This window comes from Salmo salar, chromosome 08 (genome assembly GCF_965601325.2).
Source record: "Salmo salar chromosome 08, fSalSal1, whole genome shotgun sequence".
NCBI lineage: Eukaryota > Metazoa > Chordata > Actinopteri > Salmoniformes > Salmonidae > Salmo > Salmo salar.
Window position 1 is genome coordinate 13,224,749 of NC_138298.1, and position 120,023 is coordinate 13,344,771.

Sequence of the window (120,023 nt, forward strand, 5' to 3'; positions counted from 1 at the left end):
GGACAAGCCCACTCCTGGTCACTCTGATTGATCCCACTTTTCCCAACACAAGATTCACCTTCTTCGAGACCCCAAATGGATCTCCCAGATTCACCTCGTCATAAAAAAATTGCATCCCAACAAGAAACAAATCGTTGTCCGACATACACTTATCATCCCCTTCAGCTTTCAACACTTTTTCCATTCCTTGATTTTATACTACTGTTCTCCAATCTTCTTCTCCAACTCCACCCAACTCACTTCTCGTTTCACTCGCAACATCCACTTCCGCAATGATGTTTTGATCCAGTTATTTAACCTTTTACTGCAGTGGGCTAAATCAGGGTCACACAGTGTTTCTTGGAAGTCTTAAACAAATCCACTTTGAAACAAAAGTATACACCTTATACACATGGTTATGGGCTTAAACAAAGAAGACATGTACCATGTCATAGTTAAAATGTATTACATTTTGAGTTTGCATCCCAATATTATACTTTATATACATCACAGAAGACTGAAATATAACAAAACCGTTTGACATAAACAGCTGATTTTGGGCGTTTTTCTTTTTTATAATGTTGATTAATTATGAAATTATGAAAAATATTAATAACATTCCACCCATGAGGCCACTAGAGGGCGATTTGGTAATGTGACTGAAGGAAAGTGTTCAGTTTGGCTCATTGCACAGGACAGAGTCTGTTTGAAGTTGTTGAGTGTTTTTTGATAATACACTGTAGATGTATGTAGATGAGTGTTCCAGAGTAGAGAGGTGCACAATAGCAACTGGAATTGAGTACTGGCAGTGTCTGTTGTGGAAGGGGCAAGTTACCTGAATAATATCTAATCTCTCAATATTCTAATCTTTCAATGTTCATTTCAAAGTGCGCCAAATTCATGCATTTAGCTGTTGAAATTATTTTTTTATTTGCAGGGGGAGAATGTCCCTGGAAGCCCCTACTGGCTGTGGGCTAAGCCCCCAATGTCTTAAAATCCTAGAAACACCCCTGAGTATAGATAATACCCACTGAAAAAAGTGGGAATGCGGTGTACACCCGTTTACAACCCCCACTACACCACTGCTAACTCCTGAGTCCTACAGGCTCGTGTCTCTCAGCTCCAGCTGTTTCAGTTCTGAGTTGGGTGAATGCAGAAGTGTGGCCAGATCTGCACAGCTACCCTTAATCAGACCACACTGACCTAGGCTGCTGTAGGAAGGCAGTTAAAAGAAGCACATGATAACTCAAGATCATCAAGATAGTTGCCATCAAATAAAAAGTGTTCTTGGAAACAGGCTATTACCATTGTGTGTGCAATGGTAATAGCCTGTTTCCAAGAACACTTTTTATTTGATAACTGTGCCAGCAGTGTTCTTGTCACAGAAGTTGTCATGGAGAGAAGAGGACCAAGGCGCAGCGGGATTGTGGACACTCATGTTTATTAAATAAAACACGTAAAGCATCCACTTGAAAAAAACAATAAACAGTACTTACAACAGCAACAGTCTTGCAGGCACATACAATGCAGTGCAAGGACAACCACCCACAACCCCAAAGAAAAACACACACACCTATATAGGACTTCCAATCAAAGGCAACTCAACACACCTGCCTTCAATTGGAAGTCCCAATCACCAACACATTTAACAAACACAAACCACCTGCCACATCCTGACCAAGACTAACACAATTACGCCCTCTGCTGGTCAGGACGTGACAGTACCCCCCCTCAAGGTGCAGACCCCGGGATGCACCTAAAAAAAGAAAAACACAAGAAAATCCCCAATACCCCAACAAAACCAACAAACAATAACCCCTAAACAATAAGGGAGGGAAGGAAGGGTGGCTGCCGTCACCGACGGCACTGTGCTACACCCTCCCTCCCCAACCCACCTATCCTGGAGGTGGCTCAGGTGCAGGACGTGGACCTTGCTCCACCTTCGGCGTCGCCCACTTCGGTGGCACTGCTAGCTGCGCCGGGCAGACGGACCACTCGGGCTGGGCCGGAGGACAGGAGGGCCACTCGGGCTGGGCCGGAGGACAGGAGGGCCACTCGGGCTGGGGCGGAGGACAGGAGGGCCACTCGGGCTGGGGCGGAGGACAGGAGGGCCACTCGGGCTGGGCCGGAGGGCAGGAGGACCACTCGGGCTGATCCTGACTGACGGGCCGCTCTGGCAGCTCCGGGCAGTCGGGCCGCTCTGGTAGTTCCGGGCAGTCGGGCCGCTCGGGCATCTCCGGGCAGTCGGCCGCTCGGGCATCTCCGGGCGACTTACGACTGGCGGGCGGCTCCGGGCGACTTACGACTGGCTCCGGGCGACTTACGACTGACGGGCGGCTCCGGGCGACTTACGACTGGCGGGCGGCTCCGGGCGACTTACGACTGGCGGGCGCCTCTGGGCGACTTACGACTGGCGGGCGCCTCTGGGCGACTTACGACTGGCGGGCGGCTCCGGGCGACTTACGACTGGCGGGCGGCTCCGGGCGACTTACGACTGGCGGGCGGCTCCGGGCGACTTACGACTGGCGGGCGGCTCCGGGCGACTCTTGACTGGCGGGCAGCTCTGGTGACTCTTGACTGGCGAGGCTGGGCTGACGCACTAGACTCCTGATGCGTGGGGCTGGTACTGGACGTGCCAGCCTGGAGACATGCACCTCAATGCTAGTGTGTTTAGCGGGAAACACCGGACCGTAGAGGCGCACTGGCGGTCTTGAGCGCAGGGTTGGCATCACCCCTTCAGGCTCGATGCTCACACTCCCCTGGCACATGCGGGGCGCTGGTACTGCGCTTACCGGCCTGAAAATGCCATGCCTCACCACAGCACCTACCCCAAAGCACGGGACCTGTCCAGTGTGTTTTCTTCCAAAAAGGGTACGGGGAGCTGGCCTGGGGCTCCAATCTCGCCCCGCCAAACAGCCCTTGTGCCCCCCCCAAAACAATTCTTGGGGCTGCCTCTCGGGTTCCCTTAGCTCCCTTAACTTGTCCTCCCAGAATCGTCTTTCGTCCTGCCATGTCCATTCATCCACCCTGTTCTCCTGTGGCTTCCTCCTCTTCCGCTGCTTGGTCCTTTGGCAGCGGGATTGTGGACACTCATGTTTATTAAATAAAACACGTAAAGCATCCACTTGAAAAAAACAATAAACAGTACTTACAACAGCAACAGTCTTGCCTGCACATACAATGCAGTGCAAGGACAACCACCCACAACCCCAAAGAAAAACACACATACCTATATAGGACTTCCAATCAAAGGCAACTCAACACACCTGCCTTCAATTGGAAGTCCCAATCACCAACACAACATTTAACAAACACAAACCACCTGCCACATCCTGACCAAGACTAACAATTACGCCCTCTGCTGGTCAGGACGTGACAGTTCTGGATATTTAATTTCCTTTAAGGCCTATGTGAAATGGTAGAGTGAAACCGAAGAGCGGGAACAAAAGTGTGCACACGCAGTAGCTCTCTGGGACCGGAGTTAGAGAACCCTGTAGTAAAGGGTTTTGAGAGAAATCATACACGGTACTCTTCTGCCCTCTAGTAGTTTATCCTAAACTCACTCTGATAAAATCAATTCTTCAACAGAATTATCAAGGCTGTTTTTTTCATCGCCAATGATAGTAGACAACAATATGTTGTAATATCATCAATCAATCCCACATATCATCATTCTCACGTATGAACCCTGGGTTGTGTTCAGTAGGATAAACCATAGCAAAATGAAAACAATTAACGTATTACTTACTTATTAAATATTGGACAAATTTAGGTAGTACCTCCCCGTTTCAAAACGTTTTCTCCCTACTGAACACGACCGTGGTCATTGGGTAGCTCTAAAGATTGCCAGACAACCGTTAGATATCAACAGAATACACAGCCATACACCTCAAGGTAGTAAAAGTGATCTATAGACACAATCACAGTCTGGAGTTGACTGATCTACACTCCTAGAAACAAAGGTTTAGATTTGTACTTACCTTTTAGTTATAGGTACATAATTGTACCCCAGTTCATACCTCAGTTTCTTCCTTATCTACAATGCCTTCGGAAAGTAGTCAGACCCCTTGACTTTTTCCACATTTTGTTACATTTACAGCCTTATTCTGAAATGGATTAAATCGTTTTTTTCCCTCATCAATCCACACACAATATCCCATAATGACAAAGCAAAAACAGGTTTTTAGAAATTTTTGCAAAGCAACAAAAAACTCCCGGAAATATCACATTTACATAAGTATTCAGACGCTTTACTCAGGACTTTGTTGAAGCACCTTTGGCATCAATTACAGCCTCGAGTCTTCTTGGGTGTGACACTACAAGCTTGGCACACCTGTATTTGGGGAGTTTCTCCCATTATTCTCTGCAGATCCTCTCAAGCTCTGTCAGGTTGGTTGGGGAGCGTCATTGCACAGCTATTTTCAGGTCTCTTCAGAGATGTTCGATGTTGGAAAGTGAACCTTCGCCCCAGTCTGAGATCCTGAGCGCTCTGGAGCAGGTTTTCATCGAAGAGCTCTCTGTACTTTGCTCCGTTCATCTTTCCCTCGATCCTGACTAGTCTCCCAGTCCCTGCCGCTGAAAAACATCCCCACAGCATGATGCTGTCAGCAATCTTCACTGTAGGGATGGTGGCAGGTTTCTTCCAGACATGACGTTTGTCATTCAGGCCAAAGAGTTCAATCTTGTTTTCTTCAAACCAGAGAATCTTGTTTCTCATTGTTTGAGATTCTTTAGGTGCCTTTTGGAAGACTTTGTTCTTAACTGAATAGCCTAGTTAAATAAAGGTTAAATAAAAAATAAAACAAATTGTCAAACTCCAAGTGAGCTGTCATGTGCCTTTTACTGAGGAGTGCTTTCTATCTGGCCACACTACCATGAAGGCCTGATTGGTGGAGTGCTGCAGAGATGGTTATCCCATCTCCACATAGGAACTCTGGAGCGCTATCAGAGTGACCATCGGGTTCTTGGTCACCTCCCTGACCAAGACCCTTCTTCCCCGATTGCTCAGTTGGGCTGGGCGGCCAGCTCTAGGAAGAGTCTTGGTGGTTCCAAACTTGGTACACAATCCTGTCTCTGAGCACTATGGACAATTCCTTCGACCTCATGGCTTGATCTTTGCTCTGACATTCACTGTCAACTGTGAGACCTTATATAGACAGGTGTGTGCTTTTCCAAATCATGTCCAATCAATTGAATTTGATTCCAAACAAGTTGTAGAAACATCTCAAGGATAATCAATGGAAACAGGATGCACCTGAGCTCAATTTCAAGTCTCATAGCAAAGCGTCGGAATACTTATGTAAATAAGGTATTTTTTGTATTTTATTTGTAATAAATTTGCAAACATTTCTAAAAACCTGTTTTCTCTTTGTCGTTATGGGGTATTGTGTGTAGCTTGATGATGAAAATGTTTTATTTAATCCATTTGAGAATAAGGCTGTAACATAACCAAATGTATAGTCTACAGGTACAAAGGTGACTTTAGATAAGGTACATGGTACAACACTTCCACTCACTGGTGGCCCAAAGAAATTAACTAAAAAGCCACGTCCACACTAAGCCACGCCTCCAATATAATTTCACAGTGTGCCTTGCCTGTGAATTCGTTCATTTTCAGTCCTGTGGTCTTCACCAAGTGAGTTCCTAGGCTAATGTTATCATAAAAATGTAATTAATTATTTATGACAAGAAATTACATATCTCATAAGGCCTTATTTTGCGGCCTAGTTTTACCCTAATACAGTCGCCTTAGCTCATGGTTTGCAGGCCACATCAGGCCTGCAAGTAGGGTTACAAAATTCTGGTAACAGATTTCCTGCTTATTCCCTCCTGTTTCCAAGAATCTTCCAATCGGGATTCCTGGGAAAACTGGTAATTTTGGGAAAGTTACCAGAATTTTGCAACCCTACCTGCAAGTCACATTATGCTGGCTTGGAAAGTGCTGTATAATTCCTATCAGAATCCAGCCAAAGTTAGGATATCCAACAATTTTTATTCACCCGCAACCTGCATTCAGAATGAGAACATTATGAGGAGACTACCTAAACCATTGAAACTGGAACAACCATTTCAGTAAAGGGTGCAAAAAATGCAACTGATTGCATTAGTTTTGAAAAAAATGTTATGTATCTTTGTGTAGCATAAATACTCGATCAATCTACATTAAAGATAAATCACAGATACTCAAAACAATGACAAAATCAACCTGCATTAGAGCATGCTGGGAAATATTTTTATTATAATGATTATAGTACAAATTTGTCTTAGGGTACGAACACAGTGACAAAGCCATTAGTTCCTTTTATGCGGCAAAAATACATCATTATACCTTGAGGGTACACAAAATACAGTACATTTGTATTAAAAAAAACAACAGAAAAATAGCCTCACATTAGAGTGGGATGTTTGTATATTTTATATTCAAAATATAGGGTACAAAAATGTACCATTATACAAGGTTATCTGCACATGTACCCTACATTGTGTATTTGGATATTTTTTTACCCCAGGGAACAATTTGTACCCTATCCGTACCCTTATATCATTTTTTTTTAGCTTTTTTTGCTGCTTTTCCATAATAGTTTTTTACAAAAATCTATAAGGTTTTACCACTGATATGTTACAGAGCTGTGAATTCAGGCGTTAATACACTACTTAAAGGGATAGTTCTCCCAAAACGTTGGCCAACATTTTCATGTCGTAAAGACCAGGGACGCAATTAGCAGGACGCAATGTTTTGGAACGTTCAGATAGCCTATTTCTATGTAGAACAAACATGCCTCTCTAACATGTAGAATAAGGAATCACGTATTCATGGCATTTCTATCTGCAACATTCGAGAATGTTTGGCAGCTGGCCATGTTCCACGTCATGATTGGTTACTCTCCCTTTAATTAACAAAACAGATGAGAGAAAGGGGGTTAAATGTCTAGCACACTGTAGTGCAGCCCTCGGTATGTCTGCTTAGAACAGCCCCTTGTAGAATGCATACAAAAAACAATATGATCCATGCATAGTTTCAGATTCACAACAATGTCCATTCCTGACGGAAAAAGGCTGAGAAGGAGAGAAAAAAGCTTCACGGCTTCAAAGTGACACAGCATCAGGTGATTTTATTGATTTTGTTTCACATCATAACTTTAAAACATTATCAGTGCTGTAGAATAACATTATAATATTCAGCCCTGTGTAGTCTAGTGATTACAGTCATTTTCTCCAGGTAGAAGTTTGAGTTTATTAACATCGAAGACAGTGACTTGGAGAAGAAGGCAGCAAAGCAGAACCAAGGCAATTAAGTGGAGCAGCTATATAGAGTGGTGGGAACTCTAGCTAAGATATGCGTAGTCTGATCCCCATAAAGAATCACATTAAAACAGTAAAAAACACCAAGTCTGGTTCCGGATCTGTTTGTGCTGTCAGGCCATGACAACAATCATATTGTTGGCTATAAAGCACAAACAGATCTGGGATCAGGCTAGAAAACATTCCTCCTTGCTTTCAGTTCCAACACACAAGCACCATCACGTAGGTCCATCACCTAGGAATGCATGCCAATAGCTCACACTGTGATTTAAGGTCAACATTTGAAGGTGAACATGAACTGTAGCCTACTGTCGATGAAGTCACTGTATTGTGTGCGTGCAACTTCTTGAGTTGGCTTGAAAAACCACCAACATCAAATCAATCAAAGGGAAAATCTTAATCGCCACCATTCGGTTTGGGTTGGGCAACATTGGACAAATGTTTCAACACCGTTTTGGGTTGCCAGGCGCCTGCTCTGTCATGATTAGGAGTCGGGCCTAAGTTTAGAAAGGCTAAGGCTATTAGTCAGACGGACCACTTCTAGTGTTCAGTCTCACAGCGTCCTGACTGAGCTGCTGGACCGGGATGTCATGGTTACCATCCCATAACAAGGAAGTGGCGACAGAGTGGTGGGTGGATGCAAGGGTAGACATTTCGTATTGAAGTCCCACCGTATTTAGTGGCTCTGACGCAAGACCACCCATTGTCGACATGCCCCTCTTAAAATTAGCCCAGCAGCAGGAGGCATTGTGCGATAAGATGTGGGAGGCCGCTCTTGTAAAGGGCCATCCTTGTAAATGACTGGACATTGTGTTAAGTCTGGTGGACAAGAGATCTGTCATACAGTTTGACTGTGACTGTAGATGGGAAAAGAGAGGGAGAGAGGAGCATTGTGCGCCCTATGGGCCCTGGTCAAAAGTAGTGCACTATATAGGGAATAGGGTGCCATTTGAGACGCGCCCATCTGGGCTGACGTATGGCCTCTGGGTCTTTTGTGACATTCACTGCCTCACTTCATTTGCATTGCAGAGAGCAGGGAGATACACATATCATGGCCTACTGCAGGGATGTGGCCTGTAGGGTCGATTTAAAATGGGCTCTCTTAAGCTTACTCTGAGAGTTGCAGACAGAAATGGTACAACAATCACAACAGCAGCAAGGTAGCGTCTTACAAAGCTCATACCCTGAATTAAGACACTAACACAGTCTTCAAACTGTCAAAGCTAATTAGCAGCATTCAAACATTTTCAGTAGTGGGTTTTCAACGTTACAGACAGAAATGGTACAACAACTGTATAGATATGCTTTTTGAGATATCCTCAGACTTAGAGTACAGTAGCTTTACATTGTTGATTCAAGACAAGTTGAATTGAGTGCCTCAATATATGATCTGTGAACAACGATGATGTTCATTGTGGGAATTTCAAGAAAGGAAAAAGTCTGGTTAACCACTTCCTCTTGTCAACAGAATCCTTTCACCTTCACTATTTCCAAGCCTCCATATACAGTTTGCTACGTGTAAACATATTGCGAGCTCTACGTATAATCAAAAATAGTATGTCTTTACACTATGTACACAGAGTGGATGGCTAATCGGCTAAGCCCGTGATTTGTAGTATCCAGTCTAATAGCTATTTTGGTAGGTGCAATGGAACGTAGGGAGGATTTCTACTCTTATTTACAATTTAAGAGACACTGATTATGGGACGGCAACATCAAGCTTCAAGTTAATGCAATCTAGTTGTTGTTGTTTATGTCAATGTCACAATGCTGTTTGAAAGGCAACTGGTGTGACAAGCAGGCATGGTTCCAGATCTGTTTGTGCTGGCTTGCCAATAACCATAGGACTCAGCAAGACAGCACAAACTGATCTGGGACCAGTCTAGTGAGGAGCAATTGCAGGGCTGAAGAATCTACAGTATTACTTTGATCACGACCGGTGGCGGTCAAGGAACACAATTACACAATGTCAAGTAGTACAAAAATCAGGAGATGACAACATTCACAGTAGAAAAGTCAAGGATTACAAAGACGATTATTGTGACAAAACGCAGAGACAAACAACACCATGTTGGGTGTTACTTCAGTCTGTAGAGCTACATGTTCAATGTTGTTTTTCATAGCGTTAGTGTTGGTCTAGCTATAGCATGAAGCCGGAAAAAAATTTCTACTCCATGCTAGAATGGAGACGTTTTTTCGAGAACATTTAGAAACATTGATTGTTATTGATACATACATACAAATGTCAAAAGTACCACAAGTACATGAAAATACATTGCATGACAAAGTACACCCTTGGCATGTACTGTATTCTAAGAGGTAAAGGTAAAACTTTACAGTGGAATCATACCAAATAACTAACTAGAGTATCATAAACAGAGGATAATGACTCAATAACTTTCTGTACTTGCAATAGTAATGATTCAGTACACAACCTGATTCAATCAAACACTGACAACCAGGTTTCCAAAACAAGTGAAAAACAAAATTAGAATTCAAATATAGTTCAGTTTCCTAATGTTTGACTGCACATATCATTTTGTCCAAGACAATGCAGCACATCAACAATAATGTATATTTAACTTACAGTAACCCCGGAAACCCGGTTCGATTGAATAGGGCCTATGGGCATTTCTTCTATGGCCTTTTATTTTTGACTTTTTTAATATATACTATTTCTGCAATGTCAAGTATAACCGAGGTATAACTTCAGTGGAGCGGGAAAGGAACTCAGTGGCCAACTGCTGAGGAGTACAATGACACTGAGCCAGGGCCATATTCATTAGTGCAAACAGAAAACGAAAACCGTTGTTTCTTTGTTTCTTATTCCGTCCCCCCGTTTGGTTTCTAGTGAATAAGACCTTGAATAGTTATTTTCACTATTGTCCCGCCCATAGTATCTGAGAGGACACTGATTGGACCAGCTCTTTTTGCCAATTCCAAATTAACCCTATCGGATCAGACTCAGACTAAATCAGTAAAGTGAAAAACAAAGCAATATTCAGTGTGGACTCCAGTCTACTGTATAGTACGGCTGTGCAAAGGAAAGTAGAGAACCACAGAAATCAAAGTCACAATCACAACAGCAGCAAGGCAGCGTCTTACAAAGCTCATACCCTGAATGAAGACACTAACACAGTCCCCAAATTGTCAAAGCTAATTAGCAGCATTCTAACCTGTTCAGTGGTGGGTTTTCAGTAACACTTCGTTTTACAGTCACTGTTTACCAGGTAGTTACCTAGAAAGTACTTGTTAAAATGGTAATTATCTAATAATTGCATAGTAATCACATGAGATTCATTAACACACGTGTCTCTATGTACCATTTGGTAACAGTAAATTACCAATAGTGTTGAATTCTTTGAGGTGAGTACCAGAAAATATCCATTGTTACTACCACATAGTTTTTAAGTAAATACCATGTAAACACCATCTTAAAATGGGTTGTAAAAAAAGCATAATAATTCTTCTTCTATTTTGACATGTTATTATACCTTATTACATATAGTTTAAGACCACAAAGCAGGCAAAGGAGGAAAAAAGGGGGATTTTGCCATTTGTCAGTTCTGTCTCCCTGTGAAGAATGCTCAAAAACAAACGGGGGCTCATGAAGAAATAATCTTATACAGTGCATTATATATTTTTGCAGTTCATACAATACGTGTTGACGGAGCCCTGCATAATGACTTCATATGGATGAGGTGGTATGTCTTAGAGTAGCAAATGAAAGAGGACACAAAATGTTAGTCTACTGTATGTGGGTAAAACCATAGTACATTTCTTCCTCTCTTGCTCCAATCAAGTTCCACCATATTTGATTTCTACTTCCAGGTGGGCTTGATGGTCTTACATGACGTAGTAGATTGGACAGATTTTTCAGAGAAGCTGCTGCTCTTGCGTGAGCGCTCGCGGGTGGGCGGCGATGGGGGGGTGTCGCTACGCTGGGTGCTCGCCCGGCTTGATGCCCTGACGCTCTGCACCTTCTGCAGACCACCCCCTTGGGCCTTCTCCTTCTCCTCCCCCCGGGGTGAATGCTGCCCTCCTTTGGCAGGAGGTGTGGTTGTGGCAGCGGCTGGAGACCGAGCGGGTGCTTGACTCTGGGAGCTGCTCCGGGACAGGAGAGAGGGGCTCCTGGAGGGGGTCGGGGGGTTGGAGAGGGTTGGAGCGAGTTCCTTCTTGGTGGTCCGAGAGGAGGAGGCCACAGTGTTGCGTGCCCAGCCAGGCAGGGTGGCTGATGGGGTTTTGGAGCTGTGAGTAGGTGTCTCGGGAGCGCTAGCCTCAGAGGGTGTCCTAACCTGACCTTGGGCCTGAGCAGCCAGGGCTCTCATGGTGGAGCGGCACATCTTCTCCTCTGGTGGTGGCTTGGGCAGGTTCCTCAGCGGCTTGGCGCTGGGCTTGCGGAAGGAGGGTTTTCGCGGGTTGAGGTCACGTGCCCAGCCAGAGAGGCCAACATTCCCCTGGGATTTGGTCTCCTCTGGGGGCAAGCTGGAGTGGCGGGCGGGCCTACCGGTTTTCTCACCCCGCTCCCTGGCTGGGGTGCTCTTGTCGATGAGCGGCTGCCTGGCACCATCATGGCCCCCAGCGGGTCTCTCCACCCGCCTTGCGTTTCTGCCAGTCCGGCTGAGCTTGGTGATGGGCACCACCTTCCGCATGCCCTGGTTCTCAGTGGTGGTCAACATCCTGACGCCGCAACCTACTTTGCTGTTTTTGGAAACTTTTGACACATTCTTGGTCTTGGCGTGTGTTGGTTTAGGGCTATATGTCTGTACAGCTTTCTCGTCCACCTGCCTAGCCTCCGCCGTGTCCCAGCTATCTGTGTCCCCCTCTTCCATGGTGACGAGTGAGCCAACGGATGGGGCACGTTTGTCTGTGGACTTTGATGCCGACAGCTCATTTGTGGAGGCAGAGACGGACTGATCGGTTTTGGATGCGGAATCAAAGTTGGAGTTGGAGGATAGTGAGCTGGGGTCTCGAAGGTTCCCCTGGATGTTGTTCCAGTCAGTGTTTTTTACATAGGGGACCAATCCTTCCCTCATTAGAAGCGAGCTTTCGATCTCAGAGTAGTCAAGCGCTACGGAGCAGTCCGTTTCTGTGCAGTCTAAGATGTAGAACACCGGTTTCTTATTGGATACGGAGGGGTCAAGAGGGAGGGGCATATTGCAGGTGGTTGAGGAGACGGTGCTGCTGTCCTCCTTGTCCTCCTTCTGAAGCGAGCCCACCACAAACTGAGAGGACGGCATTTTACCTTCCCATGCCACGGGCTCTGCTCCTCTTTCCAAACTCTTTGGACAAGGAGGAGGGGTATCCAAAATGAGTGTCTTTGGAGACTCCTTCTCCATTTCTAAGTCCGTTACCACCACGTCTTTGTGGTCAACAAAGTGCATGTGATTTGTGTTATTGTTCGGACTGGGGAGGTCAAACTGTTGAATTCCCGGGACTAGCGTGTGCCTCTCCACGCTGACGTTCATTTGTGCCGTGACGCTCACTCCGGGGTTGGGCGTCTTCTGAAATATGTTACGGTTCTGACATGAGCGAGGCAGATAGCTCCCCTCGGACACGGTCGTGTAGTTGTTATTATTGTTATACGGTTCCTCGTTGGCATTAAAGCCTGTGGAAGAGTACATGGCCAAGGGGCTGATGGGCTCTGTCTCAGCCCGGGGTGACGTGGCCAGCACCTGCTGCCCATTCTCCAGCTTGTGTTTGTCATCCTGGGACACAAGCCAGGGGGCGGTTCTCCGATGGAGGGTGCGGCCGGTGCGCGGCAGGCTGTTGAACTTGTTGGCATAGTCTGCTGGTAGTGCCGCGCCACTGCCGAACAGCTCCAGGTAGTCGTGAAGCTCGCGGTCGGCCATGGCGACCACGGTGTGGCGGTGGCGACGGGCGCTGGCTGAACGACCCAGGGGGCTGTGGGGGCTGGCGGGACGCTGCTGGAGGAAGTCCAGGAGGCCCTCCTTGGTGAGCATATCCACGTCATTCTCACTGCTGCTGCGGCCGAAGCCGCCATTACCGGCGCCGGCAGCCTGCTGCTGGTCGGCATTCCAGGCAAAGCGCTTCTCCTCCAGCTCTCTGAGACGCCGCTGCCTGGCCGCCTCCTTATGCTCCCGCTCCAGGTTATCCTGACAGAGACAGCGAAAGGACGGGCTAATAAATAACAGTGTACAGTGCCTTCGGAAAGTATTCAGACCCCTTGACTTTTTCCACATTTTGTTATATGTTTACATACACCTACAGCAGTATGTCCTTTTGAAGAGTTTATTAGTTTTGTTACTTCAGGAAATACAGTGCAGGTTAATGGGAGTGTGCATTTGTAGGTTAAATAGAGAATGTGAGTTACATTACTTATCTGAAACTACATAGTAGAGACTTAAAAGATTTGAATTGAAAACACCTCACCTTGACAGCCTTTTTGAACTTGAGACAGAAGTCCTGGAAGATGCGGAAGCACTCATCCAGCATGAAGGTGTCCTTGTCTTCACAGAAGAAGTCAATAAGCGCATTACCCTCCTTCCGCAGGTCCAGCCTACACCTCTTCAGGTCCTGGAGTGTCCTTGTGGAGCACTGTTGGGGATTGCAGACAATGGATGACAGACACAGATTAGATATAAAAGAATTATAACATATTATTACCATCAAAATATACCAAAAACAGGGGGCTTGGTGATACCGTATATCAGGGATGTAGGATATTGGCCCATATTGGCCAATATTTTGTTATGCTTATAGGGTGTTCTTCCAATTGAGACCATAATGGTAAGTTATCTGATATACATTTCTTTGTTACAGTCACCCTAAGATCCGCTTTTGTACCACAACTGGCTAAGGATGCCTTCACTGTGTGCCGCCCTCATGCACCGTAATCAGCATTCACTGAGCAGAATTCCCAAATTAGATTCTGACTGAATGTGCCACCTGCAGGAAGGGGTCCAGCTGCTCCAGGAGCTCTGGGTCACTCTGGACCTTCTCCTCCAGGGATCTGGTCCTGACGTAGAGAGACGAGAACTCCAACTCAATGTTTTCCACTGATATTCTGCGGGGATATGCAAATCATCCAAATGCTGTTAAAATACATTGTGTAGCTCAGTTAGTAGAGCGTGGTGCTCGCAACATCAGGGTTGTGTGTTGGATTCCTGCTGGGACCACACATAAAATAGATGAAAGTGTATTTTAAATGGTGTATATATATATAAAAATAAATAAATAAATAAATAATAATAACACAGAAATGCCTTGGCTTGTATCAATCAGTGGTATTGATGGTGCTTTAGAAATTGCTATGTTGTTGGGAACACTGGTTCACTGTGGCAGAAATGGACCATGTTACACTGTATGGCACTTAAATTCAAAGACTTATCTACAGTGCATTCGATAAAGGTGAAGGCACGACAGTTAGAGAGGCTGGAAGTAAGGATGATGTGTTAGCATATCCACAGCGGAGCATTATCTGTTGGCACACCAGGAGAGAGAGAGAGCTGAACTGTATCATGCAGAGATCACCTTGTAAAAGATCTTGACAGCCACAGTGAAGATAATGCATCCTAAACAGTGCAGTATACTGCCAGCGCCATTTGAAATTCAACTCAAGGCTGTAGTAGGGATCTGTGATTTCATTCAATGCTGCTGTTATTCTAGCCAATTACCAACTTCTTCATTTGATTGCATTTAAACTATGAGTATGTATTGTACCATATATTTTTTTCTATGTCATTAAATCTGCAGTCTGCGATTCATAAAACAACAAAGTGGGCACCTCGCCACTTGGTAAACAGCTGAGGTATGCGACTGGAGAAATGTAACCAGACTTAAAGCTGCAGTCTTATTAAAGCAGCGGTCTGCAGTTCAGAAAACTACAAACAGGACACCCCACCACCTGTTTAGGTAAACAACTAAGGGATGGGGGGGCTGCAGAAATGTTACCAGACTGCAGGTTTAAGCACAAATCATCCTCCAGTAGTAGTCATATAAAGGCAACATATACAGATAGGGTTAATGGAGGGAAATAATTGTGCTAATGCTCTCAAAGAGCCGTGGCTGAAGCAAGAACCTATAGGCTACACATAGCATTCCAGGAACTGAGTTAGTGATATTGATTGTGAAAAGAGCCCAATAAAAGTCCTTATACAGTATAGGGCATTCATAGATAACAGGTGTGAAATTGACTGGGCGTCTTCTAGGTGAACTAGTTCTAAAACTCCTGTCAAAGGAAAGCAGTGCAAATGCTGCGTTCTTGACGTCAGAGTGTTTTGAAACAAAACATATAAACTCTGAGCATTAAGTTGTATGTATTCACGTGCTTTGAAGTCATTGAAAATGCCAATTGGCTAACGGCTAACTAGGTATGTCAACCATAAACTACAGTTATTATGGTCACAAACAAATTACAGAGTTCAAAAACGGTATAAATAAACTCAGCAAAAAAAGAAATGCCCTTTTTTCAGGACCCTGTCTTTCAAAGATAATTCGTAAAAATCCAAATAACTTCACAGACCTTCATTGTAAAGGGTTTAAACACTGTTTCCCATGCTTGTTCAATGAACCATAAACAATTAATGAAAATGCACCTGTGGAACAGTTATTAAGACACTAACAGCTTACAGACGGTAGGAAATTAAGGTCACAGTTATGAAAACTTAGGACACTAAAGAGGCCTTTCTACTGACTCTGAAAAACACCAAAAGAAAGATGCCCAGGGTCCCTGCTCATCTGTGTGAACGTGCCTTAGGCATGCTGCAAGGAAGCATGAGGACTGCAGATGTGGCCAGGGCAATATGTTGTAATGTCCGTACTGTGAGAAGTCTAAGACAGCGCTACAGGGAGACGGACAGCTGATCGTCCTCGCAGTGGCAGACCACGTGTAACACCTGCACAGGATCGGTACATCCGAACATCACACCTGCGGGACAGGTACAGGATGGCAACAACAACTGCCCGAGTTACACCAGGAGAGAGAGGGGCTGGACTGAGGGCTTGTAGGCTTGTTGTAAGGCAGGTCCTCACCAGACATCACCGGCAACAACGTCGCCTGTGGGCACAAACCCACCGTCGCTGGACCAGACAGGACTGGCAAAAAGTGCTCTTAACTGACGAGTCATGGTTTTGTCTCACCAGGGGTGATGGTCGGATTTGCGTTTATCTTTGAAGGAATGAGCGTTGCACTGAGGCCTGTACTCTGGAGCGGGATCGATTTGGAGGTGGAGGGTCTGTCATGGTCTGGGGGTGGTGTGTCACAGCATCATCGGACTGAGCTTGTTGTCATTGCAGGCAATCTCAACGCTGTGCGTTACAGGGAAGACATCCTCCTCCCTCATGTGGTACCCTTCCTGCAGGCTCATCCTGATATGGCCCTCCAGCATGACAATGCCACCAGCCATACTGCTCGTTCTGTGAGTGATTTCCTGCAAGACAGGAATGTCAGTGTTCTGCCATGGCCAGCGAAAGGCCCGGATCTCAATCCCATTGAGCACCTCTGGGACCTGTTGGATCGGAGGGGGAGGGCTAGGGCCATTAAGTTTGCTGAAAATAAACGCAGTTTACAGTGAGAGGACGTTTCTTTTTTTGCTGAGTTTAGATTGATTTTGATAATGTATTGTTGTTGCATTTAACTGCTGAAAATGCTGTCTTCTAAGTAATTTCCTGAATAGGTGACGTCGTAGTTGCGGCACATATTTGACACCTGAGTGTCCTACTTTACGGAAATTATTAGTTGGAGGACTGTTCAAACGGATTTTTCCCAGTTTGCAAGTTTCTGACGTCATGAAGACCGCATAATGAAGGACTATTTACCTGGAAGCGCTCTGGATGTCCTGAAGTTTCTCAGGGAACTTCAGCAGCTTCTCGTCCTTCTTCTGTGCCTCCTGAGTAGATTGAAAATGAATTATAATTATCCTTGAATAATGCTTTATTATGTACACCCATATCCCGCTTGTAATTGGCTTCCCTGTAGCTCAGTTGGTAGAGCATGGTGTTTGCAACGCCAGGGTTGTGGGTTCGATTCCCATGGGGGGGCCAGTACAGAAAAAAAATGTATGAAATGTATGCATTCACTACTGTAAGTTGCTCTGGATAAGAGCGTCTGCTAAATGACGTAAATGTAATTTCCAATCTGAAAGTTTGAAAAAAGCTTAAATACATAAGGATGGTGGAATTCAACACCTTAACATCTGCCATCCTGCAATATTCAACATTTCTCTCATTTAGTCTCTGTTTACTCAAACATCAATGTCATGGAATATTTACGACTTGCCTAGTTAAATAAAGGTTAAATATTTGTCAATCTGTTTTTCTAAATGATTTCAATCTCAGTTGGTAGACTCCACATTAGCATTCCAAAATACTTCAATACACTCTCACGGCTGTAATACGCTGACTGCGCAAGCGGCAGGACCTAAATAAAATAGCCACTTTTCACTAAGTTCAGACTACATAAAAGGGCAACTATGTGTGATTATACAGATATACTAATCACAATACATCACATTGTTCACCTGCATAATTTAAACCTAACACTCATTTGCATGAGACAAAGTCCATTTGATCACTAGTTATTGCTCTAGTATCCCTATGGTGCCACTGGTGCCAATGACATCTATATTGCCACCAATTCGTCTGGTGCAACCATCTAAGGTTGCAGTGACTTTATATTCATATAAGATCTACATGACACATTTCATGGCCCCATGTCCATCGGTTCAGTTCTTATAGCCTGTCACGACTTCCGCCGAAGTTGGTCCCTCTTCTTGTTCGGGCGGCGTTCGGCGGTCGAGGTCACCGGCTTTCTAGTCACCACCGATCCATGTTTCATTTTCGATTTGTTTTGTCTTCATTGTACACACCTGGTTTCCATTCCATAATCATTATTCCCTATTTAACCCTCTGGTTTCCCCTTGGTTTTTGTGCGTGTTTGTTATTGTCATGCTGTCTCGCTTTGTGATCTGGATTATTGTCTCCTTCATGGAATATAGATTTTTTTTTGTAAAGTTACGATTATTACTCATCTCTGTGTCCTGCGCCTGACTCCGCCTTACCCACATCACCTAGACCTTTGACATAGCCCTGGTGTGATATGGTGCAATCTAGTGGTGTACCATGGCCGACTTTGAATGCAGCACCTTATAATTCTAAAATTCATTAGAGGCTAATTCATGGAGTCTATATACCAAATCTTGAGTCAATCTGACTTAAACTTGTTGCTGCATTCAAAAATGGCTCCACTGTACCTATAGGTGAACTATAGCAAATAGGATAATGCTAAAAGTACTTTTAAAAATAACATATAGTATTTGTAGCATTAGCATATGTGCTAACATGCATCTATAGGTACGAAGGTCTCGAAAGCCATTAAAGACTGATGTAATGAGTATAAATACAAAATCTGAAGTGATTCTGACATTTTTCATGAGGATAAGGTGAATGCAGATGATTTTGAGCATTAGCGTTACACATGCAAAGAATGAGTTGTTAAAATAATAGTTTCCTTGTTTTTTGAAATATCAGTACCAAATTCAGTATGGTTTATTTTAGGGATGGCCATGATGGCGATGATAAGTTTCAAGTTGATAAGCCACTGTGGAGTCGATTTACATTGTTTTAAATGGACAAGGGAAATCAGATTTTTGATTTGTCAATAACTTAGCCATGTTTTGGCCAATCCCTTAGCTTTTCAACTAAGTTAAGAGATGTACAATAGGCCTACATTCCACATTTGGTCGTACATTCAGCAAATTCTAGCATATTAGTGTATGTGCTAATATGCACCTACTGGTGCATCTTTGAATGCATCAACGTAGGGACTATTATTATCCTCTAGTGTGTCTGTCTCCTCCAGTGTGTCTGTCTCCTCCAGTGTGTGTGTGTGTGTGTGTGTGTTTTACAGGAGGCTGCTGAGGGGAGGACGGCTAAAATAATGGCTGGAATGGAGTGCATGGAATAGAATGGAAACCATGTTTATCATGTTTGATGAGTTCGATACTGTTTCATTTATTCCGTTCCAGCCATTACTGTGAGCTCGTCCTACCCAATTAAGGTGCCATCAATATCCTGTGGTGTGTGTGCAAGTCCGTGTGTCTCCTTCAGTCTGTCTCCTCCCGTCTCTCTCGGTCAGACTCACCAAAGCCACAAAATGCAGCAGGTTCATGCCAGGTTTGTTGGCCTTGGTGTTGGCCAGCGAGAGGAGCGATGACAGCTTGAAGCCCACGGCGTTGCCCGCGTAGCCGCCCTGCGGGACAGGGAGGAGGAGTAACGAGCAGTGTCATAGTGGAGACATAAAAGCCATTATCCCACCTTAGCCATCGTCATATCAGACAGATGAGGAGAGAGGGAGAGAGGAGAGATGGGGGGGGAAAGAACGAGACAGATGTCACAGATTGATGGAGAGAGAGAGAGAGAGAGAGAGAGACCGACTGAGTGAGTGATTGAGGAGAGAGAGAAAGAGAGGAAGAGAGAGTGAGGATAGATAAATAGAAAAGGGTGGGGTGGGGGGGAGTGAGAGATAATGGCATCGTTTATTTACAGCGTTCATGATGTTTCCAGCCTGCAGGACCAGGTGGAGGATGGCGTGTAGTTCCTCACAAGTCATCAGCTCTACAGAGAGAGAGGGGTCAATACAAACCCATAGCACACAGAGCATTCAGCAGCAACCTCCATCAGATCTGGGTTTCAAATACTTCAAAAATCGATTCAAATACTTTACCTGTGCCTAGTTGAGCTTGCCTGGCTTAATAAACTAATAGAAAAGTTCCAAAACTGCAAACCCCGCCCATCTGGCACTCCAGGCAGACTCAAGCAAACGCTCAAAGTATTAGGAAATTATTTTCAAGTATTTCAACCCAGGTCTTCTCCCTATCAAACACCATCTCTGTTTGGAATTAACTTCCACCATACACTTCCACTACAACTCAAGCTAGCTTTCAACTGAGGTATACAACTGTATAGAGATGTCATAGTTCTAGCATGACTGTAGGCCTATTGATATTTCAAATACTGTACAATACAGCTAGCTACTCATTAGGAGTAATGTCGGCCCACACCAAGAGTCTGGTTTCACTAGTAATCACAATCAAGAAGTAGATTGTCTGTGACTTGACCTTTGTTTAAATAGCGAATGGACAACAGCGTAACAAAATGCATCATATATGTACATGCACATCCTAGATCAAAAGCTATTCATGATGAGATGGAGTAAACACAAAAAACACCCACAAAATAACGACGGCTCATACCAACTTTTCCAACGTTGCATCAATGTGCAGAGCTGTGATCGAGTGGATAACACTCCCGACACATGTCACATAAGGCTCTGCACTGGAGATCAGGGCTCAATCCCTTCTACCTGTGTTGTAAAGCCCCAAATTCACTGAGAGGTGAAACTCTGTGTCAAGCCGTTTTATGAATCATTCAAAAACCCTGTGTCATGCCCTAAAAGGCCTCACAATACAAATTGTACAGCAGCCTGCACTCTCAAGACATGTTTAGCTTACTAAATGTATCAGGGCAAATCATTTGCTAAATTGGTGCTGCTCTTTAGGCACTACCAAGCTCATTTGAATGTATTAGCTACAGTAGTTGCATACCAATAAATCATGCATAGGCCCACTGTACTGCAATAAATGTCAACAACTTGCATATTTCAGAGCCCAAATTAGAAAAACAAGTTGACTGTGGATCATATGATTGGTTTCAGACGCAGAGCTTAATGGGCACCCTACAGCACACCGCGGCCATCCACTGGTTTCAACTGTTTGTCAGCACAGTCTGTTTTGTCCTTTGCAATCATTAACCATTAACCAAATGAGGTTTACTATCCCTACCCCTGAAAAAATCTCCAGGTGCATCCATCCATTTCTCTATATATCTGTAAATACAGTATGTATCTCAGTATCTTTCTATCTCTGTATCTCTGTATTTACATGTCTGTTCATTGCATGAACCCACATTTATGTCATTAACCTGAAAACCTCCTCTGCATGAACCAGGGTTTGGGATCAAAATGATTATTCAGTCGATTAGTTCTGAACAGAACCATTGTCACGCCCTGGCCATAGAGAGGGTTTTATTCTCTATTTTGGTTAGGCCAGGGTGTGACTAGGGTGGGCATTCTATGTTCCTTTTTCTATGTTCTTTATTTTCTATGTTTTGGCCGGCTATGGTTCTCAATCAGGGACAGCTGTCTATCGTTGTCTCTGATTGGGAACCATACCTAGGTAGCCCTTTTTCCCTCCTTGGGTTGTGGGAAGTTTACTTTGTTTAGGGCACATAGCCTTTAGCTTCACGGTATGTTGGATAGTGTTTATTGTTTTGTTCGGCGTCTTTTCTAATAAAAATAATATGTACGCTCACCACGCTGCACCTTGGTCGTCTCCTTCCAACCGACGTGACAACCATTATATACACTGCTCAAAAAAATAAAGGGAACACTTAAACAACACAATGTAACTCCAAGTCAATCACACTTCTGTGAAATCAAACTGTCCACTTAGGAAGCAACACTGATTGACAATAAATTTCACATGCTGTTGTGCAAATGGAAGAGACTACAGGTGGAAATTATAGGCAATTAGCAAGACACCCCCAATAAAGGAGTGGTTCTGCAGGTGGGGACCACAGACCACTTCTCAGTTCCTATGCTTCCTGGCTGATGTTTTGGTCACTTTTGAATGCTGGCGGTGCTTTCACTCTAGTGGTAGCATGAGACGGAGTCTACAACCCACACAAGTGGCTCAGGTAGTGCAGCTCATCCAGGATGGCACATCAATGCGAGCTGTGGCAAGAAGGTTTGCTGTGTCTGTCAGCGTAGTGTCCAGAGCATGGAGGCGCTACCAGGTGACAGGCCAGTACATCAGGAGACGTGGAGGAGGCCGTAGGAGCGCAACAACCCAGCAGCAGGACCGCTACCACCGCCTTTGTGCAAGGAGGAGCAGGAGAAGCACTGCCAGAGCCCTGCAAAATGACCTCCAGCAGGCCACAAATGTGCATGTGTCTGCTCAAACGGTCAGAAACAGACTCCATGAGAGTGGTATGAGGGCCCGACGTCCACAGGTGGGGGTTGTGCTTACAGCCCAACACTGTGCAGGACGTTTGGCATTTGCCAGAGAACACCAAGATTGGCAAATTCGCCACTGGCGCCCTGTGCTCTTCACAGATGAAAGCAGGTTCACACTGAGCACGTGACAGACGTGACAGAGTCTGGAGACGCCGTGGAGAACGTTCTGCTGCCTGCAACATCCTCCAATATGACCGGTTTGGCGGTGGGTCAGTCATGGTGTGGGGTGGCATTTCTTTGGGGGGCCGCACAGACCTCCATGTGCTCGCCAGAGGTAGCCTGACTGCCATTAGGTACCGAGATGAGATCCTCAGACCCCTTTGTGAGACCATATGCTGATGCGGTTGGCCCTGGGTTCCTCCTAATGCAAGACAATGCTAGACCTCATGTGGCTGGAGTGGGTCAGCAGTTCCTGCAAGAGGAAGGCATTGATGCTATGGACTGGCCCGCCTGTTCCCCAGACCTGAATCCAATTGAGCACATCTGGGACATCATGTCTCGCTCCATCCACCAACGCCACGTTGCACCACAGACTGTCCAGGAGTTGGCGGATGCTTTAGTCCAGGTCTGGGAGGAGATCCCTCAGGAGACAATCCGCCACCTCATCAGGAGCATGCCCAGGCGTTGTAGGGAGGTCATACAGGCACGTGGAGGCCACACACACTACTGAGCCTCATTTTGACTTGTTTTAATGACATTACATCAAAGTTGGATCAGCCTGTAGTGTGGTTTTCCACTTTAATTTTGAGTGTGACTCCAAATCCAGACCTCCGTGGGTTGATAAATTGGATTTCCATTGATTATTTTTGTGTGATTTTGTTGTCAGCCCATTCAACTATGTAAAGAAAAAAGTATTTAATAAGATTATTTCTTTCATTCAGATCTAGGATGTGTTGTTTAAGTGTTCCCTTTATTTTTTTGAGCAGTATATTTTGTTCCGTTCCACTGTTCTGACCAGAAAAATTAAGTTCTGAACCGGTATGAACCCCAAAAAAGGACTGGTTTATATCATTTCTTTCTGTTCCTTTGTAAAAAAAAAAAAAAACATTTCTTTACATTTAGCTCAACATTAAATTACTTCACCAATCAGTGCAGATTGAGAAACTTGCTGTGGAGCAGGTAAGCAATTTAATCTGTATAGGAAAGTCATTAAAAGAGCAAATTGTATTTTGCCATAATAGCATGGTTTAATCATAATGAATGACAGACACACACACTGTGCTGCCAGTCACAGTGTAGGGCATGAGATGCAACTGACATTTTGAGGGTGAGGAGAGAACAAGAGGATGGCGGAAGCTTGCCTTGAAGCGCTGGGCATCTTGTTATGTTATGCATTATCTGAATTAGGCCCACAGAATTATACCTACGGAGGAGTGGCTTCTATGGAGGAACTTTGAATGTCTTTGTACTTCCGAGTTGGTTTAACGTTGGACCAGAGCAAACGTTAGCTAGAATTAAAAACGTGTCTTACTTTTTGTAGCTAATCAATCCAATGTGAAACGTGATAACTATAGTATCCTTAACAAGCATTGAAAAAGTCTATCCATTATTCTCTAATTAAACATCCCTCCCTAATTTCTGAATTACGCTTGTAATGTCGTCAGTAGGCTACAGTAACCTATGCTTCAGAGGGGAGGGGCATGTAGCCTACACATACACGCACACCCACTGGCAAAGATTTCCAGCTGGCAGGCAGACTCTGGAATACATTTCTGAGTGACAGAATGAGGGCTTTGCATAGTCGCTTTGTTGTGATTTTTGTTGGAAGAAAATGTCCAGAACATAAAATAACATTATTAACCGGTTCCCATGCTTTCAAAATAACAGTTCTGTTACGGAACAGTATAGATCACTTTTGTTTTTTGTTTGGTTTCTGTTCCTCAAATAATTTGGTTATTTTCAGGTTTTCTGTTCTGTTCCCTGAACCAGTTATAAATCTGTCCGAATATAGCACCAGCTCATATAACACGCACGCACCCGCACATACACACTGGGTCCTTGTCACACCTCAGCGCCGTGACTCTGGGTCACCAGTCGACGATGTGTGGCAGCGCCAGTGGGCGGCTGTGGCCGCTGGCGGGGCAGCGGTGTGTGAGCATCATTACCTTTGGTGGCCACGCGGATGACATCGATCTCACGGCTCATCACAGCGCAAGACTGAAAGAACTCCTCACGCAGGACCATGGCCTCGATGCGCAACTCAAACCTGGCAGGGGCGACAGAGAACAGGGGGTGTCAGATTCACTGGCACAGGGAACAGAATAGTGCAATTTGCTATACAACTCCAGGCCCTCGGTCTCGTTGGTTTTCATTCTCTTCTAATCTGGTACTGATTTACACTTGGCCTTGATCAATTAACTACCAGGGAGAAAAACAGCAGTAGCTTAGCCCTTGAAGGGAAATAGAATAGACCTGGTGTACAGTACCACATACTGCACACCCTTTAATTTAATTGAAGTAAGTACTCAGTCAATTTCTAAAACCTGCATAGTTTATGCTATAGCATATAACCATACATTTTCCTTTTGAGCAAATTAAAAATACTAGCAAGGTAGGTAGACTCATGGCTGATTTGATTGATAAGTGAATCAAGATTTGATTGATTCATGCAGGGACTGACTGAGTCCAGAAATTGTCTCGGGCATTTCTAACACGCCGGCCCAAGATTTTGTTGAGGCCCTCTTTATTAGGCAAATAAAGATCCTTCTGCACCAAAAAAAGGCTGAAGATGGACCAGCATTTGTCCAAACTGCCCTATGGCCAATCCGTTTCTGTGCTGTAATACCAATGAGTGCAGCTTACCGAGGCACCTGAACCAACAGATACATGAAGGAGTCTGCCAGGGTCAGTTTGCTGGAGTCCCCTTTGAACGCCCTCAGTTTCTTTACCTGTGGATACGACAATAAAACATAAACATGTTCCTGTGTGGCTCAGTTGGTAAAGCATGGCGCTTGCAAAGTCGGGATCATGGGTTTCGATTTCCACTGGGGCCACCCATGTAAAAATGTATGCACACATGACTAACTGAGAGTCACTTTTGATGAAAGTGTAATAATATTATTAATATTATTTTGTGCTCCAATAAGTGCAATCCATAAGAAACGAACCTCAACAACACAAATTCACCTTAAAAATGTGATGATGTACAAAGTAACTTAGAAAATGTCTGTCATTGAATTAAATCATTGAATGATTGTGCTCCATCCATTTGAGAATGATTTAAAGGCATTTATAAACTGGGTGGTTAGATCCCTGAATGCTGATTGACTGAACCATGGTATATCAGACCGTATACCACGGGTATGCCAAAACATGTATTTTACTCCTCTAATTACGTTGATAACCAGTTTAGAATAGTAATAAGGCACCTCTGGGGTTTGTGGCAAATGGCCAATATACCACAGCTAAGGGCTGTATCCAGGCACTCCGCGATGCATCTTGCCTAAGAACAGCCCTTAGCCATGGTATATTGGCCATATACCACACCCCCCTCGTGCCTTATTGCTTAATTATATCATAGACATAGAGGAAGCCTATGCTAGCTGGGCTGTGCTAGTATCCAATTCAAAAACTGTGGTGCATTAGTGCCTTGCTTGGCTGGTACATTGTGTGTGTGTGTGTGTGTGTCCCTCTCTCTCTTTCACTCTTTCTCCCTCCCTCCCTCCCTCCCTCCCTCCCTCCCACACACACACACACCTCATCAGACTCGGGCAGGAGTTTGAGCAGGTCTTTGAGGAGTTCAGCTCCGTACAGCTTGCCGTCTCCCTGGCGAATGTCCTCCACGATGGAGTGATTGGACCTGGATGAGATGGACACAGTGATAACCGTTATAGTGCATTATGATGCGGTTATAATGCATGGCAAGATTTCTTATAAGCATGTACAGTATTATAATATCTTAAGAACATCTCATCAGGATCCTGACTAAATAAAAGCCATTTTGAGTCAGTTGACAATTTGGTGCAGAGAGACTTAACACACTATAAGCCTTGTTCTAGGAGGCTCTTACGCTCTCATACCCGTCGGTTAAAGAAACATACCATATTATACACCTTATAATAGGACATCCTAAAGGCTCATACAAAAGAAGTTATAAAGTCTCATACCCATTGGCTTAAATGGTACTGAAACAGTCAGTTCAGTTCATTGGTAAACAGCACAGGCTCGCTCACTCTCTGTTTGCACATATGTCACGAGAATTGTCTATCTCAATGGTTGAATTCAACTACTACTCAAAGCTTTGTCTATTTCCCGAAGGTTGTAAGGCTTCAGTTAATAAAGAAGTAGACAAAGTCTCAGATTCTGCAATGGATCAGTCCTTTATTCAGAGAGCGCTCTGAAAATCATACAATGCACACAGCCTTTTATACGTCACATTTGGTTATAACATACACTTTATAAAGTACACTTTATAAAGTTGTTGCACAGCAACTCACTGCCTTCCTGAAGACAAACAATGTATACGAAATGCTTCAGTCTGGTTTTAGACCCCATCATAGCACTGAGACTGCACTTGTGAAGGTGGTAAATGACCTTTTAATGACGTCAGACCGAGGCTCTGCGTCTGTCCTCGTGCTCCTAGATCTTAGTGCTGCTTTTGATACCATCGATCACCACATTCTTTTGGAGAGATTGGAAACCCAAATTGGTCTACATGGACAAGTTCTGGCCTGGTTTAGGTCTTATCTGTCGGAAAGATATCAGTTTGTCTCTGTGATTGGTTTGTCCTCTGGCAAATCAACTGTACATTTCAGTGTTCCTCAAGGTTCCGTTTTAGGACCACTATTGTTTTCACTATATATTTTACCTCTTGGGGATGTCATTCGAAAACATAATGTTAAATTTCACTGCTATGCGGATGACACACAGCTGTACATTTCAATGAAACATGGTGTAGCCCCAAAATTGCCCTCACTAGAAGCCTGTGTCTCAGACATAAGGAAGTGGATGGCTGCAAACGTTCTACTCTTAAACTCGGACAAAACAGAGATGCTTGTTCTAGGTCCCAAGAAACAAAGAGATCTTCTGTTGAATCTGACAATTAATCTGGATGGTTGTACAGTCATTTCAAATAAAACTGTGAAGGACCTCGGCGTTACTCTGGACCCTGATCTCTCTTTTGAAGAACATATCAAGACTGTTTCAAGGACAGCTTTTTTCCATCTACGTAACATTGCAAAAATCAGAAACTTTCTGTCCAAAAATGACGCAGAAAAATGAATCCATGCCTTTGTTACTTCTAGGTTGGACTACTGCAATGCTCTACTTTCCGGCTACCCGGATAAAGCACTAAATATACTTCAGTTAGTGCTAAATACGGCTGCTAGAATCCTGACTAGAACCAAAAAATTTGATCATATTACTCCAGTGCTAGCTTCCCTACACTGGCTTCCGTGTTAAGGCAGGGGCTGATTTCAAGGTTTTACTGCTAACCTACAAAGCATTACATGGGCTTGCTCCTACCTATCTTTCCGATTTGGTCCTGCCGTACATACCTACACGTACGCTACGGTCACAAGACGCGGGCCTCCTAATTGTTCGTAGAATTTCTAAGCAAACAGCTGGAGGCAGGGCTTTCTCCTATAGAGCTCCATTTTTATGGAATAGTCTGCCTACCCATGTGAGAGACGCAGACTCGGTCTCAACCTTTAAGTCTTTACTGAAGACATATCTCTTCAGTAGGTCCTATAATTAAGTGTAGTCTGGCCCAGGGGTGTGAAGGTGAACGGAAAGGCTGGAGCAACGAACCGCCCTTGCTGTCTCTGCCTGGCCGGTTTCCCCTCTTTCCACTGGGATTCTCTGCCTCTACCCCTATTACGGGGGCTGAGTCACTGGCTTGCTGGTGTTCTTCCATGCCGTCCCTGGGAGGGGTGCATCACTTGAGTGGGTTGAGTCACTGACGTGGTCTTCCTGTCTGGGTTGGCGCCCCCCCCCCCTTGGGCTGTGCCGTGGCGGAGATCTTTGTGGGCTATACTATGCCTTGTCCCGGGATGGTATGTTGGTGGTTGGAGATATCCCTCTAGTGGTGTGGAGGCTGTGCTTTGGCAAAGTGGGTGGGGTTATATCCTACCTGTTTGGCCCTGTCCGGGGGTTTCATTGGATGGGGCCACAGTGTCTCCTGACCCCTCCTGTCTCAGCCTCCAGTATTTATGCTGTAGTAGTTTATGTGTCGGGGGGCTAGGGTCAGTCTGTCACATCTGGACTATTTCTCTTGTCTTTTCCGGTGTCCTGTGTGAATTTAAATATTATTTCTTTCTTTCTTTCTTTCTTTCTTTCTTTCTTTCTTTCTTTCTTTCTTTCTTTCTTTCTTTCTTTCTTTCTTTCTTTCTTTCTTTCTTTCTTTCTTTCTTTCTTTCTTTCTTTCTTGGAGGACCTGAGCCCTAGGACCATGCCTCAGGACTACCTGGCTTGATGACTCCTTGCTGTCCCCAGTTCACCTGGCCGTGCTGCTGCTCCAGTTCCAACTGTTCTGCCCGCAGCTATGGAACCCTGACCTGTTCACCGGACATGCTACCTGTCCCAGACCTGCTGTCCCAGACCTGCTGGAACCCTGACCTATTCACCGGACGTGCTACCTGTCCCAGACCTGCTGTTTTCAACTCTCTAGAGACAGCAGGAGCGGTAGAGATACTCTCAAAGATCGGCTATGAAACAGCCAACTGACACTTACTCTTGTGTTACTGACTTGTTGCACCCTCGACAACTACTATGATTATTATTATTATTTGACCATGCTGGTCATTTATGAACATTTGAACATCTAGGCAATGTGCTGTTATAATCTCCACCCGGCACAGACAGAAGAGGACTGGCCACCCCTCATAGCCTGGTTCCTCTCTAGGTTTCTTCCTAGGTTTTGGCCTTCCTAGGGAGGTTTTCTTAGCCACCGTGCTTCTACACCTGCATTGCTTGCTGTTTGGGGTTTTAGGCTGGGTTTCTGTACAGCACTTTGAGATATCAGCTGATGTAAGAAGGGCTATATAAATACATTTGATTTGATTTATAAATGCCCCTCCTCTTCTCTAACTCTGTCACAATGTTCTACTTTGATAGCTCCTTTTGTCTAATCGTGTACCTCTATCTTCATGTCTGCAGCTGACAAGTCTAGCTCTAAACAGGAAACCTCTGTGGTTTTGTAGCGCCTGGCTTACTTCTCTTCTCAGCGTTCAGTCTCGCTTATTCTTCAGAGAAATAGATCAACTTGTTTCCTACAAACCCAACTGACATGCTCCATCCTAACCGTCAATGATTCTCTAACCTACTTTGAAACCCACTTACAAATGTTAAATGTTCCCTTCTATTATTCAACATTAACTCAATAAATGAATGCTATTTACAAGTCTTCTTCAACACACACATCATCAGATTATAGTCTTAACACATGTCACACAGTTCTAAAGTTTCAGGGTGGAATACTTTAGTCATTACTTCAAACATAGAAATTATTCTATCAATATAGCAGTAAATCCAGACATTCCTCACACAGGCACTCAGATGTGTGAGCCTGATGCCCAGGCCTGATATGGATTTATGAGCCATGGGACTGGAGAATCCATGAATTGAAAGGGGTTCAGGGAGATGCGGTGGGAGCCCGTGCAACTGCAACAACATGCCACTAATTCAGTAAAAATGAATTCTGTGGAAATTTGTGTCATATCATATCGGGAGAATCCCTTAAAATATGACATTCTCATTGGAGGTCAACTGAAAGGGGGAGAATGTATGTTTCAAATGTCTAGTTAGCTTAGTTAGCATTATCAACCTGCCTCTTTTCTGCATTCAAGGTTCCCATCGACATGAATAACGAATTACATACTGTAAGTAGTTAGAGTTACTGTTAGCAACATGCTAGCTGAGAACGGCTGGAGGCGATGCTAGCCACATGCAAAAAAATTGCCGATATGCTGTACTGCACTAGCGACTGTGTTACATAAACGAAAGTGTCCAAGTCCAGTGTGGACGAGGCAGTGTTGATAGGTGCTCTTGTGATAAGAGTCAAATGCTATGAAAATTACAGGGGGAGCCATGCAAAATGTCCTATGTGATCAGCCCTCTGGCCCCGTACAAACTCAAGTTGTACAACTGATGTAAAACGCATTTGGCAAAACCGTTGTGATATAAGGGAGAGTTTCTCTGCACAATTGTGTAGACAAAGTCTCCATTAGTATCACAAAAATATCAGTTAAATCACACCCATTGTGTCAAATGTGTTGGACAAGCTGAGTTATACAGCACATGCTCTGTGCTGGCATGCAAATCCCGAGCTACAACTCTCTCCCAGTCTACCACTCCACAGTGAGTTAGCATTAGCCACTCCAGACTGCTTATGTAATACATAAAGTAGGATATACTGCTAGCCAAAGCAATCGCCATCCTGTCGGGCTGTATCACCGCCTGGTACGGCAACCACCTGGTACGGTAGCACGCAGGTATATCTCACTGGTCACCCCCAAAGCCAACACCTGCTTTGGTCGCCTTTCCTTCCAGTTCTCTGCTGCCAATGACTTGAACGAATTTACTTTTTTGCTCTTTTGCACACCAGTATTTCTACTTGCACATCATCATCTGCACATCTATCACTCCAGTGTTAATTTGCAAAATTGTAATTACTTCGCTACTATGGCCTATTTATTGCCTTACCTCCTCACGCCATTTCCACACACTGTATATGGACTTTTTTTCTATTGTGTTATTGTAGGCTTGTTTATTCCATGTGTAACTCTGTGTTGTTGTTTGTGTCGAACTGCTACGCTTTATCTTGGCCAGGTCGCAGTTGTAAATGAGAACTTGTTCTCAACTGGCCGACCTGGTTAAATAAAGGTGAACTAAAATAAATAATAAAAAAATGCACCGCCCACAACCACAGGGCTCTTTATAGGGTGGTGCAGCCTGCACAACGCATCACCGGGGGCAAACTACCCTCCAGGACACCTACACCACCCGATGTCACAGGAAGGCAAAAAAGATCCTCAAGGACAATAACCACCCGAGCCACTGCCTGTTCACCCCGCTTCGATCCAGAAGGCGAGGTCAGTACAGGTGCATCAAAGCTGGGACCGAGAGACTGAAAAACAGCTTCTATCTCAAGGCCATCAGATTGTTAAACAGCCATCACTAGCACAGAGAGGTGGCTGCCTACCTACAGACTTGATGTCATTAGCTACTTTAATAAATGGAAAACTAGTCACTTTAATAATGCCACTTTAAGAATGTTTACATATCTCACATTACTCATGTCATATGTATATATTGTATACTGTATCCTTCACTATCTATTCTTTACTATCTATTGCATCTTAGCTGCTCTGTCACTGCTCATCCATATATTTTATACTTATATATTCTCATCCCATTCCTTTACTAGATTGTGTGTATTAGGTTTTGTTGTGGAATTGTTAGATATTACTTGTTAAATACTGCTGCACTGTCGGATCTAGAAGCGTAAGCATTTCGCTACACTCACAATAAGATCTGCTAACCATGTGTATGTGACCAATAAAATTTGATTGGTGATTTGATTTGAACAACGTGGACCTTTTCTCCTGGATTATCAACCCAGATAATCTGAGGGTCAGTTCTGTGATATTCCTAAAACCCTCTCTGTATTTTGTGTGTGTGTGCGTGCCTGCATGTGTGTATGTGTCCGTGTGTATATGTGAGTGTGTATTGTATGCCGTGCATTGCTCTTTCTGCGCAGATATCTTCAGGTCCAATACTAATATTCCGCTGTAAATTAGTCCAAAGAAATTATATATTTTTTACATAAAACAACTTTGCAGGGTCCTTTGAAGGACATGCACAGACAGTGATGAGGTAAGACCAGACTGTACTTCCTCTGCAGGCCATCATGTTCCCACGCCATACTTATTAACTGTGTGTCTGAGCTGAGGAGAGCACTGCCAGTCACGCACACACTGAATATAGTATATGCCCAGTCAGGCTGGGTAGAGAAATACTTTGATTAGAAAACCAATTCTAGAGGTTTTTCATTAAAACTACTACTGTATAAAGCATGGAGATTTTAGGGTGAGGGACTTAGACATTTGCACTATAACGGTGACTACCGGTGCCCACGAACTGTTAGGGCCTACATAAAGCTGTCCCAACAGCCGAGCTTCCCTTTCAGCACCATGGGGTGAATCCTTACCACTGCTACACCTGGCGATCAGCGGAGCCTCGTCCGGCAGCGAAACAGTTCGTTCAGCCTCATTTACTGCCTTTTTAAAACCATAGCTGATATGGCTGACTTACTTAATGAATGAATAACGGACATAAAACAGGACAGGACCATCGTCTGGACAGGGGACAAAGTAACGACATCAATGCAGACACAGGGAACAAACAGAGGAAACAGACAGATAAAGGGGAGGCAATCGAATAATGATAGCATTCAGGTGGGTCCAATGAGGTGCAGATGCGCGTAACGAAGGGGACAGGTGTGCGTAAAGATAGGCAGTCTGGCGCCTCAAGCGGGCGTGACAACAACATACACTTAGTATTTACTTTCTTAGCTACAGTCTACATATCTCCCTGGCATATTACATAATGTATGCAGCAGCATACAAGACATTTTTGGACTCACCTTGTTGTGCTGTGCTCACTTGAAGAGGAAGGTGGCGCGGTGGTCCTTTGAGTGCAAATTTTGTCATCAAACTTTGACATCAAAGTCTGGCATTCTCTGGATTTATGGTGCTTTCAAGAAAACTGGGAACTCGAGAGAAAAAAAAAAGATGAATCATGATGACGTCAGTGATCTTCAGGTCGTTGCTCTAGAAAGAGGGCAGAGTTCCGAATGTACAATTCCGAGTTGGATGAAAGTTCAAAACATATTTTCCCAGTCGTAGCTTGTTTTGCCGAGTTCCCAGTTGTCTTGAACTCACTCAATTCAGATTTTGCAGTTCTGAGTTAACAGTTGTTTTGAGCGCGGCAAAAATCATGCTTCATTGACATGCTTGGCCAATGTTGAATGTTTATCATCTTAAACTAGGAAAAGAGACCATTAATCTTAGACTTGGGACCACACAGCCACTCCACTGAATAATGATTGCTTTGCAATGCTTGCAGTTAGCCACACTGATTCCTTCCAAACCACTCATTGTTGAATTTGAAATTTCCAACTTGTGTAATGTTTATGTCCAATGCCCGATGAGCACCGATATTGTCACGTCCTGACCAGCAGATGGAGCTGGTGTAGTAGTTTGGGGGTCAGGACGTGGCAGTCTGGTGTGTGTCTTGTGACTCCTGATCAGGAACAGCTGGGAATCGTTGTTCCTGATTCGGAGTCATATATGTAGGAGTTGTGTGGAGCTTTGCAGCTCCTTCAGGGTTATCTTTGGTCTCTTTGTTGCCTCTCTGATTAATGCCCTCCTTGCCTGGTCCGTGAGTTTTGGTGGGCGGCCCTCTCTTGGCAGGTCTGTTGTGGTGCCATTTTTTAATAATGGATTTAATGGTGCTCCGTGGGATGTTCAAAGTTTCGTTTTTTTTGTTATAACCCAACCCTGATCTGTACTTCCCCACAACTTTGTCCCTGACCTGTTTGGAGAGCTCCTTGGTTTTCATGGTGCTGCTTGCTTGGTGGTGCCCCTTTTTTTTAATTTCACTTCACCAATTTGGACTATTTTATGTATGTCCATTACATGAAATCCAAATAAAATTCCATTTAAATTACAGGTTGTAATGCAACAAAATAGGAAAAACGCCAAGGGCGATGAATAATTTTGCAAGGCACTGTATGTCATGCTGTGAACAACAAATGCAACAGGCACAATTTGCCTCGCCCCTCTATTGAAATACCCTAACCCAGTGGTTGTCAATCCTGGTCCTGGGGACCCAAAGGGGTGCAAATTTAGTTTTTTGCCTAAGCAAAATCAACTCATCATCAAGCTTTGATGATTTGAATCATCAGGTGTGTAGTGCTGTGGTAAAAAATACAAAAATAATGTGCACCCCTTTGGGTCCTCAGGACCAGGATTGAGAACTACTACCCTAACAGATTGACAACTCTACAGGGGCAGCAGGTAGCCTAGCGGTTAGAGCGATAGGCCAGTAATCAAAAAGTCGCTGGTTTGAATCCCCAAGCCGACTAGGTGAAAAATCTTCTGATGTGTCTTGAGCAAGGGACTTAAAATTACTCAGGTAAGTTGCTCTGGATAAGAGCCTCTGCTAAATGACTAAAATGTAAATACAGCAAACACCATAATTACGACACGCACACACACACGTGACCTTATCCCCTAGCGTGCCGGACTAAGGAGGCCGCCATTTAAAACAAGTTACACAACGGTGTCGTGTTTCACCCAAGGCGTCTCGTTTCTCTCCCTCAGGCCGATCAGTGGAATTTTATCCCCACTTTATGTAAGCTAATCTAACAGAACCGCAGGAAGACTTACTTCTTGAACTGCCTGAGGAAAATGCCCACGTTCATGCCCCGCTTGGAGTCCAGAATGCTGATCTGAGAACAGTAGAAAGAGAAGAACACGATTCAGTACAGGAGGATCATGTGGAAATGATTGTGATGCTAGATTAGGGTTGCAAAGCTACCAGTAATTTACCAAAGTTTCCGGGATGAATAATGTTGGTAAATAACAGGTGACAATCTACAATGAGAACACAAAACATTAAGAACACATGCTCTTTCCATTACATAGACTGACCAGGTGAATCTAGGTGAACGTTATGATCCCTTATTGATGTCACTTGTTAAATCAGTGTAGATGAAGAGAAGGAGAAAAGTTATTGAAAGATTTTTAAGCCTTGAGACAATTGAGACGTGGATTGTGTATTTGTGCCATTCAGAGGGTGAATGGGCAAGACACAAAACGTAAGTACCTTTGAACGGTGTATGGTAGTAATTTACGCTTGAATAACTTTTAAAAACTGTATTCATGTATAGTATTAATGTTTTATATCTGCGTCCATATTGTCCACGAGTTTCAAGTGGATAGACCATATGGATCAATAGCAAATTGCCTAGTTAATGAAAACTATAACAACTAATCAACAATGGTATTATTTTCAATTAACTCTGCAACTCTTCCAGACCTGAGATAACTATATGTTTAAGTAGAGTTAAAACTATAGGGGGTGAAGATTCTAAAAAAGTAATACGTTTTAAAACTATTTTAATACAGATCTGAGAAAGCAACTACTTTTTTTTTTTTTTTTTTACAGATCTCAGTAAGTGACTACTTTTCCGAAACAATTGGATTGGCTGCCTTGTATCTGGGTTGTATCTGGAACTGCATGTTGAAGATAAAAAATAGAATGAATAGAACACAATTTCCTATACTATTCCAATTTATCTGACAGTCATTTGATCTACACAATAGATGTATATCTGAGCATTCTGTAAATGTCCGTTCTCCTGAATGTCCATTGCCTCAGGTGTACATAATCAAGTCAAACAAAAACCAATTCTATTTTGTACAGATAAGTATGACTTTTTCAACATCAAATCAAATCAAAGTTTATTTGTCACGTGCGCCGAATACAACAGGTGTAGACCTTACAGTGAAATGCTTACTTACAGGCTCTAACCAATAATGCAAAAAAGGTATTAGGTGAACAATAGGTGCCACTGAAACAGTTGAAAGCTGCAATAAATTGTATGATACCTGAAAATACAGCAGAGAAATTAAAAGTCATTTGCAATCATTGCAGACAGCAATTTGGATGGTAGGCAAAAACAACTTCGAAACTCTTTTTCCATCGGAGGGGAAATGTTCTTGTTTCAAACATACTATTACAGGGTTCCCCAATTACATTCAGTCGTGGGCCCTTCCTTGAGAGGATGGTCGTGAGATCGGAACATAATTATAAATAATTTGTACACTGCAAATTTTGACTGCACGAATCCCAAACTGATATACAGTTGAAGTCGGAAGTTTACATACACCTTAGACAAATACATTTAAACTCAGTTTTTCACAATTCCTGACATTTAATCCTAGTAAAAATGCCCATTCCTCTTGACAGAGCTGGTGTAACTGAGTCAGGTTTGTAAGATTCCTTGCTCGCACATGCTTTTTAAGTTCTGCCCACATATTTTCTATAGGATTGAGGTCAGGGATTTGTGATGGCCACTCCAATACCTTGACCTTGTTGTCCTTGAGCTATTTTGCCACAAATTTGGAAGTATGCTTGGGGTCATTGTCCATTTGGAAGACCCATTTGCGACCAAGCTTTAACTTCCTGACTGATGTCTTGAGATGTTGCTTCAATATATCCACATCATTTTCCTACCTCATGATGCCATCTATTTTGTGAAGTGCAGCAGTCCCTCCTGGTGCACGATCTTTGCCCCCATGTGCAGTTGCAAACCGTAGTCTGGCTTTTAATGGCGGTTTTGGAGCAGTGGCTTTTTCCTTGTTGAGTGGCCTTTCAGCTTATGTCGATATAGGACTAGTTTTACTGTGGATATAGATACTTTTGTACCTGTTTCCTACAGCATCTTTATAAGGTCCTTTGCTGTTGTTCTGGGATTGATTTGCACTTTTCACACCAAAGTATGTTCATCTCTAGGAGACAGAACGCGTCTCCTTTCTGAGCGGTATGACGGCTGCGTGGTCCCATGGTGTTTATACTTGTGTATTATTGCTTGTACAGATGAACGTGGTACCTTCAGGCGTTTGGAAATTGCTCCCAAGGGTGAACCAGACTTGTGGAGATCTACAATTGTTTTTCTGAGGTCTTGACTGATTTCTTTTGATTTTCCCATGATGTCAAGCAAAGAGGCACTGAGTTTGAAGGTAGACCTTGAAATACATCCACAGGTACACCTCCAATTGACTCAAATAGTGTCAATTAGCCTATCAGAAGCTTCTACAATCATGACATAATTTTCTGGAACTTTCCAAGCTGTTTAAAGGCACGGTCAACTTAGTTTATGTAAACTTCTGACCCACTTGATTTGTGATACAGTGAATTATAAGTGAAATAATCTGTCTGTAAACAATTGTTGAAAAAATTACTTGTCATGCACAAAGCAGATGTCCAAACCGACATGCCAAAACTATAGTTTGTTAACAAAAATTTGTGGAGTGGTTGAAAAACTAGTTTTAATGACTCCAACCTTAGTGTATGTAAACTTCCGACTTCAACTGTAGTATTTGACAAAAATAAAATCATTTCAAACCTTGATTACATTGAGATATGATCACGTATGCCTCTAAATTTATGCGTGGGAATACTTGGGAACAGATTTCCTAAATTAAAATCACTTTGAGCTGATTTCCGGGTGATTTCACAGCATTTTATGTCCAACAACGAAAACATTTTGCTCAGAAAACTTGGGGGGGGGGGGCAAATAAAATATAGTGCAGGGTTCCCCTAATGGGGAATAGTTTAGAATACAAACTAACATGATTTTCAACTTACCTTGGCTGTAGTTGATTCAAGACGGCAGTTTTTGGATATTTAGTTTACTTTCGACACTTAATAGCCATATTTCGTTACTGTTAGCATTCTCAGTAACACTTTAATGTTAACTGTTCTTGTACCTGTGTAATAAAACTGTAATTACTTTTGGAGAAACATTTTATTGGCATGTTACTTAATACTTTGGTAATTGCATTTTAATCGCATAGCAATGGGGTGAGCGTTTTCTGTTCTTCATCAAATATTTGACAGCCTTCAAATAAATATATATTTTTCAAATATTATTTGTTTTCCTGAGGCCTGTATTTGAATATCAAAGAAAACAGTTGCCTTTTAGTTGAAACTCTATAAGAGCTACATTCGACTACCTCAAGTATTTGAAAAGGAGAGATGGAGACCCGCACACAGTCGAAAAAGTGGACAAATCCAAAACTGTGGTTTAAATGCAAAAATAGAGATGATTTATTTGGACATCATGATGCCCAAAAAGTGCATTGGGAAGAAAAGTGCATAAATTAAAGGTGAAAAACAAATCAGCCAGAAGAATTCCGATGCATGTTTTTTTATTGTACACCTGCCCAGGGTCTGGTGATGAAAATTTGCTGTACAATGCTGCCACAATGAGCTCGTACAATGCATTAGATTGCAGTCTCAGAGATGTATGTTTTAGTTCTACATGGTCCCTGACAAAGAAACTGAATAAAACAATAAAATATGTCATATCTTCATAATGCCTATGACTTCCAGTTATTGTGTTAATGCTAGTTAGCATTGGCTTGCGAAACTACCTTTAACTTCCTTCATACTGGACGCTGAGACATAAAAATGGTATCCACGAGTTCTGGGGATGTACATGTATATAATGGGCTTCATTACATGTATATAATGGGCTTCAATCGCAAAGTATCCCTTTAAGGTACAGCACCACAAATTCTGGCATTTGTGATGCTATTGTTTCTGTATCCACAGTGACTTCAGAAAGCATTCATACCCCTTGACTTATTCCACATTTTGTTGTGTTACAGCCTGAATTCAACATTTATAAAAAATACATTTAAAAAATATCTCTCACCCATCTACACACAATACCCCAAAATGAAAAAGTGAAAACTTGTTTTAAAATATTTTTGCAAATGGATTGAAAATTAAATACATAAATATCTAATTTACATACGTTTTCACACCACTGTGTCAATACTTTGTAGAAGCACCATTGGCAGCGATTACAGCTGTAAATCTTTGTAGTGAATCTTTCTAGGTTGGTCACTAAGAGCTATCCACACCTGGATTTTGCAACATTTGCCGATTATTCTTTTCAAAATTCATCAAGCTCTATCAAATTGGTTGTTGATCATTGCTAGACAACCGTTTTAAGTCAAAACTCAGGAACATGCACTGTCTTCTTGGTAAGCAACTCCAGTGTAGATTTGGTCCTGTGTTTTAGGTTATTGTCCTGCTGAAAGGGGAATTCATCTCCCAGTGTCTGATGGAAATCAGAAAGTTAATTGTTTTGCCAGATTTTTTGCAGCATTACTTTAGTGCCTTGTTGCAAACAGGATGCATGTTTTAGAATATTTGTTATTATGAACAGGTTTCCTTCCTTTCACTCTGTCAATTAGGTTCCTCATGTCCTTTGGTACTGGCATTTTAACTATCCGAAGCCTAGGACCAAGAAGCATGAAGAGGCAGCCTTTAGTTATTATGCCCCCATCCTCTGGAATAGCCTGCCAGAGAACCTTAAGGGGGCTGAAACTGTGGACATATTTTAAACACAGATCTTAAAACACATCTTTTTAGCTTTGCTTTTCCTTAGGGTGCTTTTTAGTTGTTCGGTTTGAGTAATTCTTTAGTTTTTTTATCATATTGTGTAGTAAATATTTCAGCTTTTATTGTCATTGTTTTTTTATTTATTTATTCCCCCTTTAAAGTACATTGTGTTGCATTCCACGTCTGAAATGTGCTGTATAAATAAAGCATGATTTGATTTAGTATTTATGCGAGGCGTTTGGAAACCCTCCATGATCTTTGTGGTTGAATCTGCGTTTGAAATTCACTACTTGACTGAGGCACCTTACAGATAATTATATGTATGGGGTACAGAGATGAGGTAGTCATTCAAAAATCATGTTAAACACTAATATTGCATACAGAGGGAGTCCGTGCAACTTATTATGTGACTTGTTAAGCACATTTTTACTCCTGAACTTATTTAGGCTTGCCATAACAAAAGGGTTGAATACTTATTGACTCAAGACATTTCAGCTTGTCATTTTTTATTAATTTTTAAACATTTCTAAAAACATAATTCCACTTGGACATTATGGGGTATTGTGTGTAGGCCAGTGACAACCTCAACTTAATACATTTAAAATTCAGGCTGTAACAACAAAATGTGGAAAAAGTCAAGGGGTGTGAATACTTTCTGAAGGCACTGTATATCCTACGTACAATCACAGGGCTCTCAGGAGTAGCGCGTAGCATGTTGCTATATTTGGAGTCCCTTGAGGAATAGGGGTTGTGAAATAACAGCCAGTATTCCCTCCAGGTTGCTCAGACTGTCAAACTGTGACATAAGCTTCACTAAGCCTCACGTGGGCATAGCTTTACAGTTCGTTCAAAGCCTTTTTCAGAGGTATACAATGATTTACACTCACAATCGATGTGTTTCCTGTTTCCAGATACGCATGCCATACAATTGGCTTTTGATTTGGTAGTATTATTCCCATCCCTCGAGACGAAGCTGATTGTGTTGTGCTGTGAAGTGGCTGTGTTAGCTTGTGTTCTGTGATGAGTACAGTGACTTCCAAGAATAACCTTTGAGTTCAGGTTCAGGTACAGTATATACTGTCTGTCTATACTGGTCTTGTTGTTGTCAATTTATGTTTTGTTGTATTGTTTTTACTACAGAGTAAACTGCCATACCAACCAGTCAATCTTAGTCACGTTAGCGCAAACCCAAAACTCTTTGTTAAGCACATTATACTGCTAACATCTTTTTCTAGTGAAGTGGACCTACCAGCACTCTTATGTCTTGTAATTCCACCAGTAAAACAAAAACAGGTCAGGGCGTATTCCCATCCACCATTCACAATCCACCCAGTCAGACTCACCTTGTCCTTGTTCTCCTTGAAGGACCTGGACCGGGTGATGCGGGCTGAGGAGGATCCACTGGTGGCGGGCACACACCCCCGGCCCTGCACTTCCTCCTGCTGGCCGAACAGCTCCTCCACGGAGCGCACGTCGATCTGGTACTGCTGCTGGCAGCGCACCGCCATGGTCCAGATGTTGGGCTGGCCCCGCACCTTCTCCTCTGGGATGGGCTTCCAGAAAAAGCTCCGCACCTGCCGCTTCTTCCACACACCGTGGCTGGAGAGGGAGGTTGGTGGTGGGGGAGGAGGGGTGTTCGGGGGCAGGGGTGGTGGTGGCGGTGGGGTGTAGTGGTGTGGTAGTGTGGTAGGGTGCAGGGGGGGTTCATTGGGGAAGGGAGAGGGGAGAGTAGAAGCGGAGGGGATGTGGCCCAACATTGGAGAGAGGTCGGAGGTGGTGCTGGTGGTGCTGGCGGTGGTGGCGGCGCTGATGCTGCCCTCACTGCTGCAGTACTCTGTCTCATTGGTCAGCGACGGGCTGCTCATAACATGCATCACACTAGCGTGGGGCTGGGGTGGGGCCTAGTCCTGAGAGGCCACTGCGTCAAATTCTCTCTGCCCTCAATTTCACTCTCAAGAGTTTGAAGTAGTCCAATCAACTCACAACCTTTCATGCAACTTCAACTCAAGTTACTCAAGTTATTCAGGTATGTCGAATGAAATCATAAACTGATAAACTAATAAAATCACGAGTCAAGGGTTAAATGGCAAAATAGCTAGAGCACAATAGTTTTTCCCTGAGGCGAGGTTAGCATGCTCTCTGATTCCGTCTGTCTCCATCTTGCTGCCCGTATACCATCACTCCAAAAGGGGCCTTGATAGGGTTCTGGAGCATTCTGTGGAGGTCGTAGTTGGGGGAACAGCCATGGAGCTATAGGGAGGTACAAAAACAACACAAGAGAGGATTATTTGGGGGCAGTCATGTGTGTTGTCCGCAGGACAATCTAAATTAGGGGAAATTGAGGGGTGCGACATCAAAAGAGAGAAGGGGGAACCCCCCGGTCGAGGGGAAACCACAATAGGGATATGACAGACTCCACTGTTCTTTTGAAGTCCTTGAAGTCAACCTGTTGGTTGTAAAATGCCCAGTGACACTAGTCTACACATGCTAACGCCCGTGGTTACTGGAAGGTTTTCCAAAGCACAAGTGCAGACAACATGGATTTGCCAGGAGTGTATTTAGTTTTCCACAGGTTAGCGAACATGCCATTTCTTTACATTTTCCCTTTGTGGATTTGAATATAGTTTTAGAGTATAAAACCATTGAGTTAGATTGCTTTTAATTTGTACTAAAGTTTCCAGTCCATTTCTCAGTGGAAGTTCTCATGTAGGAGTTAAATATCATAGATTGGACGATAGGTTGTTCTACTGACCTACCTTTATGAGTGGGAGTGGGCCGACCAATCTACTTCATGAGTGACATCATCTTATACCTTTGTATGAAATTTGTAATTTTCCATCGACGTTCGCATAATAACCCACATTTCTAAATACAAAGCACCTGACATCACAAAGACAGCTGTTGCCAAAAGAGCAGCACAAAACATAAAGGGCAACTTTGAGAGAAAGGTACCTCAAACCAGAGCAAATCCCCTTATAGGACCTTAGTTTCTACCAAACCTGAATATGATGCATTATTCCTGAAAGGAAGTAATTGAATCAGTCCTAGCACCAAGATCATATTTCATGCAATGCCTGATTGCTTAAATGTTGTTTTGTGTTTCATACCTAAATCATCTTAAAGTTACTTTATTGAGCTACACGGTCAATTTTAATTCAGGATGATGTGTACATTAAATGCAAAGCATGTTAATATCGGGGATATTGACTTGCATTGGTCCTTGGAGAAAAATTATAAATAGTTTGGAGAAAGTTAACTAAACCAAAGCATGGATTGCTGTCTTTTCTGCTTGCATGGTAAGGAAACCAATATATAATTTTGTAATTTGGGTGAGCCATCTCTTTAAGTTCCGCTTTAACAATCCCTTCTGTTGTACAGTACTTTCAGGTTTTGTCTGATAATAAGAATGAAAGGAGTAGCCTCCAGGAATGCGGATAGTAGGACAGAAGGCTCAATCAATTTCTCTCATCCTAATCCTTTTGTCTGTTTGATAAAAGACCAAGACCATAAGGAAGGCAAATAGGGTCTTCCTCCCTTTTCAAATCAATGCCCATAGTTCTGTGATGGTGACTAACTCTCTTTCAGAACAACACATCACTCACAACCTAAGCTGACATGGCCTTGGTCATGTGATAGCCACTCATGTCCAAACAAGTAAATGGATAGCTGACCTGACAAAACAAGGAACTGGATATGAGGCATAATAATGGTACAGTGGAAACATCGGTAAAAGGGAAAGGTGCTCCAGTCTGCCCCTAAGCACTGACTTAAGAACAGATTTTCCTACTCCAACTCTAACATTAACCATTTGAGCCGAAACAAACTCAAACTGATCCTGGGTCAGGGATTTAAGGCGTTTATGCTAACCCTTTAGTCTATTTTAACCAAAGGCCTGCTGTTTCCTGGATCTTGCCGTGTCATGGCAACGGCGCTACATCCGTTAGCGCCCTGTCCACCGGATCCCACGGGTCCTTTACTAATTCATAGGGCTGACGTCACGGCCGGCCTCGTGTTGCCTGCTCGCAGTGCAACGTCAACTGTCCTGTCCTCTGTCCCTGGCTGGGTCACTCATGTCTTATTCATGGGGCCTGTGAGGTGCACTTGACCCCATGGTGAGTCATCTTCTAAAAGGATGCTGCTAGATATGTGGTGATTAGGTAGGCTAGGCTATGTTAGGAGATGCTATTGGGAAAACAGGCTTCTGGACATCAGAACAGCTATCACTAACCTCGATTTGGATGAGGACTTGTACTTCAACGAGTCGGAAGCGAAATATATACTAGTGTTCAAAAGTTTGGGGTCACTAAGAAATTTCCTTGTTTTTGAAAGAAAAGCACATTTTTTGTCCATCAAATTGATCAGAAATACAGTGTAAACATTGTTAACGTTGTAAATGACTAACGGCAGATTTTTTGGGGAATATCTACATAGGCTTAAAGAGGCCCATTATCAGCAACCATCACTCCTGTGTTCCAATGGCACGTTGTGGTAGCTAATCCAAGTTTATCATTTTAAAAGGCTAATTGATCATTAGAAAACCCTTTTGCAATTATGTTAGCTGTTGTTCTGATTAAAGAAGCAATAAAACTGGCCTTCTTTAGACTAGTTGAGTATCTGGAGCATCAGCATTTGTGGGTTGGATTACAGGCTCAAAATGGCCAGAAACAAAGGACTTTCTTCTGACACTCGTCAGTCTATTCTTGTTCTGAGAAATGACACATATTCCATAAAAACATCTACCTTTTCCGGCTACAATAGTCATTTACAACATTAACCATTTCTACACTGTGTTTCTGATCAATTTGATGTTATGTTAATGGACAAACAATTTGCTTTTCTTTAAAAAACAAGAGCATTTCTAAGTGACCCCAAACTTTTGAACCGTAGTGTATATTGATTATGTTGGACCAGGCCTAAATCTCCAATACTGGAAGAAGGAGGGGACGGCCTGCAGAGACCAGCGTGTGGAATACCGGAAAAGACTACGAAGGAAGGTGGACAAATCGCCTATACCCTTCGTTCTAATGGCGAACATGCAATCACTGGAGAATAAACGGGATGAACACTATAGTTTTGGACAACCGTGTGATCACGCTCTCCATAGCCAATGTGCTTAGGCCTTTAAACAGGTTAACATTCACAAGGCCGCAGGGCCAGAAGGATTGCTAGGATGCATACTCAGAGCAAGTGCTGACCAGCTGGCAAGTGTCTTCACTGACATTTTCAACTTCTCCCAGTCTAATACCTAAATGTTTCAAGCAGACCACCATAGTCCCTGCACCCAAGTGTGCCAAGGTAACTTGTCTAATTGACTATTGCCCCTTAACCTCTATGGGCTAGGTGGGACGCTAGCGTGCCACCCGTGGTGCACTCCATCAACAGCAGGTGCATTTCAAGAGCGGCAAATTTGAATCCAAATAAATGTCAAAATTCACATTTTTCAAACATACAACTATTTTACACCCTTTGAAAGATAAACATCTCCTTAATCTAACCACGTTTTACGATTTCAAAAAGGTTTTACGGCGAAAGCATAAATTTAGAGTAAGTTAGGACAGTACATTTACAAGAGTTGTGTGTAATGTTTTGTCAATTCAAAGACAGGGTCACCAAAACCATAAAACCAGCTAAAATGATGCACTAACCTTTTACAATCTCCATCAGATGACACTCCTAGGACATTATGTTAGACAATGCATGCATTTTTAGTTCTATCAAGTTCATATTTATATCCAAAAACAGCGTTTTACTATGGCATTGATGTTGAGGAAATCGTTTCCCTCCAATAACCGGCAGTCAAGTCAGCGTCACAAATTAAATAATTAAAATTAGAAAACATTGGTAAAATATTATATTGTCATTTAAAGAATTATAGATTTACATCTATTGAACGCAATCAACTTGCCAGATTTAAAAATAACCTTACTGGGAAATCACACTTTGCAATAATCTGAGCACTGTGCCCAGAAAAATACGCGTTGCGATACAGACTAGACGTCATGTTGGGGAGATCTAAAATCGAAAATACTATGTAAATAATCCATTACCTTTGATTCTCTTCATCAGATGTCACTTCCAGGTATCACAGGTCCATAACGAATGTAGTTTTGTTCAAAAAAGCTCATCATTTATGTCCAAAAATCTCCGTCTTGTTAGCACATGATCTAAGCCAGCCGGACTTCTCGTCATGAACGAGGGGAAAAAATATATTTACGTTCGTTCAAACATGTCAAACGTTGTATAGCATAAATCATTAGGGCCTTTTTTAACCAGAACATGAATAATATTCAAGGTGGACGAATGCATACTCTTTTATAACGTATTGGAACGAGGGTACCCAACATGAACTCGCGCGCCAGGTGTCTAATGGGACATCATCGTTCCATGGCTCTTGTTCGGTCAGATCTCCCTCCAGAAGACTCAAAACACTTTGTAAAGGCTGGTGACATCTAGTGGAAGCAATAGGAAGTGCCAAAATATTCCTCAGCCCCTGTGTTTTTCAATGGGATAGGTTTAAAGGTAATACAACACATCAGGTATCCACTTCCTGTCAGAAAATGTCTCAGGGTTTTGCCTGCCAAATGAGTTCTGTTATACTCACAGACACCATTCAAACAGTTTTAGAAACTTTAGAGTGTTTTCTATCCATATATAATAAGTATATGCATATTCTAGTTACTGGGTAGGATTAGTAACCAGATTAAATCGGGCACATTTTTTTATCCAGACGTGCAAATGCTGCCCCCTAGCCCTAACAGGTTAACACACATCTGAAGCCATGAAATGCTTTGCTCCTGACAGACCACCCTATGATGGTTAGGGTAAGCAACAACACATTTGTCACACTGACCCTCAACACGGGGGCCCCTCAGGGGTGCGTGCTTAGTCCCCTCCTGTACTCCCGATTCACCCACGATTGTGTGGCTGCGCACAACTCCAACACCATGATTCATTTAGCAGATGACACGACTGTGGTAGGCCTGATCACCGATGACGATGAGACAGCCTAAAGTGAGGAGGTCAGAGACCTGGTAGTGTGGTGCCAGGACAACAACCTCTCCCTCAATGTCAGCAAGACAAAGGAGCTGATCGTGGACAACAGGAAACGGAGTGCCGAGCATGCCCCCATCCACATCGACGGGGTTGTAGTGGAGCAGGTCGAGAGCTTCAAGTTCCTTGGTGTCCACCAAGTGTCATACCCTGATCTGTTTCACCTGTCTTTGTGCTTGTCTCCACCCCATCCAGGTGTCGCCCATTTTCCCCATTATCCCCAGTGCATTTACACCTGTATTCTCTGTTTGTCTGTTGCCAGATCGTTTTGTTTCATGAAACCTATCAGCGTTCATCCCCTTGCTCCTGTCTGTTCTTGTTCTTGTTTTCTAGTCTTTCCCGGTTTTGACCTTTCGGGCTGCCCTGAGCCTGCCTGCCGTTCTATACCTTGCCACACCTCTCTGGATTATTGACCCCTGCCTGCCTGCCCTGAGACTGCCTGCCGTTCTGGACGTGTTGCACCCTTTCTGGATTACTGACCTCTGCCTGCCCTTGACCTGTCGTTTGCCTGCCCCTGTACTAGAAATACACTTTTGTCACTTCGACACTGTCTGCAACTGGGTCATACCTGAAACCTGATAATGGCCCCAGCCTACGTCCACTGTACAGCTGCAACGTTTCCTGGGAAACGGCTACTACCCTGGAAACTGAGACCATCCTTCCTACCTCGTGCCTGGTGACGGCACTCATCTGGGGAATAGGGAAGCAAGTTCGTGAGGTGCAGCATTCCCAGCTGAACCCCAGGGGGCCCCAGATAACCGGATGTTCGTTCCTGACACGGTTTGCTCCTCAGTCCTGGAGTGGGCCACTCCTCCAGGCTTGCCTGCCACACGTGCTCCCGTCGGACCCTGGCCTTTGTGCAACAACGCTTTTTGTCTCCGCATTCGTCAACGCTTACACGGTCTGTGCACAGAACAAGACTCCTCTGCAAGCTCTGGCTGTTCTCCTCCAACCTCTGCCTGTCCCTCACCGTCCCTAGTCTTACATCTCCCTAGACTTTGTTTCACTGGGGCTGAGCTCCTTGCCACCCAGGACCTCTATACCAGGTGATGTCAGAGGAAAATGGTCAGACACCAGCCATCCAAGTGGTACCGATGGACCAAGTCTGGAACCAAGAGGACACTGAACAGCTTCTACCCCCAAGCCATAACACTGCTAAATAGCTACCCGGACTATCTGCATTGACCCTTTTTGCACTCTCTTTTGACTCATTACATACGCTGCTGTTACGGATAAAGTGACTAGGCAACATGATAGATAATTACATTTACATTTACGTCATTTAGCAGACGCTCTTATCCAGAGCGACTTACACATTTGTAAGTACAGTATGTGCACATGTGCTTGTCTAATATCTCATTACAAAATCATGGGCTTTAATATGGAGTTGGTCCCCCCTTTGCTGCTATAACAGCCTCCACACTTCTGGGAACGCTTTCCACTAGATGCTGGAACATTGCTGTGGGGACTTCTATTCAGCCACAAGAGCATAAGTGAGGTCGGGCAGTGATATTGGACGATTAGACCTGGCTCACAGTTGGCGTTCCAATTCATCCTAAAGGTGTTCGATGGGCTTGAGGCCAGTGCTTTGTGCAGTTCCTCCACACCAATCTCGACAAACCCGTTTTGTGTGGCGACATTGTCATGCTGAAACAGGAAAGGGCCTTCCCCAAACTGTTGCCACAAATTTGGAAGCATAGAATCGTCTACAATGTCATTGAATGTTGTAGCTTTAAGATTTCCCTTCACTGGAACTAAGGGGCCTAGCCTGAAACATAAAAACAGCCCCAGATCAATATTCCTCCTCCACCAAACTTTGCAGCTGGTACTATGCATTCGGGCAGATTTGTCTGTCGGACTGCCAGATGGTGAAGCATGATTCATCACTCCAGAGAACACGTTTCTACTGCTCCAGAGTCCAATAGCAGGTAGCTTTACACCAATCCAGCCGAAGCCTGGTTTTGCGCATGGTGATATTAGGCTAGTGTGCGGCTGCTCGGCCATGGAAATCCATTTCATGAAGCTCCCGACAAACAGTTATTGTGCTGATGTTGCTTACAGAGGCAGTTTGGAACTCGGTAGTGAGTGTTGCAACCGAGGACAGACGATTTTTATGGGCAACGCGCTTCAGCACTCGGCTGTCCCGTTCTGTGAGCTTGTATGGTCTACCACTTCGCGGCTGGGCCGTTGTTTCTCCTAGACATTTCCACTTCACAATAACAGCACTTACAGTTGACTGGGGCAATTCTAGCAGGGCACAAATTTGACAAACTGACTTGTTGGAAAGGTGGCATCCTATGACGTTGAAGTCACTGAACTCTTCAGTAAAGCCATTCTACTGCCAATGTTTTTTTATGGAGATTGCATGGCTGTGTACTCGATTTTATACACCTGTCATCAATGGGGGTGGCTAAAATAGCCGAATCCACTAATTTGAAGGGATGTCCACATACTTTCGTATATATATATAGTGTATTTACTTCAATTATCTCATACCCCGGCACATTGACTCGGTACTGGTACCCCGTGTATATAACCAAGTTATCGTTACTCATTGTGTATTTATTTCTCTTGTTATTATTATTATTATTACACACACACTACAGATTCTGAGCTCAATGGAGGGACAAGGCTATCAAGGAGGGCCATGGCTACTATATTAATAACACACATCTGAATATGCTGCATATTCATACAGTGCATTTAGAAAGTATTCAGAACCTTGACTTTTCCACATTTTGTTACGTTACACCCTTATTCTAAAATGGATGAAATAGTTTTTCCCCTCATCAATCTACACACAAGACCACATAATGACAAGGCAGAAATAGGTTTTTATTTTTTTGCACATTTATACAAAAATAAATACTGGTACAGCCTCGAGTCTTCTTGGGTATGACGCTACAAGCTTGGCACACATGTATTTGGGGAGGTTCTCCCATTCTTCTCTGCAGATCCTCTTAACTTCTTAGTGTTCCCTTCCCGCTCGAATCCCGTTAACGGGATTGATTTGACAACATCCAGTGAAATTGCAGCGCACCAAATTCAAAAACAGAAATACTCATAATAAAAATTCATAAAACATACAAGTGTTATACATCAAAACAAAGCTTTACTTCTTGTTAATCCAGCCGATGTGTCAGATTTCAAAAAGGCTTTACGGCGAAAGCAGACCATGCGATTATCTGAGGACAGCGCCCCGCATACAATCACATGAAAATCAGATTTCAACAAGGCAGGTGCGTGACAAAAGTCAGAAATAGCGATATAATTAATGCCTTACCTTTGAAGATCTTCTGTTGGCACTCCAAAATGTCCCAGAAACATCACAAATGGTCCTTTTGTTCGTTAATATCCTTCTTTATGTCCCCAAAATGTCAATTTATTTGGCGGATTTGATTCAGAAATCCACTGGTTCCAACTTGCCCAATATGCCTACAAAGTATCTAATAAGTTACCTGTAAACTTGGTCCAAACATTTCAAACAACATTCCTAATCCAACCTTAGGTATCCTAAGACGTAAATAATCGATCAAATTTAAGACGGAATATATTGTGTTCAATACCGGATAAATACAACGTGAAGCGCATTCCAGTTCACGCGCACCAAACAGAAGAGTCCACTTGGCTTGACACTCACAAAGAACAGCCCTACTTCATAATTTCTCAAAAGAAAAACCTCAACCAATTTCTAAAGACTGTTGACATCTAGTGGAAGCCATAGGAACTGCAACCAGGTTCCTATTAAATAGAGCTTCCCATAGAAACCCAAAGGAAAACACAGTGACCTCAATTTTTATCCCCCTGGATGGTTTGTCCTCGGGGTTTCGCCTGCCAAATCAGTTCTGTTATACTCACAGACATTATTTTAACAGTTTTAGAAACTTTAGAGTGTTTTCTATCCATATCTACCAATTATCTACCAAAAATTCAGCATACCACTGATTTCAATGGCTGGCACTTTTATAATAGGGCGAAATCATCCCCGATTGCAGTTCCTAGGGCTTCCACTAGATGTCAACAGTCTTTAGAAAGAGTTTCAGGCTGGTTTTTGGTAAAATGAGGGAGAAGTTGTAGTTTTTCTAAGTGGCTCCCATTTTGGCTTTAGTGTTTCCAAGCGCATGGCCGAGAGAGCACGTTCTTTTTGTTTATCTCCGGTAAAGACAATAACGATTCTCCGTCTTAAATGTTATTGTTTATTTGCGTATTAGGCTACCTAAGGATTGATTATAAACGTTGATTGACTTGTTTGGATAAGTTTATTGGTAACGTTTGGGATTCATTTTGTATGCATTTTGAAGGAGGGAACCCGAGTGGATTATTGACTGAAGCGCGCCAGCTAAACTGAGTTTTTATGGATATAAAGAAGGACTTTATCGAGCAAAAGGATCATTTGTAATGTAACTGGGACTTTTTGGAGGGCCAACAGAAGATCTTCAAAGGTAAGGCATATATTATATCGCTATTTCTGACTTTCGTGTCACAACTCCCTGGTTGAAAATGATTTGTTATGCATTTGTGTGCTGGGCGCTGTCCTCAGATAATCGCATGGTTTGCTTTCGCCGTAAAGCCTTTTTGAAATCTGACACGGCGGCTGGATTAACAACAAGTTAAGCTTTATTTTGATGTATTGCACTTGTGATTTCATGAACTTGTGATTTTATGTTTTAGATCCCTCAAAAAGGTCTCGATATTGACTTGTCTACGAGTGTAAGGTAGTCATATTGCCCATGGCCTTCTTTTGTGTCTTATTCATATCTCTAAGCCTTATTTTACTAGTGTTCACCTCAGTAAGACTGCTTGTTGACCTTGTGACAGTGAATCTTGTCCATATCTGGCTCTTTTCACTGTCCATCATCATGGAATGAATGTGTCATACCAGGATCGGTGTTTTCTGTTGAGCCTCTTTTTCAAGATACCATAGTAAAATCAGCACATTATATCATCGAAACACTCCTCTACCTGGGCTGTCTAGTCATCTCTACACTGTTTATTTATATTCTCTTTCAAACCAAACTTGCTAGAAAAAGAAGGCAGTTTAGGGTTTATTCAGCTTAGTACAGCATACTGGCTTCCTGGCGTACCCCTTCCCTGACTCAGTCTGTTTACACATCAGATGGGGAGGTGAGTGACACACACGCACGCACGCACACACACGCACATAGCAACAGTAAGGGGAGGGGGAGTGTGAGCGAGAGGAGAGATCTCTACACAGTAAACAATGGGGCGTGCAGGTGGATATGTCAACTGTGTGAGATTAAAAACACGCAGGCATTTACGTATCAGACACACACAAACACACACAGTTACCCAGACACAAGAGCCTCTCAGCCGAATAATCTCTTTTAATGAAAAGGATATGAAATGACGCCTTATGGGTGCGTGTGGCAAACAGGGACAGATGCTTCCAGTACACGCTGTACAACAGCAGCAGAGACACCAAGTACATCATTTACACATGGCAGGAGATGACAGATTGCATCAACAATGCATCTCCTGTCTCGGGTGATCCTGATACTGCTGTTAGTCTACTCTGCTCGTAGACTTGTCTACTCTGGTCTATCCACTTTCATACATCACTGAATCCACCGCAACTCCTGTCATGCAATATGTGTTATTCAGAGCAAAATGTGTCACTGTACCTGACGAGTCGAGGTTTGAAATGTTTTAAGTGCATACCAAAACCTCATCCGTCTACTGTTATGAATATAGACAACTAGCTCAAACAACAGATTAATAAATCTGCCATTCTGTGTCTGGGATGTCAGGCAACGATGTGAACAACAGAGGCTTTTATTAGACAAATCCTGATCGGATTCAGGAAAGAAAGGGGATTAAGATTGAGATTAAGACTGAGATTAGTGCTTGGATGGAGCCTGTATTTTCTGATTGGACATTAAAGGCCAGTGTAAGTGGCCCTAGTAACTGAAAATGGACATGTCCCCTATGAATATTAATCTCTCTTCCAGACTGAACTAAAAAATGTCCAGGTTGCTGTCCTAAGCAAGTACTGACCTCTAGGTTTCCTGGCACCCTATTCCCTATATAGTGCACTACAGTGATTCTTCCTTTAAAAGTTGTGTGATACTGCAGCACAGCTTGCGGGGTGCCGCTGAATTCTATGGCATGTTAAGTGTCAGCCATTGTTGCCATTAATGCTAGTTAGACCACCAGAGGGCATCTTTGAGAAGTTAAATGACAAGAAAATAACATGGAGGTGTAGACCTAAGAGTCCTGTTTACTGTAGCTGTTTTAGAATAACTTTCTTATTGGCATACAGGCTTACTTCAATATACAGTATATCAATCAATCATTCATTCATTTGTGCATGTCATCACACAGCATACAAGTCATCCATGTCTTTAAATACATTCAAGCATTTGTTATAAAATCAAATAACAAAGGGAGCCTTGAATATCTAAACAATGAATAAACCTCAACATGTTGGCTAAAGCGATTGAATTCAGGAATGCATTTGACTGTTTTTAATATTAGGAAAATATGATGCTGTACAACGTGACCGGTCAGGAGTAGGCCTAGGCTACTAAGTGACTGCGAGTGAAGAGCAAAAATAATCCTAACATTTCCACACCCTAATTGTAGGCTAACCAATACCCAAACAGAGATTCAGTGAGAAAAATATATATAATTGATTTATCAAGACCAGTCCCCATGCTTGTCTCAGAGCAGCACAAAACGGTGATGAAATAGTTGACCACACTGTCGTGTCTTTGGCTATGCCGGATTAAGTGATATGACATGCTATTCAATAAATTCCGTTCTCTGTAATTAATATCACCTGATTAGCTAATCATGTAAATGTAATTAACTAGAAAGTCGGGACACCACGGAAGAGTGTTTATAGAGCCGTTATCTTCCGAATAAACTTTTAAAAGACTTAGTAATATTTTACATCGATAGCCGTCACCTTATTTCAGTCTCATAATGAAAGTTGTAAATTCTTGGTTATCTTCACGAACCCTGGCTAACAAGTTGAATCAGCAATACAAAATTGGGTTTAATTATTTATTTACTAAATACCTAACTAATCACACAGAATTACATATACTGTCACAGAATAAGTCGTACTCATCGTTGAAAATGTCATACATGAGAGAGACGGACCAAGGCGCAGCGGAAGTGTGGACACTCATGTTTCTTTAATTAACAAAACAAGTAAAGTATCCACATGGACACTTGTACACCTACTCCACCTGCTGGTCAGGACGTGACATATACCCAGAATACAAATGATGTCATACAGAAAACGTCCCTGGTGGACAGAGCCGACATGGCAGCTTGTTACACAAAGAAGGGGTTGGGCTTGAATGAAAGAGCGGGAAGACTGAGGAACAAAGAAACAGCAGCTATCGTAAATACATTATCTTATGCATTCTAAATTACAGCCCATTTGGAAAAGGAAAATGCAATAAATATTTACTCTGAGCTGCGCTTCGGTAGGTTGGTCGTAGATGCTGGCCGGGTTGGCCAACAGATCTTCCTGTCCTCGGAAGAATGTCAATGGTGGTAAAGTGGATACGTTGTAGTATCTTCGTCTGTGGTAGACTGGATCCGTCGTCCGTCCTTTCCTAGCCCATGTCTACAGCGGCCGCTGCTAACTCAACGGCTAGGAAGTATCACTTCTGTAGTGAATAAGTTCAAAGTTCATACCATTCACAACCAAAGCTCACGCCGAGGTTGGCATTGTTCTGTACTTGACATGTACTTCTGTACTTGTAACACAGAGGCTGCAGACCTCACGTAGTGGAACTCCTGGAGAACATTGGTCATTGTCTTATATAGTGGCGAGGGGAGGAGGGCGTGTTTCATCGTTTATAACCCCTGTCTCTTCACAGGGGCGGGCCACTGATCAAGCAGGGCACTTTCCTTATGAAAACCCAATTCTCTCAATTTGAAGCTAAAATTATATTTAATCTCCTAACAAACAATTTCAATATCAAACATTTCAATTGCATAACAATTCCATGTGACTCTGATAACTAGAGGGTGTATACTTTCCCAGGTACAGTACAGTTTATGTCGTCCTGACATCAGTCATAATGTCTCAGATGACAACCGAACTGACATCCATACTCATTAAGTTCCAAAGCATATTTCCAACTGGTTTTATTACCAAAATATGGTTCCTTTTCCCCATTTGTTTGATGTTCCCAGACTCTCTATATTTAACAAAGGCAACAGTCCTTCAGTAGGGTCAGAGAGAGAGGGGAAGGGAGAAAGGTATTTATGGGGGGGTCATAAACCTTACCCACAGGCTATCGTCATGACAACACACAGGTAGGTTATTGCTTCAAATCCTATTATAACAATTGGATGACTTTGGGAGTTTCAATAAGCAACAATCTGTTGCCTTCATTAGCCTACTTTATTCCAATATTTCTGTTATCAGTGATATTTATTTCCACAGTAATTCGTTATCATCCATCCAGATGTGGTTAGAAAACAGTGCATTTGGTGGGCTATGCAAAAGAGAGAAGTGACATGCCTCGCAAACACCATGAATACATTTAAAGTCCCTAAACTCTGGCAAGAGACTATTGTCCTGCTGATAGCCCATCAAGGGTGGAAGGCTTCTTTTGTATTCTTAAAAGAACTCCAGCACAGAGAAGAGAAAGGAGCCTTAATTAAACAATGAATAAACCGCAACATATCAGCTAAAGCGATTGAATTCAGGAATGCATTTGACTGTTTTTAATATTGTCCATCAACCAAAAACACAGCATCTACTGTGGTAGAAATACGTTATAGAATATATTTTTTTAACTATATCAAAATACATATGTTTAGTAGGCTACTGTGCAGTGTATTTAAATACAATGCTCACCCTACCCTCCTTTCTTATTGTTGCAGACAGTGTCGAAGTAACAAAAGTGTATTACTAGAACAGGGGGCAGGCAAAACTACAGGTCAAGGGGAGGCAGAGGTCAGTAATCCAGATCAGAGTTCAAAAGGTACAGAACGACAGGTAGTCTCAGGGTCAGGGCAGGCAGAGGTCAATAATTCAGTGTGGTGGGGCAAGGTACAGGACGGCAGGCAGGCTCATGGTCAGGGTAGGCAGGGATCAATAATCCAATGTGGTGGGGCAAGGTACAGGACGGCAGGCAGGCTCATGGTCAGGGCAGGGTTCTTACTTACATTTGGTCAAAAATGCACAAACATTCCTGAAAATGAAAACAGTCTGATCTCCACAAAAGCCAACCTAACTAAGAAATACATTTTGTTGGTTGCCATGGTGAATAATCCAATAAAACATCTGTCGTTCTGCCCCTGAACAAGGCAGTTAACCCACTGTTCCTAGGCCGTCATTGTAAATAAGAATTTGTTCTTAACTGACTTGCCTAGTTAAATAAAGGTTAAATAAAAATAAATAAAAATACAAATAGTTCATCCTCCAAATGTCAGTAATGATGAGAGATGGAATGTGGAAGATTAATGTGTATTTTGTGATGTCATTGAAAGTTAAATGAAGACGATATAACGAAAACATTGTAACATTAGGAGTATTCCTACGGTGTGTATCATGTTTACATACTTTACGTTGTGTGGAAAATATCCAGGAAAAAGGGAAGATCATAGCAAATTCTGATACCTTCCCTCGTAACTGGCTACGCCCCAGGGAACCCAGAGACCGGGTCAGCAAGACAGAAACGCACCCTTTCTACCTGAGGGTATGAAGCATTTAAGTTAAGAATTAACATATCAGACTAGGATGACCACAAGCTGCAGCCGAGGTCTACGATTAGTCGCGACCCCGAAAACGCAACACGAGGTTGAAGACAAAGGAACCTCTTAACAATCAATGCTACGGTTGAGTAGCTGTTCTGTAGTACTGTATCTAAGAAGGTGAATTTAATTTTATTCTCTTTAAGTCATCGTTTGTCTACACTGCTTTCATCCCCACGCTGGGATCATCTACACCAGTGGTTCCCAAACTTTTTATAGTCCCGTACCCCTTCAAATATTCAACCTCCAGCTGCGTACCCCCTCTAGCACCAGGGTCAGCGCACTCTCAAATGTTGTTTTTTGCCATCATTGTAAGCTTAAGCATAAGAATGACTGAGTTTTTGTCACAACCCGGCTTGTGGGAAGTGGATAGAAAACCGTGATCACACAGTCTTCCGGAACAGCTGGTGCTGATCACGGTTTCCGCAGCCAATGTGAGTAAGACCTTTAAACAGGTCAACATTCACAAGGACGCAGGGGCAGACGGATTACCATGACGTGTACTGCGAGCATGCGCTGGCAAACTGGCAAACTGGGCATCTTCTATTATACATTTTCTATTATGAATCAAACTAATTCAAACAAATGAATCATTATATAAATACAGTTGGATTATGCTACACACAGATAGGCCTAGATGCACTGGGAATCAAATAGGAATATTATGAAGATAAATACACAACGCAGAGGACGAGAGGAATAGAGTTAATGCTCAATAGGAGTTGGTTTTCAGTTCAACATTTGTTGAGAATCTGTGGAATGTCACTCCTGAACACTCTTGAGCTACGTGTGCTGCGTTCTGTACATTGAGTCGGGAGCAGCATACGTGTTATTTGGCCATTGGCCAGTTGTACTGCAAGGACTTCTGATTGGTCAACCCCAGGCTAGGGTTAGGGGTTATAAATGGCATCTTGTTCCTTTGTTCGGTAGAGAAGAGCTGAGGAGAGGGGAGACTGAACATCTACCTCCCAGCGTAACATCTTGATTTGTCCTTCTCAAATAAACCTATTTTTCTCCCTCTGATTTGCTTTGGAGTTTGTGTTATTGAAGAATAACATCAATTGCTAACAGAGGGGAAGTGGGTTCCATACCGTCTTTAGACTTTCTACTAACGTTAAAACATGAAATAACAGTACACCAAGTCCCTTCCCTGGGTTAAAACCTCCCAGCTTTGAACCTCATCCCTAGAGACAAATAACTCACCATTTAGACTCTTGCTGAGGAAACATTGTATCTTATGTACTCTGTCAAATGAGCTCCTTATCAAGTGAAAGCCCCCCCCCTCACACACACACGCATGCATGCATACACACATACTTTCTCTCCCGCTATCTCCCTATCCCCCCATCTCATCTCTTGACTGAGGTGTTCAAACACTACATTGTTTTATGGTACGAGTATGTCCCTCCCTATTGGGATGGCTGTGATAATTTGGGGCCAATAAAATATATCCAATGAAGGATACTAGCGTCTAAACTTCTACTTTTGCTGGAAAATGTTAAGATAAGGGAGAACTACTGCTTGACCTCTATTCCATAGCATCCCAAATAATAAAATGTAACCTGTACATTATCAGACTATAGGATCTGCTGCCTGTTCAAGCTGGACTCAGGGTTAGACATAATATAGTAAATGTAAATCCAGGACCCTCCAATTAGTATGATATGTTAAGTTTCGTATGGTATGTATTAATTTGTGGATGTCTATCAATAATTTCGTATGATATGTTCCGATTTGAAATTCATACAATATTTTACGAATTGCAATTCGTGCAATATGTTACAAATTTGCAAAACGTATGATATGTTACGAATTCCAATTTGTTGTGGCTAATGCTATGTAGGAAGCTAGCTAGCTTGTGGCTAATGTTAGCTAGGCTAGCGGTTATGGTTAGCGGTTAAGGTTAGGGTTAAGGTTAGGGCTAGGAGTTAGGTTAAAGGGTTAACGTTAGGGTAAGGATTAGCTGACATGCTAAGTAATTGCAAAGCAGACAAAAAGTAGTAATAGTTGCAAAGTTGATAATTAGAAAAAATGCTAAAGTTGTCCGTGATGAGATTCGAACACGCAACCTTTGGGTTGCTAGATGTTCTTGTCATACGCCCGACCAACCACCTTACTTTTGTTTTTACCTTAAGTAGCCTTCTTTCTTATGTAACCATACCAAACGTAACATATCATACTACTTTGCGTTTACTATCTTACATCTAGTCTATGAGACAAGGCTGGCTGGTTAGGCATATCATAAATGATCAAGGATACAAACAAACAACCAAAGCTGTGTATGGGACAGGTCATTATACTGGGTGTAAGGGTGTAACAGAACTCAAGAGTTTATTACAAATCTCCTGGTTGTTAATGAGCTTTCAGCAGATTATCACAGTTTGTTGTTGGTGTACTAGCAATTATCAACACTGGAATAATGGATACAGATGATAAGGCCACGGTGGACTTTGCAATGGGTGATCATACTAAATTAGTTATACTAATCAAATACATTCTTTGTGAATAATATAGAAGTTCACCTCACAATATTCAGACGAAACATTTATCCAGACTAAACATTATGTGGTAATCGATTAAGCTACACAATTTTATGTGCATGTACTTTATGGTTTGGAAAGCAGTCATAACAAATGACAATCAAAAACATGAAGATAAAGTTTTTTCAGATCTCTGGGATCACCAAAATTATCATCATTCTTCCTCCAAACTGTCCCCATGTCTCCCTGCTCTGACTCAACAGTGGCCTACAGACTACATATTTTTTCAAAAACGTTGCTATAAATACACTGCTATTCATTTTCTCTGCATCATAATCTTGTTCACGGTGTGAGAGAGTACGGCTGAAGGTGACTAATTACCCTTAATTCATATCTCTATTCAATTTTCTCTGCGTGCTCCAATTATTTCTTCCTCCTCCAGTTGTTTTGTAATTGAGTAAAGGAAATTGGGGATACGGAAGACACGGATGGCCGCCTCCATATTTGTCACACCGTGGGATTATCCAAATTAGTTGTGGTGTGATGGTGTCGGTCGGGACGGGGACGGGGACGGGGACAGACAGACAGACAGACAAATCAATAAAAAGGATACCTAGTAAGATATACTGTAAATAAGAGATGTCCACTGGCCATTCGAATGTCATGTTTCAACCATGCAAATTTCTCTCCAACTTTGACATGCCTTCAGAATTCATGACTGATAGCCCTCATTTTGTCTGTACAACATCCAGTCTTACAGTTTTTGTCAGTATAGGAGCATCACAGCAAAAAGTAAGACTCGCCAATAGGTTCTACCCCTACACGCTCTCCACAATTAACATTTTTATTTTTTATTTGTTTTTATTTTTTGGTAGCTGATTAGCTACTTGCCCCCCCACTGTACCCTGTAATTACATGTGACTATTAAAATCTCTAATCTCTAATCTAATCTCAATCAATCTAACAAAATGGAGCTCAGAAGGTGAAGCAGATGGTCAAAGGACTGGTTGGATTAATGCCACTATAGCAAAAGATTTTAGGACATGATCATGTCTTACAGAAATAAACCTGCCCAATCCTTTCACTCTCTTTCTTTTGAAACACACACACACACACACACAAAATGGCCTTAATATCTACTACAGCTTTTCTACATTTTGTTCATGATTTTGCTAACTTCTTCTCATCCATCTGTTGCTTATATGATGTAGTACAAAAACACCTCTAGTGCCAGATCCAGACCATTGGACTTCAGTGAAAGCCTGCCAGTGAGTGTGTGGGAGCTAATCACTACCCCGTATTTTCTGTCTGGGTTTCACCATTGATCCTCTGAGTCATTAGAGAAGGTAAATCTGGGTTAACAAAGCGTGTGTTTGAGATTGACTACATTGCAGTCCGACTGCCCATGCAATGCCCAGAATCACGTGATCTACAAATCACATTGCATCCCAAGGAACTACTCATTATGTGATCAAGATCACCTTACTAAAACTGATCTCTTCAAACACACTAAAAGGGAGGCCTACAGCTGGCCATCCATTCCCAGGAGTGGCTGGACAGATGATTAAACCAATAAGGCACAGTAAGTGGGTTTCTGGGTTAGGTAGTCCACGTTGTAAAACCAAACCTCTGTCTATTTGAGGCATTGTCTTAGACTACAATTCAGATGAAAAAGAGAGTTATGTGGGTATCGAGGAAGCTGATTACGTATGAAACTCTTCGTACTACAAAGTAGAAGTCTTTCTCTGTTGTCAGATGTGTAACTTTAGGCAGCATCTTGTTACCTGTCTTGTCCAAAATCTTCAGCATCCACTTTGAACACATTGCTATACTGTACTTTGTGTACTATAGTCATTATCAAAACTGTTGATATGAAAATATAGCAATAAAAGCTGGTCTGGGGCTCGACAGTAATATCAAGTAATCTGTGTACTTGCTTCGAGACCGAGTGAAGACTGAATACAACATTATCCAAGTCCGAAACAATAAAAAAGCAGTCTCAAGACCGGATTTGTGACTGAGACCAGTCTTGAGTACTACAACACTGCTATAGTGCATACAATACAACAACTAGTGAGGTACATGAAAGCATCTCTCTGATCTCACAATCATTAACAGTGTCACTTTTGAATCTACTTCATGAAAGTGTCATTAGTGTCTTCTCATCATGTTACGTCTATCAAAACATTTATAAAACCCAGAAAATGTATTAACTATGGAGCTCAAAGACATACTGTATTTTGCAAATGATGCTGAGGCAGACAGAATCTGAGTTCTCCTTAATGCAACTTGGTCATTCATGTACTTTCTTATAGTGTACAACCTGACAGTATAAGGAAATTATTAATGAAATGGGATATTTTATTGAGGGTCCCTAGAACACACTGTAATTGTACACGAGGAAGGATTGATTGCATAACTCATTCACAAATCATACACATGGACAGCCTACATTGATCTACATAAATGCTGTCATGGAAATGTTGATAGAAAGACACAAGGCATTGCCAAGGAAATAGGATTCCAGATCTCATTAAAAAAAAAGTACCGGCAAATCTCAGTGCGAATAGTTGAATCACATATCTCTCTATGGAACCTGCAGTACTGTACCAATGTCCTCTAGCGCATAGCCCCATTAGCAGCACAAACACCTGCAATCTCGTTTTTATTCCAGGCTTCGTGCTATAGACTTCTAACACGGCAGCATATAACAAATCCCAGAGCTTAGGATCCATCCCTTAATCACAGCCTGGGAGTCTGAGACAAAGCGTTTCAGAATGGAGAGATTCAATTCTGGAAGATTTGCTCTGTCATTTTGCATTCAAAAGGCCCTAATGTCAGCAGCCAAACATCCTATTCCCTACTTTTGATCAGGGCCCAAAGGGGCTATAGGGAATTATATAGGGAACTATATAGAGAATAAGGTGCCATTTGGTACATACAGTGCCTTCAGAAAGTATTCACACCCTTTGAATTTTTCCACATTTTGTTGTGTTACAGCCTGAATTAAATTTAGATTTTTTTTTGTCACTGGCCTACACTCAATCCCCCATAATGTCAAAGTGGCATTATGAATTTCGATTTATTTTAACAAACTAATTCAAAATGAAAAGCTGAAATGTCTTGAGTCAATAAGTATTCAACCCCTTTGTTATGGCAAGCCTAAATAATTTCAGGCGTAAAGATTTGCCATAAGTCATAAGTTGAATGGACTTACTCTGTGTGCAATAATAGTGATTAACATGATTTATTAATAACTACCTCATCTCTGTACCCCACACATACAATTATCTGTAAGGTCCCTCAGTCGAGCAGTGAATTTCAAACATAGATTCAACCACAAAGACCAGGGAGGTTTTCCAATGCCTCGCAAAGAAGGGGACCTATTGGTAGATGTGTAAAAGAAAAAGCAGACAATTAATTTTCCTTTGAGCATGGCAAAGTTCTTAATTACACTTTGGATGGTGTATCAATACACCCGGTCACTACAAAGATACATGCGTCCTTCCTAACTCAGTTGCTGGAGAGGAAGGAAACTGCTCATGGATTTCACCATTAGGCCAATGGTGACTTTAAAATAGTTATAGAGTTTAATGGCTATGATAGGAGGAAACTGAGGATGGATCATCAACATTATAGTTACTCTACAATACTAACCTAATTGACAGAGTGAAAAGAAGAAAGCTGATATAGAATAACAATATTCCAAAACATGCATCCTGTTCGCAACAAGGCACTAAAGTAATACTGAAAAAAATTTTGCAAAGCAATGCACTTTTTGTCCTGAATACAAAGTGTTATGTTTGGGGCAAGTCTAACACAACACATTACTGAGTACCACTCTCCATATTTGCAAGTATAGTGGTGGCTGCATCATGTTATGGGTATGTGTCACGTCCTGACCATAGAGAGCTCTTATTTTCTATGGTACAGTAGGTCAGGGTGTGATTGGGGGTGGGGGGACGGGGGGACGGTTCATCTAGTTTATTTAGTTCTATGCTCTTTTGGTTCTACTTTCTATGTTGGGATTTTTGTATGATCCCCAATTAGAGGCAGCTGGTCATCGTTGTCTCTAATTGGGGATCATATTTAAGTAGTTGTTTTTCCCACCTGTGTTTGTGGGAGATTATTTTGAGGTAGTGCATGTTGCACCTCTGTCGTCATGGTTTGTGTTTTGTTTATAGTTTATTGTTTGTCTTGCAAAGTTTCACATTAAAATAAAAGATGTGGAACGATACCCACGCTGCGCTTTGGTCTCCTTCCTACGACGAACGTGACAGTATGCTTGTAATTGTTAAGGCCTGGTGAGTTTTTCAGGATAAAAAAGAAATGGAATGGAGCTAAATACATTAAAAATCAGTCTGCTTTCCACCAGACACTGGGAGATTAAATCCACTTTCAGCAGGACAATAATTTAGAACGTAAGGCCAAATCTACATTGGAGTTGCTTACCAAGAAGACAGGGAATGTTCCTAAGTGGCCGAGTTACAGTTTTGACTTAAATCTACTTGAAAATCTATGGCAAGACCTGAAAATGGTTGTCTAGCAATGATCAACAACCAATTTGACAGAGGTTGAAGAACTTTGAAACGATAACGGGCAAATATTGAACAATCTAGGTGTGGAAGAGACTTACCAAGAAAGACTCACAGCTTTAATCGATGCCAAAGGTGCTTCTCCAAATTATTGACTCAGCGGTGTAAATACTTATGTAAACTGGATATTTCTGTATTTCATTTTCAATCAATTTACAAAAATGTCTAAAACCATGTTTCCACTTTGTCATTATGGGGTATTGTGTGTAAATGGTAAATGGTGGAACAAGCTCCCTCACGACGCCAGGACAGCGGAGTCAATCACCACCTTCCGGAGTCACCTGAAACCCCACCTCTTTAAGGAATACCTAGGATAGGATAAAGTAATCCTTCTAACCTTCTAATTGTTGTGCCCTCTTCACGACTGTGAATTGCAATTGATAAAATGCAACTGTGTTCGTTGTCCATAGCTTATGCCTTCCCATACCAGAACTCCACCGCCACCATAAGGCACTCTTTTCACAACGTTGACATCAGCAAACCACTCACTGACACAACGCCATACAGGCTGTCTGCCATACAGTTGAAACTGGGATTCCTCAGTGAAGAGCACAATTCTACATCATGCCAGTGGCCATCGAAGGTGAGCATTTGCCTATTGAAGTCGGTTACGACGCCGAACTGCAGTCAGGTCAAGACCCTAGTGAGGACGACGAGCACGCAGATGAGCTTCCCAGTGACAGTTTCTGACAGTTTGTGTAGAAATTCTTTGGTTGTGCAAACCCACAGTTTCATAGCTGTCCGGGTGGCTGGTCTCAGCCGATCCCACAGATGAAGAAGCCAGATGTGGAGGTCCTTGGCTGGTGTGTTTACACGTGGTCTGCGGCTGTGAGGCCAGTTGGAAATACTGCCAAATTCATTAAAAAGACCTTGGAGGCGGCTTATGGTAGAGAATTTAACATTACATTCTCTGGCAACAGCTCTGGTGGACATTCCTGCAGTTAAACATTTTAGAGTGGCCTTTTATTGTCCCCAGCACAAGGTGCACCTGTGTAATAATCATGCTGTTTAATCAGCTTCTTGATATGCCACACCTGTCAGATGGATTGATTATCTTGGCAAAGGAGAAATGCTCACTAACAGGGATGTAAACACATTTAAGAGAAATGCATGTTTTGTGCGTATGGATAATTTCTGAGATCTTTTGTTTCAGCTTATGAAATATGGGACCAACACTTTACATGTTGCGTTTATATTTTTGTTCAGTATAGAATGAAAGACCCAAGAGAGGTGGAGGCTAATCACTGCGTGTTGAAAGCCATTCTGAGAGCACAAATGAAAAAATCATATCACAAAGAAACTGGCTCTAAATCACTAAGCCTATCGAGAGTTAAGAAAAGTGGGGATATTCATTGGGAAAAATAAGTCAGATCCATTGACAGAATGAGAGAAGGGAACACACAGAACAGGGAAACACAGTGAATTGAGATAAGCATCAAAACAAAGGTTTGAATCCGTCCCCTTTGTTCCATTGTTAATAGGTGGTGACTGTCTAGCCCGGCTATGATGGAACACTGAGTTCTACTAACTGAGCCTCTAGTATTGGTATCTAACATTTTTACTCGAATAACCCCTTTTTATGGCACCGTATAACCAGATTTTATTTTGAAATATACTTTAATGCTCATCTAGGGACAAGCACTGGAAATGAGTGTGGGTTAAAGTGTGTGACTGTTGTGTATTCAATGTGTCAATGGCGTCATTGTATCTGTCTTTATTCAAAATAAAATGTTAAATTAAATGACATTTCAAAATGGCTTCTACAGTTTGATCAAAATATTCAACTCTGACACTGAAAGCTGTGATTGGCCTAGGCCCTAGACAGATAAGGAAGGGACGCTGTTGAGGTTACCATAGTGATAACAGGAGGGGGAAGCAGAGAGGAACTGTAAACACCTGATGTTTACTTGAGAGGGGGAAAACAAGGTACCCATTGCAATAGCTCAGAGCAAGACAAATACCCTAGGCCCTTGTACCCTGAGAAAGACTGATTATAGGTGACGCATGTGTGTGGTTTAAATTACAAGAGTGCTTAATGATACTACGCACCCTCTTAATAATAAAGTTGTTTTTGTATTACCAAGGCCAATCCTAAACAGTTAAAAAATATTAACGTTCATCTAACTCACAGAGTAAATATGTAATATGAATCCTGACGATTTAATTTATTGAAACCTCAAACCTGACAAGGTTTGTGTTTGAAGTATATCGTCATTGTGAGTTATACATACTTTTTACAAGTCTCATTATTCTCTTTCCGATGCATATTGTGGCTTGTAATCCGTCAGTGTTGTAGATTAAGACATTGCATTTTCCACTCCTGAATTTTACAGCGCTCTGACCTTTTCCATGACAGTGCAGCACAGCAGCAGTTAAATGCAATTTCTACCGTTCAAAGAAAGGGAGACTGAAGGCTAATCTCACGAAGTGAAGAGGATAAAATGTTTCACGACATCCTTTCAGAATCACATCAGAATCGCATTCCAATTCAAATCCGAGGAAGTTGGGGGGGGGGGGGGGGGGGGGTTGTGCAATAAGCATGGGTAAACGGAACCTTTTTACAACAATCTAAACTGTAACACTTTCATAAACATGATTTAAGAAAACAGAATTCTGCTATAAAATGGCGTCACAAAATGTAGTTTTTCCCCGCTGGTCCCGATATGCACGGTAACGGGGGTGATACCAACCCACCCCCTTGACCAGACCCGGGGAGGGGAGCAACTTTTTTTTCTTGGGCATTGTTCCCTTCACTTGAATGGTTTGCCTCTAATTCATTTTAGCATGAGAAATGGCATACAAAGGCCAAGGAAGAGCAAGGGTCTTGGGATTAGACCAACGCAGGCAGAGTTGCAAAGCCTTAACATGTAGCCTCGTAGGTTGAGGGGTCACAGAGTTACAGGCTGACTTGCGAACATCCACAATAACATTGGAATTGCGTTTGAAGAAGTTGTCATTTTCACTCTTGTTTTCAGACGATTGGGTAAACTGCAACATTCAACATTGTTGCCAAATGCAAACATGCAAACGTATGTATGTATACAGCAATTCATGGGTTTTCAGAGAGATTCGTCAGGTGTTTTAGTGGAAGAAATAATTGTTTTTGTATGGTAATACTATTTTCACACAAAACAATACCGTAAATCTTAGATGGGCTCATGTAGTTTAGTAGACTTTACACAGTTTACAATAAATTCAAAGCAAGCCAACAAAATCCATTGATGGCATTTGGCAAACTTACATTATCAATTGGTGGCTAAGCTGAATCAATTAGAACATTTAATAATCACTGTTAATTGTATTCAATTAAGGACATGTGAATGAATTATGTCATGTTAAAGCCAAATACAAGCATATTGATTATTTTAACATATAGATATTTGGCAAAAATGTAACCACTTGTATTATTTTCAAATAAATGAATATACAATATGGTATGCTCACACATGACATGAAATGTGCATTGTTCAGCAAAGATACTAAGCTACAATATCTCAATTCTGTGACATGTCCTATCCATAGAATTAGGAATCAGTGTTGGATGGAATGGCCTATGCTGTACCATTCACACAGTAGGCTACAACATGTAAAATAACCCTAAAAAACGAAGGAACGAATTTAGGCTGGTTAAAACAACCTTATGCATCCATACCAAGAGCGAATAAACTTTACATAAGAATAACTGTTTAGAAGCACAGACTTGCATGATGTCATTTCACACATCTTCACAGTTGCAGTGAGTTAGCTCCTTAATTGCAGACTAAAGAAGCAAATCATAGACTGATGAATCACTTACCGAGAGAGGTAGGAGGGTACAACGCATACTAGGTCATCTGCACGGATAACGTTTCAGGTAGTTAGGCGTACTTTTCCGAGAAAGAAAATATGTTTATTGATATTATTTGGTTTTATAGTTGGAGCTTACGGTTTCCTCTGTTCGTTGCGGCTGCGTTGAGGGACGAGAATGTATTGAAGGGCGGCAGAGACGACAGCAGCAGCAGCCGCCGTGCAGCAGATCGCATGCACAGTCTCAAACGTGATTGGCTCAGGTACACGCGGTGCGTCCACCCGTATCTTGCTCTCTGGGAGATGGAGAGGAAGAGAGAGGGCCTGAAGAGAAAGAGGATGGTGAGTAAGAGAGTAGAGAATAGTACAGAAAGGTGACAGATGCTTGGGAGCATTTAAGGTCAGGGGTAGAACATTTCTAGAACTATTAATCGATCAATTCTGACCCTGACCCCTTTTTAATGGGGAATATTTAAGATTAATAATGTTGTTATTCTGTTTAGAGGGATTAACACAATGCTTAGCATATTTATATGTTTTCTCTTTCTATAATACACATGATTTCCAGTATTCTGGTTGTGCAAGGTATGGGTTGATGTTCTTGATGCTGTATGTTATGGATTAAACTCATACTGTATCTGTTGATAGAGATTGACTCCAGACTGGTGTTTGAAGGACCAATGACACTGATTTTTGTTGTATTCTGTGAAACACTTTGTGATTCTGTAGCAGCTGACAAAGTTGTTTGACTTCCTACAAGCCTCCCAGGCTGTTGTTTATAGGACATTTGGTGCTATGTAATTAGGATATAAGGGCCTTCTCTGCTAAGGCCAAACTAGACATTTTCTCTGCTTCTGTGCTGCGGGTCGGTATAATTACAACCTGTAATTATACCGAGATGATTTTGATTGATTTGACTGCTCTCCTTTTTGTTCACCTGGAAATTTCCATTAGACCCCTCACCTTTGACCCGAAGATGAACCCTATCTCCCCTACTGTATGTCCTGTTGTTTTTGCTTCCCAATGACTATGGGCTGTCACTGGACCTCTGTTTGGTCCCTAAGGGTAAGCCACCTTGAAGGCTGGACCCCCAATTTTAAGTTCACAGGCAAAAGGTAGGCTACACCATACATACAATTAGAGAGAGAGAGAGAGAGAGAATGTGTGTGTGTGTGTGTGTGAAGAAAATAGATTAAAACTGATAGGAAGGCAGATAATGGGTAGTGTATGGACTAGTTTCCCAGACACATATTAAGCCTTGTCCAGGACAAAAAAGCATTGAAAGTTTAATAGTTGAGGACGTAATCTGTGTCCGGGAAACCAGCCTTATAGGTTTTATTAAAGTGCCACAGTTTTTGCTGCAAAGGAGCTGCTATGCGATGGTGAACAACATTTGCACTTATTTGCTACTTCAAGATGAATGCCATGAAACGCTACAGATCCCATATCTAACGGTACTGACCAGTCCATAGTTTTAAAGCCCTAAATGCTGAATTATTGACGTGATAGTAAGCTTGTTGCTTATACTGTAACCATCTTAGATCAAATGAACTGCTACTACAGTATAAGGCCCTACAATTTCAGACCTGATTTTCCCATATGAAAAATGTATCAGCTCTTACAAAAATATCCATGGATTATAATCCACATTTACTGTTGCTGCAGGATTGTTTTCCTGCTGTAGCAAACTGGCTCAAATCTTCATATCCGCCATATTTGAAATCATATGGCTATTAAATTGTTTCGCAGTGATAGACCATTTTCAAAGTCTCATAGCCTAGACAGTGGTTGATAAATAAAGTAGAACCTACTGTCAAGGAGATTAATTAATAAACACATTAACTAGTTCTCAGTCCTTCCATGCAAGGACCCATTTCTAAATGAAATACACCCACTCTCTCCTCCCTCTTCCCTCGAGCTATATGTCTCTTGCTGAGGTGGCGGCTCAACTAGTTTGAGGATGAGCATATTATAATTTTACTCAACTAGAGATTTGGAACAATTATGTAAAGTGGAGAAGATGCATAAACTTGAATTGTCCTGAGACAGAACTGGATGACATTGTTATAAGCATTAGTTGATGAAAAGTGTACCTGTAGCGGATTTCTTAATTCAATTACCCTTAGAAATTGGGCACACGTGTTGAAGAAGTGATTTGCAACAAGTATACACAGGGATCTACAGTATACTTGGTACAAAAGTAATAAAAAACCTCACTGATTTTTTATTTTTTTTTAACCTTTACTCAGTGCAATTTTTTTAAATCTAGACTTAGCAAACATAAATCGAAGGTTTACCAAAAACACCGGATACACATCGGCTGCTGGTGGTGTTAGTCTTAATGACAAATACCAATCAATTTCTATGACACCCTCTGGGAGGCATACGTTTTGTGAGTATGCTGTGTAATTGCTAAGTGAGCCTTTTGCTAAATGGGCCTTTGACCCATGTGTTATAGCGGCACAAAATGTCAACACATACATACACACACAATGTCAATTTAAAAAGTTTAAGTTTGATCCTACCGTTCACATAAGTCCCCCATAAAGACTTGGGGATACTTAGCCTAGCCATCAGGCCAATGCGGTACTGGACGCTATGCTAATTCACTAATGCGCCTGGCTAGGCTAACTGATGATGCGGTGGCTGTTGTGTAAATGGCTAATCCAATCGGTTTCCACATGCTTATTTTACTTCCCAAGGGTGGTGGGAGGAGTGGGGCACATAAACAATTTAGAGCCCCTCCAGAATTCACCACTCTCTCAAGAGAGGGCCGTGTGGTCTGGGGTGACAGAGGGAAGGGGTGGGGGGGAGCCACTTTGTCACCCTCACTGTAGTGACAGATGTGTTGTTGGTGTCAAGGTTTTATGGTTACTGTTATTGGTGTTTAGTCCTGCGATGAGCTAGTATGTGTTTGCATCACACCTCGAGGCACACTTATGACTTCATGCTGGTGTTTTACATGCCAAACAGTTATACAGAATGGATCATTCTATATTACAGTAACATATCATCCAGGCAAACAAAGAACATATGCCATACAGACAAAGAGTCTATGCTTATGAATAATAGATCCGGTGAGTGAGCACTTACACTGTTAATGTCTGATGACCACAAAAGGACTGTTTAAAACTGATAGGCTTTGACTTTCTGAAATTGTAAAATCAAAAAAAAGGACAAACAATAGAATCTGAGGATTGAAATAGTTGAAAACTGACCAGGGGCGAGCAAAGTTGAATTGCTGACAAATTGCCAAGCGACAGCAATTTATTAAGCACAAATCAGACAAATCAGTTCCACAAGCACTTGCTTTTACTTTTGTAATGGCTTTGAGAAGACCGCCGTTAAACTTCACATCCATTCTGTTTTTTAATGAATCAGTTAGATCCCGTGACACTTAAGACTTTTGGGGTGTTGCAGGTAGGTGATTCTAAAATAAAACGCTTTCCACTTGGAAAAGTCTCAATTCAAAAGATGTTGCACTGGAATTGTTAAAAAAAAAAAAAAAAAATATTCCACTGTTTTAAGATGTGCTTTAGTTATGTACAAGATGCTTCCATAATTAATTATTCCCTTTATCAATAGAAAACAAGCTACGCCAATGTGCATTTTAGGTTTTCTTAAAAATGTGACACCAGAAAATGATATCTTTATTTATATACTGTAGCTAAGCCTTCTCAATACTAGCCCCTGGTGGCAGCACCAAATGAAGCTAAATCATCCAAATGTACACACACAAATCATACAAAGGCACCAAATGCAAAGACATTGTGAAAATATAAAATGCCTGCGCTCGATTATTGCAAACATCCAAAAACACCAAAAGGAGCCATTTATGAAGAAAACATTTTATTATTTTCCCCCAAAAGACATTGCACGACATTCAGAAACCTGTTTTTGAACTCAACATCTGTTAATCAGCATGAGAAAAATGCCCCATGGCTTCATTCATATACCCTATAATAAATCTAAGGTAAAAGAGGAAATTACAAATATATATATTTATCTATGCTTACATCATGTCATTGAACAACAGATTGATGTACAATACACACACGCTGTTGTACAGCAGGAACGGTACTGTAGGTACAAGTAGAAGACAGGAACCCCAGTAGGCAAAAGTGGTTGCAATAACATCATTATGGCGTCTTTTGTGAACATTATGGTCAGGTTCTAAAGGGAAGGTGTTTAGATATAACTTTACCAGATAACCAAAATATGGCATCATGAAAAAGAGGTCTTCACCTGGTTGTCATCTGGCTATCTAACTTTTCAACAACCAGAATATGACGTCATTATGAAATCCCATGCCATATTTTGCCCGCAGGGACGAGACAGCTGGCTAGAATACCTGTGGTCCTTTCGAAGGAAATAACTATAGTATTCCGAAAATAACTATTCAAAAGGTTAGAAGCTCAAGAAAAGGATGCTGGTCTTTCCTATGTACAAAAAGTTTTTCAAGTCCACTTTCACTTAGGTTTCATCTCATATACACAATTTTTACACAAGTGTTTATTTTTGTCTCATAGTACATAAATGTGCAATATTATATACTTGAGAGGATAACGTTTTAAAAAGTGACTGCAATTGGAAAGTCAAGGGAATCACCCCATTTCACTATAATGTCACATTGTGCTGTTTGCGCCATTAACTAGCATAGAGATTGTCGTTGTACAATGCCAAGACTGAACTTTTGTTGCTCTGATTCCAAAATGCAAACATTTACGTTCTCGTTTAGCATATAGGTTAGTTTCAAAGCAGATAAGTCTCACTCTTTAATTAGCAGCTAAATCGCTAGCTGTTTACACCTATTTACCCCCCTTCTCAAATGCGGCAAAAAGGATTCTACTCACACGGCAAGGTAATAGTGAAATAGGACAATTGAGTGGTTTATGTTGGTTTGGAGTGTATGAAATGTAGGTATGTTTGGTCCATTCTTTATCCATCTACTGCTATGTGGTCCTGAAGCTGGCAGTGTGAGGGGTCTGTGTGTTGCTGAAACACCAGACAGAGCGAGAGAGTTGTACAGACATAAAACAAGGCACATCAAGTTCACGTGGTAAGGCCGGTCCTTCAATTTCTCTGGAATTACAAAAATGTTCAATTCAATAATTTATATTGTCCATCATATACCCATGATTAAAGTAAAATACAAACAAACGGTTAACACTACTTGAACATCATTACTGCAACATAATAGCACCATAAACATGACATTGACGCGTGTCATAAAATGCTCAGCGGCGCTATTCATTACAGTACAATGACAAACAGTGAAAACCAATCATCTAATCTACTGTATCGAATTCCAAGGCGGCGGTAATCCATTTCCTACAGTCATACACTGGGTATAACAGGTGTCACATCAAGGTTATGATACATCATGTACATTTAATGATGCCTATCATTAGTGTTACTTCATCAACGGGTGGCCAGACTTTTAAGAAAAGTGGAGATAAATTATCCAACTGGATGCAGAGCCAAATAGACGCCGGCCATTTTGTCCCAAAATGTCTCTGCGGTATCGAGCTACATTAATAAGCTGGAGTAAAAAGGCCATACACTTTTCAAAATGTATTTAACATCTCCGTGCTTCTCACTAGATTTGTCAAATCAACCCCAAAAAGTGAATTTCCCATGATTCGAAAAGAACTGCAACAGTTCCAAGTAAAAAAGAAGGGAACAAGAGAAAAAGAGTGCCACTTCACGATTAGAACAAAGGTCAATGGATTTCCTTGTACAGGAAGAACAAGAGCATAGTAGAAAACAGAACTTACAGTTTATCAACCAAGAGATTGACAAATATTTTTTGTTTTTTAATTCTTTGTCTTAGTGTTGCTTTGCCTAAAAACCTTTTACAATCCTGAAGAAAAGTGGGAGGAACAGAGGCAGACAGGGAGTGGAGAGCATTTCCTGTTGTTTCACAATAATTCTGGAGCCTCTCCAGACCAAACCACAGTGGATTTTTTGGGAGGGGTGGGTCGGTTGATTAGTGTTCCTCCAGCCAAGATGGTGTATCCCCGCCAGGCATTTTCAACTTGATGTGGAACTGCTTGAGCGTCTGATCCAGCTGTTGCTGGTTTCCTGCATAGTATGCCGCGATGGCATTGTGGAAGAGGATCAGCTGGTTGTGCAACACTTTCACCTGGGAAAGGGGTCGGAAGGAGGAGAAAGAACAGAAAGTGGACATGAGCACTCACACCAGAGTTAACAAACACATACTCGCAGTTAATGCCTGTTGAAGAACTGTGTAATGGACAAGTTTGTTTTGATTCAGCAAATATCCCAGCAGTCTTTTCAAACAGCAACACTGGTCAGTTTTAGATTTGGCCAACCTGGTCTCAGAACATTTTGTATTATTCTGTACGTAAATTAGAGACACTCCATTTAATATGACATGTCACGTATGGTATGTATTAATTTGTGGCTGTCCATTACCCATTTCGTATGATATGTTACGAATTACAATTTTCGTTTTTATCTTAACCTGTTATGGCTAGGGGGCAGTATTTTCACGGCTGGATAAAAAACGTACCCGATTTAATCTGGTTACCACTCCTACCCAGTAACTAGAATATGCATATACTTATTACATATGGATAGAAAACACCCTAAAGTTTCTAAAACTGTTTGAATGGTGTCTGTGAGTATAACAGAACTCATTTGGCAGGCAAAAACCTGACAAGGTTTCAGGCAGGAAGTGGCCTGTCTGACAAGGTGTCGTTCTTCTTGTCTCTGTTTATTGAAGAGTGAGGATCTTAGCTGTCCCGTGACACTTCCTACGGCTGCCATAGGGTCTCAGAAGGCGGTAAAAAGCTGAATCGTGGCTTTGCAGGCTCTGGCTGAAAAAAAGTAGCGCGTTTGGGTAGTGGCTGGTTACAGTACTGTGAGACTCAGGCTCGTGCCCGCGTCGACCGAAAGCTTTGTTTACTTTCCTCTGTTTAGCTAAAAGGAGATTCCCGGTCGGAATATTATCGCTTTTTTACGAGAAAAATGGCATAAAAATGGATTTTAAACAGCGGTTGACATGCTTCGAAGTACGGTAATGGAATATTGAGATTTTTTTTGTCACGAATTGCGCCATGCGCGCGACCCTGATTTACCATTTCAGATAGTGTCTGGGACGCACGAACAAAACGCCGCTATTCGGATATAACGATGGATTATTTTGGACCAAACCAACATTTGTTATTGAAGTAGCAGTCCTGGGAGTGCATTCTGACGAAGACAACAAAAGGTAATCAAACTTTTATAATAGTAAACCTGATATTGGTGAGTGCTAAACTTGCCGGGTGTCTAAATAGCTAGCCCGTGATGCCTGGGCTATGTACTTAGAATATTGCAAAATGTGCTTTCACCAAAAAGCTATTTTAAAATCGGACATATCGAGTGCATAGAGGAGTTCTGTATCTATAATTCTTAAAATAATTGTTATGCTTTTTGTGAACGTTTATCGTGAGTAATTTAGTAAATTCTTAGTGAATTCGCCGGAAGTTTGCGGGGGGTATGCTAGTTCTGAACGTCACATGCTAATGTAAAAAGCTGGTTTTTGATATAAATATGAACTTGATTGAACAAAACATGCATGTATTGTATAACATAATGTCCTAGGGTTGTCATCTGATGAAGATCATCAAAGGTTAGTGCTGCATTTAGCTGTCTTCTGGGTTTTTGTGACATTATATGCTAGCTTGAAAAATGGGTGTCTGATTATTTCTGGCTTGGTACTCTGCTGACATAATCTAATGTTTTGCTTTCGTTGTAAAGCCTTTTTGAAATCGGACAGTGTGGTTAGATAAAGGAGAGTCTTATCTTTAAAATGCTGTGAAATAGTCATATGTTTGAAAAATTGAAGTTTTTGTATTTTTGAGGAATTTGTAATTCGCGCCACACCTATCATTGGATATTGGAGCAGGTGTTCCGCTAGCGGAATGTCTAGATGTAAGATTAAGTAACCATACCAAACGTATTATATCTTACAATTTGAGTGTCCCGGATTTGATTTTACTATGTTAGGTCTAGTCAATGAGACCAGGCTGACGTGGCAGTAACGATGAATATTTTCATGAAAATGTATCAAGTTTTAATAGCGGGAATAATTCATATTTATTCAGAGAATTCCAGGAAATACTGCAAAAATTTAAGGTGCACATTTAAAACCAAGATATGGTCACTGTGCCAGGGTTCTTCCTAAATAAGAGGGGCTCTGCACCACGTTGTCGCCTTGGCTACGCCACTACGTAAAGATTTCAGAGCAAATGAAACTGATATTTACTTTATCTTTGATCGCCAATGACATTGTGGTGAATTTGCGAAACAGGCCGTTCAGAAATTCAGAGCGTTACCATGTTCCTCAATTAATTCAGCACATTTCAGCAGTAGACTCTCGACACAGAACACACTCAGGACGCACCCTGAGTATAGCGTTATCGAATCATACAAACTTGGTAACAAAACTTTGTAACAAAAACAGTCCAACAAAAGTAAAATGACCAAACTTGCTAATAAGCTTGCTAGATAACCTTCAACGAATGACAGAATATCTAATTTGGCGAAAGCAAGTTGATTATACAGATCATCTCCCCTTTATTTATGAACTGAAGAGTGTTTTTTGTTTAAAATTGTTTAAATATTAAAGTATTTTAACAAGGACCAACTCTGTTTTAAAAATATCCATATCTACTCTCATATTGTTTGTTGATCACACATTCTCAACCGAAGCTTACATATAGTCAGCAAGCACAAGACAGCGCAGAGAAGCGGAGGAAATGTTATAGCGGTATTTTGACACACAGGCAAGAGACGTGCTTTGACAATACAACCTATGAATTACAGAATAAAGTTAGGAATTTTCATGCGAGACAGCAGTCAGGATTTTGGTTTCAGTGGGAACGATTAGGAAAATAGCCTAGGCTCTAGGTGAAAATATAATTTCCCCTCATGCCTCTCTGAATTGTTAGCAGGCTTAATATCTGTGACAGAGATGCCCATGTAGTAAATTGGGCATAGGCCTATAACATTTGTGACTGTCTGAAGAGTCACAATGACAGCTCAAAGCAGCACTCATTTTATAGGCTACACTGTTGTGTTTATTAACTGCATTCAGGTTGCATGTGCGGTCCGGCAGTGTCAATTAGGCATGTGCTTTGAATTTATGATGACTTTGTGTGAAAAAAATACGCCAGGCTAAAGAAAGCTTCCATGCGACAACCTGCTTGCATAATGTGATATTTTATTTTTGGCTAATCTGCCGATGCGCATGTCAAGGAATTACATTAGTGACACATTGGGGAAAAATATTGTAATTTCCAAGGTTATTATTTCGGGAAATGTGAAGAGTGTTCCCGGGATCCTTGTTACCCATGTTAATCCCTAGTTGCCAGCAAAGGTTCCAAGACAATTCCATCCTAGTAAGGACGCAAAATCTGGTCACATGTATTCTGTACTAGCCCTTGATGCTGAAAAAAATACTAAGAATACTCATGTCTCCTGAAATGGCAGCAAAAACTAGCTTCTGAAGTACCTTATTCTCTTCCAGGAATTTGAGCTTGATGGAGACGTCATTGCGCATCTTCTCGTACTTCTCGCGGTGGATCTGGAACTGTTGCTGGGAGTGTTCTATCTTGGGCAGCGTGGTGGCATCCCGCGGGCCCAGGTTCAATTCCTCCAGGTCTGTGCGGTACGCGTCGAACTCAACCCTACAGGGGGGTGTCAAAAACCAGACGAAGGTCAACTACATACTCTTTTTGTCACTTGCCAACGGTCAACATTTTTCCAGACAACGAGGAGTTGGTTATACAACACAAACAGATCTGGGACCAAGCTAGGGGTAGTAACACAACCAACAGTCAAACAAAATCCTACAAAACATTGATGAAACCTCCCCAAAACACTAACTTGGACATGGCAATTTCCTAAACTGCCTAGGAATAACGTATGCTGTCAAAATGTTCAAAAAGAGGATGCAAGTCAGTCAACGAGTAATAGTAAACCAATTTAAACTGATATTCTCATATTACCTGGCCATTTCATACTGTTTGATGTTAATCATAGTGTCCTCAATTGTTTTGTCCACCAGTGTGTTCACACTGGCAATGAAGAAGTTGATTGCTCCCAGTAGGGTCTCCCCATTTTTGGACAAAAGTTTTTGAGTGTCAGCATTGTAGCCAAACTCCTCCTGAAAGACAAGATTGCATCACACACTTTAGACAATTCAATAAGATATCAAATACCATAGAACAATTGTATTATCTGAGCAAGCATAGTATCGTTGAATATGATCAAAATACTAATTCCCTAAAATGATGCATTTCCTAAAGAGATTAATGTATATTGAGTGACCCCTCAATCAAATCAAATTGTATTTGCCGAATACAACAGGTGTAGAGCATACAGTGAAATGCTTACTTACAAGCCCTTAACCAACAATGCAGCTAAGAAAACAAATGAAAGTAACAAATAAAAGTAACATAATTAAAGAGGAGCTGTAAAATAACAATAACGAGGCTATATACAGGGGGTATTGGTACAGTATCAATGTGCAGGGGCACCGGTTAGTCGAGGTAATATATACATGTGGGTGACTTACACATAGATAATAACACAGAGTAGCAGCAGCGTAAGGGGGGGGGGGGGGGGGGGGGGCAGGCAATGCAAATAGTCTGGGTAGCCATTTGATTAGATGTTCAGCGGTCTTATGGCTGGAGGGTAGAAGCCTTTTGGACCTAGACTTGGCGCTCCGGTACCGCTTGCCATGCAGTAGCAGAGAGAACAGTCTATGACTAGGGTGGCTGGAGTCTGACAATTTTTAGGGCCTTCCTCTGACACCGCCTGGTATAGAGGACCTGGATGGCAGGAAGCTTGGCCCCAGTGATGTACTGGGCCGTACCACTACCCTCTGTAGGGCCTTGCGGTCAGAGACCGAGCAGTTGCCATACCAGGCAGTGATGGAGCCAGTCAGGATGCTCTTGATGGTGCAGCTGTAGAACCTTTTGAGGATCTGAGGACCCTTGCCAAATCTTTTCAGTCTCCTGAGGGGGAATAGGTTTTGTTGTGCCCAATTCACGACTGGCTTGGTGTGCTTGGACCATGTTAGTTTGTTGGTAATGTGTGTACTACTCCCTTCACAGGACAGCGCAAACTGGCTCTAACCTGAATAGAAAAGAGTGGGAGGCCCCGGTGCACAAAATCATATTTTATTTTTATTGTCCAGTCTAAGATATGGCTTTTACTTTGCAACTCTGCCTAGAAGCTCTGCCTCAGCATCCCAGAGTCGCCTCTTCACTGATGAGACTGGTGTTTTGCGGGTTCTATTTAATGAAGATACCAGTTGAGGACTTGCGGGGCATCTGTTTCTCAAACTAGCCACAAATGTACTTGTCCTCTTGCTCAGTTGTGCACCGGGGCCTCCTACTCGTTCTATTCTGGTTAGAGCCAGTTTGCGCTGTTCTGTGAAGGGAGTAGTACACCGCGTTGTACAAGATCTTCAGTTTCTTGGCAATTTCTCACATGAAATAGCCTTCATTTCTCAGAAGAAAGGTCTTTGTTTCTGGCCATTTTGAGCCTGTAATCGAACCCACAATGCTGATGCTCCAGATACTCAACTAGTCTAAAGAAGGCCAGTTTTATTGCTTCTTTAAGGGGCTGAGTCACTGGCTTACTGGTGTTCTTCCATGCCGTCCCTGGGAGGGGTGCACTTGAGTGGGTTGAGTCACTGACGTGGTCTTCCTGTCTGGGTTGGCACCCCCCTTGGGTTGTGACGTGGCGGAGATCTTTGTGGGCTATACTCGGCCTTGTCTCAGGATGGTAGGTTGGTGGTTGGAGATATCCCTCCAGTGGTGTGAGGGCTGTGCTTTGGCAAAGTGGGTGGGGTTATATCCTGCCAGTTTGGCCCTGTCCGGGGGTTTCATCGGATGGGGCCACAGTGTCTCCTGACCCCTCCTGTCTCAGCCTCCAGTATTTATGCTGCAGTAGTTTATGTGTTGGGGGGCTAGGGTCAGTCTGTTACATCTGGAGTATTTCTCTTGTCTTATCCGGTGTCCTGTGTGAATTTAAATATGCTCTCTCTAATTCTCTCTTTCTCAGAGGACCTGAGCCCTAGGACCATGCCTCAGGACTACCTGGCATGATGACTCCTTGCTGTCCCCAGTCCACCTGGCCGTGCTGCTGCTCCAGTTTCAACTGTTCTGCCTGCGGCTATGGAACCCTGACCTGTTCACCGGACGTGCTACCTGCCCCAGACCTGCTGTTTTCAACTCTCTAGAGACAGCAGGAGCGGTAGAGATACTCTCAAAGATCGGCTATGAAAAAGCCAACTGACATTTACTCTTGAGGTGCTGACTTGTTGCACCGTCAACAACTACTATGATTATTATTATTTGACCATGCTGTTCAATAATGAACATTTGAAGATCATGGCCATGTGGTGTTATAATCTCCACCTGGCACAGCCAGAAGAGGACTGGCCACCCCTCATAGCCTGGTTCCTCTCTAGGTTTCGGCCTTTCTAGGGAGTTTTTCCTAGCCACCGTGCTTCTACACCTGCATTGCTTGCTGTTTGGGGTTTTAGGCTGGGTTTCTGTACAGCACTTTGAGATATCAGCTGATGTAAGAAGGGCTATATAAATACATTTGATTTGATTTAAATCAGGACAACAGTTTTCAGCTGTGCTAACATAATTGCAAAGGGGTTTTCTAATGATAAATTAGCCTTTTAAAATGATAAACTTGGATTAGCTAACCCAAATTGCCATTGGAACAGTAGTGATGGTTGCTGATAATAATATCTGTACAACTATGTAGATATTCCATGAAAAATCTGCCGTTTCCAGCTACAAAAGTCATTTACAACATTAACAATGTCTACACTGTATTTCTGATCAATTTGATTTTATATTTTAAAAATGGACATGGACATTTCTAGGTGCCAAACTTTTGAACGGTAGTGTACATTTAATCATTATCGAATTCCCGTCAAGGGTTTCCAATTGAGAGCTCATAGATCAAATAACAATTCAGACAGTCACATTTAACTTCCAACCATGAGTTGTGCTTTCTTAAATCTAGAAACATGTTTATTTAAACCTTTCATACAAATGGAAGTCTTAACTCTTAACAAACGTCTAGGCCTAAATGTCACAGCAAATAAACAATTTGACAGACTTACTCATTATACAACAGAAGGCTGTTAAAAAAAAATCTAAAATGAAACATGGCAGTGCTACCATCTTAAAAACAGAACATTGAAACACACACACCTTTCATTAGGCAGCAGTTGGGGATGTGCATAAAACCCATTACAATAAAGAAAGAACATGAAGTTCAGGACCCACCCAGTTTACTGTTCACAATTGCCTTTAAATCTGACAAGGGTTTTAGGTTGCTATCATTTATGCATAAGCAAATACTTAAAATCATGTATTTCGATTAAATGCGCCGAATTAAACAGGTGTGGAATTTACCATGAAATGCTTGATAACAAGCCATTTCCCAACCAGGCAAAGTTAAAAAGTAAGAAAAATGTGCACAAAAAAATAAGGAAATATTAACACAAAATAACAACAAGAAGACTATATACAAGGAGTACCGGTACCAAGTCAATTTGCAGGGGTACGAGGTAGTTGAGGTAATGTGTACATGCAAGTAGGGATAAAAGTGACTAGAAAATCTGGATCGGGTTGGAACCGGTTCAGGGAACATAACTGAAAACCGTAAAATAACTAAATGTTTGGGAGGAACAGAACCAGAACAAAAGTGATCTATACTGTTCCCGGGAACAGAAACGCTATTTTAAAAGCATGGAAACTGGTTAATAACCTTATTTTACATTCCAGGCATTTTTTTTCCCAGTCCCACAAAAAAAAAATGCAACAAAGCACCTATGCAAAGCCCTCATTGTCACTCAAACGTATTATAGTGTCTGCCTGCCTGCCAGCTGAACCTCCCCTCCCTCTGAAGCATGCAGTCTACTGTAGTTACTGACGTTACAAGCGTGATTAAAAAAATAGGGAGGGGGATTTTCAAATTTGGGAACAATGGATTCACTTTTTCAATTCTGGTTAAGGATACCACCGATATCACGTTTCACATTGGATTTATTAACTACAAAAGTATTTTTTATTTTAATTCTGGTGCCACTCCACACACACTAGCTAGCTCTGGCCTAGTGCTTGAAAACTCTAGGCCACATTATGTGTAATGGAACTGAGAGTCATGATCAAGGGCTAGCTCTGGTCCAACGTTAGTTAAGCCAACTCTGAAGTTCAAAGACATTCAAACTTTCTTCAAAGACGCCGCTCCTTCGTAGATATAATTCTGTGGGTCTAATTCAGATCATGCATGTCATAACAAGATGCCCATTGCTTCATGCCCAGCGCTCTCATCGCCCTTCACTACACTTGTCTGTCCAATACATTTACATATCTTGCCCCCTCCATAGCAAGCTGCTCTATCCATTGGTGAAGTAATTTAATGTAAAAAAAAATACAATGATTTCAGAGGTTTAAAAAAGGAACGGAAAGAAACTATATAAACCATTACTTTTTGGGGGTTCGAACCGGTTCATAACTTCATTTTGCTGGTTGGAACAGTGGAACAAAAGAAAATACGCTTCTGTTCAGAACAAAACGATTGGGAAATAATTTAGGTTCCAACCCCTTGTCAGGACGGATAGATAAACAGAGTAACAGCAGTGTATGTGAAGAGTGTGAAAGTGTGTATTTGTGAGTGTAGAGTCAATATGCATGTAGGCGTGTTTTGTGTGTATGATTGTATGCAGTGTGTGTGTGTGTGTTGGAGTGCCAGTGTAGTATGTGTGAGTGTGCATAGAGCCAGTTCAAGAGAGTCAGTGCAGGGGGGGAAAAAGGACATTTGTTTAGCATTTCATACTATTTCAGTGTACATCAATATCACATTTACTACAAATAATAAATGATGCATCATGTATGAAACAGCTAAGTCACATAATAGGTCTGGCTTTGCATTAAGCAGTCTGTCTTTTAAATCCATTTTATATAGAGACAAATGAAAACAATTTATCAAAAGGCATTTAGTGTGTTTGAGAATTCAACACAAGTGAACCCACTCAGAATCATCCTCACTGAGGCAACCTGAAGCAGCTCAGGTAAAAAAGAAAAGGGAGAAAATCACTGACTGATCTGACAGGTGAAAGCAAAATAGTGGAAACCTATCCAGTTCTTTCACCTAGCTATCAGTGGTTATGAAAAAAAAAGTGATTAGGAAAGGAAGTCATTTCAGAGTATTGACAAAGAACCAGAGCCAGAAATGGCCATCCTACAAGGTATGCCCCAAACCACAGATCTAGGATGAGGTTACTTTACCCCCAATCCTAACCTTACATTAAGATTACGGGCATAAAGATTTATTTCTAATCCTGTATCAGTGGTTAGTGTCAACTACTTCAACCTACTCCAGCTTCAGGTTGCTCGGTAAGGTCAAAGTAAATAAATAAATAAAAATAATAATAATTTTAAAAAAAGAGTGTCTGCCTCACATGGAGCTCCGGCGACTTGAGGCCGAGGTCAGCGAAGGCGTCGCCCAGCTGACGCTGAATCTGCATCATCTGGGTGAGCTGGTTGGCCAGAGTCTGGGTCAGCTTGACCACGTGCTCGTACTTGCGCTTGTTGTCACGCAGCACTTCGATCTGCCCCTCCAGCTCCAGGTCCACCGTTCGTGAGCCGCGGCCCAGCTTCTCCGACAAGATCTGCCTGGTGCACTGCGGGGAGAGAAGTGTTAGCATTCCTAATGTAACTGACCAATGAAATGGAACGATTTAGCATTAGCATTCTAAAATAACGGACCTTGCGTTTGAAACAAGTTAGTGTCAGCATATATTATCTCAGTGTAACTGACCTGGGGTTTCGAACGACTTAGTGTTAGCATCCGAGAGTAGCTGATCTTGGTTTCAAACGAGTTAGCACTAACATTGTTAGCATTGAGAACCCAACATCAGATACACAGAATCCTAGTGTAACCAACCCCAGGTATCAAACCCAGGTCATCGACTTGTCTCAAGACCATGTTAGCCCTCCAAGCTAAAGCCTGTGTGTTGGCTCTGGGAGCAGACAGATTTTATTTAACGGTTATCTAAAGCTGTGATCACTTTCAAGGCAATATCTTTAAATGGATATTATAAATGTGTATGTAGTGTATTATCACTGAGAAACAGTTTGGCTGCATCAGATGTTCTACAGCAACCCTTTTGTTTTGTTCTTTTGTAAGTGTACAATAAAGCAGGGGAGCCATCAGTAAACATTCACAGCACAATGGGGAATTATGGACAGATGAGATCATAGGTAGCTCACCAATCTATGAAAAGCTGTGTGTGTGTGTGTTGCGATGCCAGCTGCAGATGCCAGCCAGTTTGAAAAATGAAAAGGGGTAGTTTACCTGTCCAAGTCGGAAATGGATTGTGGGAGGGAGGGAGGGACTAAGGAGATAGAGGTGTGAAAAAGCAAGGTTGAGAATATGTGAGTGAGAGAAGGAGGGGGCAGTAGGTGCTGGTGGCAAGTATTACTTTGTACGTGTTGATACTCCACTTCCTCATTAGTTCCAGTTTCTCCACGGCCGGGTTCTTCAGGTCATCTGCCAGGACCACCGGCCCGCTATGTGGCTGCCCTTGCATAGTGCCTGAAGAGAAAGGCGACTGTCATGAATGTTGAGAGAAGCTGTATCTGTTAGCTTGGAGCTCTGGTAAGATATCATAAAGTGTTAAGAGAATATAAAATGTAGATGTGAGACTATGGTGAATCAATCATAGGATTGATATGCAATGTCCAGTTGTGTCAGACTGGAACATGGAGACACTGAGTCAAAGTTAGATGCTGACTATGATACTTTGACAATTATCAACTTCAGCTAAAATACCACAAGTATATACGTTTACCTGCAGGTGAAATACAAGCAACTGCAAGGAGTTTCATTTAGAGTAGAAGGGACAACCTGCAAGGAACTACGGGAGCCCAGTGATGCAAGGAGGATACAGGAGTTAAGCAGGGATGCTGATTAAAACTCGGGTGAAGCTGTGTAAGGCTTGGTTGGTTCTAGCAAGTGTGTGTTTGTGAAATGTTGAAACAAGACGAGGACCCTTACAGCCAGCTATGGGAGAAATGCAGACAACCGTCAGAATTAGTTGCCAGTAGCCTAACCTCAGCTGTTACGAACCAGAGACCACCGTCAAGCTTTCAGGTAGTCACATCCTTCACAGCTAGAAGCCAAAGGTGAAATTGAACGAATAGGGAGAGAGAGAGGGGAAGGACGCGAAGACAGAAGAGAAACGGCAGTAGAAGTCGATGAAGGACGTGGACGATGGATTTTGAAGGAATGACAGAGCCTTGATAAAAAGAGGGAGCCAAGGAGAAAATCCCAACCAGAAAGAAGAGGGAGCAGAAAGCAGGTCTGTATTTCTCGTCTCTGTTGCTGTAGGTACCTTTCTGTATCTCAGTCTGACTATCGCTGATGGGTCGCGCCAGGCGGCTAGCCACGGCCGAGCTGGGAGCTACAGGTGCCATGGGAGACGTGGGCTGGCTTGCCGACACTGGAAACAGCAGGCAACAGTGGCCATTGATTAGTGAGTCAATTCATCAACACCCCTCTATCTAGAGCTGTCAAATGGAACCTCCCGTGGGTCCTCCTTGGGTGTTCCTTTAAAATGGCACTAGAAATGTGGCGGCACACCACTAAGACCAAATAAGGGGTGTAATCTGGAGTTGACAGGCACATAACAGTACCACTGGACTAAAATGGGATCCAATGGGTTCAGTGGCGCAACTAGGTTCATATTGTACCAAGTAAAGACTCCTAGAGCAATTGGACTACCTGACATCACATTGGACAATGTACTATACCTGCACCTTGATATTTGGTTTGATGTTACTTCTCAGTGAAAACTCCATGGGGTAAGCCTATGCTCGACTTTTAATGGGAAGCACTGAGATGTTGCTGTAAAATGACAGTGTTCTATCATTATGGCCTTACTGTCTTCATAGACTTGCCTTTGAACGCTTTTATAGGTAAGCCAGTTGAGATGTGACAGATCAGCTTGGGGCCTGTATTCATAGTGTCTCAGAGTAGGAGTGTTGATCTAAGATAAGTTTAGCCTTTTAGATCATAAGGAATGTAATATCATACAGAAAGATCCTAGATCAGCACTCCTAGATCAGACACTTTGTGAATACTGGCCCAGGTCAGGTCAGGAACATTCTCAGCGTGTTGATGTGTCCTCATGAACACCACAAACCCACAGACGGGCAGGTATACAACAAACAGCAGAGTTCAAAGTTGGTTCGACCCAACGCCGCCTTGCTGGTGATGACTGGGCGTTAAAGCACATGCTAAGTATGTGGCTACTATCAACCAACACTACTGTATGCTACCATATCTGCTAGCCATGTCAGAAAGGACTACCCCTTTCAAAGTGTACCCACTTCATTAAGATTATTAACGCCCATGTATTTTTTGGTGAAATAAATAAATAAAATAATTAAAATATACATACATAAATACATACATACATACATACATACTGCTCAAAAAAATAAAGGGAACACTTAAACAACACAATGTAACTCCAAGTCAATCACACTTCTGTGAAATCAAACTGTCCACTTAGGAAGCAACACTGATTGACAATACATTTCACATGCTGTTGTGCAAATGGAATAGACAACAGGTGGAAATTATAGGCAATTAGCAAGACACCCCCAATAAAGGAGTGGTACTGCAGGTGGGGACCACAGACCACTTCTCAGTTCCTATGTTTCCTGGCTGATGTTTTGGTCACTTTTGAATGCTGGCGGTGCTTTCACTCTAGTGGTAGCATGAGACGGAGTCTACAACCCACACAAGTGGCTCAGGTAGTGCAGCTCATCCAGGATGGCACATCAATGCAAGCTGTGGCAAGAAGGTTTGCTGTGTCTGTCAGCGTAGTGTCCAGAGCATAGAGGCGCTAGCAGGAGACAGGCCAATACATCAGGAGACGTGGAGGAGGCCGTAGGAGGGCAACAACCCAGCAGCAGGACCGCTACCTCCGCCTTTGTGCAAGGAGGAGCAGGAGGAGCACTGCCAGAGCCCTGCAAAATGACCTCCAGCAGGCCACAAATGTGCATGTGTCTGCTCAAACGGTCAGAACAGACTCCATGAGGGTGGTATGAGGGCCCGACATCAACAGGTGGGATTGTGCTTACAGCCCAACACCGTGCAGGACGTTTGGCATTTGCCAGAGAACACCAAGATTGGCAAATTCGCCACTGGCGCCCTTCAAAGATGAAAGCAGGTTCACACTGAGCACATGTGACAGACGTGACAGAGTCTGGAGACGCCGTGGAGAACGTTCTGCTGCCTGCAACATCCTCCAGCATGACCGGTTTGGCGGTGGGTCAGTCATGGTGTGGGGTGGCATTTCTTTGGGGGGGCCGCACAGCCCTCCATGTGCTCGCCAGAGGTAGCCTGACTGCCATTAGGTACCGAGATGAGATCCTCAGACCCCTTGTGAGACCATATGCTGGTGCGGTTGGCCCTGGGTTCCTCCTAATGCAAGACAATGCTAGACCTCATGTGGCTGAAGTGTGTCAGCAGTTCCTGCAAGAGGAAGGCATTGATGCTATGGACTGGCCCACCCGTTCTCCAGACCTGAATCCAATTGAGCACATCATGTCTCACTCCATCCACCAACGCCACGTTGCACCACAGACTGTCCAGGAGTTGGCGGATGCTTTAGTCCAGGTCTGGGAGGAGATCCCTCAGGAGACCATCCGGCACCTCATCAGGAGCATGCCCAGGCATTGTAGGAAGGTCATACAGGCACGTGGAGGCCACACACACTACTGAGCCTCATTTTGACTTGTTTTAAGGACATTACATCAAAGTTGGATCAGCCTGTAGTGTGGTTTTCCACTTTAATTTTGAGTGTGACTCCAAATCCAGACCTCCATGGGTTGATACATTGGATTTCCATAGATTATTTGTGTGTGATTTTGTTGTCAGCACATTCAACTATGTAAAGAAAAAAGTATTTAATAAGATTATTTCATTCATTCAGATCTAGGATGTGTTATTTTAGTGTTCCCTTATATATATTCCTCCTTTATTATTTTCCCCTAAACCAAACATCCCTTCCCTAATTGGAGTAAACTAAATGGACAACAATACTTAGGCTTCTACTTCCTGCTTATAGATACTATATACACATTTTACAGACAGTATATTTTACATCAGTCATCTTGTTTTTTTTTTGTCCCACCCTTCACGTCCCCTCAACCCCTCCCACCATCCAGTTTTGGTTTCTATTAGCCATATGTTTTTCAACTGTGCTGTTTCATAAAAGTCATGAACCTTTCTATTCGCATAGTTTCTACAGATTGTAAATGAAAATGTTTTGTTAACCTCTCTTGGTTAGGGGGCAGTATTTTGACATCCAGATGAAAAGCGTGCCCAAAGTAAACTGCCTGTTACTCAGGCCCAGAAGATAGGATATGCATATGTAGATTTGGATAGAAAACACAAAAGTTTTTAAAACTGTTAAAACTATGCCTGTGAGTATAACAGAACTGAAATGGCAGGCAAAACCCCGAGGACAAACCACCCCCCCCAAAAAAGAATTCAGCCTACCTCTATTTTCAATGGCTATGACTTTAATTAAAAGGCCAAGTCCTCCCAGATTGCAGTTCCTAGGGCTTCCACTAGATGTCAACAGTCTTAGAAAGAGTTTCAAGCTGGTTTTTGGAAAATGAGCCAGAAATTGTAGTTTTTCTAGGTGGCTCCCATTTTGGCTGTAGTGTTTCCAAGCGCGTGGAAGAGAGCGCGGTTTTTGGTATTTTTCTCTGGTAAAGAGAATAACGATTCTCCGTCTTAAATGTTTGCGTTTATTTACGTATTAGGGTACCCAAGGTTTGATTATAAACGTTGTTTGACTTGTTTGGAAAAGTTTTAGTAATGTTTGTGATTCATTTTTTATGCATTTTGATGGAGGGAAACTGGGTGGATTATTGACTGAAGCGCGCCAGCTAAACTGAGTTTTTATGGATATAAAGAAGGACATTATCGAACAAAAGGACCATTTGTGATGTAACTGGGACCTTTTGGAGTGCCAACAGAAGATCATCATCATCAAAGTTAAGGCATTTTTTATATCCTATTTCTGACTTTCATGTTGCACCTGCCTGGTTGAAATATGTTTTTCATGTGTTTGTATGCGGGGCGCTGTCCTCAGATAAATCGCATGGTTTGCTTTCGCCGTAAAGCCTTTTTGAAATCTGACACCGCAGCTGGATTAACAAGTTAACAAGTTACACTTGTGATTTTATGAAAGTTAAATATTTCTAATACTGTAGTTTGAATTTCGCGCTCTGCAATGTCACTGGATGTTGGCCAGGTGGGACGGTAAGAAGTTAAGAGTATTATTATATTATTGATCGATATACTATGACTTTTCAAATCCTCAAGTAGTGGTATTTGCAGAGTTAGCGCCAGGTAAATGTTTACATTTTTCAGCCATTCCTGAACCTGCGAACAAAAACAAGGTACATATGGGCAGTACCAAAACAAGAGATCATCTAATGATTCTGACACTTCATAGCAAAATTTGCAGAGCTGGGATGGTTGTATCCCCAATAAATAAATAAAATATTATATTGGTTGCAAGAAATTGATATAATAATTTAAACTGAAAAACATCCTTATTAGTGTAACATTAAATGACAAATAGATGAAAAAAATTAGGAAAAAGAATATCACAGATAAAGACATTACGTGGACCTGAAAAACTTCTGAAAAGGGCAGTCGAGTTGAACATTGTTGCATAGATACTGTATCATTGAAGTGAAACCTTTTGGTTCTGTTAGTCACAAGAGTCAATCGATGCAAACATCAAGTCTCTGTGTTCAGTGACTTCACCTCCCTCAGTAGGCTTGAATGGGCATGCCAAGGTAAGTACTTCCCAGTTTCCACCACAGCCTCAAATCTAAACAGGTGTATTTCCTTCCCATTAAGACAAGATCTTACAACAGATAATAAGTTGTTCCATGAAATGTGCATTTTGCGCCCGTTTGACATTTTAAGTAGAAATTGTTGAATTTAAGCCTGTTATATTAAAATGAAGTTCCCTTTAATATAGACAACATGGAGAATTGAATAAATCAGACTTGCAATCTGTGCACCCCTTGCAGTCCGCATACTAACACATGCACTCTACACACAAGTACATATGGATTGTGTGTTGTAGATATGTGGTAGTAGAGTAGTGGCCCGAGGACACACACACCTGTTGTAAAATGTAATATGTTTAATTGTACAACGGTTGGGTCTAATCCTAAATGCTGATTGGTTAAAACCGCATTCCAGACAGTGTCTATTCCACAAGTTACCACCGGCTAAATCTATGACGTTAAAATACCTACCTGTTTTTTTGGGCTGTGTTCACACAGACAACCCAACTCTATTCCATTTGATTGTGCAATCAACTGTCTCATCAGCCCAGCAAGGCAATTTATAAACTTGATCTCCACTACATCTCACATTTCATTTAGACTAACAGGCTGACTACGCAAAATACATTTAGAAATCTATATTATTCAATTATTGCACCCACACGCTCGTCTGCATTGCCAAGTGTTAAATCAAAATAACTTTTATATTTGAGATTCTTCAAAGTAGCCACTCTTTGCCTTGATGACAGCTTTGCACAGTCTTGGCATACTCTCAACCAGTTTCATGAGGTGGAAAACATTTAAATTAAATGTGGAATTTCTTTCCCCTCAATGCGTTTGAGCCAATCAGTTGTGTTGTGACAAGGTAGGGTGGTAAACAGAAGAGCCCTATTTGGCAAAAGACCAAGTCCATATTATGGCAAGAACATCTCAAATAAACAAAGAGAAACAACAGTTATTACTTCAGACATGAAGGTCAGTCAATCATGAAAATTTCAAGATGTTTGAAAGTTTCTTCAAGTGCAGTCGCCAAAACCATGAAACGCTACGATGAAATTGGCTCTCATGAGGACTGCCACAGGAAAGGAAGACCCAGAGTAACCTCTGCCGCAGAGGATAAGTTCATTAGAGTTACCAGCCTCAGAAATTGCAGCCCAAATAAATGCTTCAGAGTTCAAGTAACAGACACTTCTCAACATCAACTGTTTAGAGGAGACTGCGTGAATCAGGCCTTCATGGTTGATTTGCTGCAAAGAAACCACTACTAAAGGACACCAATAATAAGAAGAGTTGCTTGGGCCAAGAAACATGAGCAATGGACAGTAGACTGGTGAAAATCTATCCTTTGGTCTGATGAGTCCAAATTTGAGATTTTGTGTGGTTCCCACCGTGAAGCCTGGAGGAGATGTGATGGTGTGGAGGGGGGGGGGTGCTTTCTGGTGACACTGTCAGTGATTTATTTAGAATTCAAGGCACACGTAACCAGCATGGCTATCACTGCATTCTGCAGCGTTACGCCATCCCATCTGGTTTGCGCTTAATGGGACTGTCATTTGTTTTTCAACAGGACAAAAAGCAAAAGCAAAAACTAAAGCAGGAAGTAACAGTGACTCACTCAATATGGAAGTGGTCAGATGACGTGGATGCTACAGGACTGTTTTGCTAGCACAGACTGGAATATGTTCCGGGATTCATCCAATGGCATTGTGGAGTATACCACCCGTCACCGGCTTCATCAAGAAGTGCATCGACGACGTCGCCCTCATAGTGACCCTACGTACATATCCCAATCAGAAGCCATGGATTACAGGCAACATCCGCTATTATTGAGCGGGACACTAATCCGGACGCTTATAAGAAATCCCGCTACGCCCTCCGACGAACCATCAAACAGGCAAAGCGTCAATACAGGACTAAGATTGAGTCCTACTACACCGGCTCTTATGCTCTTTGGATGTGCAAGGGCTTGCAAACTATTACAGACTACAAAGGGAAACCCAGCCGCGAGCTGCCCAGTGACGCAAGTCTACCAGACGGGGTAAATGCCTTTTCTACTCGCTTTGAGGCAAGCAACACTGAAGCATGCATGAGAGCACCAACTGTTCTGGATGACTGTGTGATCATGCTCTCCGTAGCCAATGTGAACAAGAATTTAAGCAGGTCAACATTCACAAGGCCGCAAGGTCAGATGGATTACCAGGACGTGCAGTCCGAGCATGCGCAGACCAACTGGCAAGTGTCTTCGCTGACATTTTCAACCTCTTCCTGACCGAGTCTGTAAGCAGACCACCATAGTCCCTGTGCCCAAGAAAGCGGAGGTAACCTGCCTAAATGACTACCGCCCCGTAGCACTCAGGTCGGTAGCCATTACGTCCTTTGAAAGGCTGGTCGTGGCTCCCATCAACACCATCATCGCAGAAACCCCAGATCCACTCCAATTTGCATAATAATTTCCTCCTCCAGGTTAGATGGATGTCATACAGAGTACCACAGTAGGAGTCATAACACCCATAAAACCTTGCATTCAAACAAGGAAATGGTTAAATCGTTTTTCCAGCATTCATTTTTTTAAACCTTTAAAGTAAGGGCCGTGTTTCGTGTAGGCTTACTCTGGCGTGACGTTTTGATAAATCTCTCTAGGACAAGGTGACTTCAATTTATTCGCCTGTTTTACCCACCCCCAAAATAAATGCTAATTAGCTGCTAATGTGGCCATCATAAAGAACTACAAATGCCATGATCTGAACGAGATTGCCGAATCAAGGCAAAGGTAAGAATCTCTTGATTAACTACGTTCGCTAAATTTAGTAATTCATAAATTGGCTACATTTCTTTAAAATTGACAATTCTGTGTATAGTCTTGTGCAAGTTTAAAATTGTCACAAGACCTGTTAGCAAAGGTTGCAGGGATGTGTAGTCTTACTCTTAGATTCGAAATTGCTAATTACCATCTAAGTAGACATCATGCAAATAGAGCCAAACATATTGATAAAGTCACCTTGTCCAAGAGGGATTTACATGGTTAATCAAAACGTTACGCAAGGGTAAGCCTACATGGAACACAGCCCTTATTGTAAGTGTTTCTAAAATACCCTATGGGAAAAATTCATGGTGGAAAAATGATTGGAACCATTTCCCTGTTTGACCGCTAGGTTTTATGGGTATTATGACACCTCCACTGTGGGGCTCAATTGTAGGCTATTAGTGTGTCTCCCCTTCTCGTCGACCTATATGATTCAGTCATAGTTCAATAAAAATTCTTTGTCAGTGTCAGCAGAGTAGGCTACCCTGTAATTTTTGACAAACTAAAAAAAGATTCTGCTAACATCTCCAGTCATATAAAGTGTAATAGAATTGTATTTATAAAAATCCAAGAAACGTATCTCATATAGCCTATAGCAGGGGTGGGCAAACTTTTTTGCTCGAGGTCCACATTGGGATTTTGAAATTCAAAAGGAGGGCGGCATTTTTTGGGGGACCAATTGTTTGTTAAAATCAATTTGCGGGGGCCTCCCGAGTGGTGCAGCGGTCTAAGGCACTGCTTGAGGCGTCACTACATACCCGGGTTCAATCCCAGGCTGTGTCACAGCTGGCCGTGACTGGAAGACCCATGAAACGGCGCACTATTGGCCCAGTGTCGTCTATAGCCTACTCTACGCCACTACGCACTCAACCATGAATTGAAGTATTTTTTGCGAACACTGATTGAGATATTAGCCTAATTCACGACTACCCAATCTACTCATCACATTAGGAATAGTAGGCTTAGTAGTAGTCTGCAAATGCGATGATGCAAGGAATACTTTATTATAAAGGTGCAATTTTAAAAATGGTGAAAATCTTGTCTGTCTGGTGCCCACCTAACTAAAGGATAACTACACAAAACATAACACAAAAACCTGACCTCAAATTGTCCCCTAATGTGGTTTAAGCATTGATGTGTACTTAGAACATCCATAAAATGTATGTAGGTTCAGAACTTTTGTGAAACAGCACAGTTGAAAAAATATATGGCAAATAGAAATCAAAACTGGATGGTTTTCAGATAGATGGGAGGGGTTGAGGGGAGCTGAAAGATGGGAATAAAACCAAAAAAGATAATTATTGTAAAATATACTGTGTACTTAAAATGTATATAGTATAAGCTGGAAGTAGAAGCCTAAATGTTGTTGTCCATTAGTTTACTCCAATTAGGAGAGGGGTGGTAGTGTTAGGGAAAACTAAATACTAAGGGGAAAGAAAATACATATCATACGTACAAAAGTTTGGGGTCACTCCTTGTTTTTGAAAGAAAAATGTATACATTTTTGGTCCATTCAAATATAAAATTGATCAGAAATACAGTGTAGACATTGCAAATTACGATTTAATGGAATATCTACATAGGCGTACAGAGGCCCATTATCAGCAACCATCACTCCTGTATTCCAATGGCAAATTGTGTTAGCTAATCCAAGTTTATCATTTTAAAAGGCTAATTGATTATTAGAAAACCCTTTTGCAATTATGTTAGCACAGCTGAAAACTGTTGTCCTGATTAAAGAAGCAATAAAAAAAAAAAAATTGCCTTCTTTAGACTAGTTGAGTATCTGGAGCATCAGCATTTGTGCGTTAGATTACAGGCTCAAAATGGCCAGAACAAAGACCTTTCTTCTGAAACTCGTCAGTCTATTCTTGTTCTGAGAAATGAAGTCTATTCCATGAGAGAAATTGCCAAGAAACTGGAGATATCGTACAACGCTGTGTACTACTCCGTTCACAGAACAGCGCAAACTGGCTCTAACCAGAATAGAAAGAGGAGTGGGAGGACCCGGTGCACAACTGAGCAAGAGGACAAGTACATTTGTGGCTAGTTTGAGAAACAGACGCCTCACAAGTCCTCAACTGGCAGCTTCATTAAATAGTACCCGCAAATCAACAGTCTCAACGTCAACAGTGAAGAGGCGACTCGGGGATGCTGGCCTTCTAGGCAGAGTTCCTCTGTCCAGTGTGTGCCTATCTTCTTTTTATTGGCCAGTCTGAGATATAGCTTTTTCCTTGCAACTCTGCCTAGAAGGCCAGCATCCCGGAGTCGCCTCTTCACTGTTGACGTTGAGACTGGTGTTTTGCGGCTACTATCTAATTGGTCTTTTAAAATGATAAACTTGGATTAGCTAACACAACGTGCCATTGGAACACAGAAGTGATGGTTGCTGATAAAGGGCCTCTGTAGATATTCCATAAAAAAGAAAAGAAAAAAAAAGAAAAAAGAAAAGCCGTTTCCAGCTACAAATTAATAAAAAATAAAATATGTTTATACATACATACACACTTGAAGTCAGAGGTTTACATACACCTTAGCCAAATACATTAAATCTCAGTTTTTCACAATTCGTGACATTTAATCCTAGTCAAAAATTCCCTGTCATAGGTCAGTTAGGATCACCACTTTATTTTAAGAATGTGAAATGTCAGAATAATAGTAGAGAATGATTTATTTCAGCTTTTATTTCTTTCATCACATTCCCAGTGGGTCAGAAGTTTACATACACTCAATTAGTATTTGGTAGCATTGCCTTTAAACATTTTTTTTACTTGGGTCAAACGTTTCATGTAGCCTTCCACAAGCTTCCAACAATAAGTTGGGTGAATTTTGGCCCATTCCTCCTGACAGAGCTGGTGTAACAGAGTCAGGTTTGTAGGCCTCCTTGCTCGCACACGCTTTTTTCAGTTCTGCCCACAAATGTTCTATAGGATTGAGGTCAGGGCTTTGTGATGGCCACTTCAATACCTTGACTTTGTTGTCCTTAACCTGTTGGGGGTAGGGGGCAGTATTGACACGGCCGGATAAAAAAACGTACCCGATTTAATCTGGTTACTACTCCTGCCCAGTAACTAGAATATGCATATAATTATTGGCTTTGGATAGAAAACACCCCAAAGTTTCTAAAACTGTTTGAATGGTGTCTGTGAGTATAACAGAACTCATTTGGCAGGCAAAAACCTGAGAAGATTCCTTACAGGAAGTGCCCTCTCTGACAAGATCTTGTTCTTCTTGTCTCTGTTTATTGAAGACTGAGGATCTTTGCTGTAACGTGACACTTCCTACGGCTCCCATAGGCTCTCAGAGCCCGGGAAAAAGCTGAATGATATCGAGGCAGCCCCAGGCTGAAACACATTTGCGCGTTTGGCAAGTGGCCGATCAGAGGACAATGGGCTTAGGCACGTGCACGAGTTGACCGCGTGCTTTATTTTCTTTCGTCTTTTTACCTAAACGCAGATTCCCGGTCGGAATATTATCGCTTTTTTACGAGAAAAATGGCATAAAAATTTATTTTAAACAGCGGTTGACATGCTTCGAAGTACGGTAATGGAATATTTCGATTTTTTTTGTCACGAAATGCGCCATGCTCATCACCCTTATTTACCCTTTCGGATAGTGTCTTGAACGCACGAACAAAACGCCGCTATTTGGATGTAACTATGGATTATTTGGGACCAAACCAACATTTGTTATTGAAGTAGAAGTCCTGGGAGTGCATTCTGACGAAGAACACCAAAGGTAATAACATTTTTCTTATAGTAAATCTGACTTTGGTGAGTGCTAAACTTGCTGGGTGTCTAAATAGCTAGCCCTGTGATGCCAGGCTATCTACTGAGAATATTGCAAAATGTGCTTTCACCGAAAAGCTATTTTAAAATCGGACATATCGAGTGCATAGAGGAGTTCTGTATCTATAATTCTTAAAATAATTGTTATGCTTTTTGTGAATGTTTATCGTGAGTAATTTAGTAAATTTTTTGTAAATTCACCAGAAGTTTGCTGGGGGTATGCTAGTTCTGAACGTCACATGCTAATGTAAAAAGCTGGTTTTTGATATAAATATGAACTTGATTGAACAAAACATGCATGTATTGTATAACATAATGTCCTAGGTGTGTCATCTGATGAAGATCAAAGGTTAGTGCTGCATTTAGCTGTCTTCTGGGTTTTTGTGACATTATATGCTAGCTTGAAAAATGGGTGTCTGATTATTTCTGGCTGGGTACTCTGCTGACATAATCTAATGTTTTGCTTTCGTTGTAAAGCCTTTTTGAAATCGGACAGTGTGGTTAGATTAACGAGAGTCTTGTCTTTAAAATGGTGTAAAATAGTCATATGTTTGAGAAATTGAAGTAATAGCATTTCTAAGGTATTTGAATAACGCGCCACATGATTCCACTGGCTGTTACGTAGGTGGGACGATTTCGTCCCGCCGGCTCTAGAGAGGTTAAGCCATTTTGCCAGAACTTTGGAAGTATGCTTGGGGGTCATTGTACATTTGGAAGACCCATTTGCGACCAAGCTTTAACATCCTGACTGATGTCTTGAGATGTTGCTTCAATATATGCACGTCATTTTCTATCCTCATGATGCCATCTATTTTGTAAAGTGCACCAGTCCCTCCTGCAGCAAAGCAGCGCAACAACATGATGCTGCCACCCCTGTGCTTCACGGTTGGGATGGTGTTCTTCGGCTTGCAAGCCTCCCCCTTTTTCCTCCAAACATAATGATGGTCATTATGGCCAAACAGTTCTATTTTTGTTTCATCAGACCAGAGGACATTTCTCCAAAAAGTACGATCTTTGTCCACATGTGCAGTTGCAAACCGTAGTCTGGCTTTTTTATGGTGGTTTTGGAGCAGTGGCTTCTTCCTTGCCGAGCGGCCTTTCAGGTTATGTCGATATAGGACTCGTTTTACTGGGGATATAGATACTTTTGTACCCGTTTCCTCCAGCATCTTCACAAGGTCCTTTGCTGTTGTTCTGGGATTGATTTGCACTGGGATTGATTTGCACTTTTCGCACCAAAGTATGTTCATCTCTAGGAAACAGAATGCGTCTCCTTCCTGAGCGGTATGATGGCTGCGTGGTCCCATGGTGTTTATACTTGCATACTAATTGTTTGTATAGACGAACATGGTACCTTCAGGCATTTGGAAACTGCTCCCAAGGGTGAACCAGACTTGTGGACGTCTACCCTTTTTTTTCCTGAGGTCTTGGCTGATTTCTTTTGATTTTCCCATGTCATGCAAAGAGGCACTGGGTTTGAAGGTAGGCCTTGAAATACATCCCCAGGTACACCTCCAATTGACTCAAATTATGACAATTACCCTATCAGAAGCTTTTAAAGCCATGACATCATTTTCTGGAATTTTCCAAGCTGTTTAAAGGAACAGTGTATGTAAACTTCCCACTTCAACTGTATATATTTATGGGATTGGAAATGATGCAGACAATTACACTGATGGAAGCCACAATCTGCAATATTAAAGCTGATCTACCTCCCCCCAAAAAATAACAAACATTTAAAGAAAGTGTACTAGGTACTCTGGTTACAGTAGAAAAGGAAAAACCCTGCACTCATTGGATACAGTCTTTACATTCAATTTGCTGCTGCTGCACGCCATTTCTTGATAGTCTGGTTACTGTACCTTTGTATGGTCCTGATTCAATGATGCCCTCTGTCATCGAGGCAAAGTTGCCGGAGCTGATGTGGCTTTCTGACAGGTTCAGGTCACCGTAAGAAGGGTCCTAAAGTCAAGGAGGAAAAATGCATCGGTCAGAGGATAGGGGTTCACATTGAATAATACCCCAGTGGTGTAAAGTACTTAAGTAAAAATATTTGAAAGTACGAAAGTCGTTTTTTTATAATTATTGAACTTTTACTTCACTACAGTCCTAAAGAAAATTCAGTACTTTTTACTCCATATATTTTTCCCTGACACCCAAAAGTATTCGTTACATTTTGAATGCTAGCAGGACAGAAAATGGTCCAATTCGCACATTTATCAAGAGAACATCCCTGGTCATCCCTACTCACTCAACACAAATGCTTTGTTTGTAAATTATGTCTGAATGTTAGTGTGACCCTGTCTATGCCAAAATAAAATAAATTGTGCTGTCTAGTTTGCTTAACATAAGGAATTTTAAATTATTCACTTTTACTTTTGATATTTAAGTATATTTAAAAACGAATACTTTTACTCAAGTAGTATTTTACTGAGGCATTTTATATTAAAAGGTATCTTTACTTTTACTCAAGTATGAAAATCAAATACTTTTTCCACCACAGGAATACGCTCATGAGTTTGACGCATTCTCACGGTTTACAGAAACTACATGCATGTTTTGTTCAATCAAGTTCATATTTATATCAAAAACCAGCTTTTTACATTAGCATGTGACTAGCATGTGACTAGCATTCCCACCGAACACTGCCGGTGAATTTACTAAATTTCTCACGATAAACGTTCACAAAAAGCATAACAATTATTTTAAGAATTATAGATCCAGAACTCCTCTATGCACTCGATATGTCCGATTTTAAAATAGCTTTTCGGTGAAAGCACATTTTGCAATATTCTCAGTAGATAGCCCGGCATCACAGGGCTAGCTATTTAGACACCCAGCAAGTTTAGCACTCATCAAAGTCAGATTTACTATAAGAAAAATGTTATTACCTTTGCTGTCTTCGTCAGAATGCACTCCCAGGACTTCTACTTCAATAACAAATGTTGGTTTGGTCCAAAATAATCCATCGTTATATCCAAACAGCGGCGTTTTGTTCGTGCGTTCAAGACACTATCCGAAAGGGTAAATAAGGGTGACGAGCATGGCGCAATTCGTGACAAAAAAAAAAAAAAAAAATCGAAATATTCCATTACCGTACTTCGAAGCATGTCAACCGCTGTTTAAAATACATTTTTATGCCATTTTTCTCATTAAAAAAAGCGATAATATTCCGACCGGGAATCTGCGTTTAGGTAAACAGACGAAAGAAAATAAAGCATTCGGTCGACTCGGGCACGCGCCTAAGCCCATAGTACTCTGATCGGCCACTTGCCAAAAGCGATAATGTGTTTCAGCCAGAGCCTGCCTCGATATCGTTCAGCTTTTTCCCCGGGCTCTGAGAGCCTATGGGAGCCGTAGGAAGTGTCACGTTATTGCAAAGATCCTCAGTCTTCAATAAAAAGAGCCAAGATGAAACACAATTTGTCAGACAGTCCACTTCCTGCATGGAATCTTCTCAGGTTTTGGCCTGCCATATGAGTTCTGTTATACTCACAGACACCATTCAAACAGTTTTAGAAACTTTAGGGTGTTTTCTATACAAAGCCAATAATTATATGCATATTCTAGTTACTGGGCAGGAGTAGTAACCAGATTAAATCGGGTACGTTTTTTATCCGGCCGTGTCAATATTGCCCCCTAGCCCTAACAGGTTAAAGTACATTTTGGACCACCCACCAGTAGCTAAACAGCAGCAACAATACCACATGGACAAGAATAGGCCTATGGTTTGATCTATTACATATGTAGGATTACGTGTACCGGTTAGGCTCGGGTGGTATACCGTATACTCGGGTATTTTGAAATGGCCACAGGATGGTTTTTCCAATACATTTTAATATTTGTAGCTACTTTAAGTAAATACCTGCAGTCAACTTGTGCAATACGTTAGATGACGCAGATCGCATTCTTCATTTCACCCGTCACATTATTTTACATAGCTTACCATAGCTCCCCAGAACAGTTGAGCCAGTCACGTGTTTGTTTGTAAATAGCACAACGGGAGAAAGCAGAAGGTGAGTCCAGCTTTGTATTGTCAGGGGTTGCGTTTGATATTGAAAGTCAACTTGCATTTGCCTCATTCAGCGCGATCCATCTCCTTCACATCAAGTTGATCAGGCTGTAGATTGTGGCATGTGGAATGTTGTCCCACTCCTCTTCAATGACTTTGCAAAGTTGCTGGATATTGGCGGGAACTGGAAAATGCTGTCGTACACATCAATCCAGAGCATCCCAAACATGCTCAAATCGGTGACATGTCAAGTGAGTACAAAAGGCCATGGAATAAGACATTTTCAGCTTCCAGGGATTGTGTTCAGATACCTACAACATTATCATGCTGAAACATGAGGTGATGGTGGCGGATGAATGGCACGAAAACGGGCCGCAGCATCTCGTCATGGTATCTCTGTGCATTCAAATTGCCATCGATAAAATGCAATTGTGTTTGTGATCCGTAGCATGATGTCATCTGGCCAGTATAGTTGAAACCGGGATTTATCTGTGGAGAGCACACTTTTCCGGTGTGCATCAAAGGTGAGCATTTGCCCACTGAAGTCGGTTACAACACCGAACTGCAGTCAGGTCAAAACCCTGGTGAGGACGATGAGGGTCTGCGGTTGTGAGGCCATTTGAACATACTGCCACATTCTCAAAAATGACATTGGAGGTGGCTTATAGTAGAGAAATTAACATTCAATTTTCTGGCAAAAGCTTTGGTGGACATTCCTGCAGTCAGCAAGCCAATTGCACACTCCCTCAATTTGAGACATCTGTGTGACAAAACTGCACATTTTAGAGTGGCCTTATTGTCCCCAGCACAAGGTGCACATATGTAATGATCATGCCATTTAATCAGCTTCTTGATATGCCACACCTGTCAGGTGGATGGAATATCTTGGCAAAGGAGAAATTCTCACTAAAAGGGATGTAAACAAACAAAAATTGAGCAGCCTTTTGTGCGTACATTTTTTTTCAGGGACATTCGATTTCATTTCATGAAACATTGGACAAACACTTTACATGATGTGTTTATATATTTGTTCAGTCGAACACATTCGGCAGAAAATAGCTGCAGTTTCATCAGATGACAACAGAAGTGCAACGCTATTAGGCTGGCAGCCACACAAGTAAATTAGCACATTTTTTGCAAAAACAATGCATGGCCATCATATTTCTAATGTTGATCATGAAAAGAATGTAGCCAGCTACATTTCCTAATGTTTCGGTTAAAGTTAATCTTGAATTTTACTGGAGAAAAGTAGGTTAGCTACACAAAGAACAGTACCGAAGAAAAGCGCTGTCTGCTTATAGAATGCCCATTTGTGAATTCGCATCTGAGTGGAGAAGTGCAACTGAAGCACAAAATGAACGTGTTTACAAAACGCAGCAAGACATGCATTTGATCTTTTTTTACGTAAATCAAGAATTCTGCATTAACTAGTAAGTTAAACTTTAGGGGTTGCGTTATCTCAGTAAGTTACTGAATTATGGGGCATCATATTGTGCAATGTTTGAGAAGTCAAAAGCCCTTTGGATGAGTTCTGTACAGCTACCACTGCCATCTTTTGATATCCTTGTGTTTTTTCTACTCTGTTCTCAGCTGGACTGCTCCTCCCCCATATTCTCGGAGCAGAGCAGGCAGGCCCTTTTCCCTAGTGACTCCAGACTCCACACAGACACAGTGTGTATACATGCTGCTTTAAAACCAGTACTGTTATTCCTTCAGACAAAAATGCATCAAAACTTTGTTCCTTTGCACAATGTTTCTCATTCACACGCACTTGTAAATGTCCAAACTCACAGTATATAGGTAGGAGCTACTGAATGGTATGCATAACTTTATGCAATACCCTTGTTAAAACCAAGTATAGAGTTTATACATGTTATAATTAATTGGTATATATATATATATATATTTTTTTTTTATCTAACCCTAATTTCTCCTGAATTGTAATGTCGTTAATGCATTTCTTTGGAATAAATATTTATTTAATGTACAAGTGAATAGGTTGGTTTACTTTTAAGTAAAAGTTTTTCCCAATAAGGTAGCTTGTTAAGCTGAGGCCAATGGGAGACTTGACCTGGTTAACAGGAGGCCTGGGGAAAAAAAGAGACATTGAAAAAAAGATGGAGACATTGTGTCGGTGAAGAAAAACTATAAAAATAGAACAAAACCCAAACCTACCGGGGTTTGAAGGGAAATACTGATTTTATTCTTTAAGAGTTATTATTTTGTTAAGAAAGACTTAGAGACTGAAGCTACCGTTTCATTGTGGAGATATTTGACAGCCTAGAAGTTAGTATCGTGCGAGACCTGCATTCATTCAAACAGCCCTTCGCTGTGCTTCAAACATTGCGCCGTTTACGACTTCAACCTGGGTGGGTATAATTTGTGGAACCTTCCAACAGGAATCTATTCCAAAAACTTTGTAAATAACAAGGTTTCCAAAAAACAACGCGTACAACGTTGTATAGCGGCAGAATAAGATACTGGGTAGGGAGTGGTCTATTTCATTGCGTTTTTCACTAATCATGTTTATTCCGAAAAATGTCTGTCCTCACATGTCTGTTTGCCTATGGACAAACATTAAGAATAAGCTACGTGGTGAGTTGATGCCTATTCGGCAGCTAGTTAGCTAGATTTGTATGCGTTGCTACTTTGTATGCGTTGTTGGTTGGCAACATTTTACTTTACGTTTTTTGGAACAGATTCCTGTTGGAACGTTCCACAAATTATACCCACCCCTTCAAGCCTATCAACTCCCAAGATTAGGCTGGTGTAACCGATGTGAAATGGCTAGCTATTTAGCCGGGTGCACGCTAATAGCGTTTCAAACGTCACTCGCTCAGACTTGGAGTAGTTGTTTCCCTTCCTCTGCATGGGTAACGCTGCTTCGAGGGTGGCTGTTGTCGATGTGTTCCTGGTTTGAGCGAGGAGAGGGACGGAAGCTATACTGTTACACTGGCAATACTAAAGTGCTTATAAGAACATCCAATAGTCAAAGGTATATGAAATACAAATCGTAGAGAGAGAAATAGTCCTATAATTCCTATAATAACTACAACCTAAAACTTCTTACCTGGGAATATTGAAGACTCATGTTAAAAGGAACCACCAGCTTTCATATGTTCCCATGTTCTGAGCAAGGCGCTTAAACGTTAGCTTTCTTACATGGCACATATTGCACTTTTACTTTCTTCTTCAACACTTTGTATTGCATTATTTAAACCAAATTGAACATGTTTCATTATTTATTTGAGGCTAAATTGATTTTATTGATGTATTATATTAAGTTAAAATAAGTGTTCATTCAGTATTGTTGTAATTGTCATTATTACAAAAATAAATTAAAAAATAAAAGTACACAAAAAATAAAATGTATATATTAAAATAATAATCGGCCGATTAATCGGTATTGGCTTTTTGGGTCCTCCAATAAACGGTATCGGTATTGAAAAATCATAATCGGTCGACCTCTACAATGCAGGAAAAACTCCCTAGAAAGGCTGGAAACTAGGAAGAAACCAGGCTCTGAGGGGTGGCCAGTCCTCTTCTGGCTGTGCCGGGAGGAGATTATAACAAAAATCTAATCGGACCCTAGCCAGTCAATACGATCCTCTCGGGTATATCCTGCCATACACAACCTGGGCCAAAGTCTTAGTCCAGGACCTGTGGCAAACCAAGAGGGACTGGAATGAACCGAGCCACCCAGCTGACCAAGTGGAACGATGGATCTGTTGGGAAACAGAGTTGTCGGAGCTCTCTAAAGGCCAGATGTGAAGGTGTTATGTGCCACCCTGTGCTGACCAACTGGGATCAAGCTTGGAACTGCATGTCTTCTGTGACGCATCAGAGCGTGCTTATGGGGCAGTTTCCTATCACCGAGTGGAGGATAAGGCAGGCCACACCCATGTCTCCTTTGTCATGGTTAGGTCCAGGGTCGCACCCAAGAAGCACTTGTCAATGCCTAGGCTGGAACTCAGCACTGCACTTTCCGGAGCCCAGCTGGCCTCCACCTTGCAAGCCGAGCTCACCTTGCCAATCCAAAGGGTCATCTACTGGAGTGATTCGACCACTGTACTGACCTGGCTCAAGACGGAGTCCTGCAGGTATAAGGTGTTCGTCGGAACTCGCATTGCGGAAATCCAAGACCTAACAGAAGTCAATGACGGGAGGTATGTTGACAGTGTAAACAATTCTGCTGATGACATCACTTGTGATAAAACCCTTAAGGAACTGGCTGGAGCTTGGGACCACCATTCTTGTCCCAACCAGAGAACGAGTGGCCGACAGCCCCCAGGCCTGTGGTCCCTCCGCAACCAACTGAAGCTCATGAGTTTAGGAAGTCCGCCCAATGCTACAGCATCTCTACGGAGCCAACAGCACTCCCTGACCCAGCAAAATCCCAAACACTGCAGGATGTGATAGCCGCCACAAACCAGATCTCAGATGGTGTGGCATCCATACCCACCTCCCTTGCTGCATAGACACTACTCCTACAGTATGCACAAGCAGTCAGCTTCCCTGAGGAGCTAAAAGCTCTGAAAGCTGGTAGGGAAGTGGCGAATGACAGCCGTCTTCTCTCTTGCCCCAGAGTACGACCAAATCTTCAGAGTGATCAGCCAAGCACAAGTCCTGGATCCCAATGATATCCACTTGCAGGTGCCTTGGTGGAAGAGTAGGGTAACATCTCACAGCAAGAACAGGCAAATTGTATGCATGTGTGTATAATCGATTACTAGAGAGTTGATAAAGTAATACTGGGAATATAATGAGACGCAAATTAAACAACCCATACGTAGACGTACGTAGGTTTTGGGCTGGTCCCTGTAATGGATCATTTGATATAGATGAGGTTTAAGCGTTATTAAACTGTCTACAAAGTCTGGGCCATTGTCTCAGCAACTGATTGGAGTGTGTCCACTTTTGGTTAACTTTCCCTAACGATTTAACTATAACACACTTACTGGATTTTCTCTGTCCGGGTACTACATTTGAAATAAAACAGCCCTTAAGGCCTGAATATTTGTTTTTTTTCTTCCCAGTATGAGAGGAGTTGCTATATTTATTGAATAAACCTTTTTCCATGAAGTTAGAGCGAATTAAGATGGAATCTCAACGTAACTTATAACGTCGTACAAAGACGAGGGTATCCATCATACTAATTATCATTGCAGGATTAATGTGAGGTAGTAAAGTAATTGAAATATGTTGCATGAGAAAACAATCTGGTTATATTAAAAAGGGGACATAGTAACTAATACTGAAAAGGGGACGTACGTAAATGGCCCCCCCCAAAAAAAAACTTGGTCAGTGTGGTGTGTGTAACCTTTATTTTCAATGCCGGCCAAACCCAGACGACGCTGGGCCAATTGAGTGCCGCCCTATGGGATTCCCAATCACGGTCAGATGTGATACAGCCTGGTTTCGAACCAGGGACTGTAGTGACGCCTCTTGCACTGAGATGCAGTGCCTTAGACCGCTGCGTCCATGTGTTAACTATTTAACTGTACTAGAATGCTTAAAAAGGAGGCAAAAATGTTAAATATCGTTATCGGTATCGTTTTTTTTGGGGCAGGGAAAATATCGGATATCGGCCAAAAATGTCATATCGGTGCATCACAACTGGCAACCAATTTATCCTCCTCAGAGAGTGGAGGAGAATACCTGCTGCCTGATCCTATTGATTAAACCTACAATCATGTAGCTACAGTGGCAAGCTATATGAAATGCAATCCTTTATTGAATAATTGTATGGCACTGGGAATAGGGTTAGACTATCTTTGACAAATAGGCCTAGACTATCATTGTTGGGGAGAATTTGGTAACGCTTTACTTGACACCCAGTGTCATGGTCATAACCATGTCATATGTCATGACAGCTGATATTATGACAAGTTATACGGTCATGACCCCTATATTTAGTGTTGTGACATATATTGCGTTATTTTATGGCTGGTTTTGACACCTACATAAGTGTCAAACCCCACATTTATTCAAATTATATATTTTTTCAGCCAAGAAGTTTCCTTGGTTTGAAAGTTTGTATCTTAAATCCTTTGTTGTTGTTGTTGTTGTTGTTGTTGTTGTTGTTGTTGTTGTTGTAGTAATGAGCTCTTTAGGGTCATGTTTTTTCATCATTTTTTAAATAACTTAGTGAAAATATACTTTATGACACCGTCATGAAGCATTATGACAATCCTGTGTCACTTTACTTGGACTAAGAAAATACCCTAACAATGTCAAGAAGCATTATGACCATCAATCATATAAGCCTGTCACATACATGTCTTTAAATCCGTCATTAGTCAAAGAGAGGGCGTCTTGTCCTGCTCCTGAAATCTGCTCTTGCATTCAGCCCAGTCATCAGCAACAGCGCATTGGGGTAGGTGCATGTCTGACATCAATGTGTGCGCAATAACATTGATCATTTTATAACATAAACATACAGTAATGGCCAAAAGTTTTGAGAATGACACAAATATTAATGTCCACAAAGTTGGCTGCTTCAGTGTCTTTAGATATTTTTGTCAGATGTTACTATGGAATACTGAAGTATAATTACAAGCATTTCATAAGTGTCAAAGGCTTTTATTAACAATTACATGAAGTTGATGCAAAGAGTCAATATTTGCAGTGTTGACCCTTCTTTTTCAAGACCTCTGCAATCCGCCCTGGCATGCTGTCAATTAACTTCTGGGCCACATCTTGACTGATGGCAGCCCATTCATGCATAATCAATGCTTGGAGTTTGTCAGTATTTGTGGGTTTTTGTTTGTCCACCCGCCTCTTGAGGATTTACCACAAGTTCTCAATGGGATTAAGGTCTGGGGAGATTCCTGGCCATGGACCTAAAATATCGATGTTTTGTTCCCCGAGCCACTTAGTTATCACTTTTGCCTTATGGCAAGGTGCTCCATCATGCTGGAAAAGGCATTGTTCGTCACCAAACTGTTCCGGGATGGTTGAGAGAAGTTGCTCTCGGAGGATGTGTTGGTACCATTCTTTTTTCATGGCTGTGTTTAGGCAAAATTGTGAATGAGCCCACGCCCTTGGCTGAGAAGCAACCCCACACATGAATGGTCTCAGGATGCTTTACTGTTGGCATGACACAGGACTGATGGTAGCGCTCACCTTGTCTTCTCCGGACAAGCTTTTTTCCGGATGCCACAAACAATCGGAAAGGGGATTCATCAGAGAAAATTACTTTACCCCGGTCCTCAGCAGTCCAATCCCTGTACCTTTTGCAGAATATCAGTCTGTCCCTGATGTTTTTCTTGGAGAGGAGTGGCTTCTTTGCTGCCCTTCTTGACACCAGGCCATCCTCCAAAGTCTTCGCCTCACTGTGCATGCAGACGCACTCACACCTGCCTGCTGCCATTCCTGAGCAAGCTCTGTACTGGTGGTGCCCGATCCCGCAGCTGAAATCAACTTTAGGAGATAGTCCAGCAAGCGCCAGGACCTTCTTGGGCGCCCTGAAGCCTTCTTCACAACATTTGAACCGCTCTCCTTGAAGTTCTTGATGATCCGATAAATGGTTGATTTAGGTGCAATCTTACTGGAAGCAATATCTTTGCCTGTGAAGCCCTTTTTGTGCAAAGCAATGATGACGGCACGCGTTTCCATGCAGGTAACCATGGTTGACAGAGGAACAATGATTCCAAGCACCACCCACCTTTTGAAGCTTCCAGTCTGTTATTTGAACTCAATCAGCATGACAGAGTGATCTCCAGCCTTGTCCTCGTTAACACTCACACCTGTGTTAACGAGAGAATCACTGACATGATGTCAGCTGGTCCTTTTGTGGCAGGGCTGAAATGCAGTGGAAATGTTTTTTGGGGGGGGATTCAGTTCATTTGCATGGCAAAGAGGTACTTTGCAATTAATTGCAATTCATCTGATCACTCTTCATAACATTCTGGAGTATATGCAAATTGCCAACATACAAAATGAGGCAGCAGACTGAAAATTAATATTTGTGTAATTCTCAAAACTTTTGGCCACGACTGTACTGTTGATACTTAGGCTGTATCAGGAAGTAAAATCAACTCCTTTTGTAAAGCTTGGCTGTAAGCTCTAGTAGCATTATGTATCCACTTGCCCAATCGAGCAGTGCATTGTCCCACTGGCTCTGATTGCAAAGCTGCTTAAGCATACCTATTATGTCGCAATAATGTGGTTCCCTTTCAAATAAAAAAACTCAAGTGCAAACTCAGTTTTGAGAAGCAGTGCGTGCATGTAATTATGTGTAGTGTAGTGAAGTGAGTGCAGTGCCAAAGGGGATGCTCTTTCCAGCCTTTACCCTGAACACATCCTCGTGGCTCTCCTCCAAGTCTCCATTGCTGGTGACCGATATCTCTGCCGCAGGGCTCCTGTGGACCTCCTCATCCATAGTGCTGTCCTGCAATCACAAACAGATATGGTAAGATAAACAGTGTTTCATACATTGCATGAGACTTAGCTCAATTTCCTCTTCCAAGTGTGCACGAGTGAAGCTGTAGGCCTATGCTTTTAACCTAAAGTTTGTCTAGAAGAGTAAGTAGAGGGCTCTCAACAGAATTTGATGACTATGGGCTGCCATCTTGTGGTCACTGCCACCAGAAGTGATGAACAATACTGCAGGATGTTCTCAATATATTAGGATGGTTTTTAAAACAGACTCAAGCTGAATTATTGCATAAAAGGAGATCAGTCAACCTTCAGAGAATAACACACGTTACCTCACATGCAAGCTCACCTGACCACTTCATAGAGCAAGAATAATAGGACAACTTCAAATGTTTTTTAGAGCACTGATAAGGATGGAGAGATGTGGTTTAGTGAGGAAGGGGGCCGAGGTCAGGTTAGGGGAGAAGGAACAGTTTATTATGGCCCACATCACTTAATTTCCTGCCTAGCAATAAAGATGTAATGTTTAGAGAGAAGGAGACTCCACCCAAATATATATATACTACCACTGGTGGAAATTGGTTTGTCTTATGCAGCTATATGACCCAGTGGGTGAATAAACTTGGTTTGAGCTTGATTAAACGTTTTTTTTTTTTTTTTTAACTCTGTTTATTTAGAACCTAACAACCAAATTAACAATTTCTAATCTACATAAATAGAACTGGAATCAACGCATTATCCTTCGGTTGTTCCAAAGATCCAACCATTCTCCATGGCAATGCTTTTACGTGGGCCTCTCCCAGGCCTCCCATAGTTATCAGGGCAAAAAAAATCCAACCATCTCCTTAGTCCTTTAGGATTAGATGCTGTGTTATGACTGAGTAACAGATTCTCAAATTGCCTCATTACCTCAGACAAAGCAGAACTATCTGGGTCAAGTAGAGTTATTGTACTGCTTCATATTTATAAAATAGGACTCCTCCATGGAACCTGGGCAAGGCAAATTCAACAGACACAAGGGTGAAGCCACTGTCAGTAAATATACAAAAAAAAATGTCCACATACCAGACCAAACAAAAGTTCCAGTTGTCAAAAGAGATAGGGCTAAATGTCTGGTATGATATTGTTAAGAAGAGAGTCAAAGGGCAACCCTTCAAGCCATTTAGATACTTCAGTCACATGTCGTCACCCATAGGGAGAATATGTAGGACTGTGAAAAGCAGCACATTCACACCTTTTCCCACAGAACCAAATTGACTGTCTGAGTCACCGTCTGAAAAGGATAAAAATACAGATGGGCGTACTTGCTAAAGCAGCAACACCAACCCTGTTCATGCAGCAGGAATTGTGTTGGTCAATTAAGCATGAATCTGTGTGTTTAAAGGCTTTGCTTAAAGCATGGGTCAAGGACAGCTACAATTATAAATAACTATTCATTGAAGCACTTCAAAGATTCATCAATTCCAAATTCTCTATAGGAAATAAAAAAAGTATTATTAGGCTATAAGGTAGAAAACCTTGTGACATTGTCATCATTGACCCATAAGGAATTACTGGAACGGTGGTTAATAATTGGCCTTTTGATGCCGGCTATAAATGTTAATGGCATAGGCAGCTGTATTACGTCAGTAAGTCAGGCTTTGACACATTGTCTTAAAACACTACCATAACTTCCTCTAGCAAGTTGGACACAGGAGAATGGTGTTCACACATCACACTTAAACAAAAGCCTGAATGACAAAAACTTTGCATTTTTAGGGCCAGGATACCAACTTGGCATAGCTACGGTGGAAGGCTAGCACTTTTATAGCACCCAGTCAGTATGAAGCTAACTCATAGCAGCTATATTATCTGCATTACTGAAACCAATGTGGTAGGAGGTTGGCACTTGGCATGGTCCTCTGCCATTGTCAAGGGTTTATTATTACTTGGAAATACCAAAGTCGAACATAAACTCCGCCCCTCAGTTGCCTTGGACTGTTGTCTAAATAATGCAGATAGCCGCCACTAGATAGCTAGCCAAGAAAGGCTAGCACCAGCGTAAATGCTTGTGTGAAGTGCAGGTAAGCTTAACTGCTCCATTCACAGACCATGCTAACGAGATCAAGCAGTGCTAATGCTAACATCAAAATGAGAGGATGAGCCAAGCCCTTAAGAAGATTTAAAATGGCATCACAGAATGAGCCAAAATCAACCGGCGAATGGGACAGGTCTGCTTCATTGGAACCAGATGAGATCAAGTTCATGAACCAAGAGTAGGCTATCTGGAGGCTACACATAAAATTTGTTGCTGCCTAAATATTACTATTATTTCGCACTCCACACAAATGGGAAAATACACTACAAACAAGCGCAAACACAGAGCACTGCTTTGTTTATGTGTGTGTCATTTGGTATGTGCATGAGTACATGAACCGCTTCAGAAGACAAAACCTAATAAAAACAAATAATTTTTTGGAAGCTCATCCGGGGAAGAAGTACGCCAGTATACTTTCTCCTTATTCCGTTGCATTAGGACAAAGCATAGGTCCTAATGCATTTCCAATAGTTCAATAGGATTCAGTGTATGAAGATATTCTCTGTCATTGGACTTGTTTTAAACATTGCCAAAAACCAGCTCCATAAGAAACAACGAGCTTCGTGAAATGATTTGGACTGCTTTGGCAGTGGAGTGTGCCAACGGTGCAGAGAGAAGCAGGTATCAGATAACACATAAGTGAATATTTAAAAAGGCCACAAGACGCCCACATGCAGGCAGAGACATCCACAGGTAGGCTTGTCTAACTGTTGAGGTAGGTAAGACAGACTCCCATCCATCTTGTCCTCCCAGAGTATGAGTTGTAACAAGCCAATATAGCTGTACTAATTTCTGAAGAACAAAGACTGGTTACAAGACACAGAAATGGTTCTAAGGTACTGAAAGGGTGAACATGGGGGCAAGGTTTGGCATATCAGAGAGACAGAGCTCAGGCCCCTGGAGTTCAGTAGCCTGGAAACTAGCTGACAAGTGGGGGAGGGAAGGATAACGACAGCAGCCTCCTGATCAGCTGAGCTGAGGGAGGAAACCAAGGCTCGCTTCTTAAAGTGCAGGGCAGAACGTAAGGCACCCGGGGCTTACTAGCGAGACGGGTAAAGTGATTGCATAATATGTGACTACTTCATGCAGCCCATTACAGAGATCGAGTGCATAAAAGATTTCTATCAAAAAAAAGAGGCAGTTATTATGAAACCACGACACTTCCGGAGGGCATCACCACCTGAAGCACACTCCATTATGATGCACAATTACTCATTTGACGTTGGCAACGACCCAAGTGAATCTGCATCGAACTAACAGCTTGGAGTGGTCGAACACAACAGCAGGGGATCTGACATTGACTGGGAACATCGAGGCAGCAGTCCAAATTACTCTGCCTACAGCAATTACCCAGCCATGTGACAGGCCTATTCAATTCAGGGTGCTGTATCCACACACACAGGAAACATTCTTATAGGCTGACCACACTGCTCGCGTCACGTGCGTGAGCATTGCAAAATAAATTTAGAAATCTTTGCTATTCAATTATTGCACCCACACTGCTCGCTCGCTCGATGAGAGGCTGTGTTGCCAAGGGCTAAAATAGAACTCCTTTCTATTAATGACGCAGATCGCGCTGCAAGTCCTGCCTCTGCGATCTCCTCATTGGTTATACCCACGTGGGTGATTGAAAGACGAACTGTGTTGCCGGTCGGTGTAGTAATAGTATGAAAGTTTAGATGCCAATCACCATATAAGTTCAAAGATGAAAAAGCATGGAAGGAGGAGATATGACTAGAAACGATTCGGTTGACCATTTTATGTGTGGATTAATTGTCAGACTAGAGGACATTTTGAATTTCAGGTAAAATAACAACAATGTTTATATCCCAGGACAAATTAGCTAGCAACAGCAAGCTAGCTAAATAGGACAAATTAGCTAGCAAGTGCAAGCTAACTAGCTAAATTGCCATAAAGGTTTAATGCTTTTCGACCTGTTCCCAAATGAATGTAATTGGTTCAGAGTTTGTTTTGATATTTTAACCTGCGTGTCGTCATCGTGTTTGGTGTAGGGGGACAAAATAAATGTATGCACGATGGCGTACGCGCGCAGCCGGTTTGGGTTCCGTGTTACAATTGCTGGGATCAGTCACACGTACAGGCCACACCATGGCTAGGATGGGACAATAGTGTCACTACTGCATAAAGGTGGCTGCTGGTATGCTGAGACTTGAAGGCAAACATAACATCACGGCATGTACCTGTAAACACAACTCAATTAAAGTTAATCAATTAAAATACAAACTTAATTAAACAATTGTATTGGTATTAGGCGGAGAATGCATGCAGGGGAATTCACAGGAGGCATAGGCCATCACCAGCATTTTCACTGGTGCTACCAGACACCACAGTACAACAACTAACCAGGAAGTATACCCCGTACAACTAAGATAGTTACGCAAAATTTAAACCAACAACACAAATGCACTATCCCATACACCTACTAGAGTTGCACTAAGCAGACAAATTTGAAAGGTAAGGGGAAGGCGCCAAACAAACAAAAAAGGGATCAACAATTAAAGGAAATTTAAAATCAATAATTATTGATTCAGAGCTTTAACTCGAGTTCATGTTGTATTTTGTTAAGAAGTGGTTCATAAGCTATATCAGCATTGGATATCATAAAAATAACGATATCCTGAACTATGGTGTAATGCTATCCACGTTTTTGTGACATATAGCAACATGAACCAGAGTGCTGGAATGAATGATTCCCAGAGCTGTTCTCTGCATTGAAGATAAAGGTCACCTTTGTATGAGTAGCTTCATTTTTCTTTTGTTCCTTTGGTGTATCATTATCAGTAGTCACTGTATGGCAATTTTCTTTTTTAGCACCGGCATTGTCAGAATGTGCATTGCCACTAGTGTTTGGATCATCATCATCATGCTCAGCATTCACACTGTTTTGCTTAATTTCATTGTCGCTCTGAACATTATCATTTTGAGCGCCATCGCTGTCTTCAGCATTATTGTTGTCATTTTGAACATCACTGTCGTTTTCTGCTCTGTCATCATGAGGCACTTCATCATTGTTCAGTACATAGTCAGTACAATCAAAGCTGTGAGCATCCTCCTTGCTCTCTCTTCGAAAGTCCTCAGTATTCTCAGCCTCCATAGATGAACCCATTTGCATGTCCTGGCCTGGAGCCTTCCTGGACTCAGCCTCAACACTGACTTTGGACATTCCTGAAAACAAACATAGGAGGGCATGAATAGGTCCCTGCCAGCCACCACATTTAATAACGTAGAGGGCATCGATCCAGGCAGCTGCATTGAAGGCCAACACCTCAAGATGCAAGATAACCGTCCTTTCAAGTTATTGATTTGCTGGGGGAAAGAATGTAGCCTAAACTCATGGCACGCTTGCTTGTCCGGTGATTCTGTTTTACTAAGACCTAACAAGGAGTAAATAAGTGTGATGATATTGCACAGGCTGACTATTGTTAAGAAGAAATACTAGGACTATTTTAAATGCAACTCCAAGAGTGGCATAAAGAACCTGGGCCACTATTCCAAAGAGACAAAAGTCAATGCACATTCTTGCATTCAATGGCAATTGACAAATTAGGTAAATAGCTTTGCTGCTGGATAGGCTAGTTCATCACCACACAATCATTGTTTGTGCAGGGATCTTGACCAATGTCTGCAGGGGCGATTCCAGGCAAAAGCGACATAAGTGGTCGCTTAGGCTGGGGCCCAGATTGATTTTGTTAGTCATTTTCACTCAGCTATCACAGCATGGCATAAGTCATTACAAAATGCGTATAATTGCAGGAAATTACCTTTAAAAATGCTAAAATGTCTTTCCACCCCATTGGAAAAAGTGGCAGAATTACAGAAAATAAGCTGTAGAGCTGCAAATGCAAAACTGGTTATAAAATTGCAATGTTCTCTCCACCGGACCCCATTGCAAAATGTGTAGAATTGCAGGTCACAAACTTTAAAACTAAAATGTCTCTTCAGTCAAGAGGAAGGCCACTAAAATGTTTTGAGGTGCGGGGCCCCTCAACCAAATCTAATTTAGGGCCCCCAAATGGCTAGAGCCAGCCCTGCATGTCTGGATATGGAGGGAGGAAGCATCCACTCTGACATTCAAGAAAACTTGAAGGACTAGAGGGTCTTGCTGATTCTCTTCTGTCACAACTTTATGACTTTTTATGACTGTTAAACAATCTCTCTTCCTGGTGGAGGAAACAAAGTCATTTTAACCTTAGGTGCACTTGTAGTATACAAAATATTAGGAACACCTGCTCTTTTCATGACTGACTGACAAGGTCAAAGCCATGATTCCTTATTGATTTCACTTGTTAAATCCACTTCAAATCAGTGTAGAAAAGGCGAGGAGACAGGTTAAAAAAGGACTTAAGACTTGAGACAATTGAGACAAGGATTGTGTATGTGTGCCATTCAGTGAGTGAATGGGCAAGACAAATTATTTAAGTGCCTCTAGAGGGTGTCAAGAACTGCAACGCGGCTGGGTTTTTCAGGCTCAACAGTTTCCCGTGTGTATCAGGAATGGTCCACCAGCCAAAAGACTTCCAGCCAACTTGTAGGAAGCATTGGAATCAACATGGGCCAGCTGCGGGAAACATTGGAGTCAACATTGGCAAGCATCCCTGTGGAACGCTTTCGAACACCTTGTAGAGTCCATGCCCCGACAGATTAAGGCTGTTCTGAGGGCAAAAGGGGGTCAACTCAATATTAGGTAGGTGTTCCAAAATGTTTTGTACACTCAGTGTATAGGCCTACTAATCTATGACTTTGACCATTCCTGCTTTGTAGGCAAACATAATTGTTCTCTCTGATCTCCTGGTAATACCACAAGACTGTGGCTCCAACTGTAAAACAGTGCTTCCTGTAGAGGACCAGTTTTTAGACCATATACACGTCATGGAAAACAGAGTAAAAAAAAAAAAAAAACAGATTTAAGGTGGAAAAAAATATGACCATTTAGACCTCTTAACAGAGAACATTATACTCTTCCTCAACATTTTACTCATAACATTGAAGTAATGTTTTACTTTAAAATGAGGGTGCTGATGAATCCTGTTAAGTGAAGGAAGCGATTGGCATGATGACATGAACCAAATGTATCCAAATGAGGGGATGAGGGAAACAGCTGGATATGTTGGATATCAATCAATCAAATGTATTTATAAAGCCCTTCTTACATCAGCTGATGTCACAAAGTGTTGTACAGAAACCCAGCCTAAAACCCCAAACAATGCAGGCGTAGAAGCACAGATATGGTTGTTATTTGGCTATTTTATCAACCAATTCAAGTGTGATCAGAATTGATGAATGTAAATTACATTTCATGTTTAACATTTTATTCCATAACAGGGGGCGTTGTTGACCTAAATGTCTGACTTTAGTGATATGTAGGCCTATATAGAGAATAATGAAAGCAACAGGGAAATTTCGTTTGGCATGGCCCGTTGCCCCGGGTGGGTGGAGGTTTTGGGGAATCTCCAATGGAGTGTCTAAAAACATACAAACAGGGACATGCAAAACCCGCCGGACTAAATGTCATAATGGATACGTAAACGGTAGGGAAATTTCAGTAGTTTGCTATCTTAAAAAAAAAAAAAAAAAAAAAAAAAAGAGTACATACTAATTAGTAGCCATCTATAACGTTCTAATTTATCGAATGAAAAAATCTATTGGCTAACTTTTAATTGATTGCGAGCTAAACCCTGAAAATGTGTCGGGCTTCGCTGCTACTGTAGCATCCCATTATAACAAAGCGACACTCACTTTGGATTTAAAATAGTAACTAACCGCTACCTAGCGAACGTTAAAATAGTTCTTAGTTAACTAGAAACATTAACGTAGCTGGCTAGATAGCAGGTACAGAAACAGTTGCCTGTTAGCTGTAACGTCACTGTTAACTATGAATGACAATGTCGACTCCGTCAGTCAGAAGAACGTAACTAACATGTTACTTAACGTTGGCGGTGCCACTTTCTGCATTTGTCCAGCTGAGTACAATCACCAAACGCGGAAACTAGCGGTGACACGAGAACTAACTTTTAGAACTAGTCACGGTACCTACCTAACGTTACTAGATTTCTACACACAAATGTCATTGGTAGTCCCATAGGACGGCGCACAGTTGTCCGGGTTAGGGGAGGGTTTGGCCGGGTAGGCCGTCATTGTAAAGAACAATTGTTCTTAACTGACTTGCCTAGTTAATTAAAGGTTAAATAAAATAAATAAAAAAGCTAGCTAAGTCACATGACACGGTCATAGACCGTCACTGCTAGCTAAGGCTAGTTAGCTAGCTTGACTGCTTGTTGTTGTGCTGAAAACTTAAATATGCAACTGATAATGGTCAGAAAATGTACCTGCAGCTTTTGTCCGGACCTTTATCTCTGTGTTTCTTGGTGCAAAAGGCTCCACTCCCGGGATTTGTGAAGAAAATACAGCTAGCTTACTACTCACTGAATAAAATGTAATTCAGCGCCCATTGGGTCCCTGGTGCCCCTGGCTTGTGTGAAGCTACCCATAATAAGGACGTCTGTGGAATTTGCGGTTCGCATTCAAAATAAAAGTTCCCCACTGAAACTGATCCAAACGGATACAAATAGTGGAATATTACGAGATCATGCTAAACAAGGTTGGAATACATAATTAATTTGACAAACAGTAAACAAAAAAACAACAGTTCAAATAGCACTGTGTATGTATTAGACTGCATACTTGCATTGGGGCATGCATTCACTGAGAGTATAAAACATTAGGAACGCCTTCCTAATATTTAGTTCCATCCCCTTTCGCTCTCAGAACAGCTTCAATTCACCAGGCATGGACTCTACAACGTGTCAAAAGTGTTCCATAGGGTTGCTGGCCCATGTTGATTCCAATGCTTCCCACAGTTGTGTCAAGTTGTCCTTTTGGTGGTTGACCATTCTTGATACACACAGGAAACTGTTGAGCGTGAAAAACCTAGCAGCATTGCAGTTTTTGACACACTCAAGCTGGTGCACCTGGCACCTACTACCATACCCCTTTCAAAGGCACTTAAATATTTGGTCTTTCCCATTCACCCCTCTGAATGGCACACATACACAATCCATGTTTCAATTGTTATCCAATACACACAATTGAATGACTGGTGAGGTGATTTCCCACAGTCAAAGTCCTGCAATAAGAGCGATGACGAGTATATTTGTGTAAATTCTTTGGAAATTTAATCTGTGGGTGTCACTGTGTAGGCTGATACCCAATACAGTGCATTCGGAAAGTATTTAGACCCCATACATTTTTCCAATTTAAAAAAAAAATTACAGCCTTATTCTAAAAACAAAATCTACACACAACACCCCATAATGACAAAGGGAAAACAGGATTTTAGAAATGTTGCAAATCTATTAAAAGTTGTTTTTTTTAAAACAGAAACACCTTATTTACAGTACATAAGTATTCAGACCCTTTGCTATGAGACTCCAAATTGAGCTCAGGTGAATACTGTTTCCATTGATCATCCTTGAGACGTTAGAACAACTTGATTAGAGTCCACTTGTGGTAAATTCAATTGATTGGACATGATTTGGAAAGGCACACAAATCAAATCAAAATAAAATGTTATTGGTTACATACACGTGTCTAGCAGATGTTATTGCTGGTGTAGCGAAATGCTTGTGTTTCTAGCAACGACAGTGCAGTAATATCTAACAATCTAACAATTTTCTAACAATTTCCCAACATATACCCAATACACACAAATCTAAGTTAGGAATGGAATGAATAATATATACATATATGAACGAGCAATGTCAGAGCGGCATAGAGTAAGATACAGTAGAATAGTATAGAATACACTATATACATATGAGATGAGTAATGCAAGATATGTAAACATTAAACATTAAAGTGACTAGTGTTCCATTTATTAAAGTGGCCAGTCTATGTATATAGGCAGCAGCCTCTATGTGCTAGTGATTGCTACTTAACAGCTGTCTATATAAGGTCCCACAGTTGACTATGCATGTCAGAGCAAAAACCAAGCCATTGTGGTGACCGAGAACCTGATGTTCACTCTGACAGAGCTCCAGAGTTCCTCTGTGGAGATGGGAGAAACTTCCAAAAGGACAACCATCTCTGCGGCACTCCACCAATCAGGCCTTTATGGTAGAGTGGCCAAACAGAAGCCTCTCCTCAATAAAAGGCACATGACAGCCCGCTTGGAGTTTGCCAAAACTAGACCATGAGAAACAAGATTCCCTGGTCTGATGAAATTAGAGATGGAGCTCTTTGGCCTGAATGCCATGGGTCATGTGTGGATGAAACCAGGCACTGCTCATCACCTGGTCAATACCATCCCTACGGTGAAGCATGGTGGTGGCAGCCTCATGCTGTGGGGATGGTTTTCAGCGGCAGGGACTGGGAGACTAATCAGGATCGATATGTGATATTTCAGTTTTTTTATACTTTAGCAAAAATTTCTAAAAACCTGTTTTTGGAAAAAGTGAAGGGGTCTGAATACTTTACGAATGCACTGGATCTTTATGTTCCCAATGCAATTATGCAGTCTAATACATCCACAGTGGGATTAGAACAATTTACATAACGACATTCCAACCTTGCTTGGCATTATCTAGTCCAAATATGGCATTATTCCACTATTTGTATCCGTTTGGATGAGTTTCATTTGGCAACTTTTATTTTGAAGTTGAACAGCAAATTCCACTATTGTGGATCATCCTTGTTGTGGCTAGTTTCACACAGGTATTTCTTCAGTAGCTTTTATGTTGCCACAAAGTCACATTCCACAGTCACAATGTCAAAATTGGCAACAAAAATGTGCTTTTTGGACTTAATTTAAGGTTAAGGCATAAGGTTAGCAGTGTGGTTACGGTTAGGATTAGGGTTAAAATCACATTTTTTAATTAGATAAATTGTACAAATGGGCAGGTTTTATGACTTTGTGGCAATAGAAGCTAGTGTCAACCCTGTTCGAGCTCAGACCAGACCCAGAAAAGGACACTGTGGCCCCGTCCAAAGTTACCCCCGGATAGGGCCAACCAGGAAGGATATAACCCCACCCATTTCGCCAAAGCACAGCCCCCACACCACCAAAGGGATATCAACAGACTACTAACTTACCACTAACTTACTACCGTCAGTACCATCTGGAGCAATGTCTCATAGTGATTCTTCTGAAGGTCTATGTCCCTAGAAATGGAAAATGTGTCCTAGGATTTCAGCAGTGGTAGCTCTCTGTGTGTTATCACTTTCTTTCATCCCTCCATCCCATTCATTTTTCACATAGGATTTTACCCTAGGACAAATGATGGCAGTAGAGAACAAGTTATTACACATTCATTCATCATATATCATTTGGAAAGCTTATGTTTGTGGCAACTAACCTTTTGACCTTTGACCTTTAGGCTACATATCAGAAATTACCTATATAAATTGCTTTAAAAAATAAAGAACTAATAATTTTATAAAATCTTTGTTTTTCAACCATTAAGAACAAAAAAGGTAGCCCTATTACATCCGCTGAGCTAAATTACAAAACTTTAATAAAGCCATTGCCCTGCACATTTTAAATGGCTTTTCAAAATGGGATTGAATTGAAAAATTTGATTTGGACAATTTCAAGCAATGACTAGTTGCATTTGTGAGTGGGAAGTCTGTAATAAATGTGTTTTTCCAGCGAGCAGCACAGGAAGCCTCTACACAGGGCAAAGAGATGGAGTCCAAACAGCCACCTGCAAGTCTGACTAAGTGAAGGCATGACTATTATGGTCAAAGTAATAATAAGGCAATAACTTTGAAATATGCATTTGGTGGTGGACTATATTGATATTATATATGACTTAATAAAAGTTAACAACATTATTTGGGTAAGAGTCAATTCAACAGAATAACTAAATACAAATACTAGATTTTAATTGGACAGT

General features: G+C 41.9%; 2 protein-coding genes across 5 annotated transcripts; both read right to left on the bottom strand.

Moving 5' to 3' along the window:
- Positions 1-7,071: 7,071 nt before the first annotated feature.
- On the bottom strand, positions 7,072-67,404 carry LOC106610020 (FH2 domain-containing protein 1). Its single transcript, XM_014209122.3, has 12 exons — positions 67,123-67,404; positions 40,801-41,707; positions 34,705-34,766; positions 26,012-26,114; positions 25,118-25,203; positions 24,421-24,521; positions 19,787-19,857; positions 19,385-19,492; positions 17,062-17,132; positions 14,191-14,308; positions 13,675-13,839; positions 7,072-13,397 (listed from the first exon to the last, which is right to left on the bottom strand). Exons 2-12 carry the CDS (start codon positions 41,329-41,331, stop codon positions 11,103-11,105), a joined length of 3,711 nt encoding a protein of 1,236 aa, XP_014064597.3. The 5' UTR covers positions 41,332-41,707; positions 67,123-67,404; the 3' UTR covers positions 7,072-11,102.
- A 3,540-nt stretch (positions 67,405-70,944) lies between these two features.
- On the bottom strand, positions 70,945-116,637 carry LOC106610019 (arfaptin-1). Of its 4 annotated transcripts, XM_014209119.3 has the most exons (10): positions 116,460-116,612; positions 112,862-113,298; positions 107,950-108,048; positions 97,507-97,606; positions 84,559-84,666; positions 83,647-83,759; positions 82,624-82,845; positions 77,132-77,289; positions 76,636-76,810; positions 70,945-73,257 (listed from the first exon to the last, which is right to left on the bottom strand). In XM_014209119.3, the coding sequence occupies exons 2-10, from the start codon at positions 113,294-113,296 to the stop codon at positions 73,102-73,104; spliced, it is 1,566 nt and encodes a 521-aa protein (XP_014064594.1). In that variant the 5' UTR covers positions 113,297-113,298; positions 116,460-116,612; the 3' UTR covers positions 70,945-73,101. The 4 variants fall into 4 exon arrangements, with proteins under 4 accessions (XP_014064594.1, XP_014064596.1, XP_014064595.1 ...); XM_014209121.3 differs by lacking the exon at positions 112,862-113,298 and having other exon boundaries at positions 116,460-116,637; XM_014209120.3 differs by lacking the exon at positions 84,559-84,666.
- Positions 116,638-120,023: the final 3,386 nt, after the last annotated feature.

Coding starts and splice junctions, on each gene's coding strand:
- LOC106610019 (XM_014209119.3), bottom strand. CDS start 113,296: ATGTCCAAAGTCAGTGTTGAGGCTGAGTCCAGGAAGGCTCCAGGCCAG. Junction 82,846..83,646: donor GGAGTATCAACACGTACAAA/GTAATACTTGCC, acceptor CTCTCCCCGCAG/TGCACCAGGCAGATCTTGTC. Junction 76,811..77,131: donor AAACAGTATGAAATGGCCAG/GTAATATGAGAA, acceptor ACCCCCCTGTAG/GGTTGAGTTCGACGCGTACC.
- LOC106610020 (XM_014209122.3), bottom strand. CDS start 41,331: ATGCATGTTATGAGCAGCCCGTCGCTGACCAATGAGACAGAGTACTGC. Junction 26,115..34,704: donor TTCCTCAGGCAGTTCAAGAA/GTAAGTCTTCCT, acceptor CATCTCATCCAG/GTCCAATCACTCCATCGTGG. Junction 25,204..26,011: donor TCCTGCCCGAGTCTGATGAG/GTGTGTGTGTGT, acceptor TCGTATCCACAG/GTAAAGAAACTGAGGGCGTT.